The sequence below is a fragment of the Poecilia reticulata genome, chromosome 21 (genome assembly GCF_904066995.2).
Source record: "Poecilia reticulata chromosome 21, P_reticulata-male-v2, whole genome shotgun sequence".
Taxonomy (NCBI): Eukaryota; Metazoa; Chordata; class Actinopteri; order Cyprinodontiformes; family Poeciliidae; genus Poecilia; species Poecilia reticulata.
Genome location: NC_088850.1, coordinates 7355943 through 7465451, shown reverse-complemented (window position 1 = coordinate 7465451; position 109509 = coordinate 7355943). Strand labels below are relative to the sequence as shown.

The 109509-nt window shown below is 37.4% G+C and overlaps 2 protein-coding genes across 2 annotated transcripts; both read left to right on the top strand.

Moving 5' to 3' along the window:
- The first annotated feature begins 1051 nt into the window (after positions 1–1051).
- Positions 1052–16992, top strand: LOC103457372 (interleukin-6 receptor subunit beta-like). Its single transcript, XM_008397450.3, has 16 exons — positions 1052–1704; positions 3806–4075; positions 4163–4292; positions 4383–4564; positions 4655–4758; positions 5681–5707; positions 6201–6348; positions 7535–7617; positions 7701–7905; positions 8001–8174; positions 8635–8736; positions 9047–9184; positions 9261–9401; positions 11572–11656; positions 11750–11831; positions 14944–16992. The coding sequence occupies exons 1-16, from the start codon at positions 1629–1631 to the stop codon at positions 15322–15324; spliced, it is 2328 nt and encodes a 775-aa protein (XP_008395672.1). The 5' UTR covers positions 1052–1628; the 3' UTR covers positions 15325–16992.
- Positions 16993–17841: 849 nt separating this feature from the next.
- On the top strand, positions 17842–105837 carry rngtt (RNA guanylyltransferase and 5'-phosphatase). The gene is made up of 16 exons (XM_008397448.3): positions 17842–18261; positions 19772–19881; positions 19962–20065; positions 20162–20250; positions 24159–24234; positions 26676–26934; positions 28718–28827; positions 30786–30887; positions 44712–44847; positions 48119–48190; positions 58181–58345; positions 73143–73211; positions 86064–86164; positions 92601–92667; positions 102303–102426; positions 105435–105837. The coding sequence occupies exons 1-16, from the start codon at positions 18198–18200 to the stop codon at positions 105599–105601; spliced, it is 1815 nt and encodes a 604-aa protein (XP_008395670.1). The 5' UTR covers positions 17842–18197; the 3' UTR covers positions 105602–105837.
- The last annotated feature ends 3672 nt before the right edge of the window (positions 105838–109509 follow it).

The window sequence follows — 109509 nt, the reverse complement described above, 5'->3', positions numbered from 1 at the left end:
TTTTTTTGTGAATTTTGAGGGAGCTATTTTATTATTGTTGTTGTTGTTGTTGTTGTTGTTATTATTATTATTATTATATTCTCACAATGGTTTTAATTTTCTTTTACCAATCATGATATAGGGTGACATATTTGTGTATACTGTATGAAATAACTTCCTACCGCGCTGTCTCCGCTGAATCGCTACAGTACACTGGAGTTCAAACTCCGCCCACACAGCGCGCAGTTTGCCTTGCTGACTCGTGAATGGGGCAAAACTGTTGTTCAAGAAATTGTTTTTGGTTTTAAAAAAACTCACAAAATGAACACTGTACTTTAAGTACTAGTCATATCAAACAAATGCTTTATCTTAACATTTTACGCTACTACTTAAAATAAAAAGTCAGATGAACAGACTATAACTGAAACAAATGATTATATTAATAAATGCTTAAGTGCAGTTTGCCTTGTATGTACACCTATTCGAGAATTACAAAAACAACCACTAAACGGATCTAAAAAAAAAACAAAAAAAAACAGTGTACTTTATCTTTAAATCTCCACATTATTAATATTTTTTGGGCTAGTTTCAGAAAAAAAAAGTGAAAAAATAAGGTGAGTTTAACCTCTGTTGCTGCCATTACGAGGCTAAAGCTGAAAAAAAACCATTACTTAACTTGTGCAATCAACTAACTGACGCTCAAAAGCAACAGCTTTAAGAACAACAACATGACACCAACGCTTCAAAGGTTGGCTTGATGTTCGGGTTAATAACGCTTCAGTGAATCAGGAATCACTGACTCATATCTCGCAGACGGATCAATTTCATGAGGATATTGACGTTTTTCCTATTGTTTGTTTTCCTAATCAAGTTTAACCTTCAGAGCTCAAGTCTTGACAGTGGAACGGACTCTTGGGCCTCAGTTATTCCATAAGGAGATGATTGATAATAGCTGATATATATTTTCTCTAAGCTTCATTCAGAGGAGTGTTCATGACTTTAAGTCATTAACATCTAACAGGTTTTAACTCGAACTTCACAAAGGAAAATAATTCAGTTCCAAGCTCAGCCAGAGTCTAATCATCAAACATGTGTGTTCAATTTGAAACATTGCTGAGTGTCATGTTGCGATGCAGAAGGTAAATTGAGTGAATAAACAGTGTATAAGGCTTTACTGGAGTGCATCAAATAACCCATTTGTTTTCTGTTTGTCCAGTAAAGAATATAGTCTGAAATCAATTGCTCCGATGTTTCAATGTTTTCCCCGCATTTAATTTGCATCCCAAAATAGCCGCGCGAGGCAAGTAAGATTTATTATTAGCATATCAGAGAAAGTCAAATGTGATTCATAAAATAAGAAAATGGAGTGAGGGTGGTCGTGTCTTAAGTGTTGGGAAGCTGCCCGCAAGTTGCTTCACTTCCCTTTGTCCTTTGCAGCGTTTCCAGTTTGGTAATGCCTCCCGTTTATTTCAGGGTTTGCTTCAGTTCCTGTTAGCTGACATTTGGAGCGGGTGGAGTAAATGCGCGTCGCTGGACGGTTGCAGTCTGTTGTAACAGCCTCAGTACATGTGACTCAACTGCTTTTGTCTCTTTTATTGTTGTAGTTCTTTACCGACGATTTCCATGAGAACTGGACATAAGGAGAAATTATGTATATGTCCCTGTTTTCGATTTTTGTGGTTGCGGCTCTCTTTGTCTCTCTCTGCGACTCTTTCCTTTCCAAAGGTAGGAAAAACTTTTTTTAAATATTTTTTTTATTTTGCGTGTTTTAGTTAAAAATAAACGTTTTTTAAAAAAAACAAAAAAAAAACAAGCCATTAAAAAAAATTGCTGACAAGTCGTTTGACAGACTTGGGGGGAAAAACGCGTGTGTGTGTGTGTGTGTGTGGTTTTTCTTTATTGGCTTCATGTTCACTCCTCGTTTCTGATAAAGAAGCATTCTTTCATTCCTTTAGTATCTATCTATCTATCTATCTATCTATCTATCTATCTATCTATCTATCTATCTATCTATCTATCTATCTATCTATCTATCTATCTATCTATCTATCTATCTATCTATCTATCTATCTATCTATCTATCTATCTATCTATCTATCTATCTATCTCATATTCAAATATCAGTTTCTTTTTGAGCCCTCTTTGCTGTAGGAAAGTGTGTGTGTGTGTGTGTGTGTGTGTGTGTGTGTGTGTGTGTGTGTGTGTGTGTGTGTGTGTGTGTGTGTGTGTGTGTGTGTGTGTGCTGGCGTTTTTACAAAGAAATATCTACCAGCTGCATCTCATTCTAAGCTGCCTGCCAGTATTCATGCTCCTTCACATTTTATGATTTTTTTTTTTTTTATGATTTCATAGCTGCAATACTCATAATCTGAAGTGGAGTGAAAATCTTGATCACTTGTAGTTTAGAAATATTTTTTCAAATGAAAATCTCAAAGGGTGATACATATTGAGTCAGTGTCTGACTCGGGTTCTTGGCAAAACTGCTGTGAAGCTTTTTGGGGGGTTGCGTCTCCAAGCTGTGCTCGTCTCTTAACAGCAGCGCTTTTACATATTATTTTGTAAGCTAACTCTGCTTTAAGATTTCCACAACTTCATCTCTGAGCTGTCTGGTTCTTTGAGGCCTGGACACTATTTATTAATCATGTGACTTCAGTTTGAATTTGCAATTCATTTTATTCAGAGGCATCAGATTAATAGGGGGTAAATCCACACTATACGTTTTTATATTTTTTGTTTATTTCACAAGGATCGGCTGCCTTTTGTTGTTGGGGGTTTTTTTTCATGTGAAATCCCAATAAGATACATTGAAGCCTGGTTATAACATGACAAATATTTAAACTTTCTAGAGGCTTGAATATTAATATAGGGGCTGCAGGGGATTTGCTCATGGAGCTGCAACAGACAAAGTTGAGTCACTTGAACTGGAAATGATCCACGCAAACTCTTATATTCCAAAAACGAATGAAGCTGCTTTTTCCATTGCTATTGGCAGCTGACCAGGAGTAAACACAAAGGTCAGAAAAGTAGGAAAAGAAACTTCACACAAAGGGATGGTGGACTGGAGTTTTTTTTTTTGTCTCCGCTCATATTATTGTTTTCTGTCGTAGAATCTAGCAGATTTCTATCTCGATGTAAATCCCCTGAGGGTTACTCTGTATCGTTTCCCAGAAGCCAGGAACAAAGCTCCATCTTAAGAACTCAAATGAAAGTGAAAGGCAGAGTCACATTTCAAATAATTTGTCTTTGAGTCAAGCAAATCTGAGTGCAAAGAAGGTGTACAAATAAAAACTGTCGTGTAAATCAAATTATGAGCTTAGTTACACTAATTACTTAGAGAATGATTAGGTTTTATAAAAGTATAAGCTCAGTTACAGTGACTACTTATAGAAATTTTTGTTTTTATTGTTAATTTCTGCAATTATTACCGATAATGTATTTGACTGGGGAGGTTTTGGTATTGATCCAGAATTAGGAATTGGTGTAGCCAATGTTTAATTAGTATTTCATATGTTGTTGATGTAACACAGTGATTTGCAAAAGTCTTCCCATCAGTTGGGCTTGTTCACGTTTTTTCCTGTTACCACAGTAAACATGAATGTGTTTTGCTCTGATTTAGACCAACAATTTTCAAAACAAAGGAGACTGATTAAATCCAGGGTGAGATAAACAAGTAGGGATTCAAAATATAATATTCAAACTCAAAGAAAAGTCAAGAAATGATTCAAAACCTTCAAAAACACACAGTGAGACTTAGTGCAAACAACTAAAGAGTTCATGGGAATCATGACAATGAGTGAACTTTTTCTTCCATTTTTATTTCCTGCAGGCCAGCATGTGATCTGTGACGTTTCCCCTAAAGATCTGCATGTAGTAGAGGACTCCAGTGTTGAGCTAGTGTGCCAAACGTCCTGTTCAAATCACGGCAAAATCTTCTGGACACTGAACGGAGAACACATAAATGAAAGCCTGTCAAAAACTATAAACGCAACACACACTGTCTTGTCACTGAGAAACTTCACTCAATCAAGCGCAGCTGTGCAGTGTCACAGCTCTTATGGGAATCAGCTCTTGGGAGGCGTCACTATAAGGACATATTGTAAAAACTTCTATATTTCATTGATTAGTATTGCTTGTCATTCCTGCCATGACATTACAGTCTTTAACGTGTTTTTTTTCTTTGCAGCAAAGCCTAAAAATATCACATGTGTCTTGCATTATGATGTAAATAAGCCCAACAGCGTGCCTAAGCTCTTCACATGTTCTTGGAAGCATCGTATGGATCCTCTACAAACGGCAAACTACACCATACTTAAGTATGTTAAGCACGTCTTCATTTAGCCAATTAAATGCTGTTGAATTATTAAATTATTAATTATTAAAACATATTTTTTTTCTTTCTGTAGCAATTCCTCGAACGAAATCTGCAAGTCACAAGTAGCGAGCTGCACACACAATTGCACACATTTGGCAGATGATATAGTTGCTTATATGTACTTCTCTAAACTATACACGATTAAAGTCAGAGCAAAAACTCAATACGGGGAGACGGACTCTGACCCCTACGTGTTTGATCCACATAGCATAAGTAAGTACCACAAATTAAAAGTTTCACAAATATGCATCTGTTTATCCTAATGATTTTTTGTGTCGTGATGATTACTACATGTTTCCTCAGCGAAAATTAATCCTCCAAAGAATTTGAAGATAACTCCCTCGTCAGAGCACCTGTCAGTAAAGTGGACAATTGACGAACCCCGTTGTCAAGTCAAATACTACAAGGTAGGAAGTACACAATTGTGTGTGTGTGTGCGTGCGTGCGTGCGTGCGTGTGTGTGTGGGGGGGGTGCAGGGACAATAGGGAAGCAAACATGAACTCTTCAAAATGGTGATATGAAAAGCATAGCTAGAAGATTTCATAACACCAGAAAGACTGACTGATTTCAATGAAAAATTGAAATCTACTTAGTGATTATCACTGTGGATCGGTAGGTAGAATTTGGTTTTGGCTCTGACATCTGACATCTGAATTCAGTAATGCAGTTATTTGCGGCCAAATAATAAAATAAATGGTCTTCACAAAGTAATAAGACCATTGAATAGTTTCTTGGGTGCCAAATGAAGCAAACAAAAACTGAAAACAAAGCTTTTACAGTTAGTTATATGTGAAGTTACTCATTTGTTACATTTTAGGCAAATTATTAATATTTGTTCATTTCTACTTTACGGATCTTACAACATTGTGGTTAAAGGGAGGTTGAAATAAATTAGCTCCGCTGGTGTTGGTAATATGCGGATGTGTCCCCATTATGGGGACAAAGTGTTGAAAAGTGCAATAGAAGAAGTTGAAGATGTGTCGACACAATGCATTTATTTGATGTGAACGTGTTCATGCTGGTGATAAATGTTTTAATTTAATTGAAGCGTCACAAAAGATTCATGAAACCCTGTTGAACTGAAGGGTAATTTGGTTAACTGGGACTACTTTTCCCACATTAAAAGCTAGAACCTAGGTGCTAGGTCCTGTTTCCCACTTGCAGCGAGCAGAAGCCATCTGCTGCGCGTACTGCAGGGTTGTCCGCATATGTAATTGACTATGCAAATATACATTTTGGAAACACGTAGCTGCGTTTGGTTTTGAAAATGTTTTTCAAAAGTACCAGTTTTTTTCTCATTTAGACATTTTCTGTCTTGTTTGTTTCAGACATCAGAGCCTGACAAAGCCCCAGAGGTAAAAAAAAAAGAAAAAAGAAAAGAACACTTTGTCTTTTTATGGAATCTGTGATGATTTCTGACTAATTCCTTACAGAAATATTTATTTTAGTTGTATGTACAGTAGATTAAAAACTGTTTTTTTTCTGCTTGTTACTTTTTTGTCACAGCTATATCATACTCATGTCATCAAACTAATTTTGTAATCAAAGACAGATAACCTTAGAAAACATAATTTTCAATGTACTGCTTTGTATTCTACAACTTACAGATGAAAAGTAGCAAAAATACCTTTTAACACAATTAATGCTTTCTTAGCTTTCACAGCATTTATTTCCTAAAAATGCTGACAAGCAATAACAAGCTAAATGCATAGACTATAAACGAACCAAATAACTAAAGTGTTGATTAATAAATGTTTAACATCATTTACAGCTTTGAGCTTCTAAGATTTAGCCATTTTTGTAGCCGTTTTGTCTCACCAAACGATATAATTTCTTTTTCTGCTGTAGGTTTTGTGGACAAATCAATCAGATTTCACTGCCACTATTGAGGAAGTGGAATCCTGCATTAACTACAACGTTTCAGTCCGATGTGCCTCTGAAAGGGGACTTTGGAGCGAGTGGAGCCCGGAGAAGACTGCTCTCACCAAACTGAGCAGTAAGAGCAATATTTAAATACATGAAACAAGTTAAGAACATCAGCAAAGAAAAACATGAAAAAATTTTAGCAACAGATTCAAACCCGAGTTCATATCCAATTCTGAAACCAGATGCAAAAGCTGATTTGTTTGTAAAGTAACTTCATCAAGCAAACAGTGTCTGTGTCTCTGTGCCCAAAGTGCAATGAGGCATTATTTATGTACGTAAATTACAACTGGAACAAATAACTGCTAAAGTCCAAATGTTTTGGATATTTGTGGATTGTGCAGAGACAATATGATCTGATAAACATTCTTGTAAAAGTAGGATAAAAAGAGAAAAAAATCATACATATCTGTTGGCTTTACAAAAAAGGGATATGATGCCACATAATGTAGAAACCATTCCCCCAGACACTTGTGCCTGAAATACGTACAGATTGCAGTCTACTTTGTGAATCCTGGGCAGAATGAAAGCAAAAATAATGAAAGCGAAAAAGGAGAAGATTGCAATGTTTTGTAAATTCCTGTCTCAGTATCTAGAAGTGCAAAGTCGGTGGAGAGACGTACCCCATAAAACTTGCAGCTGTAATTGCAGCAAAGGATGTGTACAAAGGATACATTTTCTTTCACTTCACAATTATGCACAACTATTTCATAGTTGAGCTACTGTGTGGTATGGTTAAAAAAAGGGGTGTGCAAATGTCTGGATTGCACTGTACATAAATCATTCATGTATTTGTTTTCCAAACCGTCTTTAAAGTGTTCATGTAATTAGTCAAACTCAAGTCACAGGATCAGACTTGACTGCAGAAATTTGTCACTTGAGTTTTAAATCCTGCCAAATTTCACATTCATAATGCTGACAAAGCCGCAAACCTGTTGAATGTCAACAGATTTGGTTCTACACCACATAGTTTGGCCACAGATGTTGAGGTTAAACGCTTCTAAGGATGTGTTTGCATTCCACGTTTTCATTCTGCAGTCACTTCTTGGAAAGGCATTGGCTTTACAGTGATTCAAGGCATGATTGCAGTTTTTTTTACAGCTGCTGCTATGACAACAAGGTGGTTTTGGACTTAGTTCAAGGTGTGAACGTCGGCTTTCTCTTTTCTCGGCTCGAGATGAAAATAATCCAGCATAAATTCTGCATTTGCCTGTCTGTTGAAGCGTGATTAATTTCAAACTTATACGAACCGTTTTTAGGGAGCCGCATCAGGATGCGACTTTGGAGAAAGGTGGCTGAGCCGGGAAAAAACGGAAAGAGAAAAGTTCATCTCATGTGGAAGGTACAGAAAGGAGCAAAAATGTTTTGAGAATATTTGTTGGAAGTGGATTATTGTCTAACATTTCGTGCTTCTTTCTAAACCAGGGTATTCCTTCAACATGTAGAGAGGCATTCACAGTAAAACAGGTTGCCTACAACGACAACACAACCACAGGAAATTACACCTATACTTCATGTGGCAGCTCATCTTGTGATGTCGACGTGGACCACCGTTCACACAGATTATATCTCACCGTTTCCGACAGCGGCGCACTGCTCGACTCGGTTTATGTTCCAGCCGTTGGAGACGGTCAGTTTTACTGCTTCATGTAGACATTTTAAACAACAACAAGATTTTTATCCTGTCTCTTGACTTGTTGGCTGTTTCTCTCTTCATATCATCAGCGGGCCTTCCTCAAGTTTGGAGCATCAAAACAACAAAACATAGAATGAAAGGCGTTATTCAGGTCAGCTGGAACGTGTCAGAGAAACCCATCAGTAGTTACATAATTGACTGGACACACGATGGACGTCAGTACGCCTGGAAGGAGACCACATTCACTAATGCAACTCTGTTTGGTAGGTTAGAGTGTGTGTTAAGGACAAAGTGTGTAAGCGATCCATCCTCCCATTTATCAAAACATCGGTTGATGGCGTATCTATTATCGACTTAGTGAAGAATATAATGGACTCATTAGTGGAATTTCATATTAAAAGCTGTTACATAATGCATTTCCATGGAAGATTTGATCAATTTAGATAGGCTTATTGAGAAGATTGACTTTGATATTCATGAGATGATGTTTTTACAAGAAAATCTAGTCTCTTCCTGCATGACTCATATTATAAGCCATTTGTTTTCATTGCACTGATAAATATGTATTATGTTGTAATTTTATTTTATTTTGTTTCACTTTTTTTAAACTCATTTTTCCAGCTTTACTTGGTCATCAAATGTACCTTAAAGGTGTTGCGACATTTTCTTGTCGTTTCAGTGTCAATTTATATATATATATATATTTTTTTTCTATTTTTGCAGGCCTGTTGCACAGAACACCATATAGCATTACAGTAACGCCTCTCTTCAACGATATCACAGGGCACAGCATCCACGCAAATCCGTTCTGCTCCAGTATAGGAGGTAAAAATCAAATGAATTTTTCATTAACACAAAATAAACATACATATGCGATTTATACCACTAAGAAGTTTGCATACACTCATCACCAGAATTAATGTTAGGTTGGGTCTTCACTGAGAGATTCAAGATGTAATAATTACTCAAAATTAAACCCCAATCACTGAAAAAGTATTTACTTTTGACTTTTTAAATTCATCCAAGCTCAAGTATTTACATACCCCCACCGCCACCGCAGCTTCTCTTTCCAAGTTGCAGAGGGATCACGTTGTTTTTGAGGTTATTGACGGTTTTGAAAATGTTATTCCTGCAGTTCCAGAGCACATTGCTGTCAAAGTTGAGGATGTTGACGATAAAAGTGCCTTTGTGAAGTGGTACATGAAGTCACAGTACACATGCAGTGATGTTGATACTTACACAATCTTTTATGAAGCACAGGGACTCCAGCAGAGTAAGTTACCCCCAATGTTTTCACATCTTTTTTTAAAGACAACACTCATGACCATAACAGAATGGTTTTCTTCTAGATGTTTCTGTGAGTGGTAGTGAAAATGGAGTCTGGTTGAAGGACCTGAAACCAAAAACCCACTACAATGTCAGGGTTGAGGCCACAGGCGACAATGAGACTGACATGAGCAGCACGGTGTATTTCATAACAAATAAATTTGGTGAGTATTATTTAAGAAGCTACTCAAGGAAAAGAATATATTAACTAATTTGCTAAAAGACTGTTACTTGAATTGCATCTTTGCAACAGAAGAACATGTGACAGGTTCTACGCTCATATGTTGAAATGCAAAGTTGAATCGCAGTTCAGAATTTATTTCTAGCCCTCACATGTAAAGAATCGCAACAAAAACAGAAGAAAGCTTCAACATCCACACCCTCAGCTTGTTAACCCATACCATGATCATAAAAGGGGGATCTAAATGATTACATCTGCATTAAAGAGTTGAAAAATCTGGACACGGCGTTGTCAGGCTGAGATTAATCACCTGAAGGTGTGTGTTATTTTCCCCTCAAGATGACTCTTGAAGGAGTTTGGCAGCTGGTCGTGTTTTTCTTGGCTTCACTCGCTGAATTCCTTCCTGAAAGCCTGGAAGGGAAAGGGTTTTCCTGTTTTTGCTTGTCAAGGCGGATTAGACACCTGTAACTGTTGCTACATTTTACTGTCATTCTTTAAATTCACTTTTCATTTGATGCGTCACATTTTATTGAGAGTTGTAGAGGATTTTTTTAAATCTAGACATTTAGCTATGATAATTTCCATTGTGGCTGCACAGTGGCGCAGTTGGTAGAGCTGTTGCCTTGCAGCAAGAAGGTTCTGGGTTCGATTCCCGACCCCTGTCTTTCTGCATGGAGTTTGCATTGCATGTTCTCCCTGTGCATGCGTGGGTTTTCTCCGGGTACTCCGGTTTCCTCCCACAGTCCAAAAACATGACTGTCAGGTTAATTGGTCTGTCTAAATAGCCCCTGGGTGTGAGTGTGTGTGTGCATGGTTGTTTGTCCTGTGTGTCTCTGTGTTGCCCTGCGACAGACTGGCGACCTGTCCTGGGTGTACCCTGCCTCTCGCCCGGAATGTTGGTTGGAGATGGGCACCGGCAACCCTCCCGACCCCACTAAGGGACAAGGGTGTAAGAAAATGGATGGATGGATGGAATTTCCATTGTCTTATGAAAGGAGCTCCCTTTTATCAGTCCCTACATTTCTTGCACCGCCTTGTTTATATTTAATCCATTTCAAGTTTCTCAATGCTCTATGGTATTTTTTTTTTTTTAACAAAAGTTGGCATAAAAGTTTAATTATTAGAAATATAGAACAGTTTTATACTTTTGCTAATACAATTAACTTGCACATATTAAATTTAGCAAAGCATAACTATAAATTGCAGAACATTCTTAAAGACACAGTGACATATTTTTCACTACCAAGTGTACACTGACAACGAGAACACAGGTGGGCAATGAAATATTGCTTTTTATTGCAGGATTTCACAAAACACAATACGCATCAAACAGAAAAATCAAGCCAGCTCTGCTTTGTGTGTACTTGGGTCAATGCCATAGCAAGAAACACAATAGCTGAGGTGATGAGCTAAAATAAGCAATCGCTATTGTAGGCAAGCTACTTTTGGATGGTTACAAGTACAAATATTTTAATAGAAATGTGAACAATCATGCAAATAGAGATAAAAATAGACATATCAACATAAAAGAACTTTGATCAGTTGCTCTATGCCTAATGTGAGATCACCAGTGTCATGTGTGGCAGGAATCTTATTTTGAGGACATAGATTTTGTCAGGAACAATTGACATTTTATAAATAAATAGCAAACAAATAAAAAAAAACATAAAATAATGGACTTATGGTCATTTAGGTCATGAACTATATTTAAATCTTTTCCTTCACCTTGTCATTCTACTCCAAGCCAATTAAATTCACAACAACCCAACACAATCTGCATCAGTTAAATAGTCATGAGTCTTGAATGTGCTCAAACTAAAAACTCAAAAATACACATCTTTATTTAGAAAACCAAGCAAATATACTAAAGCATCACTGATTTTACTTTTTTTAATGTTTTATTTTATACTTCTTTCATTATGGGGGTAAAAATGTTAAAAACTGGATTGTTAATTTTGTTTTTAGTGAAAGTGAATTAGGCAAGCAAATTTTGGGATGTTTTTTAACTTTATAACTTTCCACTAAGTTTCTCTTAGTGGATGTGGTGTGAAGTTATGACCACCAAATATGGCAATCATTTCCAGTAAAAATGATTTCTTTTTCTTGAAGCCATGACAAATTTTAGCGTAATACATGTCTGTTATAATCTACAGATCCCAGGCTTGTTAACGCTCTAACCATCTGTGGATTCATTCTTGTCTTTCTTGTGCTGTCTATTGGGTTGACCTGTGCCATTCAGTAAGTTCCACTCCTTGACTTTTCCTGGCCATTTCTATTTCTGGTTGTTCATCTGGAAAACAAAAATGTAATCATTGTAAATTTGATTTTTAGGTGGAAGAAATTTAATGACAAGCCTGTGCCAAATCCTCGTCTCAGTACTGTGGCGAAGTGGCTGACGCAGAGTCATGAAAAGGTAATTTTAATATAAATTATGATAAAGTGAGATGGCATGCATGCAAATTAACATCAATGAAGTCATAAAACATCTTCTGCTAACTTTTCTGTGGTCATGTGTTGAGTTACTTTATTGGGTTTATGGTGCAGTCAATGACACATCTAGTATGAGTGACCACATAAATGTGACCACTCATACTAGATATACTGCTCCCTAAGTTAGAATGCCAATTAAATCTTTACTGTTGGTTTTGCAAAAAAATTGTAAGGGCATTCCCAAACAAGATGTCATCAATCATCCTACACCAAGTAAACATATTGTTAATTAAAAAACTTCCCAAACATTGTCCAATATTTCCAGGGTCGTAGCAAATGCAGGCTTCAAACTACAGTCGCTAAAATTTCAAGCCTGTAAATGTCGTAACTGATCAAAGAGTATGTGGTTGTAAATTCAGAGTTTGTCATCCAGCCAAGAAAATCTGGATGAAAAGTTCCTGTTTTCTCCGTGCAGACAAGATTGCTAGTAAAAAACAAACGGGTGCTTGCAAAACTCCACCTAATTAATAGGTGTAAAGCTGAAACCTGTCTTTAAACCTCAAACTGACAGAGTGGTGACAACTCAATCAGAAGGCGGAGGTCCTGGAAGGGGGGTAAAACTACATATCATTTGATGCATTTTTAAATGCTGTTTGCCAGAGTGATAAAGTGTGATTTACATCAACAGACAGCGAACTTAGAAAATAGACAGATTTAACCAAATTTGCTCTAAAATTTGAGCTGATCCAGGATTCAGTTTCCATATTAAACATGACATTTCTGTGAACAAAGCCAACGTGTTTGGATGCATTTTCAGGAAACTGTTTGTTCTCGTTAAAAAGAACATGACCGCAATGTAGATGAGGTTGAGGCTTATTCCTGCATGTAAGCCAACCACAGGGTTTGCACACAGGCCTCAGTGTAAAATGATGCAATTCTGTGGATAAAAAGTTGGCCAAAATTTTTGAGTAATTAGTCACGATCTATGTCTTAAAAACACATAATATATTATGCCATGAGAACATATCACATTTACACCAGTACTTAAAGTTGGAACTAGTCATTTACATATAATACAGTAAAAAATCCTAACATTATATGAGACTAGACTCTTTATTAGGTTTACCAAAAGTACTTCTAGATGCTAAATCCCAAAAGTAATAAGTAAGAAATTAATTATAGAGATTTTTCCTTTTTTTCTAGTTTTAGTCAGAAGTTTACATACATTTTCAGACTTAATAACTTGGCTCAGATGCTTTCTGATATGCTTCCTCTAGCTTTTGCACAATAACTTGCTGGAAATTTTAGCACATTCCTCTTCACAGAAGTGGAGGAACTGAAATAAATTTCTAGGCCATTTTTCTTGGAAACACCTCAGCTCTGTCCTGTCCACAAACGTCCTATGGGACTAAGATAAAGACTTCGTTGTACTCATTTAAAACCAGTTTTGAAATGTTGCGTTTGTGCTTCCTCATCCTGTTGATTCCCTGTGGTGTGATTGCTTTAGTAGAAGTGCAACGCTCCCTCCTGCAGCTAAACACCCACACCGTATCACACAACTGCTGCTGTCCTTCATTGTTGGGTTGATGTTCTTAGTTTTGTAAGCTTCTTCCTTTTTCTCTTCAAATGTAACAGCTGTCAGTATGACTAATTGTACCAGTTTTGGTTTCATCAGACCACAGGACATGTTTCCAAAATAATCAAGATCTTTTCCCTGAGTGCATATGCAAGTCTGACGTTTCTTATGACTGAATTGCTTCTTCCTTGCTGAGTGGCATTCAGCCTAAGTGGATGAGTGTCTTCAAAAGATGTTTAGTTCTGATTTTTTTTTTTTTTCAATTTCCCACAATGTCACATAAGGAAATAGTGTTTGAGCTGTTGCCTTAAAACCATCCCGAAGTGTTTCTTTACTAAAATCAAAACGAGAATAAAATCAGAAGAACACAGAGAGATAACATTTCCATGTGGGTTTTCTTAAACTTCTGACATCGAACAAATGATAAAAATTTTCTCACGTTACGTTAGTTCTGAGAAAATAGTAATTATTTTGGTAATCCTATCTGACGTAAAACTAGAAACGTTGGTCAAATGTGATGTCAGACACCCATCAGATTTCATTCAATGGGTGTAAATATCTGGTTTCAACTGTGAACATTATTTGCAGATTTTGGTTGTTCTAACTTGCCTCATGACGCAAGTTATGTTTGAATAATATTGAGGCTTTGTGACAAAAGCTACACTTCCTGACCACATGTTTTTTCAGTGCACAAACTCATCTATAATGTAACATAATACTCTGGTTACAAAACTTTCCAGCCCTCAAAACATATAGAGACTTTAAAACATGGACCCATAATTCTGATTATGGGTCCAAGCAAGGGAATTAAATGGGAGGTTATTTACAACAGGATCAGCTGCCAGGATATTGTATTTGTCTTTTGTGCATACTATTTTATTATCTCTGGTAAAGTCAAAGCATAAATATATCATTTTTGCAAACTGCTTTAATTTCTGAAGTGGACCTTATGAAATCCTAGCTGTGGATTTGGAAGCCAAAGTGGGAATCACTGAAAATCTCCAAACTCTTCCTCCTTTTCAGTTTCAGCTACAACACTGAAAACTTTTTTTAGAAGTAGATCTACTGTCCATTTGTAGTAATTTGTATGAAGCAGTTGCATAGATACCTCCAGGCTCCACCATTTAGCTCTCCGTTGTTCAGGAACTACCTCTCCCCCCATCCACCTGATGTGGGCTGTGTACTTGTGCAGCCGTTCCAACCAAAAGCTAGAAATGATCTCCAAAAAAGATAAACTTAAGTTTCTCTCCTTGGAAAACCTTTTTAAATCCTGCCTTAGTTCAATAGTGATTGCCAAAGACGTTGGACTGTGTACAGATCCAGATGTGGAGCTGATTTAATTCAATGCGGAACATTGTTTTGTTATAAATAACTTTTGTCTGGATCTGCAACAAAGCAGATCAGGCCCCTGACTTCCTTTAGGTTTGCTACTGAGTTTTGCTGACTTGCATGAACATCTTCCAGTTGAAAAAAACAACAGAAAGCATCTCATTGTTCATGCTTTGTATGTCTGTTTCAGGTGGAGGGGTTCTTCCAGCCACCCACAGATCAAATTGAAAACCAAGTTGTCACAGAAGAAACTCAAAGAAACCGAGGGGCGCCACTCACTCCAGTCCGTAATGGTAACGACTGCGACCCATCATTTAGCTCTCTACAAGAGAACGAACCGGAAGAGAGGTTCTCCGAAACCTCAGAGACACAGCTCCTGTCTTCTCCAGAAGGATCAATGGTGTTTTCTTCCTCACAGAGCAGCCCATATCGCAGTCAGGACAACGCAGAGCCTCTGTTGCCACAAGTGGAAAAGCCATCCAAGACTGACTTGGGCAAAAAACAGGAAAAGACTCAGACGAAGAGTTTATACATAAGCTTGAACATGTTTGAACAAAACGATGTTAGGTGATCGTCATGGCAACAAAACACAAGGTGAAGTCAAGATGAGTCACTCAGTACAGATGTTCAGTGACAACATGCGGAAAGATTGTTGCCTACAGTGAAGCAGCATGAGTTGAAAACATATGGCCTGTTTTTCTTTACAGCATGGCGACCTGGTTTTTCTCAAGACGTTTTCATTATGTCCTTCTTGCAACTGCTTTATGGTCTTAAAGCAAATCTATAGCAAGAACGTGTTTGTAAAATGAAGTTCTCAGAACATGTTTTGTAGACTGTTTACTGTACAGACAAACTATGTGTCATAGACTGTATTATTAAAGAACACACAGCATGTTGATTGCATGATATAAGAGAGTACAGATTCTCAAAAATGCAAACGCCTCTTTTAAAATGCTAGGCTTGTTATAAAAAAAACAACAAAAAAACCCCCAACATTCCAAGTAAATTTATCCTTTACAGTTCAAGTGCAAACTCTATAATGGTCTATAATATTTGACATTTTGCCTGGCAAAGGATCCCCAAATCTTTAAGATTGAAAGGCTCTTTTTAGGTGACCTCACAGATTTTCATGAAAACCATCTTTTCTTCGGTATTGATCCAGATGGCTTCACTATGACGTTGAAAAATGTAACTCCACTGTGTTTTCTGGGAGAAAGGACCTCTGTCTAGTGGCCATTGCACACGCCCTAGTTCAGGTATATGGACACAGAAGATTGCTGTTACATATAACACAACTGTTCTCTGTTTGAAATTCCTACAGTTTCTTCAGTGTTGCTGTGCAAGTTGCCTGACCAGTTTTTTTTCATGAATTTTGGAGAAATGTCCAAGTTTAATGCCATTGTTGTCGCCTATTTTCCTCACAATATCTGGGACTACCATCACTTCAATTGGACTTTATTTTGGGTTAATGAGATTCACCATATTTAATGACAGATGTGATTTCAACAAAGGTGTGTTGGTTTACCAGTGAAAACAATTATGTAACAAGGTAATGGCAGCTTTTTCGGAATATTTTATAATAAAAATAATGATAAAAAAAAGTATTCTATAAGATATTGTATGTCAAAAAATGTTTTGAAATGATTTGTTAAAGTCATGTTTTTTACAGAAACCTGAACTCATGGCAGGGGTTTTGTACACTTTGTGTTGTTTTCTAATTGTTCCCACAGAAATAAGCTTGTACAGTTGTGTTTCTTTTATCACTGTGTAATAGAGCATGTGAATGTCAAAGTGATTTTGATCTGTATAAAAAGTATGAACAATAAAGAAGATGTAAAAACAACGATAACCATGAATGGGACAAAGTAAAACAAACAACAACAAAAAATTGTCCTAGATGTGTTTTTGCTAACAGAAAACTTCAGTTCTCCTTTTGTTTGCAATAATCTGTGATAGTTAGACGGAGATTCCCACAATCATTTTCTGCAGTTATTTCCAAAACAGCAAGCAGGCAATACTGGTAGTGACATGAGGGAAGCCTTTGTCTGCTTTGCACTGTGGTATGCGTTGCTAGGTTTCTGTCTTCATAAACTTCAAAACAAACACAAACAATGAATCGGCATTCCTACTGTTTATATTGATTTACTGTGATTTTGTTGCTTTGTATATTATGGTGTGATGTAAACAGGTTTTATTAATTCTTCTGGGAGATTAAATGTTTGTGAGAACAAACGTTTAACCGTGTTCAAGTTTTTTATTCACTTGAATGCGTGAAGAAAAATGCATGAGTATCTACTTCTGTTATTAAAATTAGGCATGAAAGAAATTACGGTCATAGTCAAAACACACTATAGCGAAAAACTTACTTCAAAACTTAGACATTATCCAGTAACATATTCTTAATGAATTCATTTCTTAAAGTACATAGTTAAACATGTCCATTCACTGAACCAAGGATCTGTTTTCTGCAAGTCAACAGTGGCACTCTGCTGCCTGCAAAACCATATTAATTTATTAGTTTAATTTCACATTTCCTGTGCTGCATGCGTTATGATGCAATTAAAAAATACCACTGACATTCGATTGGGTAAGCTGTACACCAAGTTCAAGCTATTCTCCACCAATGCATGGAAAAATCCTTCTCTCTCTTTTTAAAATCCAAATTAGTATTTGTTGCAACTTTCTTATATATTGTTTGCATAACATCTGTTTTAAAACAGCATTTCCTCTTTTAGTCATACTCCATTTCATCCTTATTCTGTTGTATTTAATATTATTGACCATGAATTGCTTTTAGCTGTGTTGTTATACATTTTTTTAATCTCACCTTCAGTTTAGATTCATGAATTTTATTGCCATTGTGAAGCACAACAAAATTGCTTCCCTGTCAGCCACAGTTAAATAAAATCTTAACATGTTTTTATAAAAATGAATGAATTTAACAATATAGTGTATTAATTATTGAATGTATCGAAAAATTCCACATGAAGTCATAAGCTTTAGCTTTAGTGCTCATGCCTGTGCTTTATGTCATTCTGAAATGTATCAATAGGTGGCAGCATTACAGCTTATCTGTCTTGAATCGCAGATATTACTCAGAAGAAGGAGCTTGGCTCTGTAATTTAGCACAAGCTAACCCAGTGAAGTAATGCTTGCCTTTTTCTTACCATGTGGATTTAAAAAGAAAGAAAACACCTTGGAAAGAGAGAAATAATTTTCGGGTGGTGCACTGCATTGACTCTTCACAGCCCATGTTGTGTTTAAATTCGTTCCCGCCCGTCGGAATGCTGCCCGGGCTTAAACTTGTTGGCTGATCCCTTTGAATTAGCAGCTACTGGGCCTTGAAGCCGCGGTGCTCGAGTGTAGTCTTAATCCGAGATCAGAGGTCTGTGACCGACGGTACTTATTTAAGGTTTTGCTTATTTTTACAAGTCTATTCTTAACATGTCGCACACTGGACCCCCTCCTCGATGGCGTAACTGTCCCAGGAGAGGGCAGCCTGTGGCAGGTAAATAACCTATATTACGTACATATGGGCTATTTTTTTAAAATGTTATCTTCTGCAAGCTATGTAAACTGAATTAACTTGTTTGCCCAATAACATGTGGATAGTGCTAGATTCGCTGCGTTCTCTAAAAATAAAGTTGAAGTTAATTTAGAAAAACTATCTGTCTCAGTTTGTTATTGTTTATCTTAGAAGGCTTACATGAATGTGAGTGAACAGTGCTATCCAAGTGAAAGAGCTATATTTGGTAAATAAACCAGTGATAGATTTTTACCGCCGAGTTCCATAGCTCACTTACAGAATTACATAAACTTGATATGTTTTAAATTTGCATTTGGATTTAGTTGTTTTTTGTATACCTACTGAATTTTCCGGATTTATTGAATGAAGTCTGGCGTGACGCTTCTCACATGCCACATTTAAGGGCGTGCAGATTAAATACGCATGTAGTGGCTTTCAGTGGTGCTTTTAAACCACAGTAGTATTCATGGGCAACATTTTTCAATTGGGAACAAGTTGCTTTAAACATTTTGTTTCCGTCTACAAGCTTCCTAGTATCACGTGTCAAAACAAACCGGGGCTATGCATGGTGCACGATGGACAGTGCTGTTCTTGTACGAAGTGCCAGAAACTCATCTGCCTAGAATTGCAGCTATTTACACACACATTCAGTTAACGTTTATTACACAGGTGCACACAAGCGCATTTCCCTGAAACGTTTCACTACACAGCTTTCAATTTTCAGTTTCTGCTATTTGTCTCAGGTGTGGAATCCCAGAAGGTTTTTGATATAGTGTCTCGCAAAATCTTAATTTCACCCTGTGGTCAGAATAATCTGGCTTTTAGGGTTAGAAGCAATTGATTGAAGTTAATCCAATTAATAATCAATGATCAGTTGTTAATTTAATGATATGACAGTGGTAATAGAGTTGTTTTGTGGTAGAATATCCATCTGCTCCACCACTCCATCTGGAGAAAGTAAATCTAAGTAAAAAAAAACAAAAACCTTGTATTTCTTCACAACCTGAGAATGAAGATGAGAAAAAATAATACAAATATCTTACTCATCTTTCTGACTTTCTAAATTCATAAGGATGTTTTGTATTTACAATTACATTGTGATAAAACCTGGAGTTCTAAAAAGAATAATACATAAGAACCCTGAACTAAAAAGAATAAATATTTAATATCTGATTTAACATATTACTCTAAAACCAAAGAATACTTTCACAAGGTGATGAAACACCAAAGTAAAAAAAAAAAAACACCATCAGAAGCAGATGGTTATCTATTAGAAGCAGTTAAAATATCCCAACACAAGTCACAGCAAAGACAATTAAGAAATGAGGAAGAAAGAACATTAAAGTGTTGAGATAATCTACTTAAGCTGAGCTAAGATAAATCAGTATAGTAGTTCAAGATAACGCCTTAATTAAAAATCTTTGCACAAAAAGTGACTTTACTGATTTAACATTTATTGGTAATGGTTTAATAACTCTATTTTTTTCCCTAGGTAAATTCCTGCCTATGAAAACGATGTTGGGCCCTAGGTATGATGACCAAGTCGCTGAGGAGAACAGGTTTCATCCGAGCATGTTGTCCAACTATTTAAAAAGTCTCAAAGTAAGGAAACTACTAAAGACAAAATCACTGATATTGAGAAGGAAACCCATTGCTTCACGGTGTCTCTGTCTTTTTCTCAGGTGAAAATGGGTTTGCTCGTAGATTTGACGAACACTACTCGCTTTTATGACCGCAACGACATTGAGAAAGAAGGAATTAAGTATCTGAAGCTCCAGTGCAAAGGGTATGAGCAGATTTCACTGTAAATCTAAACAGTTAAAAGTGTTGGTGTTCTGTCTGTGCTTAATGTGCTGGAGTTTGTTGTTCTGTGCGTTTAAAGCCACGGGGAATGCCCTTCTAAAGAGACAACTGCAGTGTTCATCAGGCTCTGTGAGGACTTCATAGAGAAGAATCCCACAGAACTGATCGGTAAGCCATCTCTGGTGATTCATTCTCTTGGTTATTTTTCTGTCAGCTTTCTAGTAGAGAACGTTACACAGTTGAAAGGCAATGCCAGCGTAAACTGAGAAAAAACAATGTATGTAAGCTTGTGATTTTGAAGGTGTTAATTAATAAATGTCTGGCCTATTCTCTCTCTAATTTCTCTACTTTAGCAGGTATAAATAATTTTGTTGATTCTTACTGACCTGAAAGAAAAGAGTTTGTTTTGATTTAACTTTAGGCAGGTAGAAAAAAATAGCTGTACGCCCATTTATTTGGTGCATGTAAAAATATCTGGTGTCACCTGTACATAAAGAAATGCATTTTATTTGGTGTTTTGATTTTTGCTGTGATTGTTATTAGAGGTGTGCCGATCAATCGGTCACTGATTGTTACGACCCGGCTCGGCCAGGGGAAAGGGAAGCAACATTAAAGAAACCTAGGTGGTAAGGTTTTACAATTTAGGAGTTTATTACGGTTTTGACAAAAAATAAAAAGGTAAAAATTAACATCAAAAGTTAGGGACTTACAAAAAAAATGTACTAAATAAGAAAATCCACAAAACAATATCTTAACCAAACAAAAATGGACTTTCCATACAGATTTAAACAAAAACAAACTACAAATGTCTAACAGAGATTCAAAGATCCCTCACAGGGACAAGACAAGCTAGCAAGAGCTGGCAAAAACTAACAGCGATCAGGGCTATCAAAGTTCACAAAGTCAGTTGACAGCAGTCAACTAAACAAAACAAACACCCAAAGTGGCAAGCTGTCTAAGCAAAGAATCAGCCGCGCCTTCTCCCAGGAAGTCCTTGGTTTTTAAAGGGGAGGCCTCTTCAGGGATTGGTGTAGCTGGTAATTGATGAGCCAATCGCTGTAGGCCTCAGGGAGTGGCACTGGAAGGCAGGGCTGCATCCACTTCCAAGTGGAGTCAACTTGATTAGAAGCTGCTGATGGTACAAAAAAAAGGAAAAGAAAACATACACAAGGCCACTGGCCGTAACACTGATCATAATTTTTATTTTCGTGAAAAAGTGCATGATCGGTGATTGGCGATCATTGGCTCTTGTTCCCGATACCGATCATTTCGCAGCCTGCCTGTGCAGCTGGTCTCCTCTTTCCTTCACACTGAGCAAACGCGCAGCAACAAATCCTAAGCGATGTGGAACTATAACGCACTGAGTGAATGGGGATGTTTGCGTGTTGCGGCGGAAAATTGAAGCAGGTCAAAATGCATCAACACAACGAATCTAATACATAAAAACAATGCCATACTTGACAGAGTTTGGCTACATCGAGGCTCACTGCAGTAAAAAAGACATGTGGAGGATCAGATAGCAGGTAAAGCAGTGCACAGCTACAAACACTCACCCGGATTAGCATGACGGTCAGAAAGCTAAACAAATAATCCGCAAAATAATTTAAGTCTTCGAGCTGCGATGTAAGACGCTGGTTCTGCTCTCGCTGTTGAACCGCTGCTACGCGCTACAGGTAGTAATATTTGACAGACGGAGCGCCGCTTCTGCTCCACCTGGTAGTGACTCTCACACCGAACCTCTGCTTAAAGCTGCAGCATCTAACCTAAAAAAATACATTTTAAATACGTGTTATAACTTTCGCTGTCCTAACATGAGACAGATAATCTCTAAAAAAATAATCGATCTCCTCCCTGCTCTGCATAATTACTCCGTTCAGTCAGAAACAGCCACTCAGAATTAGCAGTAATCAGCTAGCCGCCGTGCTAACAGGAGGTTTTCATTCAGTAACTCTGGATTGTGTATTGTAATGGATCCTGTATTTGCCTTTGAATGTTGTTTTATACTTGAATTTTTTTGGCAAGGTTTTATTTTGGCTCTTTGCATTATTTAGCCTCTTCAGAGCCTTCATATGTTATCAGTCTGTTAAAGATAGTATCACCGATAGCAGTACAATTTGTTTTTGTCTAAATTAAGGTGAATTCATGGTTCCTTTTTCCACATAATGTAACCGGTAGTGTTTATGATAATAAAAAAATAATAATAATTATGTGATCGGTATCGGTGATCGGTATCGGTGATCGGTATCGGTGATCGGCCCTCATGGGTGATTGGTATCGGTATCGGCAGGAAAAAACCTGATCGGCACATCTCTAATTGTTATAATTGTTATGTTTCCAAGAATTATTTTCCAGTTAAGGGAAAAGATTTACAATCTTCATTCAAACTCTTTCAGTTTAGTTTTTAGTGTGGCTGCTTGTATTGTAATTGTATAGTTTCACATAATTTAACAGTTTTGTGTCAGTGTTACTTTATTTTTATTTATTTTGTTTATATTGCATTTCTAAACATCTTCAGTAGTTTGATTCTGGGGAAAACTTTTATTGCAATATCCGTCAGTTTACAGTACATTTAATAAAGTTTACAAAAACTTAATCTAGACTTTGTTTTAGCATATTTGTAGACATTATATTATTCGTGTTCAAGAAGGTAATTGAAGTTAATTTGAAAATTAAAGATATGGCTTAAGGGCTACAGTGTTTTTTTTTAGTTTATGGAGAAGATGCGTTATTTTGAAGCACTACCATTTGCTTACAGCAGAGGGCAGCATTACTACACAATATGATCCTTTCAATGTTTTTCATATGTTTTACTTGCATTTTTGTTCACACACATCAATCAGGCTCTTATTGGGGTCTGTTCTGTTTGTAGAGCCACGCAGAATAAGCCACCCCGATGAAGTTTTTCATCATTAGTGGTAAAGAGAGTGGGTGAATTTTACACACAAACCAAAACAGTTTGCTGTCTGTGGAAGTCAATATTATATTCATTTGTAATAAAGCGTAGGAGTTATCATTAGAACAGAAACAGCTCTCCTGGTGAACATTGTGTAGGTGATTGTGGGTGAAGGAGCATCAGTTGGTGTCTAAATTATTTTTTCTTCCCAACTGAAAATGTCAGTGTGTGGGCTATTATTGTATTGCTTTATGACTTTTGTTTTATGTAGTGCCTTCATAGATTCTTACATTTTTTTAACGTTTATTATTATTGGCTTATTTCATTTTTATTTTAGTAAAACAATTAGTGTCTGAATAAGTAATTAACAACAAAAGGAATCATTTAGTTGAGAAATAATTCTTGCCATGTCCTAATCAGTCTGCGAAGACATGCAGTTTCACGCTATTGGCAGCAGGGGGCTCTCTTACACCTCGACTTTGTCTTCATTGACTTTTTGCCTCCAAATCCAGCCTTGCCTTGTAAATCGAGTAGCCTGAGCACTGAAGCAGAGTGTCTGATCGTCATCTCAACAACATCCTGTCTTTAGCCAGCTGGTAATCAGGGTTGGCTTTCTCTGCAGAACACATGTCCAATTGAAACAGCTGGGTTGATAAAGGCCAGTCAGACCTCCTAACGTGGACAACTTCTAGTCCAGACAACTTTCATTTTATTTCATTTCGAAGCTTTTGTACACCTCACTAAGGGAAAAAGAACTAGTTTCTTAAATTTGGTGCATGTGGGGGGATAAATGTCTCTGCTTTTGTTTGTTTTCACTGTTTTTTTTTTTTAGCATTTTCTGTTCATGCCTCATTTCCTAAATCTTTGAGTCTCCTGTGTTTGTCCAGCAGCTGGTTTGAGGCAGATTCTTGATGTAGGTATAAAGTCAGAAAGCCCTCTGAGACAATTCACTCCAGTTCTCAAAACATGGACTCATCTCAGAGAGGTTGACAAGAAACAGAAAGGGGATAACATGCTCTTTCTTTTTTTTTTTCTGTATTGAATTTTATCAAGACTCTAAAGATAAATAACGATTTCTAACCATGATGCTTTGCAAGGTGTACTTCTCTGATTGCATAGAAGTTTGCATCTTCCGCACATTTAATTTGCTGTTTTCTTTCAAACATCTTTCTGTCTCCTGAAGGAGTGCACTGCACGCATGGCTTCAATCGGACAGGCTTTCTGATATGTGCGTACCTGGTGGAGAAGATGGACTGGAGGTAAGAGCTGACGCTGTGATCGCTCATACGTCTGAGTGCAGGATTACAGAAAGACCCAGGACCCCGAGCGTGCGCCCGTACACCTGTGAGCTGCTCGCAGTCGTCTCGCTTGATAACTCAGACTATCCAGCAGAGTCTCTCCAGTGGATTGCATCATTACTTCAGTTTCATCCTCCCAGCAATTTCAGTCTCTCTTCAGCTTGCCTTTTGTGCTATTTTTTTTTCCTTTTTTGTCTCTGAGAGGTTACAGAATGTGTGATGCCACATGAGTGCACTCTGTCAGTACCAATCAACACAGAGCATCTCAAAGGCCGGCCAGGTAGCGGCGACCGGGCCCTTTTTTTTCAGAGATGGAAATGGTTTCCAGAAGCCGAGCAGGACGGCCGGGGGCTGGGGGTGCTTCTCTGCTCTGAGATGGAGAATCTCTGGAGATGTGGGGGCTGAATTAAACCCTCCCACCTCCCACTGTTTCCTGTGAAATGAATATTCTCAGGCCGTTTTCAGCTGTCATCCGCTGTTAACGTGTTGAAAGATAATTCAGCTCTGAAACTGTCAACAGTGGTCCAAATTTATTTATTTATCTGTTATTTTTGGATTGTTGCTGGAAATAGAAATGGAATTTTCATTAAGGTGCGATTAGGCCTACAATAACAGTTTATCTGTGATGAAGTGAATGCCAAGTCTTTTTTTTTGTTTATATCCACGGTTTAAAATGTAAGGGCAACTCCTGACTTTAAAACATAAAATACAGTTTGTTCCAAGTGAAATTTTAATTTTGGAGGTTTCTGCTGTTAACCAATATCTTGTACCCTAAGGAGCTCAAAGTGGATGAAAAATAGCCTCTTCAGGCTGTAAAAGCTAAACTAGAATCCATCATAATAATTGCAGGATTTGGCCCAGTTACACCAGATGTTCCACAAAGGCATCCCTTTAGGCTGTTTGTTAAAGGGCAAGCAAGTAAAAAATAAAAATGACTTGACAGGTGACTGGATTAGCCACTTCTCCTATTATGAATTAGAGCAGATGGTAGGTTAAAGTCTTGATAAAGCCATGAAGCCATTGAGAAAAGCCTTCTGTTCTACTTTTAGATACCAGATTTCTGTCCTTGAAGTTTTTTTTTTTTTTTTTACATTTTGTCGTGTACAGACATAACTTTCAAAGTATTTTTGTGAGATTTTATGTTGATAACCAACACAAAAAGACAAATATTTGGTAAACAAGAGAAAAAACTGATTCATAATTTTACGTGAAAATCTGAAATCCATGGCATGCTTTACTATTCAGCCTGCCAAAAATGAATAGAGAATGACACAACTGTGAACCTACAAAGAAATGGTCACCCAATCAAACCGACAGACCAGGCAAAGTGAAACTTAATCAAACCTTCTGCCGTCCTCTGTTGGGGTAGCTACCTCATAGCTACATCAAATAGGGCTGTAACGATTCCTTGAATGATTCAAGTACCTCGGTTATTAAAATTCCTTGAGGAAAATGAATCTGCCTCAAAGTTTTGTTAAATTATGTTTTATTATTTAGCGCATGTGTTTCCGCCCGGATCATCATTTGTGGTGGGCAGCACTCTCACTTCCGGAGAGGAAGGATTGTGAATATATACAATCTTGGTATATTCAGAATGATGTTAGAATGGCCCAGTCAAAGTCTAGATCAAAATTCAACTGAGAAACTGTGGTAAGACTTAGACATTTAAGAGAAAATTGGTAAACAATTTTCTCTACGAAGTGCTGAGACTTAAAGGTTTAACACAAATTCAGGCCATACCTGCTTATATATATATATATATATATATATATATATATATATATATATATATATATATATATATATAGATATAACAAAGCAAAACAAACCATAGTATTCCAACTATGGTCTAGATTATGCTGGTCTATTATGTAAGCTTCCAAAGCAATGCATTGTGGGTTTAGGCTGATGAGCTGTGAAGAGGTGAAGAACCTTGAATGGTTTTAGAGCTGAGGCCACAGCAGCACCACCTCTATTAGTGAAGGTCCTTCTGTTTCACTATGTAACCCAAACTGCTCCAAAATAAATGTGTTGGAGCCTAAATTCATGAATTTTAAAATGAATACAATTTCCTTTGTGTTTATAATGACAATAAGAACCGTGTTTTAGCCTTAAGCTGCTAAAATGTATAAATCATTCCTCTCCCGCAGCCTTAAAAAACTGGAACAAAATTTGAATACACTTCAACTTTTTGCAAAATGATTATGAAGCTTTGATCAAATCCAGTCATCATCTGTAATATAGGAATTATTAGTTATCTCTTTAGGAACAGAAAACTTCACATTGAAAGCTTAACATCGCTGCGTTGGTGAAATAAAGTTTTTATTTACTTTCCTGCCTGGGGTGAGTTTTTACCAAACACAAACCCTCCCCATCTGTTTTTTTCTTCTTTTCCTTATCAGCATGGAGGCAGCTGTGGCTGCTTTCGCCCAGGCTCGGGCTCCTGGGATCTATAAGGGAGACTACCTCAAAGAGCTTTTCTGTCGCTATGGTGAGGAAGAGGACACGCCCCCAGCTCCTGCTCTGCCCGAGTGGTGCTTCGACGACGACGACGGCGGCGGCGATGTGGACGACGACGGCAATGCGGTCGCCCAGGAGTCGGGCCCCAGCTCCTCGGGGTCGGCGGCGCCGGGCAAGAGGAAGAAGGAGAAACTAAAACTGGTCAGAGGCTCCAGACTGGCTGATGTGTTGTGATGCTGGATTATAAAAATAGTCCCCTATATATATATATGTATATATATATATATTGATGTATAAACAAATACTAATTATAATCTTAGATTTACTGCTACAGTGAGACACTACTTCAAAAATAATGGACAGTAATGTGTATTTTTTAACTTTTTATTGCACCCAGACTGAAAACCCGAGTCGAGGTGAACCTAATAGGCGAGAATATGATCCACCAGACAGATCTGGAGAGGAGAGCAGCAGCTCTTACCGCCGTTACTGCAGCACTCGACTGTCGTTAAGGAATACCGTCTCTGGGTTGAGAGGCCCACCTCGTCAGTTAGACCAGTCTGTGGCCGCCTGGCTGTTAGGAGAAAAATATGTGCAGAGCCCGAGAGCATTTGTGGAAACACTTGACTTCAACGTTTAATGGTAACTAGAGTAATTGGGTGGTTTAAAGACCTTTTTTTTTGTCCCTTCTGAGCCTGCTAAAGTCCTCTAATCTTTTCATAATTATTCTAAAAGTATAATTTCATCCATTAGCCCCACATGCTTCTTTTATGGATCTTGTTTAAAATGAATTTATTTCTTGTGGCCACCCAGAATCCACTTTTGCTGCTCTGTTGGACTCTGCAGCGCTGATCTCAGGCGATTAGCCACAGTTTCTCACTCTCTGCCAGGTCAGAGGCATTAGAGGTGAGGGAGAAATTAGATCCCTATTCTCACTCGTGTGCACTCTGCTGTAACAAACCTTTTTAGAGGAAGCTGGAACATATCGCTGATGGTAAATTGCTGGAGGCCAAGCCATTACCCAGTATTATCATGATCAACTCTTAAAGCAATCGGAATGATATAGTTCCTCTCTCTTTGTTTTTGAACAAACAGTGGAGCTTATAGATACGATCACTTATGTGATAGATTAAATCATTTCTCTATTAACTAAATGACTACTTTTGTTTCAAAGTCAGAATTTTAAATAATGCATAGTCTTAATGTAGTAGTTAGTGTGTAAAATTTGACTCAAAACTCCATTTTGGAAATCAGACAATCTGCTAAGTTATCAATAATGGGAATAGTAGGCCTTCACAAGTTTTGTTCATCCCTTGGTACAATTCCCAGAAGATTGAAAGTGACATATTCATCTGTAAGTATGTGTGTCCCAGAGATCATGAACGTTTTTTGGATCAATTTCAGCAAATTCAACCATAGAACAAAAGTAAAAACACATAAGGAAAAGTCATTTTCCACAGTGAAACAGGTTGAGTGTAGAACAAGCCATTATTTTGAAAATTAAATACTGGATTATAGTTTCCAAATGCAGTTGGACAAAGAATTTTTTGTGATATTTTGATTTGATGAAACTGACCTTGGGTTGTTTGAGATGTTTGTCTCTTTTTACTCTCACATTGAAGCAGTTAGCAGGACTTATCTGCTCAGAACAAGCATCAAAAAACAAGTGAAAGGAGGAAGTACTTTACAAGTGATTGTGTCAGCAGTATAAGAGCAAGGTTACAGCTGTAGTGAGACTGAGTCGAGGCAGAGTAACAAGCTTTATGAGGCTAATACTTTAAATAATTAATGTGTCAGTGTTTTTAGATGGTTAAAAATAAAAGCAGCATTTTTCTTTGAATACCTCTGCCTACTGCTTTTGCACTCGGCGACTCAGAACCAAAGAAACATCTGTTTTGGATCGCTGTGTGTAGGAGGAGGTGAATGTTTATTCCAAACTCCACACTTTTTTGACTTTCCTCTTTCTCTTACTTTCTCCTCCCAGGGTGCAGTGTTTCTCGAAGGGATCTCAGTGAAAGGGGTCACACAGGTCACGACCCAACCCAAGTTGGGCGAGATCCAAAGAATGTGTCAGGAGATGGCTGAGTGGGACAGGTGAGGCGCTCCTTAATCACGCTCCCCTCTCTCTCTCTCTCTCTCTCTGTCTTTCTTCTGGGAAACTGTGTGTATACAAACGTATGTAGGTGTACATAGTTGGGAGTGACTCATCTGTTTCAACTTTTTTTCTGTTTTTGGAGCATCTTCACACTTTCAGGCAGGCGGTAAAATCAGAAATAGATTTTTATATTTTAGGGGAATATATCGTAGCAGTTTTTTTTTTTTTTTTTTTTCCTCCACGGAAATTGCCAGCCTCGCTGAGCTGTCTCATCCCAGCACAGAGAACAATCCACACTGTAATTTTCTCTGCCTGCTTTTAAATACTTTCTTTAAGCCCTGTGTGCTAATTTCTAGTTTTACTATGCAATCTAAATGGACTGATGCAGAAGGTTTTTGCCATGAAGGGTTTCAAAAGAGAAAATGTTCTCGAAGTAGTCGGTGTGTAGAACCAAAATTATGTGGAGTGTCCTTTATTTATCTTATCTATTGTAGGAGGGCATAATTTTTCATACTTTCTGAGCTCATCCTTCCACTTTTGCAGACTTTATAAGAAAATAACTAGGCAGTTAAAGCTGTAGCACTTCTAAAGTTCAATCTTAAAAACTCCCAAATAAGCTTTATAACTATGTGGGGGAAAAAAGATCAATTCATGAAATATTTATTTATTAAGAAATATCAAATTTTGTTATCTTCTTCAAGCACATTTTGATGCATGGAAAAAAAAATATTATAGTGGAAAGTTCTGGTGCAGAAAACCCTGACACTTTAACCTCTGTTCTTAATAGCTTTATATAAGATTTTTATTTATTTAACTTTCATTTAGCCAGATGAGAAAAGTAAGAATTAGTCTTACTTACACAACCAACCCCAGGACCTGCATTTGGTTTACGGGCGAAGTCCTCTTGTTCTGGAATCAGGATTATTCAATATAATTCAATAGACCAAAGATTTCTCCAGAAGTCCTGATCTTTGTTTATGCTCTCTTTTTTAAACCTTAATTTGGTCTTTATCTTGAAAGGTGGAGCAAATGTTTCGTCCTTGCATGCCTCCCAATAGAGTTAAATGTGCGCAGTCTTTTTCTGACTGTACAAGTACCTGCTGTAGTTTTCAGGATGACATTTCAGGAATTTTGGGAACAACTTCTTCTCGTCTCCTCATGAGATAAGCTTGCTTGTATGACCGTGTGTAGTTGTTTTTGTCATCCATCTTTAGACATACTTCGATACAGTGCCAGGGTTGATTTCTACTTCTTTTGAGACTCTTTAAAAAGCCTGGACTTTTTTCTGAAACCCCCATACGTCTCCTTTGATCTCATTCATGATGTTCACTCTCACTTCAACAATCAGAAGCTCGCCAGACAAAGTCTTTCATGTGTAAACAAGACAAACAGGCTTCAAAATGCAGACCAGCAAGGTTTTAATCATATGCTCTTGATGTTATACATGTGGGTGAGATTTTTAGCCATTTTAAGCAGGAACTAATGTTTGGCAAAATAATCTGATTATTATTAACTATCAATTGTTTTCTGTCTAAATATTAAAATACTTGCATTCGTGTCCATTGCATGTTGAAATGAAAGTCAGTTTTGAGTGTTTCTCTTTGCTGTTTACCAACTCTTTATGTAATTTAATGGGTTTTTTTCAGAAAGGTTACTGTTTCCTTTCAGATTCACATGAATCATGTTTGGATTTTCAAGCAATTATTTGCTTAAACAGCCTTCTAAGAGATTTGTAAACTTTTGAGCTTGATAAAGAATTATTAGACTTAATATTGAGCTAAGAATAGATACTGTATAGTTTTTAATAAGAGTGTATACATGTGATCGATGTCTTGCGTAATGATGGATGTTGCTGTGAAATAAATTGATAATTTTTGTTTTATATATTATATCAGCTTTATGTGATGTAATGAAATATTGGACTAAACGTGAGCCCAATTGCAATATTTTCTAACAGGTCTGGATTTCCGGGTGCTCAGCCTGTGTCCATGGACCGACAAAATCTTCGTTTTCTAGAGCAGAATCCTTACAAAGTCAGCTGGAAAGCTGATGGCACACGGTAAGTTGATTTTCTTTGTTTTCGCAGCACATGCCAGTGCAGGTGCAAAACTTTCTACCTCTGATGAGATAGAATTTGTGTGTCTAATTGATTGAACTTGTTCTGAGTCGATGGGAACACATTGAGTTTATGTCTTCAAGGAGAGCTGTGCAACGTTTGTTTAATTCATCATCCAAAGTGCTGAAAACACATTTCTCCCTTGCAGGTCTTCGTTTTTTTGCTTTCCTGTCACGCTTAAAAGTTTCAAATCATCAAACAAAATTTTAATACCAGACGACAGAAACCTGAGTGAATACAAACTGTAGTTTTCAAGAGCTTATTTTATTCATTACGTGAATTCAGACCAACCTGATTCTATGTAAAAAGTAATTAACCTAAATCTAATATATAATGCTCAATCTATCTTTGATAGTAACTTCTACTATCAAGCATCTACAACTGGCAATGAGCCAGTCACATCACTCTTCTTCTTTTTTTGCACAATTGTTTGAATTCTACAGCATTGAAATGTTTTCAACATACATTTCAAGGTAATTCAACAGCTTCTTAATTGTACTGAAGCCTAACCTTTGACTAGACCACTCCAGAACTGTTGACTTTTTGGAGATTTTGAGAGGTCGACTCACTGAGAACAAAATTCTGGTTTTCATCAACTGTTTCAAGTTATTCTGTTCCTTATGCAACAAATCAGCCCCAAATCAGCACACTGAAACCTTGAAATATGACAAAAAAGCAGAAAAAAAATATAAACACATGTATTCAAAGTACATGGTGATGGTAAGACTTTGCAGTATGATTAAAGGAAAGAAAGACAATCAGTAATTTTTTTTCAGTAACTTTTATCATGGGAATTTAGAATCTCTTGAGCCTGAATAAGAAGTAATTCTTCTGTATGTTATGAAATGCTTTATACCTTACTGCAACAGTTTTGCCTCCAGAACCTAAACTTTGGAGGACAGTCCTGCTCTCATGGGACTGCTCTGTTAGGATGAAACAACACTAGAAGGTCTTTAAGGTATGACTGAGCTTAGCCATTAAGACTTTGTTTTGAGGTCTGAAAGGAAGCTTAACTTGTGCTCCCTCATTAAGTTTTATTTATAGTATATAGCTAATCAAGCAGACTGCTCTCTGTATGGCAGCGGAGATGTGCAAATTAGCTGCTCTGATAGATAAATCCAGACTGAGAGGGATGACTTTGTCCAGTCTGTCATCCATGAAGAATAAGAAATGCGCCAGGGCACTTGCTCTTTCCCATCACGTTTTCCAGTGAATTTGTTGTTTTCTTTTGTTTCATGTCTCTCTAGTGCTCGAGGCCACTGCTGCAAGGGAAGAGAGAGACGTTTTAGTATTCCGCTAGTCGGCTGTGAAGCACTGCTTCTCCGGCTGGTGCAAATGCGCTGTGTGCAGATGAATATTTAATGACTGCAGTCAATTTCAGAATTTTACATATCGGCGCTTTAATTTCCTGTAAGCGCGAGACTCGGAGGGAACAGATTTGGCTCCTGACCAGGACGCTGCTAATGTGTGTAATTAGCCGCCGTTATCTGCAGAATGCTTGAGAATGCAGTTAAAAGTTTTGTTCTTAAATTTGATCAGAGACTTTGAGCTCTTCCGCTGCTTACCCAAACTCTTGACGTGTGCAACCTGTTTTCCCTCCAGCAACTGGAGTTTTAAAGGGTAGCGATGCTGTATGTGATTTCATCAGTAGTGATGCAGAAAAGAGGCGCAGCATGTCATGTGTGACTCATCACCCAGGCTCAGGATATGCACTATGCTGATATTACTCTTATTTTTCACTCTCCTCATAGTTGGTAAGAAACATTTTAATGTTGGGAATAAAAAAACAACAGTGAGCAGGGCATTCTGCATCGAACCGTATCCTCACAAGACTATGTTTTATTTGCTTTGAGGGTAGCGTACGTTAGAAAGTTTAATTAAATCCCTTTTTTATTATTTTATCAAAGCTAAGAGATAAATTTCATCTCTTTAAAAGGAAACTACGTTTTTAATTTCCTGTGTTTGAAGTTGGTCTTTTTTGCAAAGTTAATTTGTTTAAAATGATATCTACTCAAAACGTACAAGTACATAGTTGGGAACTCTTTTGCATCTAGTTGAAAACTGACAGTCAAGAAAGACAGGAAGTCATTTTTTGGGTTATCAGTCATCAGAGACAAATACCGTGAAAATTATCGATTATTAATGCTTGATCCCACTCTATTCATAGTGAGAAGCTAGAAAAAAGGCATTAAATTGTAAAAAAAAAAATAGACTGCTGAATTTAAAGGTAGTGTGCATGCTTAGTAGAATGTGCTGTTTGCAAAGGTGTAATGATCATAACTGAATTGCAGTTAGTTTTTCTTATCATGTACTCTATGAAAAGTGCAGGACATTTCTAATTAAGTGTTACGCTTTCTGTTCAGCAAAGTTTTCAGACCCGAATTGAGTTTTTATTGGAAGGTTGACTCATCGAGGTGGAGAGGAGAGATTATTCCACTTTGCATTTTCCCAGCATTCTTCAGGCATAGTCGGTTTAAATCCCTCCAGGTTCGTTTTTGTGACTCTGCCAAATGCAAGACAGATCCTGATTCTAATTAAATAAATAGCATTTTAAAATTCATCTTTAGCAATGGTGTGAAATTCTTTTTAATTAATTGAGTTTGTGAAAAAGTAAACCAAACAAAAGGAAAATTAACCAACTTTATTGTTCTTCTAGAGATGCTCTCTGGCAAGAAAATGATCCTGGCAGTCTCATTTTGTGACTGCAGGGCTGTGCATCAGCAAACCTGACAGCCCAACTGCATTGCTCACTAACACAATAACAAGCAAAAAATGATGACAAACTGCTGAAGTGAATCTACTTAGCTAAAAATAATTTGCAGCCTTTCCCTCATGCACAGAGCAGCCATACAGCAAACAATAACTGTCACTGTCTTATCTGGCAAGCGCATTTCTTCTAATGGGCTTTCGAAAATCTGTGAATTGGCCGAGAGGAGACACTTCAACTCAGTTGAATTTTAAATCGGCTTGTTATAGGGTCTTCTGATATTGGTTGATTGGTTTGTGCATCAGTGAGGAAGAAGGAAAAGGAGCAAAATGAGGGGAGGAGGTGTGAGCGGTTTGGGTTTTAAAGAAATGACTTGGATTTTCTTGAAGGACTTTGGAAAGTGTTGGATTTCCTGTGTTAAGATTACTCTGATTCATTTTCGTTCCTCAAAGATTCATTTAAAATAATTATAAATTATAAATTACTCTCTACAGATAGAAAGGTTTAATCAGAATGAATGTCCCCAGAAGACCTAGCTGCTTGGTTTAAATACAGTTAAGAGATATAAATAAACTAAGGATTTGTTTTACTTATGAAAGTAAAAGTTACATAACACATAAAGCATGTTGTTTTTCATTGCAAAGTTACAGCGTGCCTAGTTCAAGTCATAGTTGGGATCAGCTGTTCATTGTTGCATGACTTTGTGAGGCTGTGCTTATAGCCGTCAGAAAGAAGTTTGCTCTTAAAAATTGGACTTGGTTGCTTCTTTCCGGTTTGAAAAGAATAAACTATTATCCAAAATAATGCAGTTGGAGAGTGCCGTTTTAGAACCACTTTGTCTTTGTTTACTCTTTGTAAATATGGGAGGTTTTAGTCAACACAGTTATTTACAGGGTTCCTACACAGTGTTGGCTTTTTTTAAATAGTCTTATGAATTATGTATTTTCCAGATCCAGAAAAAATGGAGATGATATAAAAAATGACAAGAAAGTAGGAATTGAAAATGTGTGTGTATTTCAAGGCAGTTTTTGCTTTACAGCATCTTTCATACAAAGTGCTGAAGAAAGGAAAAACTATTTTAAAAGGCACTTTCAAGACAATATAAAGAGTAAACAAAATACAATTTGAAAAATAAACAGATAAGACATGAAAAAAATGAAATGATTTAGGCTAGTAGTGGTTTAAAGGAGTTCCATAGATGAGGAGCTAAATACTACCGCCAAAGGAAAGTACATTTGTATAAATTTCTTACACTTGAGGAAACCCTGACCCCATACATTTTCGATCATAGATATTCTGGACGTCACTGTAAGAGTCTATTTTTTAAAATAAATAATTTTTTTATTAATCTTATGTCATCTAACTTTCTGAAACAATGAATTTGGGTGGTTTTGTTATCTGTAAGCTATAATCATAAAAACTAAAAGAAACAAAGGCTTGAAGAATTTTTCTACGTGTATTAATCTGAGTTTTATTTAAATGACTATTGATGAATATTGAACTTTTCCACAATATTACATATATTTTAGTTGTACCTGTAGAAAGCTGTGTGGCACCTGCATTGATATTGTAAGATGAGTAAAAGTGGAGATTGGCAATAGAATCTTGATGAATCCCACAAATGACACAAAGTCCTTTGTTATTCTAAGTCAAATTTAAACCAATTTTAGCAAAGTTTTTTCAAAAAAAGTTGATTCAATAAAACTGTTGTACATATTTTTAAGTTGCACACCTGTCAATCAATCTATCCTTTCTCTTGTTCCTCTGTCTTTCATCCGTCCATCTCTCTGTCCATCTTTCTGTCTATCCATGTATCCGCTAACCAATCTATCTAATCATCTGTTCTTTCATCCTCCCACCACTTTAAATATTCATCCATCTGTCCCGCTGTCCCCCAATCTGTTCGCCCTTCGCTCATGTCCAGATTTGTAGGTTCAATAAAGATTCAGATCTTCATTCATGTCCCATTGGTCAATTACTTTTACAGCAATTCACAATAAAGACAACACACCAACAATTAAAATGTAGCTAGAAATCTTGGCACTAAATTCCACGGCTTCTACCAAAGGTAAAACCAAGACTAGACAGTAAAGCTGTACCGCAGATAAAAGCTGCAAATAAAAAATATCTGCCATAAAATTTAACAATTTATTTGCATCAATAAATCTAGAAATGCGAGTCACAAAGTTAAATTCCTATATATATTTTTTTCCAACTATGTTTATTATAACACACTAACAAGATCTAACAACATAAAGTTTCTTCACCTCCAATCTGAAAGGGCAGTCACAATTTCCTTTTTGTCTTAAAAGGGAAAATAACCCGAGCCTCATTGGGTTGACAAAAAATGCGGCACTTCCCCTTCACATACCACTAATGATGTGCAAAGCCCTTGGATCTGATTTAAGCCCTCCCCTGAAGCTCGGCTGCTGTCAGTCATGCCGCAGGACTGGACTAGCAAAGCTGGCGCTCCAGCCGTCTACGCCTCATTAGGGCTGAAGAGCTTGGGGGACATGGCAGAGGGTGTAGGAATAAAATCCAAGCCTCACAGCGTCCATCAGAGAGGACCGGGAGACAGAAACGGAAAAGGCAGAGGCGAACGGACCTACACTTGTGTGCATAAAAGAGCACATTACATTTAATAGTTTCCTGATTTGTCGGAGGAAACGGTTCCAGTTTCTGCTGTGAACATTATTTCGGAGAAGTGGGGAAGAGATGAATCAGGTGAAACTGGGATGAAGAGGAGGGCCACTGAGAGTAGCAGTGAACTAATGGTCTTCCTCTTTTTTTTTTCTTTTCTTCTGAGCACTTGACAACATTACCCATGGCTAACTGGCCAATTAGACAGCAGGGGAACCACTTCTGCTCAGCTCAGACCTGTTGTGTCCGTACTGGATGACAGATCTTCTCAGCTGTGGCTCTCAGCCTGCTTGATCTTTTGAGCCATTAGTCATTTTGTGACATAAAACCCATTATCCGTTTTCTAAAGGAGATTGTTCCGTTGGTGTGTACTATGATTTGCCTAAACTGAGCTGTGCAGACATTGCATTCTTTCTTCTTCACCCTGCTCAATCCTGCGATCACCGTGTCTACTTGAAAAGTGCAGCAATATCTGGCCAGCTCTTTATTTTTCCTTTTCTTCTCCTCCCACACTTGATTCTTCTCGCAGATACTGTAAGACAGTGGGATATTGAACTCTTCTCTTTACCCTTAACTGAGTAGCCTCTTCTCTGGACAAACATCATTTAGAAGCACTTGGGAATAATTAAGTTATAGGCATAGCCTTATTGGATTTCCTTTAAATAATACTCAGTTAAAAAGGATTGTTAACTCTAAAGGGAGTGGCATCTACCTGCACTGGAGGAAAAGTAATGATGTCGTTTACTGACTTGTTACAACGATATGCTACTTTGGTAATCTGCTTTTAAAGCTATTTTGTAAAACTGCATCTTCACGTTACTCACTGAAATGCACACTTTTTAGGAGTATATAATACTTAGAGTTTTGGGTTGAAGAAACATCTTTTTTTATATAATCTAACCACTGACTTGAGAAGCGAACGACACTGATAATTGCTTCATTACCTTTAGGGTAGAGTATATTCGGCGAACATTTTGGCCTCAAACTTGGTATGTTGATAGCTCGAAAATTGGGCAAGCCCAAAGATTTTAGTCATTTTGACACGGGCCAAATTGCGATGCCTAGATGACTACAAAATTTCAGCTCCAATGGGTTGTTCCCCGTGTGCAGCAACATGGTCATGGGTGGGAAAACAACTGAAACTATAGAAGCAGTTCTTGTTGCATCTGATTGAAAGATGCCAGACACTGTGTTGAGTATGAGGCTGCATAGTTGCACATCAGTCAAAGTCTCTTTGCTGTTTTCGATGCCTGTGATCTCTGTACAACTGTACAATGAAACTGCCATAAATGGAAAAAAAATAAAAATAAAAATGGTTTGAGGAGATCAAGAAGTTTGACATGTTGACTTGGCCTCCAAACTCCCCAGATCCCAATCCAATCATACTTCTGCTGGATGCCGTGACGGCCTCACCTCTGGACTTAAAGGATTTTCTGCTAACATTTTAGTGCCACAGCACACCCTCAGGGGTCTTATGGAGTTCATGCCTCGACGACCTACAAATTCAGCAAAAGAGAGGCCAACACGCTTTTAGGTAGATAGTCCAAAATGTTTTTTCTGGTTGGTGTACACACCAACCAGAAAAAACTGGTTGGTGTTTTTTGCAAAAATGTATAGCATTTTTGCAATACAAAAATGCTATTGTATTGCATTTTTTTTGCTTCTTTTAACCTCAATTTAAAGGTGGTTTGAAATGCCTTTTTGGCCTAAAACACTATTGTCCATATGCATTTAATTTAGTACATTAAAGCTTAATCAATTTGAAGTTAAACCCTAAATGTGTTTTTATTTTAGGATCCCTTTATTTCTTTCCTTCTGCTTCTTTAGGGGTGTCTTTATCACACTGTTTCTCCTGTCACATCAATTCCCTGCAAATCCTTCCTCTCCACGTTCTGGAACCTTCTCACTTCTTTTCCTTTTTCCCTCCTCCTTCCCTGCCAGGTTCATATTCAACCTTTTTCTCTCCAGTTCATCTGTTATTCCCTCCTCTGCAGATGTCCAACTCATCTCAGCCTTGCCTCTCTTAAGTTCATCTCCAAATTGCTCGACCCGAGTTGCCCTTCTGATGCACTTATTTCTAGTTGTCTCTGTTGTGGTCGCTCCCAGAGGAGATCTAAACCTTTTCAGCTTATCCAGGTTCACCCACAGTCTTTTTTTTGTTAGTTTCACCCTCTCCAAATCACACATTTGCACAGGTGTTACTACCATTTTGTAAACCTTTCCTTTTATTCTTGCAGACACCTCTCTGTCACAAATAACCTTTTTCTCTTGTCTCCATACACCCTGCCTGCTGTCTGTTCTTGTGCGTATCTCTTAGTAATGCCTGTTGTTTCAATTGCTTTAATACATTTTACAGCTCCACCTGTTTTTCATCTTATTTACACAGATTTTCTCCTGCTCCTACTTGCTTTCACCTTCTTCTCTCCAAAACACCCCACCCACACATACTTTTAGAGTATTTTCCATCTGCTTCCTACTCTCACCACATATTACAATGTCATCAGCAAACATCATAACCTATGAGCAGTGCTCATGCAGTTCCACACTTATGATCTGTTTTACTTTTACCACACACCTCACCACTGAACGCCGTCCTTGTTCACGTCCTGCACTACTCTATCAGACTTCTTTGCAACACCTGACTTCCTCTTAAAGTACAATAGCATCAAACACCATCTATGTGTCCTGAAAATAAGTCTATAGAGTGTCGGCTCTGATAATGATTTTTCTCTCTCGTTTGAAAGTTCTTTTCAAAAAATTCTGAGCTGACAATTTTCAAAATGTCAAGAATATTGAAAATGAATGTTGGATATTATCTTGGACGGTGAGTGGTGATTTTTTTAAAATATTGTATTTTGTTGATTGTAAAGCAATAGATTAATTGAGACAATATTCCCATAATAAAACGCAGCGTAAAGCCTTTATGTTTGAGAATCTCTTCCCTATTGCACTTATATTTGGCATCTTTTTGAGTTTTCCGTTTCTCAACCAGCTGGTACTGGTCACACATCCATTACACCTAATCCCTTTGCTACAATTGTGGAGAGTCACAGCAGGTATGAGAAATGCAACGCTGCGTCTGTGGGGAACTCGTTAATCTGTCCATCTCTGTCATCTGCCCATGTTTTCTTAAAGGGTGTACTTTTTTATTTTTTACTGAGTCAAAGCTGCCAGTTTGCACACCATTAAATGTTGCTTTACATTTTCTACTTATATAAATGCTCTCATTTGTTAAAGCCACAAAATAATTTTCAGTGTGATAAAGAAGCATAAACCTATGAAATATCAATAGTGGTTCCTCCAGTGAGGTCAAACTGTAAACACGGAAAAGCAGCATTCAGCTTTTATGCTCCACTAATCTGGAACATACTTCCAGAAAACTGCAAAACAGCCGAAACGCTGACTAAAAACCGCAACTGCTAAGAATTGCTTTTGATCAATAGTAACATTCATAAATATATTTGATGATGTTTATTCGTGATGATTTGAAATGCTTGTTTCATAATTGGTTACTGTGTTATGTTTTTATCATGTAAAGTATTTTAAACTACCTTGTTGCTGAAATGTGCTGTACAAATAAACTTGACCAATTTTGAAGAAAGTAATTAATAAAATGCTCTATTAAAAGAATCTCATTATTGTGGCATTTATTGATTAGAAAAAACTAGCGTAATAACAATTGGCCTTAAACTGAAAATGTTTGCTCTGCTTTTGTCTTGGATAATAAGCAAGAAAAATGTAAAGATATACATTGAACCTTAATTTATTCTGCAAATACTATAGATAAATTTCACTCTTAAAATTTCTCACTTGTCTGATTAAAAATAAACTCTTATAGTATCTTTTAATATACTAGTCATGCACTAATTATGCTAACAAAAATAAGTTTATTTGGAAATAAAATGTAATCTGAATTAAGGCTGCAAAAGGAGTTTAAACACCACTATGTGTAATTTGTAGCAACCAGAACTCTAATTAGGACACACATGCTCGCAATGTTTTCATAAAAGCAAATTAGGGACAGTGTCCAGCTCCTCTTAATTACACGTTTAAAGATGGCTTTAAAAAAACACATCTTCTTTACTCTTGAATACAGCTAAATTTAATCCACTGCATGTCACTTAATGAACAAATAAATAGCTGCTTGTAGCATCTAAGACGTTTCTGCATCGGACTAAGTAAACAGGCCACTCAATGATGTAATGTTGATAATTAGCATAATTTTCAATGTCTTTTCATAAGTGAATATAAATCTAAATGCACTTTTAATTCTGGAGAGAAATATGATGGTACATGCACTTTAGTGTAAAATCTAAATGTCATTTTAACTACTTTGTATCTCTACCTCATGATGTACAATACTATACAGATAAATTGCTCTAGCAGTGGTAGTTGCAATCAGAAAGTTATCAGTTTGATTCCAGCTACCTCCAGAAAGGCAATCTACAAATTTAGTCCATTTAGGATTTAATGTGAGGTTTTTACAACTGTGGCTAAAGCTGGAGTTGTAGAGTTTGGTTGTCACATTTAGGAATGAATTTCTGTGCCATTCCTTACTGTAACACAGTTGAATCAACACTAAATGAGCTTCTGTGATTGGCCATCATATTGTCCAATGGACATAGCGGATTCTCAAGTAGTGTGTCTAGTTTACGTACGTTTTACAAAATTGATATCCTGATCGCTCAAGCACCTGATCTGGATCCCGTTCAAAGCATTTTTAAAAGATTGGTGTTAACCTTGACTAAACTAAACTTCCACTACTTGTTTCCTGCGTTTCATTTTATTTGATCTATTTTAGTCAGCTGCTTTCATGATGTTAGCCATCCAGTGGTGGAATGTTATGAAGATAAAACTGCTGTGGTTTTGGTCCATAATGTGCAGTTCAGTGGTTACTCAAGAACATTGACAAATAATATATTACAACCGTATTCACAATACGAGATATAACAATAAAAAAAATATTAAAACCAATTCTTCTGGTTAAAGACCTCTGAGTCTTTAAAGTTTATACATTTATTGAAGGCGGTTTTTCAGTGAAAACAAAGGCAGCAGGGCTGACTTTTTAAGAGCATTTCAGCTTTTCTGATCCTCTCCATGAATGAACAGAAGGAAGGATCAAGGATTTTACTCGCATCTATTGTGTACAGTGTTTCCTGACTTAGTAATCAGTTGTTGAGGTAATAAACAGTTGGATGAACAGTTTGATTACACTCCAGTCTCTCTGGATTTCACTAAAGCCGGTCAGGTTTTCACTGATCATGTGTTTCATCTTCAGTGTTAGCTGTTTGGATCTAGACAAATGGCTCAATGGTGATTACGTAAGCAAAATAAAACCTCTATAAAAACTGAAATAATATTGATTAATCGCTGTACCGTAACATCAGTTAATTTAATTTGACGTCCTTGAAATTATATTTCGGTTTTATGTAACTTAGAGGACAATTGTCCAGATGGGGTATTTACTCAACAGATCGGCTCTATGTAATAAGAGATTTTACCTGATTACTTTCCCAGTTGAAGATAAAAACTTAAAATCAGTTCACACTTAAAGTGTACGCTCAGGTTATTTACAACTTTTCCTTCATATGACAGCCTCATATTGTACTGAAAGAACCATGCAGAAAAATATCAAATATTAAAGTGTAAAGGGTCTCGATGCTTCATGCACTGGCAGCATGGATCCAGGAAGACTAGAATCAAATTAACACTATTCGAGTGTTCTTTCCGTGACCCCACACTGGTAAGATGGTTTATATCTGGAGATATTTTTAACAGTCACCGATCTTATGTTGCCGAGTCTCTCAGAGGGGCTTACTCGGGTGAAAAAGTAATTTTCCAGTAATAGCCTTTCTTCCTCACTTCATTTTCCTCTATTCTAAATTCATTTATTTTAAACAAGATGGAAATATGGAATAAAATTGATTTTAGTTTAACGTGGACCGGTTCAATTTTAAAGCCCCAAGGACTGAAAGAGAATAAAACAAATATTTTTCATTTTCGTACAGACACAGCCCAGAAATGCTTTTGCCACAGATCTTGTTTATAATAGCTGTGCTTAGCGCCAACATCTGACGAAATTACGCTTTGGACAGCATGGTTGATTTGCTCCAAATCAGTAGATGGAAACAGGCCAAATTAGCATTTCTCTTTTTTGCGACATTTTAAAAGTTCGCTCAAAATGTGCAAGAAGATTGGATGAAAACATAGCTCATGTTTGACTGTTGTGTGATGTTTTTGTGAAATGATGTTAGTTTGAGCTACGTGTAACTGGACACACACCCTGAAATAAATGTTTACTTTTGTCTCATCAGTTCACAGAATATGCCCCTAACAGTTTGGGGATTTTCTGGTTGGTTTTTGGCAAATCTAAGTGGAAACCATTTTTTCCTCATTCGTTAGCAGTGGTTTTTGCCATTTTTGCCTAGTCTGTACTTTTATGTGTTTTGGTTGTGAATAATAAACACAAATCATAACAGAGGCAAGTGAGATCTGCAGCGCTCTAGATGTTGGTCTTGTTTTTTTTTTCTACATTAGTAGATATTGACTCTCACTGTGTTTCGCTGCAGTCATGAAGGTTTGGAGCCCTTTGCAGACTGAGAAAGGTGATTGACATTGTTTTTAATCTGTTCTTGAATTTCTTAGCTTTTGAGAACTTTTAACCAATTTAATGTTTTCAGACAGGTTCTATTGAAGTGATTCTCAACTCTGTGGTTTGTCAATAGTCAGGTCTGGGTGTTGATTGCGAACTGTGCTGAGCTTACTTTGCCATTTACCAAGGGAAATAACACTGTTTTCGAGTAGCACCATGTTGGTGCATATGGTTTTTTTCACCCTCTGAAAAGAGAGGCACCCCTTGAAAACTACTACGTCTATTCATTCAGATTCTCTTTGCTGTTAAAAATGCTGACCTGATCTAAGATATTTAACTGCGACAAAAGTAGATTTTGAAGAGATGTAGGGGTAAAACATTTCTCAGCAATATGTAATGTCCACACAGCTAAAAGATTCTGACAGCACATTGTTTTAATTCAGTGCTCCCTGTGTATGTTTTCTCATAGTCGACTGTGCTGGAGAAACTTTTTGGATGCCATTTAGTTATTTTTAATTGGTTCTTATCGTACCTGGGAAGTCCTGCCAGGGATTAGCTGTATTTGGACCTCTATCAATGCTCACAACTTGCTGGAGACATTTTTTTTAATGAGAAGAAATTATTTTTGCTTTTCAAGTTATTAAATGTTTCTATAAGTACTCTTGACTAAGATAAGACTATTTTTTAGGATAAACCTCCTGGTGTTTATGTGAAAAGTGGGTTGTAAAAGTTGGTGTGGCGTGATGGATTCATTTTGTTGAGATACTGCTCCTAATTGCTCAGTTTTTGCACACAACACAGCTAGATAAAAGCAAAAGTGGTTGCTTTGTTGGTATTTTGTCATAAAAAGTGGTCTGTCTGGACCTTCGTCTTTTCTCTGTCACAATAAAAGCTTTTACGCCTTCACACCATGTTCTAGTTCAATTGTTCGCAACGCATTTACAAATTAGAGGCATGCAAACCCCTCCTTGCTCCAGTGTGGCTTATAGTACTCTACCAAATTTCAAGTGTGGCCTTTCTTAGCTAAACACAGTTTGTCCTTGAAACATAATGACATATTAGATAATAAAAATAAATAAGAGAAAATTGCAGGAATTGTTTGCCTGGAGGGATTGTACTGAAGCAGAGCATTGCTAAAATAATTTAAAAAAAGTCACATTTCCTCTAATAGTTTAACACCCACTTCTACAAACTGTATTTCACTGGGCAGTTATGTGAACTGGATGACCACCACTTCTCCAAACCTTAAAAGAAATGTGTATATTATCCATGTATAATATTTTTTTTACGTTCAAATGTTCTTGAATATTCCAAGAGAGGATTTCTGCTTCTACAAATGATTAAGATTTAGACTTGATCTCCAAACTCTTAATAAAACTAAGTAATAAACAATATATTATGATTATTACTACAATTATTTTTGCCACATTGTTTTTTCAAGCATACCCTTAGTTGTTCTTTGTGTACTAGAAGTACAACATGTTTCTGAACTCTGTTTTATGTTGAATGTTCATGATTTAAATTTTGACCAAAATAATAGTGATTTATATAAATAGTTTTTTTTGCCCCAACTTAAATGGATTCTTAAAATGTCTTGGATATGTGCATAAGGGTTAGCCATTTCTTTATAAAAAAAACAAAAAAACTTGTTAATGTAATTTTTAGATTATGTTTTATTTGGAATGAAGATGTTGCGTTTTTTGTGCTTATCTAACCAAACATCCTCCTACTAGGTTGTCTAATGAAACGTTATCCATTTCAAAATACGATTAGTTTATTGTTCACTCATAATTGTAGCGATATAACAGCGCTAACTCGTTATTCACAGGTACATGATGCTGATCAATGGAAAAAATGAAGTTTTCATGATCGACAGGGACAACTCAGTCTTCCACATAGCAAACCTCGAGTTCCCGTTCCGGAAGGATCTACGCGTCCATTTATCCAAAACTCTGCTGGATGGGGTGAGGACGCTTTTTTTTCCCCTTACATATATAAGTGTGCTCATTTTGATTTTTAAATTGCTATTTGTTCTGTGGATCGTATTTCACTTTCCCAGTTCCTGACTCGAGCCTGCATGTCAATTCCACATTCTTAAGGAAGGCACCCAGGGCCCAGTGTTGCAGAAAATTGTCTCAATTTTGCAAGTCTTAGGTGAAAGCATGTGAAGCATGTGTCACTGTGAAGGCAGTAGGGTGACAGGAACATGATCACTCGTGTTCTGGAGAAATTGCTCATTAATTGTTTCACAGTTTCCTGTGTGTGTGTTTTGTTGCAACACTCTGTTGTGCATGGGGAGCCTCTGTGGCTTCCACTCCTGCTGGAAAATCAGGGCCAGCCTTCCACCGACATGTTTGCGATGCGCAGGTCACGCAGCTTCCCAAAGCAGCAGGTGCACACTTATGAGTCATTTTACTCTTCCTCCGTGAATAAAGGGAGGAAATTAGTTACTCGTCGTCAGAAATTCGATGACAACTACCTGCACTTGTTTGTGTTTAGTGGAACGAATGAGAAGATGAGAGATGCACTCACTGTCTTTTTTTCTATTTTTCTGTGCTTTGCTTTACATTTTTTTTCTCCTGTGTTTTACTGTTTTATGCAAAACAGCCTCCTATTTGCTGAACAGTTACGAACTAATGTGGTGAATTTTAGCTTCCACACTCAGGCGGGGCATCTAATTGCAGTGTATATTGCCGCTCATTTGAAGAAGCTGCACGGATGGTTTTTATGTTGCCACAAGCTTTGTTTTGACTCCTGTTTATTCATGTGTTGATGCTTCTGGCTCTCGGTTTGTAGAGGCTGTCCTCGGCTGTTTATGAGGGCCTGTGGGAAAACCGGATTTTTCTTTTGTCTGCGATTTCAGTTGTAGCTCATGACGATGATCTTTATCTCTACTTGCTTTTTGATGATCTTAATTTTATTTTTAGTGTAGATTTTGAATTAGATTAAATTCCTGGTGGATTTCCTTGCCTGCATTTGTTGCTGCCTGTCTTTGCAGTGGTTCAGTGCACCAGATGCACAGTGATGGCAGCTTCTGCAGTTGCATCATTTCTCCCCCTCAGCCGTTGCAGAGAGGCTGACAGATTCCTTACTTCATTTCTCCTCTCCACCAGTCTGGTTTTGGCAAACCTTATTAAATATTCAGTTCCCTTCATAAAATTCTACCACCTAGAATTTACATGTTGTTCTCACTTAGACTTATCAAATTATTTGAAAGCTATTTAGCAAGTTTAGGCTTTTGCAGAGAATTGTTGCATATTTTGAGCCAGTGCTACAGCAGTCAAAGAGAGTAACAGTAAATAGTGTGGTTATTATGGTAAATATTTACAATGCGTATATATATATTTTTACTTGCCTTGCTCATCTTACCTTAGATGCGTAGTTGCTTTCATCTCTGATCAAAAACAGCGTCAATTGCAGCAGCTTAGTCGGATGCTGAAATGAAACATTTTGTGCTCCTCTAAAGCGGAATAATCTCCTGCAGCAGAGAAACGTTAGCTGGAAAAAGATTTCAAAAGGGCCCCGCATTTCCAAACGACATTTGGCAAGTAAATTTAACCATCTGTCATCACTGTCCAATGTCTTCCCTGCAATTTTGCAGCTCGTTGGTGTGCACTGAAGGCAGATGAGGCACTGGTGTGGTTCACTGTTGTGTTCTTCTTCACATAGACAGAACAGCAGGTGCTCTGCAATTTTTCTGTCTTTTTTGAAAATAATATTGCAGGTTGGTTTGACAACCTGCTGAACAGAAATTGAATGAAATAAATTGAAATGTGTCTGTCTGCACTGTGTTTGGGTTAAATCTCCTGTAATATATGTGCTTGAGTTGCACAGTTCCTACATGGTCTTACAAAGTCAGGAGAAATCAGGAAATTGGTTTAGATGATTTCCAAGGACAAATATAGAGAAAAGATTTAACATTGATAAATATTCATATTTCAAGTTATTGTCTTTTCCTTTCTACACATAATAAATATAAAAATATTTATGATTTGTTGATCCAATTTGTATATCCATCATCATTTTGTTCAACCATTCCTGCATCTGACTGTTTCCGCCCACCCATCTGTCTGTGCTTCCTTCCATCCATCCACCAATTTGTGCTTCCAACCATCACTTTGTGCCTATGTTCATTATGCATCCATCAGTTTATGAATACATGCCTATTTACCATCATTTAGACAATAATTCTTATTCGTTATATCACAAAACAGCAGCTCATCACCTTCCTGGGAATAAGCAACCAAAGTTCTTCTTTCATTTTATGTTCTGATCTGAAAACCTGTCAATCTGTTAATTTCTGAATCTGAATGGTCTGATTATAGAATACTGAAGTGCATCCACAGTATCTCAAATTATTGCTTAAATGTAACATTATATTATCAGAGCTGTTTTCATACCGATTAACGAATATACTAATCTTTCTGATCCTGATCATCGATATAGTGAAGCTAGATAATAAAACAAACAAGAAAAAAACAGAAGACACATTTTGAGCAGTTGACATTTTTTGTTGTCATAGAAAATTTCTCCACTTCTGATTTAAAATTTTAAGCATCTGGCCTTGGATTTTAGTAGTTTCTTTTGACTAAAACTTACTGCTAACTTTTCACGATATCACCAGCTTTTGAACTTTACAATTAATGATAAGTTTTTCCCTTCATCTAAAGTGGAGGAATGCTGTTTATCTTTTCAATCTCCACATTGAGTACTGTTTGATTGAGGCCTGCAGTCCTTCTTCCTCTTACGTTTGTTCAGCAGTGATGACGGTTTTTTGCTGTTTTTGTCACTCAGTTGTGTAACGCTTTCCTCAAAACTCATCTCGACTGAGTGTCCTGCAGCACAGCCGCACCTGACCTCAGCTTGAGAGCTTTGTATAATAAATGAGCGGTCTATTTCTGCGTAATGGTCTTCTTCACCAGACTCTTACCTTACAGTTTTAACCATAGATGCACACACACACACGCACGCACGTACGCACACACGCACGCACGCACATACACACCTCCCCCATTACCCTCTTTCCTTGACATTGCTGCAGGCCTCCCCTTCCCTGAATGTCCGTCCTCCGGGGAGCGCTCAGATTCCAGTGTCATCCTGCAGAACTTGAGTCAACACGACTTTTACAGTGTTGTGACAATACAATTGCTCGCAGTTTGAAGACTCCTCTCTATCATAAAATGTTATTTTGAGGAATTTGAATCATGATTTTGTCTTTTATCCTTATTTCCACAGGAGATGATCATCGACAAGGTGAATGGTCAGCCAGTTCCTCGCTACTTGATATATGACATCATCAAATTCAATGTGAGTACACTGCACTTTTCAGAGGAGTGACCTCCTACCCCTGGAAATGTTCAAGGTTAAAGTGTTAGACCACATTGGAGGGAACTCTTTAATTGCCTTTTTCCCCTTTTTAAAACAAAGGAGCTCATGCTCTTTTGGGTTTTTCGTCTGCAGTTAAAAGCTTGTGAAATGTTGAATTATTGCAACATGGGTTTCATCAGTTTGTCAAGAAGAGACATAAATTAATCCTGAAGAATTAAATTCCCATATAGCAGGCAGTGCAGCGTCCATGCTCTAAGTATTTGTTTAGAGAGGGTAGCTTTCTTAATCTGCAGCATGAGGTGGATAACATAACTATGCTGTTCTCACACACACGCACACACACACACACACACACACACACACACACACACACACACACACACACACACACACACACACACACACACACACACACACACACACACACACAGAGAGAGAGCTCCTTGCAAAAATATTGATGCTGCTGTAATTTTCTCACGTTACAACAAGCTGTAATTGTTATTAAGATGTAATTAAGGCAAAAGTTGGTTTTACAAAGTATTCACTAATGGGAGCTGGATGCAGATACTCACCACATTTTATCAGTTGTTTGTTTTGGTTTATACTTGTGGGTTATTATTAGTTGGCCCATCACATGAAAACTACAATAAGACGCAGTGAAGGTTATTATAATGTCACAGAATGTGGAAAAAATGAGCATTTGCAATTTATGCCAGACTTTCCCTTGGTACGGTGGAAGAACTGTGCCGAAACCATTCTGAAAATGTATCATCAAAGTCTTTTTAGTATTCATCTGAAATAAATTTCAATTTTCTTTTCTTTGCATGTCAGAATCATCAGTGTTTGAATTACAATATAATTATTCGTTGTATAATGTGAGTGCACTTATGCATAACAAACATTCCTTTAATTTAAAACGGTTTCCACTCTTCTATTACTTATAGCTGTACAATTTTAGCAGCTTGAGAACAAACCATATCACTGGTTAATTGTCCTCAGTCTCCTGAACTGTAAACTCAGACTGGATCCTGCTCAGTCAACTTGCTGAGCTCGCATTGTGACCTTGGCAAACCTTTGCAATCCTCCTTTCAGAGAACTCAATGAACACCTCGAGATAAAGGGTGGAGGAGGTAGCCATCATGTTTTGCTGTCATCTCCTTTTTTCTCTATCGATCCGAGGAATCACATGAGCAAGTCGGCTCAATGAAAGCTCCAGCGGTGAGAGGAATGGCTGCAGGATGGTGGAGGGGTTAGCATTTCCATGGGACTCCCACCGAGCCATCAGTAAAGCGCTGTTATATTGATTCTTCCTTGCCATTATTGGCCTTAACCATTATCTGTTTGGCCGTGTCTCGGCACTCTGGGCCGGTCCTGAGAGAGGTGAGTAATGCAGCTGCAGGAAGACGACACCAGTTTGACTCCTGCCCTAAAATGACTCCTTGAAAAGCTGGCCGTCAGTTTGCTTCTGGATATGGATGCCTTCATTCGCTGCGTTCAGTGATTCTGCACTGCTGTGTAAAAGTATTTGCACCCTTGTTGATTTAAATTAGACTTTTTAAAGTTATGTTTAAATGATTCAGACTATCGAGCAAAATTCTAGCATCAAAAACTTAACAAATAAATAATTTTCTTCAATGAAGGAGAAACAAAATACCCAAACCAGCAGGGCTCTTGTGCAAATATGATGGCCTCCCTTCATAAATAACTAATTAACTTTGATTTGACACATATCTTTGGTTCAATTTCATCAACAACCACAGGCATTATTAATGCAACACTTACAGAATCAAGAAATAACATAAATAGAACATCCCTGATTAAATATAGTCAAACACTTTGGTAGTTTGTTGTTATGAGACTGCTTTTCTGCTTCAGGAGGTGGAAAACTTAAAATTGATGGAACCAGGAAGTTTGCGCTGTACCAAAGGAGGATATCTACCCTGTATCTGTTTATGATCTTGAGCTCACACTCACTTTGGTTATGTTTCATTTAGGGCAGTGAGCCAAAACACACCAGCAAGTCCATCTAATAAAGAAACTCCCAAATAATGATTTGGGAGTTTCTTTGGATTCTGCACTAAACTCTGATGGAGCTGCTTTGGCCTTCAAATATAACTGACCTTTTAAACAAGCCATTTAATCTTGAAAGTGGTCCATTGTGGCTGAAATCAAAGAATTTTGCAAGAAAAAAGGGGCAAAGCTCCTTCACATGTGTCTAATATGAGCATTTGTACAGTGATCTGAAACATTTAAGGAAGACAAAATAAGCAAAAACAGAAGAGGACCTGTAAAGGGGTAAATATATGTTTTAGCTGGACTTTATTTGCTGTGAAGAAAGTATTCCTGACACCTTAAAGTTGAGTTTCATCCAAGTCAGCGATCTATACTTTCTTATTTGTCAACCATTCCAGTATTTACGATCCACTGTAGCAATCTGATTAACCCTGATTGTCACCCTCTCACACCAAATGTGTTTTCTGTTGCTGTTCTATCTCTAGAGTACTAAAAGACATAGTTTTAAAAAAAAAACTTTTTCAGGTTGTCAGTCACTGTCAGCTCCCCCGCAATGGGGGAGCTGACAAGACAACAGAAATTACATATGTTTCCCCCTTTTTTTTTTTTTTTTTTAAAACGCTGTTGAAAGCTGGTGTTTTGGACTTGATCATCGCCCACATTCTGACACTTTGATTGACCTCATTATTTCTCAAGCTGCTGAAGTAATTTTGCTTTAGGTGCAAAATTGGACAAGATAATTGGATCAGCTAGATTAACAATTGGACAGAAAGGAGAGCAAATGACAACATGACTGTGGTGTCATCTGTTAAGGAGGACTTTACTGGAATCAGTTCGTGTTACTTCTGCTTGGAAGACTGGCTGAGGTTTGCTACATTATTTCTCTGGGCAGTTAAATTAAAGACTTTTCCTCTCTCTGTCTCACCACATACTTTGTTTTTTTGTGTTATAAACCTTTGATTGTAATAAAAGCTAATACATAATCCAGTTCCTATTCCCTGTTCAATGCTGGAACAATATTTTATTGAAGAGGAAATGGCACAGACTGAAGTTTGACATTCAAAATGATTGTGTCCTATTATTACTCTTAGCACTTGTTACCTTTTAAAGCTATTGTTTTTAAGGTCATCGTTTATTCACAAATTGTAAATGGGCGGCTTAACTGCTGTTCTTCTCTTCTTCCTTATGCTAACTCCAGAAATGAACTTCTTTAAAATTAAAAAAGAAAAACAAATTACCTTTTTCTTAAAGCTGTTCCGGTGGCAAGAGTGTCACCTTTTCAAGAAATCTGAATTTCTCTGGATAGGTTCTAGATTTTTTCCAGAGTTTTCCTGGTATTTTCATTCTTCCAGTCTGTGTTTTTTGTATTTAAATTTTAAAAGTTGAGGAATATTCATCCTGCACTGTTTCTGTTGCTTATTTATTTGTCCAGTTGACTGTTTGTCTTTTGTTGGGCTTACTCTTGGTACTGTAAGAAAATGGCTGTTAACCTCTATCGACACATTGATTTTAAGCATCCAAGTCAATAATAAATTGAATTACTGTTTATCTCTTTTTTTTTTAAGCAATTGTCGATTAGATTTAATTATGCTGTCAAGAAAAACACACTAAAACTAATTTAGTGCCGCACAGAGACCAGGCTTTGAATATTGTCTTGTTAAAATGATCTTATTTGATGGTGGCAAAAGTATTAACTTTGAAAAAACAGAGTAATTGAATTATCTAGAGCTGCTGGTCGCCTAGGCTGACGAGACAAGCCCTCAAATCATAGAAACTAAAACCGTTTGATTCTTGAAATGGCAAATAAGATTTTAGCTTTGAAGAAACCAAAGATGTAGATGGTAAAACAGGTCTAGAAAATGGATGAGGGAGTCTTCTGTAACTACCAGGAATATCCAGGTTATTGCCTCTTCTGGTGGAACAATCTATTTTCTTCCTCATGACGAGGCAAAATGGCCGCAGCGTTAGCGGCCAGGCTTTTTTGTCTGCATGTCGCTGGTTATTATGACACCAGTGTTTGAATTTCATTTGGATGTTTAGCGACAGGGTGTAGTTTTGGAGATTTATGAAAGGAATTATGTTATTTTTAGTGGAACGATCACACTTCCATGATGATTTGGTAATCATTCTTCTTTGCATGTAAGTAAACATCCTGATGTTATGACATTAGTGCCGCAGTCCTTTATTTATGTGCTGCATTTACTAAGAATGTAACAAGGTGTTTGAAGTAAACAAAGAATGGTGATAAATCAGAAACGGTTAGAGATTTCTATACCGTCTGAAACTGGTAGCTATCTGCAGACATACTGATGAGGCAAGGATGGGCTATTTGTGAGTTTGTTTCAAAAAGGAGAAAAAGCCTCTTAAGACGTAGGCAGCCCTACCCAATACTGCAGTGACTCATAGAAAAGCAGAATCACACCTCAGGATCTCTGGTTGTGTAACTAGATAGACCACTCATAAATCTCTAACTATGACCTGCTAGTTTAATTTTTTTTTTTTTTACACAAATCTGTCATCCCGTGCCAGGGAGAGAGATACCAATTGTTCCCTACAGACACAGGTGGAAGGTGGAAGAATAAAACTGCAGGCAGTTGATGTTTTCAAGGTCTGGTTCAGACTTTAATTTTCCCAGCATAAAAAAATTTAAAAGCTCACGTTAATCGTCTGCTTCTTCTTATTTATTGCCTTGGAGGAAGGTGCTCACTTATTGATTTATGCGCTTTAGACTTAGAGGGAAGATAAAGTGGAATTCTTAAAACTGCTGCCTTTTTTTTTTCTACCCAGCTTATTTTAACCATCATCCTAGAAAAAGAAAAACCTGTTATCTGCGTTAAAACTCTCCCATGGAAGAATAATTGTGTAAATACATTTTTGAAAGTCTGTCTTAATACCGCAAAATATTGCTTTTAGACGGAAAGCAGGTTGGGAGTTGCTGTGAGTCTGTAATTGCTTTTTTTTTTTGCCTGGAATGGTCAAAAAGTCTACATATTTTTGTAAAGAACATCTTATGGGAGGCAGCATATTGTTGATTGGTCCCAGTGTTGATTCTGGTCATCAGTGTGGGCTGCTGTTTATCTAAAAACATGGAAAACAGAATTCCCAGCACTGTCACTTATTTTCATTCCCTGCTGCTTTCCAGTTAATCCTTTCTCCTCCCCAAACTCGCACTGAAGCAGCTTTTATTTTTGGTTCTGCTACTTATTGTGGTTCTTTTTTTTTTTTTTTTCTCTTATGCATTTAGTTTCTTTATGTCCAGTTTTTTCCCACTTTTTATCTTTGACAAGCTTTCTCCAAAAAAGGCGTTTCAAATATGTAAACTGGGATTTGACTAACAGAACTTTTCTGTCCACTTCATGTCATGTAGGATTAGGATTTGGAAATTAATACAAGGGTTATATTTTATTTACATTTATTAAATTCTGAACTGCTCTTTGCTGATATAATAATACCAGTCCAATCTTCAAGTTTGCTGACACGCTTTTTACAAGTTTTTACTGTTAATTTTACTGGTGACTCATTGCAAAATATGAATAGCCTTTTTGCAGTGAGTCACCAGTGAAAAACCTCTCCAAGTCTTGAAACGTCTCATCTTTACAGCTGAGAACAAAATTATTCACACCTCTGGATTTTGGCGTAAAAAGTATTTTCAATAATCAAATAAGTTTGTTTTAAATTGAAAACCTAGACAAAGTTTGTTTCAGAAAAATAAGGTTCAATTTAGCAATACACATAATTTTTTCATTGTTTCTTTTAATTGCTTTTGTTTATTAAATATTCATTAGGCAGTTTAAAGACCTTTTATAACTTTCACAGTAAAGGAAGCATAGTTTAAATTTTCATTTACATTTCATGAAATAAAAATTATTTGTACCCTTTCAATAATCAATGGGGAAACATCTTCTTTAGCATTATATCAAACAAACTCTTGTTTCAATTGCTAGTCAGCTCTTAGCAAAAAATGCTTCCACAGGCATTTTGGTCTTTTGGTGATGAGCTCCAAGTCTTTTACTTTAAAAGGTCAACTCAGTCAGTAGAAACATTTCCATAAAATTAAAAGATTACTTCTCATTTAAATCTGTGAGGCTATTAATAAATTTTAACTGCAGTTCACCACCTACCCATTAACTAAGTTAACAGTCTCAAATTAAATCAGTTCTTGCTCGTTCTTTGTTTTTGTATCAGTCGTAATCTTAAAAAAAAAAAAAAAAAAAGTCTGACTTCACTTCATTTTTGTTTACATTTCCTGATGAAGGAAGTTTTGCTCGGTGTCTTTTTCATAGGTGTTTGTGTTGTTTCCTTCAGTGGTTGTCGGTGCATCGCCACAACTGGCAAAGGGGAGGAACTGTTTTCTTTAGGGTTTAGCTCATTTGACACGAGGCAGAGTGAAAGTGAATCGCACCAGCTGAAAGTGTAACAAATAATGTAAGTTAGTCTACCAGACTATTAAGGTGTGAAAACACCATTCACTATGACTTGATTGATTGTTTTAGATGGAAACATTTGTTATATAAATCATTTAAATTAGGTTTTGATTTATTGTATCACAGCACTGGGAAAGTTTCTGCGTGTGACCTTATCCTCATCTTTATTGTTTTGGCACATCTGTAAATGATCATCTATACATTCAAGGGAATGACTTGTACAAAGAAGGTCTAATTCAAACAGCATGTATGTATGTCAGTGCCGAGTTTCCAGAGGGGATGTGTGGAATCAATATCAGAGCCGATGAAAGAATGTCTGAGTAGATTTGTATTCACTATGTCAATCATTGCTACACTTCCAGAAATAGTAAATAATATTCTTGTCAAACACTTCCTCAGTGCTTCTCAAATCAGTGATGATTGTGAAACCACACTATGAATTCCTAATGTATTTATATTCTCCCAAACAGACACATTCGGTCCTCAGAATCACAACAGAAACGGATAAATTAAGATGTCGCTGTGATTTGACTACTAAAACCGAGCTTCTGTCCCCAGTGACGTTTCCCTAACAAGATTTTTCCTTTGCTGTGTTTTCCTCCTGAGCTGGCATGGACAACACAAGCCTTGAATCAGCCACACTTACATCTTGTCCTTTCCTGATGACACAGCTGACAGATGGTGCTAAATGTGTGGGACATGATACCAGCTGTTGCTCCAGGAGAAAGTAGTGTTACTGCTGTCACCCTGTGTGGAAAAACAAGCAAGTTATGATTTCTATACTAAAAAGATTTCTCTATGAAAACTTTCTAAAATGACTTGTATATTGATAAGCAGCATTGTCAAAACCGTCTAAAATTAAATAAAGATCATGAAGACATGGTTCTTGATATCAAAATGTTACGATCTCAACATTTGTCTATTTATTATCTAGCAGATGCAATGATACAAAATAGAAATTGTGGATTATAAATTGTTGCATATTTATTTCCAGATTCCTCACGTTTCTATACTTAGTGCCTGGTTGTATTGTCAAATTATTGCCTTAATTTCTAGGCAATAATCCTGCTGTTTAATCCAGACTAATCCACACTCTATATCACTGTTACTTTTCAAAATGTTAATTACACTTCTACCTTTACAAACACAGATGTTAGCTAGTTACAGCGATGCCACAATAGCTCATTTGGACCAAAAGCTGGGCAATTTAAGTGCATTTTTTGCAACATTTGTGAATTTCTTATAGGAAAATAAATGGGCAAAAGTGTATCTCAAAGGTTTTACTTAAGATTTAGATTTGCAAAATTAAAAAAAATCTGTTGCGTAGAGATTATTACCATTTATTATGTTTCTCAGAAACTTTCTTTTATCAGTCGATGCAGGAAATTTTTGCATCTAAATTTTATTTTCGCAAGAATCAGAGACCAAAAGGGTAGCACCACTTTTACACCTTTTCTTTCCTTTTTGCTTTCTTGTTATGTATGTGTAAGCTGTACATTTGTAAAAGTAAATATACATGCTTATTAAAATGCAGACTACCTGCCTACTGAGATCAGTTTATTTAAATTGATATTCTATGAGATTATTTGGGTTTTTTCCTGCTTAATGTCTGTAAAGCTCACGGCTTTGCAGGCTTGTAATAACATCTAATTCCAGCTAATCATCAGCTATTTCTGTCCACATCCAACTGGAGGAAAACTGGGTTTTTTTCTTCCCATCTAAAGTCAATATAATCCTCTTGAGAAAAGAAATGACCTTTTACCACAGAGTTGGAGCAGAATACTAATGCCTGCAATTCACACTTTCCAGCGCAGAACCTGTCAATACACATCAGAGAGTATTGATTAGCAATACATTGGTTTAATAGCCGTAAAAGTGCAATTGTTCCACATCATTTTATAATTTTGGTCGTAAGACGTTTAAACCCCTTTTCATTTTGAAGATAATGAATTTTCTGTAGGGCTATATTTATTATTTCCTGTGACAACATTCATGGAAGATTAATGATACATAATTGTTTTCCATTAGTCATTTTGGACAATATTATACAAAATACCCCCCAAGAAATCCCATTGCAGATCACAGACAAAACACATTTTATTCCATTACTTTAACTTTAAAAAAATAAATAATTCTTGCTTTGGTGGGAATGTCTTCAATATTTAATCAGCAAACATCAAATGAAAATGTTTTAGATGCAGTTATATATTTAAAAGGAATTAAAACCATAGACTTTTTTATATAGACTCTCACAAAGAAAATGTATTGCTTTCATCACAATTTCTTCATTAAAATTGTTTTATTCTGCTAAACATTAAAATGATAACTGGATAAATGCAAGTTATCACTTTAACAGTTACTCTTACTGTTTTTGTCTGTTTTTTTAAGGGTCCGTCTTCTTTTAAAAGACATTTTCTCTAGGATTAAAAACATGTAACAGAATAATTTAAAATAATTTTGAGGTGTATCAAAGATTTCAGCTGCTTTCTTTCTATTTTTCTTTTCAAAAAATTCAAGAAATAAAATCCATTTTATTTGGAGTTTGAATCTTCCTTATAACTTGTGAGAATTAAAAGTCAAAGTGGTTATGGATGACGTTTGTTTTCAACAGGTTGACATCCATTTTTTTTGTTGTTGTTGGAGTCTGAGTCGGTTTTATTGAACCACTATGCTAATTCAGAAATAGATGAATGGCAGCAACAGTCTGTCGACGCTTTGCAGCAGACAGGCTGGATTCATTGCACCTTTTCTGCACCAGTTAACACTGAAATAAATACGTTGCCATGTTTGTCGTTATATGTTCAAATTTTCCGCTCAAACCTTGTTATTTATAACCAGCGACAGAAATTCAGGCTTTCTGCTGCTCTGTGTGGCAACAATGCGTGGCTCCACCAGATGGGTTTCATTTCACCTTTGTTCTGCCTCGGTGGCCATGTCTGTTTGAGAGGACAGTAGGATTATTTGTGCAGGACAGCAGCGGGTCTTTGCTGCGATATGTGGAAGGTCTCATCGTCGTCACAAAGAAGCCGTTTGTAGTGGAATGTGATAAATTAAAGGAGTTTTACTGCGTACTTCTGGAAACTGCTCATAAAGGCTACAGAGTATCAGGAAACTATTTGATGCAGCATTTGATTTAATGATGAAAACTGCAGTATGGATGTTGATTACGATTTGCCCAATTTTCCTGCCGCTTTTAGTCATTTGCAATAAACACTGTCCCCACTGATGTATGAGTTTTAACGACCTATCTGCTAAAGATGCATCAAGCCAGGTGGAGTCCATCCAAATACCAGTTATCACTTTAAAGATATCCTAAACTAGTTTATCACAAACAGATATTTACTGCAGACTGATATTCGATGTACTGTTCAGTTTTCAGCATTAGCTACTCATCATGTTCACACTAAGACTTCTGAACAAGATCGTAATTTTTCATCTCAGTGTAAAGAGAGAGAAAGAAAACAAAGAAAATAGACCATTTAAATGAGTGTCACTTTAAAATCGAAATGTGTTTTTGTTGTGTGTTTTTCAGGGACAACCTGTTGGCCAGTGTGATTTCAACATTCGACTCCTGTGCATAGAAAAGGAAATAATTTCTCCACGTCAGGAAAAAATGAAGCTCGGACAGATCGACAAAGCCAAGGAGCCCTTCAGCGTCCGGAACAAGCCCTTCTTCGACATCCACGCGTCGCGCAAGGTAAACACGGCTTTCCAAATCCTTCCCCTCCATTTAACTGGGCCAGATGTGACCCAGTTAAGATCCATCCTTTCTTTTGGACATGCCAAAATGCACAAATCCAGGCAACCTAATTATCATGCATCTTGTACACTCGTATATAATCTGTCAGTTCCATTCCAGATTTTTCCTAGAGAATTCCCAGGGAAATGTCTCCTCAAGGGCAAATTGGTCTCAAGAGAAGGAGGTGCAGATGATGAAACACGCTTTTTTTTTCACCTTTATGCTATGGAAAGGACGAGCTCTAGGGAGGAAGAGAGCACTCACTTGAGTGTCGGATGCCTTGGCTATTTCCCGCTGGGATTCATCCGGTGCAATCTCAAGTGATTGGAAGCCAGGATTACAATACATTGCCTAGATCTTTTTTGTGTGAGCTCAAACACACATTTCTTGTGCTTCTTAGCATTTTTGTTGACTTTATGAGAAATATTCCCTGTTATATTCAGTAGTGTTTTTCTTGTTGTCTGGAAATAAATAAACGATCTGCTGAGGTTATAAAACAGTCAACTGAAAGCAGCAAAGCTTTTATCGCCTCAGTGGCTGTTGAGCCTTCCTCAAAGGTCTGTGCTCTCGCGCCTTCTCTCAGGTCTACAGGAGTTCAGAGCACAATTAATTTTGTGTTTGGCTCGAGCAAAGATCAGTTGGAAATCTTGGTACGTCTTGCTGTGACCTCAGACGATAAAACTGTAGTGAGGGGGTGATGTTTATCCCTTTTTGTATGTTTTTTTTTTTTTTTTCATGTCTCCCAGCTCTAGTTTCTTAGAGTTGTTCATTGTTGAAATTGTTACCTCAGGTCTAACCCTGTGCTACCCACATTTCTAAGAATCCTTGTGAAGGCTCGACACTGGAAGTTTTTGGGTTCGTTTTGATGAAGATATTCTGGAAGTGAAGTCACTGGTACGCTGTAGAGCTACTGAGCTGCCCATTGTGTCCCTTAGTGGCCATCTGCTCTCTGTACAGTCCTATCTCTGTTGTATGGGGCACTGGCTAAGGATAACTGGAATCAGGCTCATTAATTCATCCCAGCACAAACCTCCACTTCATGGCGTATTGACCACAAATTCCTTCTAGGGATATTTCAGTTGTATGACAACTTTTGTCTGTTTCTGAGCTTCTGTTTTTCATCTAATCCACTTGCACATTTAGGCTGTCATTTCCCTACCAAATTGGGGGTATTTTTCAGTTTCACTTCCTCCACTTATTTTACAAGGAACCCTTTTGTTGTAGTCGGACTTGCACACCAAGACAATATGATGGTGTATTATGGATTTTCCCTCTCGCGTGGATTGAATTGACAGGAAAGTGGAAATAACTACATTTAGCAGCAGCTGTATATGAGCTGTTCTGTTCCTTTTTTTGTAAGGTGTTGTGTAATATGCACTAGATGTAAGAATTTTATGTGTTAATGGTTATGAGATCCAAAAATCTGTGGAAATGTGCACAGAATTTATAAACTGTGAGGTTATAGTTTTGATGGATCAAACTCATATATTGCATTTTGTCTTAAAGACAAATAGCCAAAAGTGTCAATAAGCTAACATTAAAGACTGAAATAATGGTACATTCTCCCTCTGGGGCTTGTCATTGCTGACTCAAATAAACCCAGATATTTCATTTTGTCTTAGAAATTTACTGCTGCCCCAAACACAGTATGTATACTGTTTTTTCCACCTCCTTTATTATATACAGAAACATTCTTAATAGATGTCTTTTTTTGTAAAGGAGGATTGTTAAACTGACTGAAGACTGACTGTATTTGTCAGAGACTCGTGTGTTCTTCTTTCTGAATTAGAAATAAATTCTGGGCTGGAATACCAGGCCTTCTTTTACCCTTTGAATTTAATAGTATTGGCAATTTCCTAAGAGGATTAGTTTACTTGGCGGAAGCCAATGTTCCCTCTTGGATAACAGAAATGAGTATTAGAGTTTCAGGCTGTAACAAGTGATGATTTTTACAAAAAGCTTCCATTCAAGCATTTAGGTGGGTTTTTCAAGGTTCCTGTATACAAAAAATGTGGTTTAATTCTTTAAAGCGTGAAACATTGTCATGTATTGTAATGACTAAATACTTATAGCCTCAACTCTTCAGTGAGTGGCCCTGATTTGATTTATTGTGTCCTAAAGGAAATGAAGCTTAAGGTGAATATAGTTGATCATTATTAAGAAAAAAGGGAAAAATAAAACTAAATTTAGTTTGCAGCCCCTCCCACAAGTTCAGATTGGTAGAAAAAACTAAAACTGGTTTGTATTCAAGAGTCAAATGTCTTATCTAATAGGAATTATTCAGGTTAAAAGCACAATATAGTGAAACAGTTTTTGTTCCAATACGGATAAAAATGTAAGTAAAAGCGGCAGAAAGCATGATTCATGAAATAAAGTAATACGATGGGGTGATTGGAAAGATATTTGAGTTGCAGTTGTGTAAAAGCTGTAGCTGTGGTGCAAACGTGCCGTATACATAACGTGTGTGAGTCACAGTGTTTGTGCTGCAGATTTCCAAATCATCTGCGGTACCCTGTTTTATCTGAACATCAAAGTGTGTGTGTGTGTGTGCGTGTGTGTGTGCGTGCGTGCGTGCGTGTGTGTGTGTGTGTGTGTGTGTGTGCGTGTGTGTGTGTGTGTGTGTGTGTGTGTGTGTGTGTGTGTGTTACTGTGTTATATCTCTAGAAAGGTGATGATGGAGCATTAATTGCCAGATGTGTTTTAAATCTGATCCTTTTCCTGCCTTTGTTTGAAAATCGCTGGCACTAAATAAATAACAAAAAATGATGAGAAAAAATCAGCATCCACTTCTGGCCTTTGTAACACTTGCATCCTCCTCGGTTTAGATTCAAGAAGAAACTGCGTCTTTTCTCTCTCTCTCCTGCTCTTGCACCCACTCACCGAGGGAAACATGTTGTCTGTTGTATAAGGGCTCATGCTGCTTGGAAGAGCACACGACATAGACTCGGTGACTAATGTTTGTTTACCTCTGCAGCCTTGAGAATTTTTAGTTTTTCCTCAAGCCTCCAAGACATTATGCAACAACTGATGATGCACGCTGCATCCATACACTAAAGGTCAGACTCACTGGCGAGAGAGTATCGACTGTAGCGACTCGTTTACTTTTGCTCCGCTTACCTGCTTTCTTTCTGCCTGCCAGGCTCAGTTAATTTACCCAAGGAAAGCAGTGTGCATCCTCTGGGTCAGGTCAACAGGTGCTTTTAATACTTCTTGGACCACTGTGCAACAGCTGTGCTTCATCTTTATGCCTTTAGTCTGCTGTGCCTTTTCCTCCTTTTGACCTTTGAGGATATCTTGACCTGCTATGATAGACTGGCAGGAAATGGTGTCTGCCTTTTTATAGATTTCTGCTATTTTGATTTGTGGCCACACTTAAATGTTTCTGACCAGACAAGTAAACCAAATGAATACAAAAAGCTGTTCTCAAATAAGTAAAAAAAGTAAAAAATAAAATAAAATCATAATTGTCCTCTTAATATGGTGGTTGTGCCACCCTTGGTAACAACACTCTAGGCTTTGCTATGAGTCTTTTACATCACTTTGGCTCAAACTTCTTTGCAGAATTGCTTCAATTCAGCCTCATTTAAGTGTATTTTAAATATAAAAGATTTGTTCAAGGCTAGGCAGAGGTATTTCAATTAGATTTAAGCTCAGACTTTGATTAGGCCTTTCCAAGCTGTTAATTCAGAGGTGTACTTATTGGTGTGCTTCTGATCATCGTCTTGCTGCATAACCCAGAGACAGTTGAGCGTAATGTGACGAACTGACAGTTTGACATCAGTTATGCCAAGTCGTCCAGTGCCTTTTTGTAGTAGTAGTACTTTTGTAGCAGAATGTCATGCATTTCTATTAACAGGTAATTTATACATTTAATGGGAATAACGTCTATTTGTCTTAGAATATTTAGAATATACATAAAAACCTAACTATTGATTTTCTACGTGCATTTGACCTGCCATGTCATTGCAGTTGTTTTCTAGCTTAACATAAAAGAGGAATTTCAGCTTTTGTGATTCACTTTTTCTACAAATGCAGTTTCATATAAACACAATGATTGCTTTAATTTAATTTTTTCTGGATCACTTGATTTCTTAATTTCAGAGCTTGTAAACTAAGGATAATTCCAATGCCCCAATCTAATTATGTATATACTAAGCAATTCAGCCTGCATGCACATAGACAGCTATTAAAATAGTTTTCTCCTGAAACGCTCATTACCCAGAAAAACGGATTTACCTCAGCCTTCTGGGTTTCTATGTAAGCACCTTTTCTTTTATTCTAATTGGATTTTTTTTGTTCCTGTAGTCCTGTCTACCTGGTCTGTAATGATTTAGGCACATGCCTTTCTTTAATACAGTTCCTAGCAATTATTACTGTCTTAAAGAATGTTCTCTTCAGTGCAGTAGATTTGAAATAAAGAACATATGGCTTTACTTGTACCACCAATCACAAAAGAGACGACTTCAGGTATGTCAAAAACTGTTTCTATTAAGGCAGTAAATGGAGAGACACGCATTTTTATTTTTTTATTTTTTTATTTAAAATGTTTGCCTCAATTTTGGTTGACAAATTGAGAAAAACACAGGCTTTTTGTTTCTTCGCTCAAACGGTACAAAAATAAAAGGATTGCGCCTCCCAGCGCAGATGGATAATGACACATAACACACTGTGAAAGCATCCCTAAAGCTTCCTCTAAATGTCTATGTTTTCATCCACACAATGGAAAACTGGAGGCAGCTGCAGAGGAATGCTGCAGAGATTAACTTAGTTACAGTGACGACCACTTAAAGCATCTCAGGGATGGAGAAAGGGTTTTTGTCAGTGTTAGTTTGTCCAAGTACGTTGGAGCTTGTTAAAGAGCTTTTTGACAATCAGCAGGTTTCAACACATCACTGCTGTGTGGACAGGTTTTTTTTTTTTCTAGTGGCAGTGTGACAAAATATAGGCAAACTTGTTGTGGGGACTCCGCAGGGTCTGCAAATGTGGACAAATCTTGACTGGTTAAAATCACACCTGCAACCTGTGATTAGGTCATGTATTACAGTTTTTCTAAAGATCTTTGCATAAGCACCTTGTCTTTATTAACGGTTATCATGCTGGTAGATGCTCCTGCCAGTCCATGCTTGGTCTACAGTTCCAGGCTGCAACTAAATGTGCTGATTTCTAAATCCAGTATGTTTCACGTGAAGTTGTAGCATTTTATTTTTCCTGTTTCACAAGGAATCAAAATTCCTCTTTTTACCATTTTGCCAAACAAAAACGGTGCATGCCATCTCTTCTCTTATTTTTGTCTAGTTTGCTCACTGGTAGTACGTTTATTTATTTTTGATGTATCAAACACTTGTGAAATTCTGAATGCAAGGTTCTTTTTTCTTTAAATGGTAAGCAAATAGACTAGTCTGTTGTGAACTTAATACAGTCTCGTGATATAGACTGCACTGCTTATAACTTTGGTACTTTAGAGCAAAGTGTCAGCAAGACACTCTGGACTTTTTTCAAAACAGAGAAACCTTTGGTAAAAGTACTTAGGATATTGCAAATATGCATTGTGGTGAAAACCAGTAAAAGAAACTGGTTTCTCTAAACCTTTATTCCCCATTGCCTGGGGAAAATGTATAACGTCTTTTTTCTGCAAATTTTTCTTGCCTATTTTTACTATATGCGCAAAAAGTGGAACGATAAAATCTCGTAGTAGTTCTCTCAAAATATAAATTAAGCTCCGCTATGTAGCTTTTTCAGGGTTCTTATATACGTTTGTATTTCAGCACCGCTTAATTCGATTTGCCAAGATGTTGTGTGTCACATTTGATGGATTTTGGACAAGTTCTTTACCTTCAGCTCAAAACCTGCCAAGCCCCCTGAGCTTCAACACAGATCAGATACACTCTCTTCCCTCTGACAGCTCAAATACAGCAGCATGTTGTTAGAGCTCAGTAAGGAGCTGCCCCTCGGTTGTTGGCTTCTCACACCATCTGTGTGCTGCTTGAGTGTGACTGTATGTCTGCAAGGGTGTGAGCTTGTGTGTTTGTGGTAGGTAGTTTATCTTTCCTCTCCTGAGCTCTGGCCAATGATATTTACCTGACAGTAGCATAACCTGAGTGAAGTCATGAACTGACCAATGCTGGAGTTCTCCAGCAATGTAACTGTAAATCACCCTTAGAGATTTGTGCAAACCTTAAAATGATGTAGTTCTAGCATTTACATTTTATAGCACATTTAAAACCAGTTTGATTGGCTATAAAGTATAAATAACATTCAGTAAATTAACAATGCATATAAACTAACATTTTTAGTTGAAATAAATAAAGGTTTCTTACACTCTCTGGAATGAAATGGGGCTTTTAATGTTTTCTGCAACTCTAGAAGCAGACAGGAGACTGTTGTACAGATGTGGGTCTGCTACTGAAACACTCTGTCAGCTCTGTTTTTTAGTGTGGATCCAAGATTGGCTAATAGCAACTGATTTGTTGACCCCAGAGCTCTAACCGGAGTGTGAGGGTGCAAACATCCTGACGGTTAATCTGGTGCTGCACCTTTTGTACTCTTAAACAACTTTTTTTGGAAGTTCTATTGGACCAGAAAGCCTATTGATGAGTCACAACCCTATAAACAACCTTTTTTTTTTACGCTTGTGAAGCTTTGAGCTTGGCATTTTGGTCATTTACAAACCAGAAATGCTAATGTTTGAACAGATGAATGAAATAATGTGTGGATTGTGTGGAATTTGGAGGACTAAAGCCCAAATAAGCCGGGAATTATTTTCAAAATGACAACATGTATGTTGATCAGAAAGAGCAAATCTTGTCTATGACACTATAATGCCTCATAAATAATAATGCTTGTTTACTGTGTTCAATGAGATTCAAGAACGTTAATGTTTTTCTTCCTTGTCGCACCAAATAACTGCACATATTTTATGTTTTAATTAATTAAAACCCCAAATATTCATCTAAAGATTAACATTAACTCCCCAGACTGCATACCCTTATTTGATTTTTTTTTACCAAGCCTGCACACTCACTGATGTGGATTTTCATTTAATAGACAACTGCACATCGGCTTCAGAGGGCCATTCACATTAGGATCGAAAAGAGCCTTGAGCCGCAGCCTCGTGCTCTGACTGGAATATCAATCCATCCATTCCTGCTTTGATTCTGCCCTTGCGTCTAAGCCTCATAAGAGCTGTGAGGATGAGCAGACATGAGGAAAACACAAAGGCTTCAGGACAGGAAAGCGAGTTTGAAATATCTGAGCAGGTGTGCTGAGAAATGATTGACATTTGTTTATTTAATGTTGTTGATTACGTGATATTATTTATTTTCTTAATTTTTTGAAACCTGCTGCATTTTAGTCTTAGTTTGTGAATCGGTTTAGCATTCTGTTCATTCTTGCACAATTAGTATTCCAGCTGAGCATTTAAAATCCACTTTTATTAGTCACAGCAGGAAGTAGTCATTTCAAGTTCAAATGCATATTTACCCCTGTGATGTTTGGTGGCAGCAACACATGACATGGTGTTGGAATATGTAAAGACTCGAACTGCATTATGACAAGACCGTTTGATTTAATCCCAAAAGTGTAAAATCAACCCTGTGATTTAAACATCTGTTTTGAATAGTAAATAAATGGTTAAAATTCAAGCTAATTAACAGTTTAAATGAAGGCAAGAGCTCAAATGACACGTACTATTTTACTTTACCACTGTATTTACACAAAAATATAAAGCACATTTTTATAGTTATGAAATAATTATGGATCACTAACTAAGTATGCAGTATAAAATTAAATAAACTGACTCTACTATTGATTATACAATGGGCCTTTTAGTTGGAGTTTACCTTTGAGGGAAGTTCAAGCTTCTTTTTTTTTTTCTCCTCAGACACTAGCAACGTGAGGAGACACAACAGGGTGTGTTTCCCGTCTCAGCTGGTCCTTGACGTTGGTTTGGTGTATAATAGTCCTAAGAGTGCAGATAATTTGAGGTTTCAGAATAACTATTATCTGAGGGTTGTTCACCATGCAGAGTGTTTCCAAAGTGGAAGTAGAAGGCCAGATGGAAAAGTTTTGCAAGGAAGAAGGTTCTTATTCAGTTTTTCTTTCATTCAACTCTTTGATCCAGACAGTAAAAAGCACGTCAGCAGCAAAGGTACGTGAGGCTTTATTGAACTAGTTTCACATACTGAGCAGGTTTAACTACATGTATTTGTACAAAACACCAAGAAAAATATCAATCAAAGCAGTCCTGCTATCACTCATTGAAAGATTTTTAAATTCTTGTAAATGTATTTAAACTCTTTAAGTCTGCAGTGATCATTTAATGATAGTTTCCATTCATTTACATTGTGCGTCTTCTGTCATTTCACAATAAGACACATATTCACATTAGTCAGACCCCATGCACTGTTTTCTGCATGATTGTCCCACAGTGTTTGATTACCTGCCTTATTTTGGGTTTTTAGATGTAAGGAGTCTTTGTGAGAGAGACAAAGTACTACCTCTTTTTGCCTCCTTTTGAAATTATTCCCATAATAAACACCATCACCCACTTTAACAAAGTACCTTACAAACGTTAGTAAAGTAATGTTCACTTGAATCTCAACACAGAACATGATTAATAATTGCTAATAGCATGGTTTTAGGGCTGTTGAGCTGTATAAGCTGATAAAAAAAAGAAAAAGTCAAGACACAGGCCACTGATGGCTACATAAGTGGTTTGCTGTGCAAGGAGCTGGCGTCTCGGTAACAAATAAAGAGGTTTATAAGAGTTGGCAGCAAGTAATGTGTTTGAGTCAAAACTGTGAGTGAAGGCGATCAGGTGTAGAGACACACTACACAACATTGCCACTTGACTAAGGATACATCTACACAGCAGGCAAATGTGATTCATGCCGTTTTCTGTTTTTTTTTTGGCCCATATTTGACTTTTTTATTCAAGTCTAAGTGCCTCAATTCTAAACTTTTCACGGCCCAAAAATTCCAATTTGTGCCACTTTCATATTTGGGTCTGTAGTCAGAATGGTCATGTTTTATTTTATCCAATGTTCACAAAATTGGCATGAGACATGCTTCATAATTCTCCACTAGTAGAAGCAAGGCGCATTAGATCTGGATGTAAACAAAAGCAGAAGCGTCGATGACACTTTGGAAGGAGCTAATCAATGGAAAGACAACAAAGTACTTTTTTCCACCGCAAAAAGGCCAAGTGTTTCACTTGCTCTGCCATTTTGCTGTACCTTAGTTAAGTAATCAGAAAGCAACAAATAAAACGGCCAAAACTCTGCCGAGACTAATCTCAAGACAGAAAAAGCCAAGTTTCCTTGAAAGGTTGGCTTATCAAGATAAATGATTGGTATTTCAAAAGCTTTAACCTGAACTGTCGGAAACAAAAGTGGATAATATCATACAGCAGAACCTAGTATCCCATTCAGTGGGGAAAAGAAATGAATCCATGAAAATGATAGAAAGCTTTGGGACCAAGAGCCAAAATGGAAACAGAGAGCAAATCTAACTGCTCTCAAGCTTTCGCTGGCAGGATGTGAGCAGAGATTGATCCTTTTATTTCTTTCTTAGAAGCAGCAAAAATCATTTCCTCTTTTCTGCACAATTTAGTAAATGCAAACTAAATCTCAAACAAGATAAAAAATTTATCATAGCAAGGGGATCGTAGTAGTTGTTCTTTTGGAAAAAGGCTCAGCATAAAAAAGGTTACATAAAAATATGAATGAACATGAATGAGATACTTAATGTTAAGTGCGTCCCACAAGGCAATGAGCAATTTAGCTATCATGCGTCATTGTGTCCTGCTGTGAGATGATTGCAAACATGAGACCTTGAAGAGGGAAGTGTGCTGACCTCAATCACTCCAACACCTTATAAAGAAATACGGTGACTGCTTGCATATTAGGAATTAATTTTTGTCTCTCGAGGGACTTCTGTTGTCCCGTCTCTGCCCTCGAGTCTACAATGAAATCTTGATCTCTTAATGAGGCTTTGCTGTTCATCTCCTCCTACACAACCCCGCTGTTGCAGTCTCCGCTTTGTGTTCTTTTTTCCTAAAGAGGTTTACCATGAAATCTGGATCTCTGTCCCCACCTGCCCCTTCCCCCAAGGAACTTCCTTACTGTAGGAGGATGTGTGAGTGGAAATCTGTCTTTCTTGCTCGTCTCTCCTTCCCTGGTTCACTGTGCTCACTGAGGATGGTGGGTGGGTGTGCTAAGATGGCAGGAGAACTGAAATGGAACTCCCAGATCTTACCGCCTACATGCCGTTCTCTCATAAAAGCATCATTTCTTTTTAGTCTGGCTATCTGCCTTCTCCATGTCAGCACGGTTGTCAGGCTTTGTGTGATCTGCTGTGACTCATTCATCGTTCTTGAGAGTACTGATGCTGCTCTCCTTTATTTGCAGATCCATTGGGGAAAGTATTTTGCTGTTGCTTTTAGCTTGATGTATCCTTTCCTCAAAGGGTTAATGACTTCATTTGGTTTCCTTGAGCATATTTTCTGAAAAATAGTTGTTGGCAATAAAGTGTGGGAATGGGAGTTCATCCTGTGGTTTAATGGAATAAATTCCTCCATGAGGGAGGAAGGAGGGCTAAACAAAAATAAACATATTTTTCAGTAATGTGATGCACCTACTGCCAACTTTACAGTGCAATTCTCGACTGCTGGTTGTAGTGGGTTACTACGGAGTCTTTATACATCTTAATAGAAATTTGCATTGCAAAAAGTTATGAAAAAGGAAATTCAAATCATAAGCTTGGTGTGCTTTGGTTTACATTAACAAATTTAATATTGATTGCAGTATGGATGCCAAAATGCTCATGTACCTTTAGATCGTTGAAATTAAATTGAAAAAATTAAATGGTGGAAGCAGAATTTAGCTGACCTATTTTGACTCTTGTTTTTGTGGCAATACATAATGTGATAAGGTAAAAAAAAATTCTGGATTCACATCCCAAAGATACAGTTTATGTCTCGACTTGATCACCTCGGCATGTCAAATGCTTAAAGTAGCTGTCACTAGGGGCAGACCATTTTAGTGCAGTTTATTTTTACCACGCCATAATGATAATTATTATGAGAATTGCAATTTAGTGATGAAAATCAAATCTGAAAATGTTTGAGAATCTCAAAATGTGACTGTATTATTTATATTGGAAAATATAATTGCTGTGTGCTGTTTATTTGAACAACTACGCCATTTGAATCTGGGTTTTATGTTTTATGAGCAGTTTAATGTTTGTAGGGCTCTGACTGAGTGAAGTAAAACAGGTGTTATCAAAAAGACATATCATTTGATAAGAGTTGTAGTCCATGTCATCTATCCTGACAACTTTTTCTACTTAATTAAGCTGAAAAATATTTTACCACTTGGGGGCACACAAGAAATGTGTATGGAGCAATTAACTTTCATACCAAAATGGCTAAAGGAGAAAAACTGAGCCGGCAACACCTCAGAAAACGTTACATACTGCTTTGATTCAAGATCATTCTGTACATTTTGCACCCTATACCAATGCACAAATAATCCATATAGAAGATCAACATCATAGCAAGTGTACGTACTCTATAGATGAGACAGGACTTGATGTTTCACAAAAACATAAAAAGAAAAAGTATGACAGAAACTTAACAATATGCTTTGATAAAGTATCTTTCAAAGAAGAAACCCGTCTATCTTAAAGCTTATGTGCTCTAATGCCTAAGGCACAGTTGTCAAGCAGTAGTCCTCGAGGACCAGAGTCCTACTACTTTAAGATGTGTCTCTGCTTCAACACACCTAAATCAAATGAGTAAGTCATTAGCAGAGCTCTGTGCAACTTCACAGTCGCGGAGACAATTCAACATTTAATAAAGGTGAATTGGACCAGGGGCAGAGTTCTAAAAGTTGCAGGATACTGGCTCTTGAGGATTTGAGTTTTACGCCCCTGGGTTACCAAGCATGCACAGACGGAAATGCACATTACTTTATTTTAGTACACAATGTATTCCTGGGATGTCTTTAAACAACGTCAGACCTTGTGATGACAACCTTTCATCTTCCACAAAATTAAAGTGACTTCTCATATTTGCTAAATACTTTACCTTGTCAACAAATAAATGGTTGTATTGTCTTTATCCCCCAACCCCTTCTGGAAACCTTCCATCTGGACTGTCAAAGCAGAAAAATAACAGAATTTATTGTGGTTGACCCGTGTCAAATAATCTCTCTTTACAGCGACAGATAATTCTCCTTGTGTATTTTCATATCCCTTGGTGTTTAGATGCAGATGGGCAGGAGGATCAACACTTTGGTATTCTGTGAAAATTTCTACAAGCCTCGTTTACAGATGTGATTTTTTGTTAACTGTCCCATAGCTCTCACCAAGCTGTTGACTTTGCAGTATTTTAAATGATCAAGTTAAAAATGAACTTAAATTGTAATGTAAATTATTGTAAATAGGCCACCTGTCTAAGGTGTATCCCTCTTCTAAGTTCTGGTAGACAGGGACAGGAATTTGTGATAACATATTTTGTTTTTTATTTTTCCATTCCACACAATAATACTTTTGTTTTATGTTTAGCTACCTTCCTGTATTTCTAAATCATCAATTTAAACCTATTGGCATGGATATGATACCTGATATTTACAGTGGTGGACTAATGCTTTCACTTTTTTTTTTTTTTTTTTTTTTTTTTTTTAGTTTTATTGACCATGGCCATTTCCTGCCTGACTACATTCACCCTCTCCATAAACATGCAGAAAAGTTTTTACATACTGTTCCAAAGTTTCTCACATCACTGCAAAAGATCATGATTATAATGAAGCTTATATGACTCATTGCCAGGATTTGCATATCTGCATTACAAAAATACTTTTTTTTCCCCAACAAAGATTGTTTTTTTATAAGCCCACTGAGGATAATCCTGCTATCAACCATTACACCTACTTTGATTTAAGGTCAACAAAATAAGCTTAAAATGCAGTAATTATACAATGTTGTTGGTAAGGCATCATAAGTAATGTGAACCCATTATGTGAGACAGTGTGTATTTCTGAGTCAGTCACCAGTTTGTCAGTGAGCACATTCAGCCTATTATTATCCAATTCCTTACAGCTCTTAAACACATAAAGATACACAAACAAATGTGATCTTTCTGTCTGTAGATATGTGGTTATGTTGAGGTTTACCAGTTAAACATCACATTACATGCAGACAAAGTCAAGGATCTGTTTTCTCTTATTTTTTTCACCCTCTTGGCAACAACTCTATCTTTATAGAAAACAGAGAATTGTTTAAGATCATTTCTGCACTTTTGCACTCGAGGAATAATAAACAGAACACGACTTTAAACTTAATGTTCTATTTAGCCTCAGATGTCAGACTGAATGGGTCAAAGTGTAGAAATTGACTATCCGGTCACCCAACCAATCATTTTGCCAGTGAAGGATAAGGTTTTTATTATATTGATGTAAAATTGTTCTGTGTTGTTTTAGGGCAAGAACCAATGAATATTAAGTGTCTCCGGTGTAGTAAAGTGATTGTTGTCAATATGAGCTGCACTGCAGCACAAAACCCCCTGGAGGTTTTTTTCCCCATTTTGCTTATCTCCCTCAGTGGATCATTGGCTCAAACTTGAGTTTGTCACATGAGGTTATTGTTGCGTAGTAAGAACCAAGTGAAAATGCTGTGTTCATCAAAATGACAGCCTGATCTGTAATTTCTTTACTTTTGTTCTTGTTTAAGCCATCTACCTCTAACCTAATGATAATTTAGGCAATGACAGACCACAAAACTCAAGAGGTAAACCAGTTCAATGGCGATATGCACAAAACATACAGAACGCCGTTGATTAGATATCCTTAATTTCTTGATGGGGAAGAGATTACAGTAAGACAGTATTGCAATAACAATATCGACTACAATCAGTCCACATTTTCAAGTCTATTTTTCTGTCTTTGTTTCCACCACACTTTGTAAGCTCAAGCATCTCTGCCAAAAAACATACATGAAATAAGGGCATTAAAGGTACTAAAAATTTATCCTACAGGAAAAAAATGTATTGTTGACATGGTAGATATCCAACAAAATATTGCAACCTTTTAGGTATTACTCATATGCCCACCAGGTAAGTACAGCAATTTAAATGGGAACATTTTCTTTTTTCTAAACTTAAACAAGCAATTATTTTAAACATGGAATACATTTCCTCCAACACTGAAGTTGGAATAAATGCATCAATTTAAAATATTTGATACCCTCGCTACAGTTGGATCAATAGTTGATGTTTTTGTATAGTAAAGAAAACATCTTGATACTATACGCCTCTGCCGTTTCCCCTGGGTTTGTCAGATGTGCTCCTGTGTGATTTTTGTGACTTGGTTGTCTAGGTTGATGTTAATGGATATGGTGAAATCTGTCTGGTCCAGTCATCAGGAGCTTAATGATTTGCTCTTTTCTTGTCCTCAACCTGGTCTGTCAGGTTACAGATTTGGATCTCTCCGTCATGTGTCATCGGACAACAGATAAGGGCTTAGTTTCAGAGCTAGACGGATTAAAAGATGGTATCATGCTTGCGCTTAGAAGTGTAAGCCTTCTGGTTTTCTTAAAGCTTACTTATTTTTGGTTTATGTCCAAGGTTGTTGCCAGGCTCTTTGGCTGGAACTGAGTTTATAAAATAATCTTATTTAATCTGTTTCAACCTAAAACTTTCAGCTACCATCTGTGTCTGTCAGTTTTCCTTAACAGAAACTATGTCCTCTTTTTTTTTCAGCTTCTCGAAGGCAGCTTCACTTCCCAAGTCAGCCATGAAGTCGATGGACTGATCTTCCAGCCGTGTGGGGTAAGTCACCATCCATGTTTGGCAGCTTGTCATTTGTCAACACACAAGTTGAATGTCTTCTGCTGATTTTTCTCACTTCGGGCTTCTACATGAGTATCAGACAGCTTGTCATTACCAGCAGCTATTTGTCACTTTCTGCACCTGGGCTAGTCCCTATGTCATTGCAGAGGAAAACCACACTCTTGCCACCTTCACATACACGGACCTCTATGTGAGACATTAAATCAGAGATATGGAGGTTTGTTACGATGGAAGTGACCTTGACGGAAAGTCTGATTTACTTTGTTTTAGAACAGCAGAAAATCACTTTTATCTCCTGACAGTAATGCTATTGCACTGTTCTTCCACTGCGATGGACCTGGGGGCCTATATTTCTTTGTGCAACACATGAATAAATCTGCATAACATTAGTGAAAGAAGGAGCTGAAGTGAGTTTTTTTGCACACTATCCTCTGCTTCACCTTCTGAGTTTTATAGTTTTACCTTGATGTTAATCAGCTCTATACTGTCTCTTGTATACTTTGAATGCTGCAGTAAAGTTCAATTTACTTGGTCATTTGCTTCAATCTACAGTGGTTTAATTATGACACTTTATAGGTGAGAGAACATGTAAATCTCTTTTATAAGCTGACATCATTTTCTGAACTCTTAATTAATTGTCTTTGATATATTTGCCAAAGTACCAAAGCCTTCTGAAATCTTTATGGCTTCTTCCTATGTTGCCATTTATAAGATCCATCTATCCATCTATTTATAAATACATGCATACATCCATGCATAATACGCTCAAGCTTAGATGAGCTGATCCAACTCCTTCACTCCAATGTTTGCAAAAGGGATTGGTTTGAAACTATTAATATGATATATGATATAGTTATATATTAATAAGCATTGATGAGACCCAGGGTTCCCGAACTAGATACCCTCCTCTCCACAACTTCAGACCACCTCAGCAATTGTGCAATGGTTAAGACCTCATGCACATTTCCATAGCGAAGCTTTTAAAATCTGTGATTCAGTCCAGACTTCTGATTAAACTATCCATTGTTAGGTGTTCATAGTAGTTATGGTGCATGTTGTTTTCATAAACTATAAAGGTAGCAAAGCTATTTGCATCAGGATATAATATTCAGCCTACCAGTTCAACCAGTTAGAAAAGCTTTGCTTAATGCTGAATCATGAAATGTTGTTTTTTTTTCCTGCATTGTTAGAAAAAAAGTCTTGACAAAATACTATAAGGACATAAACAGAATAGAAAAATAGTGTATCAGAGCATGTACAAAAGTATACATACACTTCTTTACTGTTATATAAACCTAGCTTAAATTTGAGTTGGTCATAAACAATGAAAATAGGACAAGAAATGTCTCGTATGAATCAAGTCCAGTAGATTTCCAATTAAGCAACCCATACTGTATGAATAACTGGAGCAATGTATTCAGAGTCTGGACTATTGCTTCTCTGACCGAGGGAATGTCGAACATCTCGACATTGAGTAATCTATAGGACTTTAGCACATTTAGGGAATTTCAATCAGCTCTTTTGATTGAAATTCAACAGATGCTTTTTAGCATTTTTTTTTAATTACTGCCCTTATTTGTCTCCCTGGTTTCCCCTGGAATCAGATCATCATTAGATCGTAGCATGATGATTACCACTGCACTTTCACTTCCTGCTGTTACGTGCCATGGAAAGGATTAAGTAGCAATCAAACAAGCAATTAAAGCTTCTCTGCAACTTGTGCCATATGGAGACTGTTCACTCATAAGCATAGCTTTTTGAAATGTACTAATAATTATTTTAAAAATGCAGAGCAAGCAAGCTGCATCTTAAATCATACATAACTGTAAACAGGATAGTTAGGAATATGAGACCTTAAACTATTGCCAGAAGGGGTTTCTTGCTTAGAGATTTGAAATTCAGACTAAAAGATATAGAAAGTACGATCTACTAATAGGGGTTTAATAAGATTTTGTGGGCCGCCGCCCAAGATTTCATAATGTAATTACAGCACAGTATTTCTCATCAAAATCTTGGCTGATTTCTTTCTTTTTTTATAAATGTCACACAAGCAATCTTTGCCTCCAATGTGAATTAAACTACAAGAAACTCACACCTTCCTGAGGTTTTTGTATATAGTCCTTTTCACTGCAGACATGAGTCACATTAAATTATTTAAAAAAATAAAATATATAAGTCCAAGACCATGGTTCTCCACTGTGAAAAGGTGGACTACACCGTCTTGGTTCAGGGTTAGTCTCTGCCACAAGCAGAGGAGTTTAAATATCTCGGTGTTGTCTTCACAAGAGATGGGATAAAACGGGAGCTTGACAGACGGATTGGATTTTCATCTGCAGTGATGTGGAATATGCTCCAGTCTGTCGTGGTGAAGAAAAAGCTTAGCCAAAAAAGCAAACCTCTCTCCTTCTTTTAGAGATTTTCCAAGCACATTCCACTGGGACTAGGGAAAAACCCAGAACTCACTGGATGGACTGTATATTTCACCTGGGAACAGAAACCCCCAGGACCTGGAGCGTCTCGCTGGGGTTTCCTCCTGGACCTGTTGCCTCCACAACCTGAGCTCAGATACGCAAAAGACAGAAAACATATAACATCTGTGATTTTTAAAGACGTTATTAGGGATTCATTTCAGATCTAGAAAATGGCAGTGTTTCTTCTCACATTCTGTGGCTGTACTTCTTGAAATTTCAGCCTGATTTGGTTATGTTACTTATTTTACCACTCAACTTTGTGAGTTTTATTTGGTTTTCAGAGATTTAGTGGGTAATTATTGCTGTCATTTTGGGTTTCACAGCGAGGTAGCAACAGTTCTCGGGAGAGCCGTGCAATGAAAGTCAGCCAAAGCTTGCTTACCCATCTGCATTTTTTGTCCACTATAACAGAGAGACCATCTGCGTTTGCCTCTCCCCCAGGCTCTTTAACTAATACCACAGTCAGGCTCAATATACATCTCAGTTCTGCAACTCCTGATGCTCTGTTGTCAGTTTGGTCAAATATAACGTTTTCCCTTTTTTTACTGCTGCGTTTTGATTGGTTTGTTGTGTCCGTTCCCCCACATGAAGAAAGCCAATTAGATTTGGTTCTGTTATTTCCACAGTTGATTACATTCTAAAAGTGTAAGATTATGGGTGTTTAATTTAGCTGTAAATTGTTTGGCATTATGTCTAAGAGAAAAAGTTTTGGAGAGTGCACAGAATGTTCAAGTTGTTTACAATCCTGGGAAGAAAGCAGAATTGGATTTAGAGCAGTACCATGTTGTTTGTTGCCTCTGATGTGATTTTGTGTTGTCCTCTGTAACCTCTGAATTTTATAGATCGTAACTAATAGAGCCAGAGACAAGGCTCTCCAAAGAGTGCCAGGCTGTTAAATGTTAGAATGTGTGTCTGAGCATTTACTGAACCTGCAGTTAAAATGGCAACATCATCATCAGCATCCCGGTTAGGGATTAGGAATTTGCTGTCAAACAGAGTTTTCGGATTAGCTGCGGCAGCTTTGTTTCAGCGACCTGAAATGATTGCTGTTCGTCAAACGGGAGCGGAACAGGCAAGGGCAACAAGGCAGACATTCTGTCGATGAGAAATCTGATTGCATAGACAGGCTGTTGTTCAGACAAGTCAATTTTGCTGTCAGGTGCCTTTTATCATTCCCCTGATATTATTCTCGACTTTGAATTGGACAGAAGTCCTTTTATCTCACTGCAAGGCTGTGGCTATTTCTCTCTTCATCTGAGAAATTAGTGCCATTTGGCCATTGTTTAGACTCCCCACTAAGAAGTTCATAATCACAATGATTACTGATTAAATCCTAATCATTATAAAGTTTCATGCAAACCATAAAAAAAAGACAGATGGTTGGGTCTGGACCTGAAAACCTTGAAGGAATAATAATACTGAATAGACCTCTACCTGTAAAATACGGTCATGGACAAAAGAAACTTGGCAAATTCAAATATTGAAACAGTGACAATTTTCTAGTAGTTTTTAATTCTTAAACTTAAAGATGGTAGCTCCTCAAACCACCTTTAGCAGCAGGAACTTGAATTATTTTCTGTATGACTTTATGAAACATGTAGAGATCATTTGGGCTCAATCTTCGTTATAATCATAATTCTTTCATTTCAATTCACCTCAGCTCTCGTAAGGTCCAACCTCAGCACTTCAGTTCAGTTTAGCTCTGGACTTAGACTTTTTTCTTAACAGAACCAGATTTCTCCTGCCCATTCAGTGATTGAATGGACAGAAGTTCCTCCAAAGTGCTTACATGTAAGTCACGTGTAGTTTAATTTATTTAAATAAATAAATGTCGGCATCACATCTATACACCATTCTATCTACATATTGACACACAATTCTATCTACTGTATTTTCCGGACTATAAGGCGCACCGGATTATAAGGCGCATAGAATAGACGCTACAGTAGAGGCTGGAGTTTTGTTATGCATCCACTAGATGGAGCTGCACTAAAGGATAAATGTCTAACGCCACTTTGTTGACATAAAGAATTTCAACAAAACAGTCCGACTCCGGTCGGTGAGGAGAGCCTTTCGCGACTGGGCCGGGGCGTGGCTGGATGATGGTCATCCTTCTCCGTTCGCGTACAGCATGTTGGTGGAGAACGTGGTGCTAAATGACCTGCAGAGGGCCTGATTCTAGACAGTCGGTAGGTAGATAGGTCCGTCAAACTTTATTAACAAGCCAGCATTCTGACAACTATCCCAGCATGCACCGCATGCTTCTTCTACGGGCGAAAATGAAGTTGGCGGCTGCTTACCGTAGTTGCTAGACCTGTTGTGGCTCAATATTGGTCGATATATAAGGCGCACCGGATTATAAGGCGCACTGTCGGCTTTTGAGGAAATTGAAGGTTTTTAGGTGCACCTTAGTGTGGAAAGTACGGTATATATCTTAGCACCATTCGTGCTTTAATCAGATCACCAGTGTTTGCATATAAGGGTCTAACCCTTTGTAAAACAGACTTATTTTTATGACTCCTTGTTGAAAGAAATTGCCTTGATATGCCACCTTATGTAAATAAGTCGTTTTTGAATCATTCAGAGCAGTGGGAGCTAGAATATTGGTTTTTAGGGAGCTCTTAGTGCTACCCCCTAGTGTGAGCATTTGATGTTCAGCATTTGGCAGCACATTTCTCCTGTGGGGGATTCCAGAGCTCTACAGTGTTGGCCTCTTTTGTAAGATATGATGTCCGCTGCTTTCATTTGTTGAGTTTAATCAGTCTTATAGGCCAGAGACACATTGGCTCTCGTGCTTTAGTGCTGTCTCATTTTCACACAAGTGTCACCCAGGGGTAAGTTACCACCCACAGATAAGTCAATATGCATTTCTGTCATCATACCTGTTGTAGATGTTACCAGTAAAGAATGTTTTAATTTGAATTTGAGCTTTATTCAGAGTACATTTAAAATGTGAGTAACTTATACATCATCAAATATTAGATGTTGAATTGCTTAGCAATTTTGCAGATAATTACTGTACATGTGAGACAAACTATAACATTTTCAGAACTAAAACTTACAGTTTAATCATTGCAAAAATATTAATAAATACGACTCAAGTAATCCAAGGCATTTCAGTTGCATCATTAAGATGTAAAAAATAGCCCTTTGACAGTTTGGGGACTTATAATGTTTGTATTTTGTGTATTTAGGCTTTATGTATGTTTTCATGTAGACACTGCAGTGCTCCTTGTTAAGTTGGGGTGAACTGTTTTTGTTTACTTTTCTTGGTGTTTACATAAAGTTCTGAAAATCAATAAAAAATAATGAAAAAGATGCAAAATGTAGGCACTTGTTCACTGGAGGACACACAGAAAATGAGAACTGATGAGAATATGTATGGCATGCAACGAAGCTAAGGAGCATTACATGATTCAGATGGTTACACATTTCCATGGTTGAGTACTGAAAATAGCACTTTGAGATTTCTGCAAAGAAACAGGTTATGTAATCAAATATTATTAAAGCAAAATTTGCCCTCATTGATTAAATTGTTTCTTCAAGCTTTGAGGGCTGGTCTTCCACATTAAGTTGAAAAGAAGGAGAGAGTTATTTTGATTAAATGTTTCCAGAAAAGTATGTAACCCTGATAAACGGAGAAAGAATTTGGAAAAATATTTGATGCTGAGGCTTGATGGAGTCCAACATGAGTAATTTAGCATGACATAATAAATCCTTGATTATTCCAATTTTATTGGTGTTATCCATTTATGTACCAGCTCTCCCTCATTTTGTAACAATGTTTAATCAGGCTATGTTCACAGATGATTATAATACTGGCACTTGCTTATGGTAATTGCATAATAATTGATAGTGACTCTTAGTTTGCTTAATTGGTAATTTTGATCATTGTAAAGTAAGAACATTCTCTCTTTCACTAAAAAGAAATGTATTACTTTGTGTTTTTCTCTAAAAATATAATTTTGTATATATTTGCTTCTTCCCAAGTAAATTTGAAAACTACATGTTTGTGCCTAAATTACTGTTTATAATATAATTGCATTATTGATGTTGCAAAACATGATTGTGGTGGACTCTTGAAGATTTGGTAAACTGTACAATTTCAAGGGCATTAAATCCATACTGTGCATCCCAGTAATGTTTCAGGAATTGAATAAGCTTTTCCTACCCTTGGTCCTTCTACCTGAGATATATTGACTGAGATAAAAAAATAAAAATAAAAACATCACCATAGACAAAGTGATGCACATGTGTGTCTGTAAAAGAACCAGCAAATGTATTTATTGAAAAATTACTATATTAGAATAAAGAGGAAACAAAAGACAGGGCACCGATTCTTATAAATGTATGAGGCACTATTCTTTAAAAGTCATTCATTTTTACCTCTTTTCACGGCTATTACAACAATTTGATATTGTTTTTTTATCACTTTCACCTTTAGCTGTTAATAATATGTAGAGCCTCAAGTCTTTGATTTTTGTTCCTCCTTAAATCCTCACACTTGTGTGGTGTTAATCTCTTCTGTTGTGAATGGGATTTAGGCTGGTCTCGAGGTTAATCTCAGCAGGGGGTTCTTGAAATGAATGTCCATTATTATGGGTACAAAGGTTACCTCCACAGCGGCAGTTGCTGGATGCTATCTCGCCAAACACATGGTGTCCTTGAAATGTGTTTTCTTTGTTTCAGCAGCATTGAATAAGTTCTGAATTGATAAGACAACCCTTGCTGCAGATGATGAAACTGCTTCTAAGAACTGTCCAGATGGTAATCTCAGTGTAAAGACTTGAAAGAAGAATGTTTGCTTTCTTGTTTTTGGCAGATCATTTAAACTGTGCAATAGAAAATCTCAGTAAGCATCCACGCTGTGATATGTTTGCTGCTGGTGATTAGATTATTTGACAAATGTAGTTGTTTTTTTATGTAGGTGACCACATCACTTGGTTAATGTGCATTTTTCTTGGCTTAGATATCTCTTACACCTGATTTACCTCATGGTTTACTCATTAGGTTTTCTTTTTCTCCATGTTCTCTTACTTGTTTATCACAAGATATAGCTGTTTTGCTGCACCAGGGTGCACCAGAACCTTGGCTCAAAGGCCCCCATGGTGCCAGTGGGGTTCTCAAATAAACCCTATACAGCGTCTGGGCTGAAACTGAGGGACTGCTCGTCTCCTAGGAACAGATTTATTGGACTTTTGCTGCCTTTTGTGTGTAATCCACAGCCCTCTTGAACATTAAGTCTGCCCTGCAGCAAAAGCTGCTATTGAAATGAGGCTTAAAAAATATATTTTAATCAAAGGACTTGCAGTAAGCCCTCTGGAAAACTTGTTTTGCTCCTATGTAATCAGCAATTCTATGAATCTTTTGTCGATTAAAATTGCTTAATAATGTAATAGGGAACATATTTTTTATGCGTCAGCTTTTTTCCATCAATCATGCCGTCTAATATTTATGGATTACGGTTTCAGATGTTGCCTGAATGAAATAAGCTTTCTATAGCTGTGAGTTTCTTCATTGATTTGGTTTAATAGACTTTGAATTTCTCAGAAAATGCAAATTATCTCTAACAAAAGTGAATTAAAAGCTCAATATTTAACATGCATCTGCATTTTGTTGATGGTAATATTTATTTGACCTTAAGAAGGGTTTGCAAAAACAGTGAGCTGTTTCAGGGAAAGAACAAGCATGCTCTCTGAATATAACTAGTCTTGTAATATCCTGGCAATATTACAAGACTAGTTATTTTAGTCTTTGCATGAAGGCAAATGTACTATAAAACACCATAAAGATACCTCAGAGATGTGCCACTTCTACTCAAATGTTGTTGCAATTCCCCTAAAATAGCTTTGCATCATTTATGTAATGCACGCACACACACTATCGACACCAGTAAAAATTCACTCACCGCTGCATGTTCAATGCTTGGTACCTGACATAGCAGGGGACTCTGCCTTACTGTTAAATTTAGCTAATGATCGTTTGAACCCCTTTTCCTTTTTATTTTTGCTGTTTCCTTTTTAGTGGACTCGCTGCATTGAGTCCTCCTCCATCTAACTCTGTCTTCTGCATCCTCTGTTCTCATTCTAACATCCTTCTACCAATATTCCCAGTGCTCTTCTGTACAGGTCCAAGCCGTCTCAGACTGGCCTGTCTAACTTTATCTTCCAGTCGTTTAACCTGCGCTGTACCTCTGGTGACCTCATTGTTAATCCTGTCTGTCCTTGTCACTCCCAAGGAGAACCTCAGCATCTTCAGCTCCTCCACTTCCAGTTCTGTCTCCCATCTAGATTATTTGAACCCCTAACAGCAATAATAGATTGTGTAAAGAACATTGACCTTTTAACCTCATATATTCAGGTGATAATTATTAATTGGAGGGAAAAAGAAGCACAGTAGCATACTGTAAAGTTTGTTCTTTTTATCCTAATACACATACGATGTATAACAGGCCACATTAAAAGCAACATATAGTTTATAGATCTTCATTGATGTGACAAAATGTACTTCATTTAATATCATTTAGACTTCTGTAAAATATCCTATTAGATTAACCCACATATACGGCAGTTGAAGCCATTGATAACAAAACCTCTCATATCAGTCCTTGCAGCACTGAACACTTTGTTGTTATTATTTGGGCAGTTTACTCTAACAGTTATTCATATTTTCTTTTTATGAATTTTTCAGAAATGTTTAAGCTCAACATTCTGATTCATTAAGTTGAATCAGTGCAATGAATAATGATTTGTCAGCCATAGAAAGTATGTTAACACCAATAAGGTGATTCCATAGAGCTGGAACCTTTGCATGCATTAGATGATCTGAAGAATTATGTGTAAGAGCTTCAAGATTCTTCACAGATACTGTTTATCTTCAGAATGTATTAAATGAGACTTGCAATCTTTAAAGATTGCAAGTTTGGATTTGGATTACATGTATTTGCCTTTTTCTAAAAATTGCCTTCTGACATTTTAATCTCTGCACTGAATACTGCAGAGCAAACAAAAAAAACTGATGTGAATATTCTCCAGCTTTTTGTTTATTCATTTGTCTCTTTTTAAATCAATAAAAGCTAAATTTTCCCCAGAGGAAACATTGATTGTGTTAGATCAATTACACCTCTCCCTTTCTCAACTTTAAAAAGAAATTCACATCACTGTTGGGGGGGAATGTTTGATAACTTGTTTATGATCTTGTCCCTCCCTGTGTTCTCATTTGTCTCTTTTACCTGGCTTTTTTCTCACCTCCAGAGGTTGCAACTCAGGTGAGTTGATGTTGGATAGTGATGCAAAAAAACAAAAAACTGCAGACTACTTATTGGTCAGGCAAAATCCAAGCTGAGGTTGTAACTCTTAACATTTTTGCAGAGCCTTAGCTCTTGAAAACGCCCCTGTTGTTTTTATATATTTATTTATTCATTTTTGCACAAATTGCACAAACAATTCCACCTTTATAGCACTGCTGTTCAGCTATAGCTCCTCTGATGATGCCCCTGCTGCAGCTTTTCAGTCATACTCTTTCCGTGATGAGAGGTGCTGGGCCATTAGCGTTTGTGTAGGCAGTACAGTGATGTTCTCTGTGGTGTCGTATTGGATGTATTTGGATTTTTTTTTTCTATAGATGTCACTTTTTGAATCAAAATACTATGTGATATTTTTATTGCTGTAAATTCAATATTTATCTTGATCCAAAAGGTTTTAGAGCTCGGCTGGTGTCGATTTTTTATGCTAACACAGTAAGACCTCCTTTGCCACCTACTATCACCTCATGCTGGATTCTGTGAAAGCTTTTACTATGAAAATATTGAACTTGACACAAGTTGTCAGTTCATTGATGCACTTTTATTTCCGTATTGCTTATTTCAATAGAGATGGAAAAAGGTTGAAGAAATGTTGTAGCCTGGTATGTTATTTGAAATACATAAACCCAGTTAGGACAGCCAATCAGATAAGTAATAGTTCCTGGGACCAGTGGTGTGTTTGGTCTTTCAGTATTGTTAACTTCAGCATTATTGTAAAACTAACTAAAATCAAACTGCATTACATGTCTTGTAACTTCTTTGTTTTTAATCCCTTATAAGGGTAATTTTTTTTTAATTGTTGACTATCACTACTTTTTGTTATTCTTACATTAAGTATCAAACAGATTTCATATTGTCACTTTCCTAAAATATATAGTTTTTATTTTGCCAAATGCATGTGATATTTTTGCCAAAACAACTGTTGGCAAAAAATTATTTATGCCATTATTTTTGGAAGGTGATGATATTTGACTCAAACATCAGATACGCTTGTCATACATTTACGTTATTTTTCTATGAAAGATTATTTGGACTTTTGTAAAATAAAAGGAAAAACAATAATTGAAGGATGACTAATCAATAATTTCTGAGTTTTTTTTGTTTTGTTTAACAAATATTATACTGTACAGTGTCAGGGAAAATCTCTGTTTTAGTATTGGAAATGTATGTCTCTTATCATGAAAGATTTAGGAATTGCTAATTCAAGATTTCAAAACCAGATTTTATCCCAGTTTTTTTCTTGTAAATATGTTAAATGATTCTCAACATTTAGAGTTCTTTGGCAGAAATGTGCTTTTCTAAGCCCAAGTGTCTTTACTTTATCTACAACCAGCCTAATAACCCATCATATTTTGCTTTTAGAAGTGAAATAAGACATTTGCTAATGTATTATCTGGATGCTTCCATTTTTTTCCCCTCACACTCTGAAAGTCAAAGCCTCTGACATTCTGATTTGAAACAGCAGGTAATTTCTATGCAGTGGCACCTCATTACTTGAAAATGAATGTGATAGACGAGAGATATGCTCCTGAAGGCAAGGTCGACACAGACAGTCTGTTGTTCGCTTCAGTAATAAACGTTTTTTATATGCAATCATTTATTGACTAGACCAACAATAATAATGAAAGAGCAAGTGCATCAGGCAACACATTTTCATTTAGAAATGAATTTGAAGGCTGTCTGTTGATTCTACCTGCAGTCTGATAGGCCTTTCATAAAGTTGTTGCCATGGTTCCTCTGGCATGGACTCATTTTGAGAAAATATCACTTTAGTTTAAAATGGTAGCGTACAGATTTTAGCACGCAGGGTTGGGGACAAACCTGAATGGATCGTCTGGTACTTTTAGTTTATGCTGTTGACAACCTTTAAATATGCTTTGAGTTTGTGGGGCTCTTTATTTGCATCACATTGTGTGATTTGAATTTGAAATGCTACATAGCCTCCATGTAAAGCATTGAAACTGTCGAAGCTTACAGAAATTTTGATTTGATGGCATCAACTAGCTATAAAAAAAAAAAGACGGTTGCATGTTTACCACCGAGTTGCATCACCTCATATATTCAGAATAGTGTTTGGCAGCTGATTTTCCAAATGATTCAACTTTTCTACTTCTATTCATTATATTCAGCTCAGCAGTTTGAGGCATTCTTTGTATTTTTTTTTCTTGTTGTTGTACAAAGTACTGTCAATTTTGCATCACTGTTACTAATCAGAGGTATTTAATTCATTTGCCGATACAGAATCCCAGTCATATGCTAAAAAAATGAATGCTTGAAAGATCCCTTTCAAACATAATTTATTTCAGTGTTTTTGAATTCAGGGTTTGCTCATAAACTCTTGGGCATAGAATCATGCATTTTAATTTTAATCTCTAGGTAAATTGATTTTACTTGCTTTAGGGAAAGTTGTGTGAAAGTGCCTTGAGTTGTATATAATCCAGAAAACGCAACAATTCACAAAATCCAGTTTCCTGTGTTTCTTCTGCCTAACTTTCCACCCGCTTTCCACAGGGGTGCACGAGGGCCGAGTCTAGACCCTCTTTACTTTTTCATGCGCTGTGACAGTTCAGGTCCTCCTGAGGAATCTTGTCTGTTTTCTCACACGTTCCCTCGCAGGAGACTTCTGTTACCTGGCAACCTGACAGTGACAGAATTTGGTCATCTGTTCCCGCCTCCACCCGTCGTCATGCCTTTACATTCCTCATGTTTCAGTGCGCTTGATTCACGTCCTTCGAAATGTCAGGCGCACATGAATAATCCAAGCGGCAGAAGGAAGGATGCGGTTTCGTACTGTACGCTGGTGCACGGTGAAACATAGTTGTGATGTAAAACCTGGAGTCAGGGTGAATCATTGTGCATAAATATTTGTATTCATCTATTTCAGCCAGATATTACGCCGACTGGACTTGTTAGTAGAGAGTCCGTTTCATAGGGGTTTTCTTTAACTTTTGCCCCCCAGAAAAAGTTCTTCACCGTGTTGATGTGTCAAATTGTCGCTGATGTTTTCTGGAAAATCAAATCCGTTCTACGGTGTTAAATTTGCTGTCCTTTCCACAGAGGTACAAAGCTGGGAGATGTGACGACATCCTCAAGTGGAAGCCCCCCAACCTCAACTCTGTGGACTTTCGCCTCAAGATCACCAAAGTCGGAGGAGAGGGGTGAGTGGCTGTTGCCAGGACAACGCTCTGCCTGACAAATCCAATAGCACCTATCATTTCGTTACACAACAGGGTGTGCACACCGAGAAAGCTACTCTAACATGCACACATATATTAAAAGCTGTGGATACAGCTGTCCTAAAACCACGTTAAATTTCTCTGACGTTAAAACTTTCTTTTTCATTTCATGTCCTTTCTTCCCCCTTGGGGTTTAATTTCTTCCGCTGCAGTACAGCCACACTCTGGCAAAGATAACTTCTGTCTCCATCGTTGCCTGTGTGCACCCGTTTGCTATCCTGTGTCGGGCACTTTTTACTTTGCTGTACAAGCTTTGTCCTTCTGGTTCTTTCAGTTTTGTGTGACATTAATTATTCATTTCCAGTGCTGCAGATTCAAGCCCTGCTCCTGATAAACATAACTACAGAAAAAGCAATTTGGTTGTTGAAAAGATAATCAGAACCTGAAAGATATTTTGGACCACACAAATACGCTTTGGAATCTAGAAATGCGAAGCTAATGTAAAAGTAGGAAATGTGTCAAAACTTTATATGACGAGGTGCTCATTAGCAATTCTAATATTGGAATATGTCAATAGTGGATGATTACGAAGTATATAGTCTGGATTAAAAAGCTATGCATTCTCAATGTTGACGGGAGAATCTCCTAAACAGCATGGAGGAAAATGTAGCAATTTCTTTAGAAGACTTTTTTTTTAAGTAAAGTTTTTATATGAAATATGGGTGATACATGAAAAACAATATTATCTTTCTACAGTAGAGATATGACATTTACTGCAGTTCTTGCTTTAAACCGGGGATTCCACTGGACATCAGATCTGCATGTACTCAGTAATTCATAAGGAAAGCATTATTTTCTTAACAGACAATTCAGATAACAAAGTCTGAGCCACAAAATAGGAACAAACAATCTTTCAGACTCTACTCTGCTGTTCCTCCTGCTTGGTGACGATCACTTGAAGACAGAAACAAAGTGTAAACCAGATGTTCTGGCGCATTCACAGCAGAATAGTGTAACGGATTCTGTTCAGATGGGAAGGGAATGCCAACAATTTTCACACCTTCATGTTAGTTTAGTTCATCTTCACTCTGCATGTTTGAAGTTGGACTTAACTGAATTTGCTGATACAAATGATACAGCTGAGGCTGAATTTGTAGGCCTGAAGCACAGTCCTTTCACCAGCGACTTCTTTAGGTACACTGCTTGTTAACACAACTAGTTAATCTATCACGTCTCAGCAAAATAAAAGCTTTAGGGATCTAAACAAGATAAGCACAGCTGGCTGAAGTTAATACTGTTTGGAGGTAATTTGGTAGAATCCAATATGGTTGTTGGACTCAAAAGTGCTGATTTGCTGAATGTTCAAAAAATGGGCTGAGTGGTTTGAGACATGTTGATTTTTGCTTTTTATCTGCACGGTAAATTAAACCACTAGTGCATTTGAGCACAAACCCAAGTAGCCAATAGTCTGGCTGTTCAGTAGACTACTCTTTTCTGTCGACTCAGAGCACCATATTGTCCCCTGTTGTCTGAGTTGTTATCATCTTTCCTCTGAGAGCCTTTTGACCTCTGTGACTGTTCCAGCTCTTTAGCCATGAGTGAGCCCACCTCCATTTACCAACAACAGACTCCGAGGATGACACCAGGGCACAGCCGCTCATTCTACTCGAAAGACGGCCAGCCTGTTAGCGTCTTCGCTCCTCCCCTTGTGTGTGGGAGAACACAGACAATCATTGTTGCCATTTCAGATCTTTTTGATATTTTCCCAAAAGATGAATTTTGCTGGCAGAGTACCGATCGCCACGACTTGCTTAGTATTGGTGTAGGCTTTCAGATCTCTGCTTAGTTGCTGTCTGGACGGGAGAGATGGACAGACTTGTTTGGAGGTAACAACTGTTTATTCATCAGCCCACACAATCAATCCTTGAGCACATCTTGTTGCACCACTGAGGCATACAGCCTTGAAAGTTTTATTACCTTCTCTGAAAGCACGCACAGAGGCAGACGGTGATTATTGTGTGGCAGTAGGAGGGAAGAAGCGGAAAAGGATAAAATGGAAATATTGAGCAATTGCAGAGACATTGCCAGAATCCTAATTAAGGATGGTGCCTAAAAGTATTGTATAGATTTCTGGATTCATTACTAATTTTGGCCAGTATTCCCTCAGAAAGCAGGATGAGTAATGGTTATATCATAGTTCATTAGATGCGCTGGGATTTTAGGAGCTTGGGTAGCTTGAATTACCTCCCCCAAGGCTGTTGCCCAAAGCTTCTCGTACCACCTTTATGTTCCGAGGAATCATTTCCATTACAGCATCATGATCCATATTTAGTCTATAGGATTCTAGTCAAGTACATGCCCTGTAAAAGCATTAAGGTGAGCTTCAGCGCAGAGTGAATTCAAAACCTTGCCTCCAAAGTGAATGGAATTAGAAAATTGAGAAGAGGCTGGAAGATTGAGGGAGATTTTTTATGCTCCTACTTTTCTAACGCAGCAAAGAAGGATTCTATTTGTAAAACGTAAGATGGCGAGAGAGATGGGTTTCTGACATTCATGCAATCTAGCAGAATCCAGCAGAACAAATCTGGAGCCAGACTTTGAAGTCTCTGTCATTATGAATAGATTGACTTCAATCACTGCAGACTTGCAGTTCAAGCCAGGTCTTGATCACAGAGAATCACATTTTTTAGGATTTTGTGTCGTGTCATACAAGGCCATAGCAACATTGTGTGCATTTAAACATTTATAGGATGATTTTTGAAGAGTTAATAGTTTAATAATACATATTTTATAATACTTTACATCTATAGATACAAATGCAGGATTCTGATTGAGGCCATAGACTTTATTTATGTTCTATCAATTAAGGTTTTCATACCTGATGGTAGATGAATGGTCTAGTCTGCTTCCTTTTCTTTTACATCGCCTTTTACATTGACATTCAAGATGAATTATGGGGGGAGGAAAATCTTAGCTGATGCTTCACTGATGTTTTGAGGAGCTCGAGTTAGATGACATGACCTCAAAATTCTCCAGATCTCAGTTCAGTCGAGCAGCTGTGATATGTGCTGGAGAAATAATCCATGAAATCTCTACCTTTCAACTTACACGACTGAGTCAGGGTTGTTTTTGTAGAGAAAGGGCCACCAACACATCATTAGGCACGTAATGACACTTTCTGGTGCTGGAAGTAATTAGATAGTGTTCAAAAAATGGCTTAATAAAACCAATCTCAATCTGAAAGCTATCAGTTAAAATGCCTGTGCCTCTGAAAGGTAATTTGCCTGATAAATGTTGGTAGATGAAAGATGTTTAAACCTTTTAAAAGCAAAGGTGCAACAAAAATAGCAAGAAAACTTTACTATTACTTTAGTAGGCTAATCATTTAAAGTGGCTCCACCTTGAGCATCAGCTCTCCATTATTATTCTCTAACTGAAAGTGCACTTAACGCTGTGTACTGCAGGTAAGACTCTGAATATTTATGCCTCTCTCAACGCTACCTAGAAACCCGGAGTTATACGCATGATCATGACTCCAAAGTGTTATACTCCTTCAACTGTAGAGCAGTTAGATGATGCTGTATGGTTTTACTCCCCGAAATTTAAATTTTAATCATTTTTTGTTTATTGTCTGTTTAGTTTTACTTTGACAATGGATTTGCTTAAGCAGCCTGATGACTCCTTAGACCGAGATACTTACTGGCGTTTACTCACGTGTTCTTAACAACAATTTATCTCAACCTTTCTTTGAAGAAAGTGGATGTTTTCATGTCATTTCAAATAGCAGGACTAAGTCCCACTTTGATCCTGAAGCATTTTGTGTGCAAGTTGAACGTTACGCAGGGAAAGAGCTTGCAAAACGTCCAAGCTTCTTCCGGTGAGGCTTTCTTGATTTAGCCACATTTGTTTCAGTCTGTATTCCAATCCCTTTGGGAAAACCTCATTGACTTACTGTTGTTTAAGAGAAGCTGTCAAAATGAAGGTAATTTTGTTGTTTGTGAGTGCTGCAGATTCCTGAAGCCCTAGAGGGGCTGTTCAGCTATTGATGGAAATGGACTTGGCTTGGCACTGGACAAAGCACATTAAAGTATGCCTATTTGGCCCCCTTAATGTCTACTGCTGCTTCCTTCCTCCCCTTGCTAGCTATCATTACGCAGGAAGGGGGTGAGAGCGGCTGGGAGGACGGTCTCCGATTTCAGCTCCATTTGAGATCTGAGAATTAGCTGGACCAGACTGTGGAGCTGCCCTGTTGTTTAGATGTCTATTTGGCTTTGCATCCCTCTCTATTTATATGCTAAAAATGGGTAACTAATATAAAACCTGTGTCAGTGTTTGTAGAAACAGTGCCTGAAATAAGCTGCAGCCACAATTAGTTGTCTTTTTATGGTGGGCAGGGGAAGCAAACACTATGCGATTAAGACATCTGTTGGTAATCTGGGAGGTACAAACAGTTTGTTCTGGAAATATTTGGAAATTAACTTGGTGGTTGTTGTTTTGACCATCGCTGCCAGTTTTGACGTATCACATAAGAATTGATTTTAAGTCTCTTGGGGGGATAGTTTCAGTTCGTGTCTAGTTTCCTATGAGTCATCTCTCTTTAGAAAAGCCCCCATTGCATAAACCATTATTTCAGCAGAGAAACAATTTCAGATACATTTTTAGGCAGTGACAAAAACACTATTTGTTCCCAATTTATGGGAACAAATAGTTAACAACATTTTGAACCCACAAAAAAAGCTATTATCTACAAACTGGCCTTGCAGTAATTTGATTAACCAAAGAATGATGCTTCTCTGAGGTCCTGAGGTCCTATCTTTATTAGATTTTTACTTTTTTATGGAATAATTTTAGGTACTCTGTCTCTTGTAAACACTTTTAGGTTTTGACGCATTTAGCTCACAGCCTTTCATAATTTCTCATTTTTTTCTTTGAGGGCAATTCACATTTTCTGTTAATGAATCTTAGTGACTATTTCTTTGTGAACTTTTACCCTACACAGCTGCTCTTGTTTGTACCAAAACACTATTTTGTTGACGTGAGACCAAACTAATATATGGCAAATTTAGGATCAAAGCAATCTGCAGTTCACCTTTCTTCTTATTTGTAGTAATATTAATGTTTTGGTGCAGCCTGGCATTTGTCCTTATTAGAATGTGATATAGAATGTTAATATTACCTGAAGCTAAATATTAAGGTAATAGTGAGGAGGCCTTCCAGCCTCAAAGATTTTGAGCTCATCACTGAAGGGAAACATTCAAAAAGTTGCTCTGCAATTAGAAAAAGAGTTTTATTTCTGCAATGCAAATTAAAGTTTTTCCAATGATTATTGAAAAAGCACTAAAGATGTTTTTATGTGCCAAATTAATTAAAAAGAAAATTTAAAACATAAAAAAATAACAGTCCTTTAATATATGTTGCTTTTCAGAGATAACTCTTAATTTCTATTGAGATTGAATGAACATTATTTTAAATCTAGTTTCTTAAGGATATGAATAGTTTTGCTTTGGCATTTGTGTTGTTGTATCTAAAATGATAGGAAGTCTTGGAGGTTGATGTAGGAATGCTAATTTGTTTCTAATCAATGTTTTTTTCCACTTAAAATCTGAAAAATTAGGACCCTTGTTAAAACCCAAACACTTCTAAGCGCAGATGATGTGAGTCATTGTAGCTTCTGACTAAAAAGCTCAGTTTTATGCCTGTCATAGCAGCTGGTGGGATGAAATTGATGAAGGGTCGAAACAAAACATTTATTTGCACACATATTACCTCCAACTTTGCTTTCTGTTTGATTATTTAATTTGTAGCTTCTTTGCCCATAAGGGGTTAAAAGGTCTGCGTTAAGTTACAGTACAAAAAAAACTCTCTGTTAGTGTTTAGGTAAGATATTTGCTCCAAAAAGCAGTGAGACATTAAAACCCTTTCAGAAATCGTACCATGTGTCACTGTAAAACATCACACAAAAGCCTTTTTATTGTTCCGGAACAAGTTGATGTTTGTTTCATCCATGTAAGGAACACAGATCATGCTTCACAACCCAACCTTTTTCTCTTTTTGCTTTTGAGAATTTCTGTTTTCTTGGCATTCAAATCCCTCACCGACTGCACGTTTTAATCTCATTAAAGTTTTGAGACCAGTACTCTAAAAGCCAGTATGCTCTGTTCCTTGTATTGCAGTGCTGTACTGTAAACATGCCCATACTGCAGTTCACTCTGTGGGTAGAGGGACATCAAGCTGTGCAGAGACACAGAAGGGCTCAGTGAGGTGTAATCTCACATCCTTATCATTCTGTTACTAGCTGGTAAATGGAAGTGGAGTAGTGGTTTCTTTCCAACGCTGCTAACACTCACATACTTTGGTGTTGAGATCCTGCACTGGGGGGGAGTTGCTGGTGTTAACCGTGATCCTTTTGTCTTTCCAGGCTGTTACCACAGACCGTCGGCTTGCTCTACGTTGGAAACTACGATAGACCCTTTGCAACGATGAGGGTGAGAACATAAACGTTTTGCTTTGTTGGATTCGTGTTTATGCTGACGATCCAAAGAGCTTCCTTCATTCTCATCCACCTTCCGCCCTGTTTTGAAGTTAACCGCTTTTAATTTAAAACTTTGTGCTGAATCAGCCGATTCATTTGATTTGCCTAAACGATTTTTCTTTCATGAGAAGCTCATTGCAATTTCATTATTAAAAAAATAATTATATTGCTATGCTGACATCAATAATGCCAAAAAACGCAAAGCTATACACATTTGGTGTTGGTACAGCTACAATCTTAGGTGTATTTTTTGGAATTTTTTGTGATACAGCAACATAATAACATGAATATCTTTGGATCAGACCCATTTCTTTATAGTCTGGCTGTATTTTATGGTGTAGGTGATTCTTAGCCCCAAACTGAAATTATCTGCAGTTTTTAACAGGTTTTCATTCCAAATTTGTCCTGTATTTAGCTTCAGTCATCATCTTTAATAATAATAATAATAATAATAATAATCGCAGAGGCCTTCACAGAAAGGCTGTTTTTATACTGACAAGATTGACTATTTATTAAAAAGGTTAACTTCTGAAGCTTTTTATTTGACTGTGTTTTACTTAGAGGTCAGAATAAATGTGTTCCACAGTTGTACATTAATGTGCTTCTTTCCACCTCATAAAAACAACAAAACACATTTAAGTTTCTGGTTGTAACATGACAAAACATTAAAATAACATTTTATTTTGCTTTTTGAGCCTTCCCAATAGGGCATTCTACCAAAAATAATAGTGCATTGTTATAGAAGAAGAAATATATTTGCACAAATATTCTTTAATATGCCCTTTTCATATGAAAAATATAAATATATGGGCTACAGGTTTAATGTGCTTTTGAAAAAGCTACATTTTGCCACAAATCTCTACAATATTTAATATAACATAGCTGTTGTTTGACTTTGCAAGAGGTTTAGAAATTCACCTGTTAAGCAGTTTCTGGAACAAAAACAAGTCAATGTCAAGTTTATGTATGTAGCACTTTTCCTTCACAAAGTGCTTCACCAGCCAGATGCAATTAAGGATAAGTAAAGTACATGACATTGGTACAATCAAATATAAAATACCGGTAATTATGCAAACTAAGCACGTGTTTGGGTAAAATGTGCTAAAAGAAGTTTCCAGTGGTAGCTGGAAATTTCAGTAACAAGTAGAACGTTTTTATTTGTTCCTTTTTTTGTGATTTTGATATAATTACAAGTTTATCTACGTTATTTAGCTTTCTACTGAACTAACACATCACCTCACATGCATACCGCGTTTGAAGACCAGCAAAATTATCATTTCTCCATACATTTTATCGCAGTCAGCAACAAGAATACAATCTTATCATTTTTTGCTCTGTTTTGTCATTTTTATCAACTCAAACTCCAGCAATCAGTTTCTCTGCAGTTTTGAATTTGGCAGCCTGATGGCGACATCCAAAGGAAGAGTAATATTATGATACATATGTTCTGTTATTACAAGTCTTTTCTGAAAATGTACTATTGTTGATGAGGTACTTCTACAGGATGTAGTTTGTTACTATTTAGGAGAACAATCCATTAAAGTTGCAGACTTCTGCTCCTTAGTCTGTAACCTGAAAAGTCCTGCAGTCCCTTGACTGTCTCTCCATCAGTTTTCATGTCACTATTTTCTAGTAAAATGTTGTTTACAGCTGAACCAAGTGCTAATCTGCTTTAAAAATTTATCGATTACATGTTAGCAGAGGACAAGAGGACTTGTGCTTTCAATCAGGACGCTGTTCCTGCTAAATCCAACACCTCTGCACACTGAGGGTGTGAGTTTGTTGTCTGCTGTGAGCCACCGCATTGTATCTTTGACATTGATCTCCTTCCTTCTGGGCATCGCAGTCATTTTGAAGCTCCGATTAGATGCAATTTGAGGAACATTCGGCTGACAGCTCATCGAAATGCATTTGGCTGCCGGTGAAAGAAATCAAGCCAACCTTTCTGTTATTCGAAAATATTACGTGATTTTCACAAAAATTGAGGAAATTTTTCAAATGTGGCTCCTTTATTGTGGTAATTTCTGTTGGTTCCTAAAGGAAATGATTTTGGAAGGGAGCTTTTAGATGGATTTGCTGGCCTTTGAAAACTCTTCTATTGCCGAAAATATTTTTTTACTTGTTTGCAATTTTTTAAAACCTGAATGAATTTTAGGAATAAAATAAAATCACCTACTACATACTGTTTGATCTATAAAAGCGCATCTAATTTGTCTTGTGAATAAATTTTTGCTGGTTTTATGTATGTTTTATGTATGCTAAGACTAAAGTCAATCATTTGGTTATACACCATTAGACCAGAGCTTTTACCATACTCGTTCCCTTAAATTGTCTTGTAAATTCCCAAATTTGAAGTCTGACCACACTGTGGGTCTAAGTTTCCAACTTGCTTAACTTAATGTGTTACAGTTAAGTCTTTTTTATAGTTATCTTATGTTTAAATCTTAGTGATCCTTAAAAAGATCTTATAATATCTCAAATTTAACCTACAGGATCCCTCAGAAACCATTAAGTTTGTTTGATCCTAGATGATTGCTCAGGGTTGCAAAACTCAACACCACATTATTAAGACAAGAAACGAGCAGAGAGAGAAGACATGACATGCAGCAAAAATCCCAAACTCACGAATCAAATCCTGAACGTCGGCATTGTGGACTAATATCCCCCATATGAGTTATATGATCTGTCTCTACACCGCACAACACCCTGAAACTCCAAGCACTTTAAAATGATGATATCAAGATTTTGGTGTGCCTTCACAAACCAGATGCCTTAAGAGAATTATGTTGTCGAAAACATTCCTTTGAAGTTTATTCCTCGCCTTGCGGCACACAACACGCTGCATGCGTTTTATGTTAAACAGAAGATGCGGCTGCATGAAAAATAAGCCTGTATTTAACAAGCAAAAAAAGTAATCCAAGAGGAGGTGCATTTCTCATGCATAACTATAACTACACAGTTTGAGCTTAAATGTTACTTTTAGACATTTTTTGGAGGCTTATGTAATATTTCGCAACAACTATTCCCTCTGTTTTCAAACTCAAAGACAGACATGTACCTCCTGATTTCTGTTGTTTTTGTACAGTCTGATTATTTTCTACTGTGCCCCCAGCGAGACATTTCATTGCAATTTGAAATCTGTGTTTCCTTTATAAATTCCTGTTTTTAAGCTGAGCAGAGAGCAGCTGAAACACTAATGTTTAATGTTGATGTCATTCAAAGCAAGGTGCTGTTTTTTAAGCACTGGTATTACTTTTTTTCTACGTTTTATTCATACACAACATACTAGATTTTCATTAAAATACGTTGGTAAAAATATTTTCTATTAGTCCTGTCTAAACCAAGAGTAAAAATGTAGCCTAATACTTCAGCAATCTGTTCAGGATGGAAACATGGTCAGCAGCACAATAGGTGTGTTTATTGACTTTTTTTTTAGTTGAGATGGATATATATTAATAAACAAACGTGTTTCTATTCCCAGGATAAAACATTTGTCGGGTCTAATGTTATTCTGAAGGTTGAAAGCAAAAAATAATTGAAAACTACTTATAACTGAAGTCCCTATTAGGCTTGAAATTATAATAAAATCCAACACTGTTAAAAATGATACTAAAATTGACTCAAATTTAAAATCCCTATTGCAGTTTTTTTATGAGACACTTTAAATCTCTTCTAAAGGCTTTACTTTACATTTCCTCTTTTTAGTCAAGTCTCAATGCTTTCTGGTGTCTACTTGCTCTGCTGGAGGTATATATGGCCTGTGAATACAGATTATTAATCATAAATAATCTGAACACTACCTGGCAGGCGTACCCACCAGTGACGGGGATAAGAGCAGTTTCCTAAAAAAAAAAAAAGCCTTGCAGCTTTGATGAAACTATGATGGGTTCCCAGCATGCACCTCCACGGCCAGGTGCTGAAATGATTTTGACTGTTGTTTCCTTCACTGAGCTCTCCAATTTATGTGACTCCTGAAGGCGTGACTCTCTCTGCTTCACCGTCATTTAAGTGTCATTAAAGTTCTTCAGATCAATTTTTATAGCCCACAGGCCTAATATATTAGATATAGGATTAAAAACATGGAGTACCACATATTTGAAAGTGGTACTCATAGAAAACGCTCTCATCAAGCTGTTTTTGAAAGCAACATGCCCATTTAGTTTGTAAAGTTTAAAGGACATTGTTAAGGTTTTGTTAAGGTGATATTGCTCAGAGCCCCTTGTTTACCTGACAGACTCGACAACGAGCTGAACTCCTGCTCACTTGCACTTCATTACCTTGTTTTTCACCTATTAGTCTCTGATTAAACAGTCAAACTGGATGTGAGAGGTAATGATCATCTCTACACACACTCAAAGTACGAGTCTGTTGTGTAATTGGTTAATCGGGAATCCTATTTGTTTTCTGACTTCCCTGATGTCTGGATCTTATTGGCCCAAGTAGGAACCCTGAAGATGATCCAGTCTGTCTGCTGGAGTTTTTTTTTTGGTCCAGCTTTCTTTATTTTCACTGGATGAGATATTACTGTTCGGAAGGCAAATACTGTATTCTGTCTGACAACATATATTAAAGTTTGAACATTGATTTTCATACTGTTCATCAGTGAAGTTGTTCCCTGGAAACCAGTTCATATTCACACGTCTGCATCTTATATCCTCTTCCCACTTTATACGTCGTCTCATCTTGTGTTCTTTTATTAAAATGGACCCGAGTGTCGCGGACCTGCGACTCTATTCTGATTTAACTTCAGAAAGAAACAAAAGTGAGTTTGGTTATAGGAAAACAAAAGACCTTTTCAGGAAAACGTCTAATTCTGAATGTCGACTCGTCTCTTCGGCACAATATACTGGATACCCAAGTGTTGCAGCAGTTTGACTAGATTAAGATCAGATGCCAAATTTTGAATGTACCGACATATAAATGCTTTCTATAGATGTTGATTATGTTGTCACAGATATATTACAAGACTAAGAGGTTTTTTTATCTGTAAGATGTGTTGCTATGGTAAATGCATGCTGTAGAAAGATAGAGAAAGTTACAGTAATGTCTAAAGCAAACATTTATTTATTTGTTTAACCAGAAAATTTGGCTCTTAAGATATTATATCACCTGAAAACCACAGTAGTCAAAACACACAGAAATGCATATTTACACATCTATTGAGACTAACCACAAAGTCATTAAACTAAAAACACTGCAAGCTAAAATATGTCAGAGTGTGCACTTTTTAAGTCATTGAAAAAACATTTATGCATAATTTTAATTTCTCTGAAACCTCAAAAAAGGCCTCATTACAGAAGGCAATTTGACAATTTAAGGCAAGATAGCAATAAGCCAGGGAAAATAAATTACTCTGCAAAATAACAGCTACAAATGGCGGAATATATTATCAAACTTAACCTTCTGCTTTTCTACAGATGTAATATGTAAAGCAGTTATAAAATTATTATAAAATTTCGGTCTCTGTGTAAGAGTGATATTTCTTGGAGTTTGACATCTTACATGGAAATGAAGTCTTTATTTAAATTATCTGATGACACACTGGCACTGAGACGCTACTAATGTGGCAGAACTGAGACTATGAAGACATTTTTATGTCTGGAATGATTAATGCTGTCATGGCAGTATGCTGTAATTCTCCAGCTAAGTTTCTAGAGATTGTGTTGATTTCACGTGAACCCGTACCCCCATTCCTGTCTTTAAAAGGAATACCGTATTTTCCGCACTATAAGGCGCATCGGATTATAAGGCGCACCTTCAAGGAATGGCCTATTTTAAAACTTTTTTCATATAGAAGGCGCATAGAATAGGCACTTCAGTTTGGGTTGCTGATTTGTTCCATACTCTATTATTACACATCCACATTTATAAAGAAGTATTCCCCGAGTACTTTATATAGTAGGCTGCCCCAGTCATTGTTTCACTGACGGTGTTGCGATATTGTGCCCAACTGCTTTCTGGGTAACACAGACCAACCGGCACGCTGCTGCCGCAGTCTCTGTCTCTCTTCCCCCACACCCCCAGGCTTTAAATGTATAGGGGCTGGTCCCTTGGTAATCCTAGTCGAAGCACCACAGATGAATATCTAAAGCCACTTTGTTGACATAAAGAATGTCAACAAAACAGTGCGACTCAGGTCGGCGAGGAGAGCCTTCCGCGACTGGGCCGGGGCGTGGCCGGACAATGGTCACCCTCCTCCGTTCGCGCACAGCATGTTGGTGGAGAACGTGGTGCTAAATGACCTGCAGACGGCCTGATTCTAGATGGTCGGTAGGTAGATAGGTCAGTCAAACTTTATTAATAGATTACAAACCAGCGTTCTGACAACTATCCCAGCATGCACCGCATGCTGCTTCTTCTACGGCTGAAAATGAAGTCGGCAGCTGCTTACCGTAGTTGCTAGACCTGTTGTGGCTCAATATTGGTCCATATTTAAGGTACACCGGATTATAAGGCGCGCTGTCGGCTTTTGAGGAAATTTAAGGTTTTTAGGTGCGCTTTATAGTGCGGAAAATACGGTAATATATTCAAACTACAAACCTCTACAGAGTGAATAATTCATTAAAATGCATTGCTGAATTGTTTGATGACTGAAAGAAAAAAAAAAGTTTCTCATCAACAGTACTGGCTTGAAGCCTGGAACAAGACAAAATGGGATCCAAATATTTTCCAGGTGTTTAAAATAAAGGAGAAAAAAAGGAATTAGTGTATTGAAACACGTTTTTATTTCCTTAGATAATTTACGCTGTATTCTTATATCTGAAAATATCAGTTTGTCAATCTAACATCCGTCTTTCTTCACGTAGCAGTTAAACCATTCTCCTGTCCATTCCTCCCTTTTTTCATCCAACCATTCTTGTAACATCTGTCTAATCATTCTTTCGTTTTGTCAAGGCTTTATCTGACTGCCCGTACTTGTATTCCTTCGTCTATCTGTCCATTTATTCTTATGTTCATTTATTCATGCGTCCCCCCCCATTCACCTTTCCAAGTGTTCATCCACTCATCCATCCATAGGTCTGTCTTCTCTTCATCCATCATGCATCCTTCTGTTCATCCACCATCTGTCCTTTTATCCATCCATTCGTCCATCTATACTTTATAACACAGTCTGAATTTGGTGTCACATTCCTAACTACAGCACCAGATACACACATGCTGTTGGTGCATTAATTCTGTTTTTAAACCATCCCTGCACTAGTGTTGCACAGACTTGTAAAGAGTTGGAATGTCCCTGATAACTGGGGACACACGTGTGCCGCCATAATGAGACAGATTTGGATGGATTAGGCACCAAGTGGTGATGAAAAATGGCAGCCAACATGTCACCCGTCAGCAGCAGGGAGAGATCCAGACTGTAGCTGCCTGCCTGCCTGCGCTGCCCTTCACAGTTTTCTGGCAGTTTGCTGCGGGAAGCTTTAGGAGAGCTCAGAGATTCTGCCGCTGAAAGATATGTTTGGCTCACCAGAACCTATCTTCATACTGACGTAAAAAACCAATCAAAATTTAACTATAATTACACTGTAAAATGTGATTTCTGACAGTCTAAACGTATCTACTCTCTCTCTATGGTCTGCATTCTTTCTCTCAGTTTCTCCCTTCCTTCCTCACACCCTATCTTGCTTCCTGTGTGAATTCGACACCCACTGCGAGCCCAGATGCCCAGCACTGTAGGATCACATAAGCTCTTACTTTGTAGTGTCTTGCCAAACGTCGGGGCTTCCCTGGCAGTGGCCGCTGTCACTCTCTGACTGGGAGTCACGGGTTCAGTTTGAACCCCGAAGGTCATCGTCTTTGTCATTTTTTTACCCGGCGTGAGTCCGTCTTAAATGAGGAGCATTATACTAAATCTTGTGCCTCCATTGTTGATTTTTTTTTAATCTTGTTGCTGCTGCACATTTTTGGGTGCCTCCCTTGTTCCTAGCAGTTCAGGGATTTACATTTTTCCAAGTTTCAACAATCCTCTCAGTGAGACACAGTCCCTTGACAAATAAACAACAGATGCTCAAATGTCTTCTTTGACTCATACTTGATCTTCAGTATCATGTGCCGCTTTCGTACACTTGAGCAGTGTTACAGTATGCAGCACTGATTTTTTTTTTTCCTTTGGTTTTCAAAGCAGAATGTGATGTAATAGGTTAGCGATCCTTTGTAGCTCAGTAGGTGGACCGGGAACGATTGGACTGCTTTGTCAGGAGCTGCATCAAAGCCAATTCAAAATGTGTTAGTGTTTGCATGTGCTGATGTTTCATTAAGGATAGAATATGTTGTATCTCTGTCACATTACAAAATAATTTGAGACCCTCACACAATGACTGGACACTTTTTTTATTTGTTTCAATTCGGTTCATTCGTTTGGCACTAATTCAGAACAAATGAGATCTAAAAGCAATTTGCCAGACAATCAGGCCCAATTAATTTCCACTTTAAGAATCCAACTCAGTTGAAATCAATTTAACATTAAGCTGCAGGTTTAATATACGCGATGACATTTAGTTGATCACTTTTTCAGTGGTAAAAAAAATCACAGATCTACATTAAGTCATTGCTTTTGCAGCAATGACTTCTCTTGATCAAACCTGGTGACAGTAGAATGGCTTTATAAGGAAACAATCTCAAGCAGGTTTATTATGAGTAGCTGTCTGTTGTGACCGTGCAATAAATGCAGAGAAGAAATCCCATAGAATTTTTAGGAAAGAGATTAATACAATTTGGAATAAAGCTGTGACATAAAGTGTGTAAATAGTGAAGCGCTGTGAATACTTTCCTGAATGCACTGTGCAATCAATCTGTCAAAATCTCTTGTCCACTTTTTTTAAAGAAGGGTTATTGTGTAAAATGAACTTTTTCATGTTACGTCCTCATCGAAAACATACCTGGGGTTTTGCAGCAGCAATTAGCAAACATCTGTTGAGCTCATCATATGAACTACTTCCCAGTTCATTGCTCCTGAGAATGGTTGTAAACAGCATAATAAGAGGCATTGTTGTGAGGACGTGCTGAAGGCGGCGTGTCGGAAAGAGCTGGAGTTTCTTAAAGGGACAGAGGCCCAATTTTAAGGCTTCAAATTACAAAGTCAGCTGAACTGAAGGTAATACAGTTACTTGATTGTGCTAAAAAATGGCATCATGTGTCTTCATTATACATAATACCAATAACATATAAATACAGTATTAGAATAGCTCCAGATATTGAAAATATTGTTGGTTTACTGAAGATCGAAGAAAGAAAAATATTGTAATTATTTTTGTGGTTTAAATGTGCAGAAAACCGACTAAAACCTGAATACATACCGATCACTGTTTCTTTACACTCCTGCTAAATATTGAAATTTTAACTTTTCAAAATAAAATTTACTTCAAATATACTAAGGTGATTTTAATTTTTTTTATCTTGAATGTCACAAATTTCCCGCTCGTTCAGTTGTCATTTCTCTGCATATTCATTCTGTTAACGACAGCCATCACCATTAAACCAGATAATCTAACAAAATATGTTTCATTTTTACAGAAACTAGAAAGAATAAAACAAATGAAACTTTTCCTCCTCTAGCAGTTTTCAATGAATCTCGTCTTTGTGTCTGCACAGGCAACCAAAGAGCTGAAACAGTACGACAACAAGATCATCGAGTGCACCTTCGCTAACAACAGCTGGGTGTTTATGAGGCAGAGGGTGGACAAAAGCTTCCCCAACTCCTATGACACAGCCATGGGTGAGCCTCTATTCCTTCCTCGTCTGCAGTTATTTATTAATACCTCACCTCCTCCTTTATCTGCAGCTGTATCAAAGTGAAAAACGAGCAGTCAGCCTGCGATTAATGGCTTATTTTATCAGTATTTTACATCAGGCTTTGCTCTCAGTTAGATTTCCCTGTTATGAGATTGCGAGCGAATGTGTGTGTGTGTGTGTGTGCGTGCGTGCGTGCGTGCGTGCGTGCGTGCGTGCGTGCGCGCGCGTGTGTGTGTGAAGGTGGCAGATGTTCTGTTGTGTAAGTGTGCACACCAACCCGTCAGGCCTCGCACTCTGTGCCCAGGACAAATTGTTTTCATCCGTGTCCTTTCTTTGAGCAGAGAAGCTGACATTTTGCTACATAACATTTTTCCCCCCCTTTTTAAGTAAATACCACCGCTGTAAACAGGTATCCAGGATATATTAGTGGCCCAAAAACAAGAAATAGAAAGCAAGGTGTTTCCATAAAGCAAGTTCAAACGACAGAGTGCATCCATCTGCAGAGCATAGACCCACTCAGCACTTTCGGGTGAGACTGTTCTTGCACAAAACTCAGAATGTAAATGAACTTTTTCAATTCTTCATCCGACATTTTCTCTCAGCTCAGCCTGCTCTGCTGCTCTTCATACATTATTCTTGTTTTTCGGCGCGCACCTACGTTATGTACGATGTGTCGTAAAGTACGTTAAACTTAGTCCAAGCGTAAACTTTGACGTGCGGACCAGTCAGCACCGACCTCCTGCTGAGCGATGAGCAGCGGCCACGGAAAGATGAAGACGCGAGGAAGATGAGCGATGACACAAACCGAGTCGAGGGCTTTAGACGATCGTTAATCCAGCCTGAGGTTCAGTCTGTCAGATTTATGTCTTCAGACATGCTGTCAGACCTTATCTGTCAAAAAATCAGATTTGGGTTCTGGATGGTGGAGGGAAGAATCAGCTGCTGTTGTCGGTTGTGTTTTATCACCGAGTGGTTTGTGGGTTAACGTTTGGTGTAGGGCTTAAGGCTAGAGTTTAAATTGCAGGGGTCAGTTTGAAAAAATATATATAATTCAACAATATTTGCTCCTTTTCTTTTTTCTAAATTCTGCCCTTTCCTAAATAAAATTAAACTTTTAGTATGTACCCCCAAAACTGATCTATTCATGTTTGTTGTTTGCATAATTTTACTAATACAGTAACTATACATGAGTGGACATTTCATACAGTTTAGGCTCACAGCTAGAGATCAAAAATCCCCCAGAGAGTGGTGACAGAAAAGAAACATAAGAAGGAGGGAAAATATGGAACAATTACAATTGATATTTTCATAATATTCAACAACAATAGCACTATTTTGTGTTTTCCATAAATGGTGCAGCCTTAGTGTAAATTGGCCAATCTCAATGTCCATGTTCTGAGATGCTGCTTGGTCCTTACAGTCTTAAACATTTTAAATAGTTAGCATTTATAAATGTAATTTAAAATTAACATGGCATTAATTCTTCTGTTTCTGTCTCAAAGAGTTATATTGGGGGTTACTTCACACTAATTCAGGAGGAAAAAAGCAATTAAACGTTTCGGAAGATGAAAAATCTTCACATGCATTGTTCTATATCATCTGAAAGCTTCTACGTAACCTTTCAGAGAAAATAAATGTATGTAAACAAAGGAGAAGATGATGGAAACGGCACACAGCCTCCCCGTCTGATGAACCTTTTTAGCACAGCATTTCATCTAAATGTTGACATCAGACTGTTGTACAAGGCAAAGCATAAAAACAGAAGCTGAAGCCATATAAACTTGAAGCAGAAGGGAGGAGAAATGCATTTAAAGCACAAACTAAATTGATTGTAGAAGATGGAAGAGAATATAGAGTTATTGGGCTTTAGATGCTGCTGCGGGCTGCGAGACAGCCTCGGAGGCCAGATGGCAAAAGTCTCTTTTATCAAAAAATCTTGACAGATATCTTTGCATGTCTCTGCAGACTTATAACACTTTGTTCCATTTAGCAACTGCAAATAATCATTAATGTGTTGTTGGTACCGTGGCTCGGTCATGAACGTGCCAAGGGAGCTGTGAAGTGGGATGAGCTATTTCTATGCATGCATAGTCTCAGAGGTAATGATCCAAATCCTGCTTCTTCTTTTTTTATAAACTTAATGTGAAGATGGCTCAAAGTATAAGTGCTGATGGGAGGTGAGGTTTGGTACAAAGTGAATTGGATTGAAAATTGTAAAAGTTTTCAATAATCTAATTAATATAAATGTGAAAAATATATGCTGATACCCCTAAATGAAATTCATACTTACTATAGCAGCACACCTGTGTGTAAAGTAGCATCTAAATCAGTACAGCTGATTACAGCATCACAAAGACTAAAGCAACACCTGAAAGGTCAGGGATAAAAGTGCGGAAAAGTTTTGATTATAAAACTGATTTCCAAGTTTTAGCATCATTTCATCCCTTATCCAAAAATGGAAACAGTGTGAAACCTACTGACAGACAGTTTTCCACTTACAATGACGGGTCAGATAAGAGACCATCAATCAGAAAAGTGAACAAGAAGCCAACCTGTACAGCTCAGGTGGAATAATCTGTTGATTCTTAAAGTAGCTATATATATATATATGATATATGGCTTTCATGAAAGAGTGACAGGAAGAAAGTTGTTGAAAATATTGCTGATAAATTGACCTGGATTTCCTTAATATTGGGAGATTGGCCCGACACGTGAAAAACTGATTTCCCTCCACAAAGGTCTGAAAAAGAATCTGCATGTGCCAACTTACTTTGAAAAAGTCATCAAGTAAAACACTTTTTAACAGACTACCAATTGTAAAATACTTCAAAAACAATTTATAATTTTATAAAAAATGATTTGCTGTGTTTTTGTTGTAACATAAAAAAAGATTAAAAGTTTACGAGTTGCACTACAAATGGGTGGAAAAGCCTGTCAGCATCTCTGTGATAACTTCCTTCCTGCTGTGCCCATTTGTTTTTCTCTGCCCAGCTGTCTGTAAAAGCATCCAGGAACCCGTCACGAAGGAAATCCTCTTCGAGTATCTGGACCGCTGCGCCCAGGGAGTCAACGCACAGAGCCGGAAACGCCCGTCTGACCCGGACTCTGCGCTAATGCCCCCTCCCCCTCCGAAAAGACCCAATTGGGCCGCGCCGTAACCCCTCCAAACTGAGCCCCTCTGGACTCCCAACCACACCCACAGTCACAGCGAACATCCTCATCAGCATCCAGACCCTCTACAGGAAACATTTCAAGCCCGTCTGCTGCGTCGCGTTTTCGCTTGTACATGTTTGGACCTCAGAGAAGTGACTGCCTCAATGTGATTCATCCATTTACCTTGTAGAAATCTTTGTAGCTTGAATTGCTTGTGTTCTTATTAAAACACTGAACACGATTCTTAGATTATTTTTTTGACTGTTTTCCTATTTATTTATTTTTTTTAATTCTGAGCTAAACAGTCAAGAAATGACTTTGTTATGACTAACACCTGATGAGCATTGTTTACTTTGTGTCCACCATTTCCTTGTTTTAATTTAAAAGAGGAGTAAACATAATCAAAGCTCAATCTGTCTTGATGCATTTAGTTTCCTATCAACTAAGATCTCAGCGTTTCAATTAAAATTCACAGGGTAAGTGTTCAGTGGAGGGGATATCTAGATGTTTCAGGTGTATAATTATGTAGTGGCTAAGGTTTATTTCCCAGTGATCTGCCTGACTTTATCTTTAAGGTGGTTGTTTTGCTTGAAAGGCGGCAAGTAAACAGAAACTCATCATTGCGGTATTTTTACTCAGCCGTTTCAGTCTCAGCAGCTCCCTGAAGGAACAACTTGCTGCTCGACAGGAAGGCAGTGGACCCTGAAAAAACTGCTCTGGAGTTGCACAAATAACACAACAGGAAGTCTCAGGTGTACAAAGTGCATGGATCCAAAATTTGATCCTGTCGGTGGGGAGCGAGGCTGGTCCACAGAGACCCAAAACCTGCAATATGCAACATCCAAAGGTCCCTGTAATAAGGTCCAGGACATGCTCAGATATTTGTTCTGTCTGTGAAAAATCAAGAGCTTCTTTTGAAAACTAAACATCAGTCAGTTGCCCATAATACTTTGTCTTTTCTCTCTCTATATATATATATATGTTACTCTTATTAACGTTTAGTTTTTTCCAAAAGCTTGAATCACAGGATCCAGTTTGAGGGGATCTTTATCTTTTTGGCAGCTCTCATTTACTGAGTGATGAGAGGCGACCCTGATGAAGTTCATCACCTGTTTTATGGAGGAAGTCTGACTCGCTGCCGGAAATGCCAACTAAAGGATTCACTCCACATGCTATCCAAACAACTGAGCCCTGATGTAAAGAAGGCTGCTCATCTTTTAGACTGAAACACAGAGCAATCGCAGTTCCTCTGATCCTGTAAGTATAAAGCTGAGCGAACATTAGAAAATCTGGCTTCTGTGATGTTCTACTATAAATCACCGTGTAAATCACGGACATGTCTCCTTTCATTAGTTGTCCAAGTGACCGTGCCAAATCCTGTTGCGAAGAGGAGAAATTATGCGTATTTTTTGCAGAATTTTATTGTATTTTTTTCAGCTTTATTCAAAGGGAGGAGTGGTACTGTATGGGGAAAAAAATTTATTTCTGTTTCTATTTTGTCTTAAAAAGAAAAGGGATTGTTGAAAATAGCAGTCACAGAGGAGCACAGAGACGCACAAGACACAAACCATTCACACACTCAGACCTGAGGGCAATTTAGAGAGATCAATAAACCTAACAGATATCTTTTAGGTTTCGGACTGTGGGTCTCCAGCGCAGGACCTTCCTGGTAACGAGGCGTCGTCATCAAAATGGTGTGGATGCAAAGTGGGGGTATGGATTCCCACAGGAGCAAACGGAGCCGGAGCCAGTAGGAATTAATGACTGAAGAAATGTGGTTGCTAAGATTGAAGGAAAGGTAACCAATTCTGGGCAAGTTTAACAGCATAGAAATTTCAGATTTTGTCTTGTGTTCATTTTTATTCCATCTTCAGTTGGAAGTGAACGGCATTTGCACAATAGCAAGTCAGATTATTGAATATAGTGATTTTTTTTTTTCTTACATAACATTGAGATTGAAGTGGATAAAAGAGTAACTTCAATAAACGACCAGGTAGAATTGTGATCGGAGTCGGTTCTCCTCAAATCAAGCATTTCATGCATACGTTCCTACCGCTCGGACCTGAAACATTAGTCATTCACGGTCGGTAGCACAAATGGCAGGGCCTGTTTAGTATTTGCTCTCATACCCGTCATTATACTCGTACGCCTGGTTGGTTGTCACTGATGACATTCGCTGTCGGAGCAAAGAACAGAAACAGTCTTTCTGCCATCTGGCTTCATCTCTCTCCAGTGTTTCTATTGCGTAAAATCTAATTCAGGCCGTGTTGCCTGGACTAAGAATATACTTGTTTTTTTTTTCTTTTGTACATTTGCTGATTTTGTGAATTTCATGTAAAGCAACACAATTTGACCGGATCTATTTGAATTGGTCATTGAGCAACCACGTTGTTGTGACTCGTCTCAAGAAGTGAAACTAATTATGAAAGTGCATACACAGTGTGATGCATTTCATTGGTTTGTATCTCTTTATTTGGATCATTTAAAATAAAGTAAAACATGAAATTTAGCTTCTTAAAGAAATAAGAATGCTAACAGGGTTTTTATGCAAAATAAAATGCACAATCCTGACTTGACAGATGTCCATCAGTTGTTGGCAACCCTGCACAAGATGGATACAAAAGGTCATTGTTTAAAAAGTTGAATCTGGACTGTACCTAATTGTATTGATGTGAAGCTTAATGGGTGGAACATTTTGTTAGAAATATATGCAAAAGTCCTTTAGCCATACATGTTTTCTTTGTTTGCCAACAAAATATATTTTGGTCTCACTTGATCAGTTTTTCTTCTTTCTACAAGACTTCTTTCAAGGTTAAGAAGTGCTGTCGTATGAAGTCGTATGAATTATTTTACAAGGCTCTATTTGCTGCTCAGTTACTAACCGTATCAGGTAATTAGTTGTAGTTTTATCCAACACAATTCACTATGAGCCCTCATTAACACCTTCACCCAGGAAACACAGGCGCTGTGCTGCAGGAACCTTCCAGATGTTGCATGTCAGCTGAACACGAGAAACAACAAAGCGTGGAGCAGAAATGCGTCCCTGCTCTTCCATACAAACGCAAGAAAATGTGTTGTTTAAAGCAGCAGTATGAGCAGAGCAAGTGTTAAAGTCGTCTCTGATTAAAAATTGAGATGTACATTGATTGTCCTCTGCAGCCTCTCCGGGGTCCTTCAGCAGCAGTTTCCACCTGCTTCCCTAATGCGCCGTGCTTGACCTCTTCTCCCCCCGTGAGGAGCGGGCGGATTAAGGTAATTCCCCCTCCGACTTTAAACGTGATCGCCATCGCTTCTTTCCTTTCAATCCAAATGGGAAAAAAAAAAAAAAAACCTTGTTGCCAGGTAACATTTTTGATGTCTAATTTTCACCTCCTGCCCACATTGTTGCTTGTTGCTAGGAGTGTTAGTTACCCTTTGACAGCATTTTTGTCCTTCAGTTTTTATGGAGGCAGCTAGTTTTATGTCAGTAATCATGAATTTAATCAAAAACGACGAAAATCTGAGAACAGTTGCAAAAAACGTTTTCATGCTCCTTGAACTTTTATTATGTTTTGTGAAATTACAGGAATAAGCTTTTACCTGAGCTGTGGATCTTTGTTTTATAATCAAACTTTGCTTAAGCTTCACTTTCAGGCTTGTTCCTTTACCTTCATGATGCCTTTTGTTCACTAATGTTGCCTGAAAAACATGTGAGGCTTTGACAGAACAGCTGCATTCGCACTCAGATTACAGATGTTTATTTAACAATGAGATCCAGTCTCAACTGGTTGCACTTAATTTTATTTAGAGTTGTCAGAGTAAAGAGGGCTGAATACAAATACAATGGAGGTTACGGACCACAGTCCTTAGCCCCGCTCTCGGGGTTACAGCCAATCAGCTTCAAGGAATATTAAAGCCGCTCCTGGATTGGTTG

What these genes read in the sequence shown, in the direction of transcription:
- LOC103457372 (XM_008397450.3), top strand. Translation starts at nt 1,629, where the DNA reads ATGTATATGTCCCTGTTTTCGATTTTTGTGGTTGCGGCTCTCTTTGTC. An exon ending in AGCCTGACAAAGCCCCAGAG is followed by an intron (nt 5,708 to 6,200) that starts GTAAAAAAAAAA and finishes TTTCTGCTGTAG; the next exon opens with GTTTTGTGGACAAATCAATC. An exon ending in TGCTCTCACCAAACTGAGCA is followed by an intron (nt 6,349 to 7,534) that starts GTAAGAGCAATA and finishes AACCGTTTTTAG; the next exon opens with GGAGCCGCATCAGGATGCGA.
- rngtt (XM_008397448.3), top strand. Translation starts at nt 18,198, where the DNA reads ATGTCGCACACTGGACCCCCTCCTCGATGGCGTAACTGTCCCAGGAGA. An exon ending in ACATCCACGCGTCGCGCAAG is followed by an intron (nt 58,346 to 73,142) that starts GTAAACACGGCT and finishes TTTTTTTTTCAG; the next exon opens with CTTCTCGAAGGCAGCTTCAC. An exon ending in CTCCTATGACACAGCCATGG is followed by an intron (nt 102,427 to 105,434) that starts GTGAGCCTCTAT and finishes TTCTCTGCCCAG; the next exon opens with CTGTCTGTAAAAGCATCCAG.